The following is a 144,179-nucleotide window of genomic DNA, read 5'->3' as shown; positions in this document are numbered from 1 at the left end:
CAGTTCTGATCTTGAAGTTGAACCTACATTTTTAAATTATGGGTCCCTATTGCTTGACTTTCTTTCTGAGTTTGGTTCTTCTATCCTTCACCTAGAGTAAATGATTAAGGCCAAAACTCGAATTTTATGAGTTAAATTTCTTACTCTCCAGTATTTTAACTACAGTCTAGGCCTTTGCTTTTTAAATCATGGGGCGCAACACGTCATGGGATCCTATAACTGAATATGGGGCCTACAAAAAAATAAAAGATTTCTGAATGAATGTGAAACAGCCAAGAAAGTCTTCAAAATCATACACATAATGAATCATCCTGTGTTATTTTTCTCCAGGAAAAAAAAAAAAAGCAAGGTGCAGAAAGCATGATCTCATTCATGTAAAAAATATAGTTCAAAGCTTGAAAGAATTCTAAGAATGTGGTAAAGATAATGATCATCTCTGGGGAAAAAATTAAAAGTATGGGGAAATTAGAAGCGCTTATCTTAATTTTGTAGATATTTATATCTTAGACATTTAAATTTGATGCATTTTCTTGAGATTTGTAGCAAAAAAAATTAATTTAAAATGCAAGGAGATGAAGGAGAAAAACAAAAACTCCAATTTGTAGTCTGGGAGGAAGTGGGGATTGACTAATAAGATATGAAAATGTTTCTTGTCAGTAGTATATTCTTGAAAATTATTATCCTTGAAAATTTCTTAAGCTTTAAAATTATATAATGCTAATACATTTATATTTCTTAAATTAGAAAATAACTTTAGCCTGGAGCTATGTTATTCTACTCTAATATATATTGATTACTTATTTAAAGCCAATGATTGTGACCAAGACCTTTAAGATATATTTGTTTTAACATAACAAACCTATAGATGTGCATTGTCCTTCAACTGGTTTTATAGATGGACAAACTTAGGTTCAAATATGTGCACTATCTTTTAAAGGCCACACAGATGATAAATAGCAGACTTGAGTTAAAAAATCAGATTCTTACCTCTGAGCTGGATCACTTGCTTTAAAAAAACTAGTGAAAAGGCAAAAGAAGCATTAGCTTTTTGTTTATTATTACTTGAAAGTACAGTGCAAGCATTTGCATTATCCATGGAAACATTATTTTTATATCATTTACCCTAAGGAAGCTGCTTTTCTCACAAAGTCTTGATTTTAGGAACAGGTATCCTCTAATGCAGGACTTAATTTACCTGAGAAATGACACATCATGGAATGCTGGCACTGTCTCAAATTCAGTTGCACCCAACCAATCCTAGTAAGGATCTACTAAAATCTAGAAATCCTAGTAAGATCTCCCAATCCATCCTACTAAGGATTCAATTTCCTCCATTTTTAATATTTTTAGGTGCGATGCTATCACATTGTAGTTTTTATTTTAAATTTCCCTGATGAATAGTGACATTGAAACCTTTTTCATGTATATATTGGCAATTTGTATTTCTTCTTTAAAGTATCTATTCAAATCCTTTGTTTCTTTTAAAACATTTTTTTTTACGGAGTTGCAGAAGTTTCTTACTTTTTTTGGTTCAAGATTCAGCTCTTATCAGATATATGGCTTCCAACTATTTTCTCCCATCTTTAGTTTGCTTTTTCATTGTATCATTTCCTTTACTCGGTAGAAAATTAATCTTAGTTTGATATAGTGCCACTAATTTTTTGTTTTGCTGTCTTTTAAGTTTCATTATATGCCTCATAATGAGAAATTTGCTTAAATATTTTTAATATAAAATCAACACATACTTCTATCCTGAGTGTTACCTAAGAGTCATTATTAGTTATAAATATAATTATTAATAGTTATTATTACCTAATAGGTATTACCACTCTACTGTTCTTAAGTATAATCCATAATTAAAGATAAAAACATTCCTTTCTCCTAACTCTGCCTACTATGTCTCTAATTTGTCATCTCTTCAGACTTATAATAACCCTTATTCCTATAATCTCATCTTTTATTTAACCCTGTCAATTCATATGAAATTTTCTCCATCTACTATTTCCAATTACATTAGCATACTATTGTTTACTATTTATCTTTTACAGAAGCATATTTTGTGAAAATTAACATGCATGTCAGAAAAACTTAAGCCAAAAATATTTTTAAGTAAAGGACAATTTTATCTAACAAAGTTCCCATATCCTTGGGGTCTTAGGATGTCTTTAATGATAATAAAGTTCTGGTCCCAGTGGTGTGATATTTCTACAAAATTTACTGAATCTGGCTTAAACTTGGAGAATTTTCCTTTAAAGATCACGTCCACTACAATCACTAATGTGGAGACAGTGGTGCATCTTCTACTCTTAAGTTTCTCTTCTTCCAAAGATGCCTTGATTTGTGATAATAGGACTTAGAAGATTGTGTTGATCTGGGACTCTGAGAATATGGCGACTCCTTCCGCAGGAGGTTCTGAGAAATGAGCCTCTGATGATTCTTCCTGGAACAACCTGCAGCCATGGTGATCACCCAGGGATGGGCCAGAGCCTGTCCAGCTGACATGCGATGACTGGCCTCCAAAATCAGCAGTTTGTCTATAAAGTCCTTTGCCAAGTGAGAAATGTTTGGCCAAGGCTAAGAAAAAAAATTAATTAAATTATACACTCACATCAAAATCATATTATTCTTATATAGATCATTAGCCATCAAACCCCCATAACTTTTTTATATACATCATTAACTGTAATGAATTTAAAACTATACTTCTGCAAGAAGCAAAACAAGATAGTGAAAGAGCACGAAAGAGAGAGAACTCCTTAGCAAAAGAACAAAAACAAATTATCTTTCAAAATTTTCTGTTCAGTGATCAACATGCTGCCATGAATAATATAATTTTCTACATCATTTATACATGGACTTGACAAGAAAAAAATAACATTCATTGGGGATAGGATCTTTCCCCTGAAAAACAAAACAAACAAAAAAAAATCCTCACAATGTTACAAATTATTATTCAAAAACTAAACATGGGGCTGAAGAAATAGCATAGTGAGCAGGGAGTTTGTCTTTCATGCTGCCAACCTAGGTTTGATCCCAGCATCCCATATGGCCCTCCTGAGCCTACCAGAAGTAATTTCTGAAGGCAGATCCAGGAGTAACCCTTAAATGATATGGGGTGTGGCCAAAATAAAAAGTTAAACACTACAAACATACAACAAAAAAGATGCTTTCCTTGAAATTCCAGATGCAATATCATAAACATTTAAGGGCTATATTTAGTCTTGAAATTTTCTAAATATACAGCGTTTTGAAGAAGACTGTGATTAGTAGTGAATTTAATTACACACTTTCAAAAAACATTTTCCTTGAACTAAGAGCACTCAACATAGCACTTGGCACTTTAAAAATTCATTATTATTTAAATTACTCAGTGGTAATTTTCTAGTAATTCTCTTTTATTTTTAACTTCCCTAAAAATAAGTTATTATATTAAGACACCATGCTTTACATGATTGAGTTTTGGTGTACAATGTTCCAACAGAATATCATCACCAGTGTCAATTTCTCTCCATGTCCCAGGTTCCCTCCCACCCTCAACATATTTCCTTGATACGCATATTTTTATTGTTATAGCTTGGATCTCATACTTACAATGTTGTTGGCTCTGTAGCTTTACATATATATATATATGTATTATATATACCCTGCCAGGAGCGATTTCTGAGCATAGAGTCAGGAGTAACCCCTAAGTGCTGCCAGGTGTGATGTCCAACCCCCCCATAAAAAAAAAGAAAAGATAGGGCCATGCTGATGTTATTACAAAGATCTTTACTATATTTACATTAATTTATAATGGTATTACAAACTCACTGTTTTTGAATATTTATCATTTTAATTCTAGCCTATAATGTGGATGTATTTTAAGATAGGTTCTCAAAAGAATTAAGGTTAAATGAGATCAGAAGTTGAAGGTTGAAATCTGGTAAGATTTTTATAATATTGCAATTATATATAAACATAATGTGATCCTTCTTTTCTGTGTTCATATATGTTATTTTAAGGGACTAGAGAGATAGGATGGAGTTAAGACATTTGCTCTGCACATAGTAAACCCCAATTTGAATGCTCTGCACCATTTATGGCTCCTCTGAGCATCACCATGAGTGAAACCCTGAATTCCATGTCAGAAATAACCCTTGAGCACTGCCAGCTCGAGAATCCAAATCCAAACCTCCCACTCATTGTTATTTTAAGACACTAGATTTAAGAGCTTTTTACTATGCATCAATAAATAGCTGGAGAACTGTTTTTATAAATAAAAATAAAATCACAAAAATATTAAAGTAACACAGAAAGTCAAATATCCATATCCTTAAATCATAAGATGAATTCGTATTTCTTTCAAGTTTAATTCTGGGCAAAAATTTTCCCACATTATTCTGATTCCAATAACCAAATAATATTTCACAAATTTATGTACTTTATATATTGACACATTTCAATAATTCAATAGATTTGAATAAGTGTAACTTAAGATAAACAGCAAAGTAGTAGCAACCAAGGCAATATGAGGGGAGAACTGAACCTATACACCTGAGATGAGGAAGGGGCGCTTGAGATAGAGGGTTTTGGGGTTCTTGAGAGACAAACAAGGTGCATTAGTGATTGGTGTGCACAAGAAAGTATGGAATTATTTGTGCAAAAATTTATAAAATTGATATGTTAAAAATTCTAAGATTATATACCATATAAACTATATATTGTAAATATATTTGAAAATATAGACTTTTTATTTTTAAAATATATATAATACCAGGGGCCAGAGTGATAGCATAGAAGTAGGGCATTTGTCTTGCACATAGCAGAACCAGAACTGACCCAGGTTCAATTCCAGGCATCCCATATGGTCTGAGCTGAGCCTGCCAGGGTGATTTCTGAGCATAGAGCCAGAAGTAGCCCCTGAGAGCTGTTGGGTGTGGCCCAAAACCAAACCAAACAAAACAATATATAGATATATAGATATATATTAGCATGCATAATTTAGGGACTTTTTTGACTTTTTTGTGCCTGGATTCTTTTTTAATTAATATCTTTATTTAAACACCTTGATTACAAACATGATTGTGGTTGGGTTTCAGTCATGTAAAGAACACCCCCCTTCACTAGTGCTACATTCCCATCTCCAGTGTCCCAAATCTCCCTCCTCCCCACCCCACCCTCGCCTGTACTCTAGACAAGCTTTCTACTTCTTAGGGACTATTTTATATATGTTCCATAATTTATTCAAGTATTCTCTTGGTGTTTGATTTAATGTTATAGTTTTGTAATATAGCTCAGATTAATATCTCTATGATGAAATCTTTATTGCATTTGGGGATTATATACTTTGGTTCTTTGTAGCAAAACTGTCGTATCAGCATCTATGATTTTAAAATTCCTAAATGTATATTTGCAAACTATTTCTAGTAATTTATCCTCCACTGTGAGCTCTTAGCAGTCTTCGTGACTAAGAGTGGCATTAAATTGAGGGTTTTAAATTACATTTGTCAAGAGCTGAGAGGCCAATCATTTCACTAAGGAAAAGCACTACAGCTTAAGAAGGGCTTGGATCATGTAGATTTAAAGCAAGAAAATTTCTCACCAAATATCAAAGCATCCTGCGGAGCTGTTGAACACATATTAACCTACTGAGCTGGCTCAAAATCGCAAACACTTAGGCTACTTGGTTATCAATGTCATGTATTTACAGCCAACAACTCATTCATGGGGGTCCAAGATCAGAGCCAAAACAGACTATCTCATCAGATATTTTGAGTTTATATATCATAGCTGGGTACAGGAAGTTATGTATCTGGTATCTTCATTAAATATCAACTATTAACAGCAACCTAAGAATTAGGTTTCCAGCTTCCCAATATAATTATTGAGCCCTTATTGTCAATGGTACCTAGGTTGTGATATTCAACTGTGGAATCCATAAAACTATTGATACTGATAGCTCCTAGGCAGACTCCTCCTAGCATCCTTTTATTTCTTTTTCTTTTTTCTTTTTTCCCCAAAAGAACCACATCTTGTTTTGCCTCATAAATGGAGGGGGAAGGAAAAAAAAAGTGGATGGTACCAGGAACAAACAGTCATATGAACATTGAGTGAAAATAAAAAATGATCAGACCCGAACACCAAACCCAAAGTCATCAACAATAGAATCAAAATACCCAATCTACATCAAGATATATACAAAAGGGATCAGCTACACTAGCAATTCAGGGGAGCAAAGGGATGCATGGAATGTAAGGGATGTATAGGATGCATGCTGGGAACCGGGGTGGAGGGAGGTCAACACTGGTGGTGGGAATGGCCCTAATTCATTGTCACTTTGTACCTTAAATATAACTGTGAAGACTTGTAACTCGCATTGGTCACAATAAAACAAACAAACAAACAAACAAACAAAAACCCACTCTCTTACCTCTCGGGTATAATTCAGTTTGCCTTTCAGAATCTTCCTGTAAAGCCTCGTATGGTTCTCATCATCAAAAGGCAGAAATCCACTGAGTAAAACATATGTGATCACACCAAGGGCCCACATGTCAACAGCACTGGTATAAGGCTGCCGAAGCAATACCTCAGGGGCTATGTAATGTGGGGTGCCACAAAGCGTTCTCATGGTCCAGTCGCCACTTTTGTTCCCAGAATGTGCCAAACCAAAATCGGTGATCAAAATTTTGGACTCGGCACCTGGATGATAATACAAGAGATTTTCAGGCTTTAAGTCCCTGTGAGTTATTCGCAATCCATGCAAATATTGAACACCATCAGCCACCATCTGGAGAATTCTGACAGCATCTTGCTCTGTAAAAGATCCTTGAGTCAAAAGTCGGTCGAAGAGTTCCCCTCCAGTGGCCAACTCCATCACCATGTAAACTCGGTCCTGGGCTTCAAAGATCTCCATGAGCTGCACAATATAACGATGACAAACTCGCCTCAGGACAGTGAGCTCAGAGTCGCAGGCTTCTTTGCCTTCTCTCGCCCTGGTTTCCATCACCTTGATTGCAAAAGGTTTCTTGGTGGTCTTCTGTTCCACCCTGACGACCTTGCTGAAACTGCCTGTCCCAATAAGAGACTTGATGTTGTATCTGTTGTTAAAAATATATATAGACATATAATGAAAAACTTAGCTTTCAAAATGATTTCAAAGTGACCTAAGTGAATGCTCAAAGTTATCGAGGAAGTCTTTCGATCCTCTCATCCAATTCCCTTTCCTATTGTTGCTTAATTCTCCTTATTTTTAAAAAATATCTTAAACATTTTTTGTTTGAAATGAAGGCAAGGACTATGGAAAAAATAGTAAATTAACAATTTGTGGGGAGTGGACACACACAGAGGTGCTTAGGGCTAATGTCTGCTGCTACACTCAAGAATTACTCCTAGTATGATTACATAAAGATATTTTTAAAAGAAATGAAAAAATTAAAAAAAAAAAGTTGCACCTAGTAGAACTTGGGAGACCCTACTGGATGTCAGGGATCAAACTTAGTTCGACTGCATATAAGATAAGGCAACTACTCCAACCCCCAAGTAAGTCAACAATTTTAATATCACTAGCTATTACTAATTTTTTTTGTTTTGTTTTTGGGCCACACGCGGCAATGCTCAGGGGTTACTCCTGGCTGTCTGCTCAGAAATAGCTCCTGGCAGGCACGGGGGATTATATGGGACACCGGGATTCGAACCAACCACCTTAGGTCCTGAATCAGCTGCTTGCAAGGCAAACACCGCTGTGCTATCTCTCCAGGCCCAGCTATCACTAATTTTAAAATTATTGTGTTCCAGGATATTTTTAAATGTCAATTTTTAATTAAAAAAAATCTCTACCCAGTGGTAGAATGCCTTTTTCCTTTTAGATATGAACATTGACACTTTTTTATAAAAAAATAAAAGTAAATGTATTGTCATAATTTGTATTGCGAAAAGTATTGTTAAGATTTGGGAAAGAATTTGAGTAACTCCTGGTGCTGTTTCCTTTCCTCTCTCAGTCCTGGTTATTATCATTCTATAACAACCAACCATCACCAAACCTGGATTAAAGTATTCCTCTTCCTTCCTGTCTTCCTCCCTTTCTGTCCTCCGTCCACCTTTCCCCTTTTCCTGTGTTTTCCCAACCTGGATTCAATCCCTGGCACCCCATATGGTCCCCTAAGACCCAATATAAATGATCCCTGAACAGAGTCAGGTAAAATCCCTGAGCACAGCCAAGAATAGCCAAAAAAAGAATTTTTTAAATGAATATATGGCCAATGTACATGCAAATAATGTGTGCTGAAGGGATAACACTTAGGGTTAAAACTTTCACCTTACATGTAACCAACCCTAGTTCAATCCCCACAACTACATAAGGCTCCCTGAATACCAAGCCAGGATTAAGCACTTAGCACAGAGCTAGATACCGCCAAGAAACCAACATCTATCAGCACTTGCTAATGTAAAGCCAGTTTCCTTTTTTTTTTTTTTTTTTTTTTCGTTTTTTGGCTTTTGGGCCACACCTGCTGACGCTCAGGGGTTACTCCTGGCTATGAGCTCAGAAATCGCTCCTGGCTTGGGATATCAAATGGGACGCTGGGGGACGAACCATGGTCCATCCTAGGCTACCACGTGCAAGGCGCCTTACCACTTGCAGCACTGCTCTGGCCCCTGAAACCAGTTTTCAAGATTTAAAAGTCTGGCGAATGGGCGAGAATGATAATACTTGGGTAAACAGTTTGCACTGTTAGCAGACAACCTAGATTTAATCCCTAGCATCCATATGGACCTCCCAGCCCAAGCCCACCAAGAGTGATCCTGGAGTGCAAAGTCAGGAGTAAGACCTGTGGTGTGACCAAAAATTTTTGTTAGGATGGAGTCAGAACAATTCCACAGCAAGCAGTTTCCACAATTTACCTGAATTTGACCATGACTTTCATATACTCTCAATATCTCTGCAACAAATCAAATTTAAACATGGGATGTCTGCCAGTGATATGTAATTATCTCAAAAGGTTGGTGAGAATTTCAATTATTCATGTAAAGTTTTATCTAAATTGAAAAAAAACTATCAAGGATTCTTCTGAACAACCTCAGAGTCCACTCTTTGACATCTATCCCAATAAACAAAAACATAAGTTTAAAAAAACATATATATATGTATATATATGTATATACGCACACCTATAGTTCTTGCAACACTGTAAAAAATATGTTCTGAAAACAACTCAAGTGTCCAAAAAATAGATAAGTGGTAAAAGAAGTTGTGGTATATACACAGTAGAATATTATTCAGCATTAAAAGATGAAACCATGTTGTTGCAACTTTGATCAGAGGTTTTGAAACTCACTTGACCTACCATATTTTTATACCATAAAATGCATTTATCCCTCCCCCCAAAGATGCGTCTTATACAGCAAATACCATCTGGAGCTGAAGCCTGACTGCAGGGGAAGAGAGCATCTAAAAATCTGTGTGCATCTATGGTCAGGTGCACCTTATAGAGTGAAAAATACAATATTTTTGATTTTAGGGAAAAATATATATGAACATATATCTAAACACTCAGCACCCCTTTCTTCCTTTAACAGGGTGGAAATATACCTTTTTTAGACAAACGAAGTGCTGATTTCCAATTAACCTCGAGTTACTAGCACACACTTTGAATCGGTTCATGAGTCCCTATGGGTTGGAATCACTACTCTGAAAAACACTGACTTACATGAAAAAGAGGGTGTCATGTTAAGAAAGTGGGTTAGAAAGACGACAAATACCAGATGATCTCACTCATATGTAGAGCATAAAGCAAAAGAATATCCAGTGGGGGTGGGTGGAGAGTCTATGATGACTAAGATTAGTGGTGGCATGGATTAGAAGTGACCTAGGCAACTAGATTCTCACATTAAACAATGAAAATCAAGCACATGTTTTCCCCTCTATTTTTGGCTAGAATGCTGGAAATAAAGGTTAAGGTTTTGTTCTCAAAAAATAAAAAATAAAATAAAATATGACACTTGGATGGTAAATGTGATACAGTAACACTATGTCTAAAAGAATATTAACACAATGATGATAACTCACAGGAATACAGACAAATATTATCAAAGTTAACACTTTACATGTTTTTTCCTTTGGTTTGGGACAGAACTAAACTTAAAATAATGATTTTTCTATAGAAAAGAATATGAAAGTGATTGAGTTCAACCCCTCATTTTACAAACACAAGCATTTAAAGATCAGATTAGCCCATTTGCTACATTACAGAATGAGGATTACCATACAAGTCTTGTTTGTATTATCGTTGGATGCTCTTTTGCTTTATTAAAATTCCTCCCACAAAAAGGTGCCAGAAAATGAGACAGATTAAGAGAGTGCTGAAGGAGAAGGCAATTATGACTAACACTCAATGCCAAAGATTCAAATACATATGTTAATCTCTGCTAAAAATAGTCTTATTTACATACGGATTTACTTGTCTGGTAATTTTGCGGGGCCAGCCTATATGTTGCTTAAATTCCTGGTGCTCGCTGAATAAAAAATAGCATTTGGCTGAACTAGCTAGCAGAAAACAGCTCTGTTCTCTAGAGTGCATTGAAACTTCTGACCAATTATCTTTTCAAAATAGTAATTCGGTCACATTAAATAAATGCCACCTCTTCCTTCTCTTCCAACAGCTCCTTTAAATGCACATACACTCTGAGGAAGATTTTTGAAGACAATCACAAGCATTTCAAATTCTACTGCTTTGCAGGCTAATGAGTTTTTGCATTAATTCTAAAATGAATGAAAGCATTGTGCAAATGCCAATTTATTTCTATGCACTCGAAACTGTAAGCAAACCCATTTGCTCATCAAATTAATCAGCAGGAAAATAATCATATCTGACAAACATCACTCTTTTGCTCAGATAAAATGAATTTTTCAGTACAGAAAAAGGACCTTGTATTTGGGGAAAAGGTGCTAGTAATTTGACAATGGAGAGAAAGCAGACTCTAATCCACAATTTAGAGTAGTGGAAATAAGTAATTTCAGTTGAATTACAAAATAACTCCTAATATTCTTTTAAAAAGATATAGTGAATGATTCTTATCACTTAAGTGACTATTTCCTGTGCAGTGACTGGCATAGAGGGAACAACAATAAATATTGAATAAAAGAATCATTTATGAAGAGATTACTTCTAAATGATCACACAGACTCTGAAAACATTAAAGAGCAAAACAAGCATGGAAGAATGCATTTCAATCCATTTGCACCACTCAAAAGCAGCCTCGAAGTCAATTGTGTGGAAGAGACAATTCCATATAATGCAGAGCTTGTATACATTATAATTATTTCTTTCATTTTTTCAGCAACTACAAAGAGTAGATTTTTTAGCTTTACTTTTTAATCAAGTTATCAGTTTGCAGCACTATAGAATTTGAGAAATTTAGTTTTATTACCACTATACATATATAAGACTGCACAAAAACATTGGACAACCTAAGGTGAAAAAAATGTATGGAAACAATAATTGTACAACTCATTAGATAGAAGCAATGGTAATGAACTTCCCCAAAATAAACAGTTAAATTCTATTCTATTTATTCTACAAGAATCAAAATTAGAATTACAATGGCAGAGAGGCAGAACTAGATTCAATTCTCCAAGTATCTTTTGTGGCTTCACTCCTCATCTATTAAGAAAAAATTTTGAGATTTCTTTAAAATCCTCATAATGGGGCCTTTGCCTTGCATCCTGCTGACCTAGGAGGGATGAGATTTGATTTCAGGCATCCCATATGGTCCCCCAGCCAGTCAGGGGCGATTTGTGAGTGAAGAGCCAGGAGTAGCCCATGAGCTTTGCTGAGTGTGGCCCAGAAACCAACCAATCAATAAATAAATAAAGTTTAAAAATAAAATAAAATGAGATCCTCACAATGATCTTTCACTTCTATGGTCCTTTCACATTCTAAGAGGTGGGAATTTGGAAGTCCTCCCTTGAGGTAGAAAGTAAGAGCGTGGATAAATACGGCAGCACTGTTTCCCTTTACAACAGATGATCTGAAGTACTCTTTAGCATGTTGATGGCTCACTGTAGAATGTGATTTAATGAGCATAAATTCTGTGCCTGCATTAAGATATTAACCTATTCAGTCTTACAAAATTAATACCCATTCTGTTTCATGACCAGTTGGATCATTTTGTTCTGTTTTTCTAAGATGAGCACTTACTGGATGGATCCTTAAGTTGACCTTGTACCAGAAGTCTCTGAGAAGACCAGAAATGGCTCTGTGATGCCACGAGCATACATGGCTAAGATCAGAGGTGCTCTATGTTTGTTGCAACTGCTCACAATAGACTAAATCTAGAAACAACCAAGTGTCAAGAAGAGATGATTGGATAAAGAGGCTATGGCCTGTATACACAATAAACTACTACATAGCTATCAGCTGAGCAATACTGTAAAACTGCAAAATACTATGCAGCTATAAGCTATGCAGCAATGTGCCACTACATGGATGGAGCTGGAGTGTATCATATTGAGTGAAGTTAGTCAGAAGGCTATGGACAGATACAGAAAGCTCTTTCTTATATTTGGGATATAAAGAAGCAGAGTAAGGAAACAGAACTGAACTTAACATACTAGTCGGGAGCAATAGTTGAGAAGTGGACACTGAGACCAGGGCGGAAGGAAGCAGACATTCTGGTGGAGGGTGTGGTGTTGGAATATTGTATGCACAAAACCTTGTCATTAACAGTACTGTGAATTACAGTACTTTAAATCACAGTGACTAAACTAAAATTGTAGAAATAGCTGAAGAAGTGTCAAAGTGTTCTGGAGAAATTGGTAAGCCACCCACCCTCGTGGCCCACCAAACACTACAAAATGAAAGAGATGACGATTTTCTTCCTCAACATATTCAACATGGTGCATTCTGAGAAAACTGTCGGGTCAAACAGCCAATGACCTTCTCTGACTTCTAACACTTTGTCAACTAAGTCATACTTAGTTTATATGAGGAGGGTAATAATAAGTGCAACATGAACATGGAAGTGATATCTTGTGCCCCACAGTGCAAGCAGCATTCACATGTTTTACTTTAATGATCCGCACACTGATCTAAGATGTAGATATTATTCCCATTTTGCAGAGGAGAAAGGCCAATGAAACAAATTAAAGAGACACTATCTGATATCCGACAGCCTCCAAAGCCAATTTCTCTTTCATTGTCATCTCATTTTTTTTTTTTACAATTCAGTAGAACAAATACCAGACCTTTCTAGGAACACCAAGTATAAGTTGTCAATGTGGTCTGAACTTTTATGTTTGCAAATTAGTGCTTAGAAGAATTAGGTCTCCAACTTCCTATACAGGCTGAAAGGTAAGGACACTAAGATCCCATTTCAAGAGAAAGGTGCCCCAGACAAGGTATTTATGAGTCACAGTTGTGCATCAAAGGTCTAGAGCAAGAATGTATTGAGGTCATGGTATTTCTCTGCCTCAGGCTGACTCAAAGAGGGGACACTGAAGGACAGTTTGGTAAGGAATTTGCCCTGTTCAATCCTCTCCAGCCAGATGCTCTCCCAGCTTTACCTGGACAGTACCCGGGGATCAAACTTGGCTCTAAAGCGGGCAATCTGCATCCTCTGGGCTGCCTCAGCTGCAGTCTCTGACCCGGATCCAATGAGGTTGCCTTGGTTTTGACCGTTGCCTTTGATCCAAGCCAGCTCAGGTAGGGCTGGAACCACCTTCCTGCTGGCCCCGCAGCCCATCCCCACTAGCCTCTCAGAGGCCACAAGCTCCTGCTGCAGCCTTGGGTGTATTCAGCACAGTGGAGACAGATAGGGAGGAACAGACACTCTCCAAGGCCCACTGTGAGGTCTTTGTTAGCAAGAAGACCCCCCACTGTTATTTATTTGGACTTTGGTGTAGCATTTGAGCAAAGCAAAGTGGACAAGAGGGCAGAAGTCTGGGCTTGCTTTTCTGGGCCTCTGTTTTTCAATCTGTAAAATAAGTACATAAAGAAATAAGATTAAACTTGGGTTGTGAAAACTGTCTACTCTGTAAAGGTCTTTTTGCTTCCAAGACTGAGGTAAAATGTAGATAATATGGCATCAAACACACTCTCTATAGAAACAAACTCTAAATTCAGACAATATTTTGAGTATGAAATAGCAGTAAATTCGTTTGCATGAACCTCATACATGTAGTTACAAGAGGCCACCCTCTGGTACTCCATCTGTGACAGAAATATTCTCCACAAAATCTAACCCAATATGCTGTGCCAATGCAAGGATCAAATTCAAGATGATAAAGCTGTATATAGGAAATATGAAATATATTTCCACCTCGTTTTCTATGCTTGTGTATCCATATTTTATGTTTGATAAAACATAACAATTTGACATTTTGGATTGATTTTTGTGTACTGTAATCAAAATATTCTAATTATGTAACTAAATATGTGAAAAGTGAAATGCAACCAAAACCAATGAAATCAAGACATAGCTACCCTTAGCAAGTAATAACACCAGAACTAAGGAAGGACCAAGTCTGCCAATAGCCTCATTTACTTGTCATTTCCCTTTTTATTTTTAGTTTGCTTTAACTAAGAATGTCTGTGATGGGTCGATTAATCATGGATTTTTCCCAGAAACACTATTTTATAGAAACTTCTGAAATACAGCTTGGAACAACTGAGTGAAAACAAGTCAGCCTTATTACAAATAATGGACTTTTCTTGCGAAAACAACTCAGAATTATCTGACAACCAGGGAACAAATAAGGAATCCTAGTGCTAAGTGGATGAACAATTCATGCTGTCATGTCTCAATTTTGTTTACTTTTTGTTTTTCTTTGTGTGTTTTTTTATAATCCACAGAAAAGTCAATCCAAACCAGAGTTAGGAAAAAAAGGCGCAAGAAAAAAAAAAAAAGACTCAAATGGAGAGAAGCAGAATGCTTGGAAGTTGCTCAGAGCAGCCTGGAAGGGGGTGTTTGTGTGTGTGTGGTTGGCAAACAAGAAGCCTTCACTCTAACTCCTAAACCTAAACACCAATGAAGAGAGCAGGTAATTCTTCAAGGTTATGCCTCTGAGGGTTCTCCAAGGCAGCACTAACACAGAAATTATAAGGCAACAAAAATCTCTGATCCCCTGGTCACACTGCAGAGAGAGGTTTGTGGAGAACTTCTGCCAGAGTCTAAACCTTGTTCCTGGAAAATTGGTGCCTCTGATTACTGATTTTAAAGCCTTTAACAAATAAAAAATCACCAATTCTCTTGGAAAACACCAACTAGCATTATTGGTGATTGAGACGAACCTTTTTTCCTGAGACAAAACTTCACTTATGCATTAAGAAATGTTTACTTTTAAGACATTTTACTTGGCTGTTCCAGAATAAAATATTAAGGATATATCTTAAGCATGTCCTTTTAGCCTAACTGGTCCTTACGAAAGAATAAAACCTAACAGAGTTTCCTAATTGTACATTTTATTGTGCATAATTGCTTTGATACTCAGGACACTGGTCAGCATTGTATTACATTCAATAGTTATATGAAATATTATAGTTATTAAAATCAATGTTTTTCCACAGATAGATTAAGAAAGTTGTAAAAATGATTTTAAGAGACTTACTTTTACAACAATGTGCTCAATATCTATACTCAATTCTTGAAATATATCACTGAAATAAATGAAAACGGTGCCTGGCATTTTATTCTATAGCTCTGATTCTTTACCCCAGTGTGTTTTCTGAAAAGCAATTAAGTATATTTTATTATTTATTATTAAAGTAAAAAAACACTAAACTAAGCTCATTCTTAATTATCACTTATTGTTCAAATTAATTCATACTGCTGTACCTGTAATATATAATTACTCTATTTCATATAAAGTTCTACCCTAAACATTGTTTAAAATGTCCTAATTAGAAGGTACATCAAGTTAAATGTTAAAAATTATCTATACAACAGACATTTTGAATCTATGAGAACTTTCTACAATAAAGTTGTGACTAATAATGAAATTTAAATTACTTCATTGTGAAAGAAATAGTCCACAAATTATAGTCCATCCCAGAATGAGTATAATGCAAGGACTTAAATCCAAAAATTAATTAAAGATCTACTCTATCATTTTTATGTGACATCTGTTTCTTACATACACACTGGTGGCATAACCAAATTAAATATCATTAATTTGTGATGATTTGTCTTTAGAATCCTAAAGTAAACAAAGGAAGCAAGGAAAGAAATTAGTTATCACAAGAAATATTACCAATGAAAGGCATTTCTCTCCCTCCTTATCTTGAAAAAGGACCCAAAATACACTGAAGGAGCTAACATCAAAAATGTGCTTCATTTAGAATGAATTCCTGTTAGAATAGCTGCAATCTTGTTTTTCAAGTTTTCTTTGCTCAACAGAACCCCACTGGGATCCATTTCCTGCAAAGTGATTTCTGCCTCTAACATCAGTTTGAAGGTGTTCCTGTTATTAAGCCCCCCCCCAGCCCCAGCCCCAGCTCCCCCACTTCTGCTTTTCCCAGGTGTAGGATTTGTATTTGTAATGACAACTAGCAAGGGGCTTTTTAAGCCATTCTTATATACACACTGAAGCATGGAGCACAACAAAGCAATGTTACTTTCTGAGCTTTCTTTTCAAAACAAACAAGGTGCCTTGGTGTGACATTTCAGAGAAAGAAAAAGTTTTCTGTTACCTTCTCATATTACTTCTCACCACCCTCCAAATAAAACCCAAGCCTGTACTCAGGCAAGTTCGCAAGAGTTGTTGAACTGCTCAAAATGTTTCCATCACTGAAGCTATACATTAATCATAGTAATTTTCATATAGTTTCTTTTATCATGAAAGAAATAGTAGCTTCTGGTGGAATAACAAGTTGTATCATGTTATTACAAAAATAAGTGTATTTTATTTTAATAATATGTTAATAAGATCTATGTTACCAAGTTTTAACACTTTATAGAGTAGAGTGAATAGAAGCTGTCAACCCTCGTGTGAAGTTTCCCTTTTATTTAAGGGATGCATTAAGAAGATAAAATATCTCACTGTATTTTAGTTGATCTGACATTAATAAATCCTGCTTTTACTAGGTGATAAGATTTTTTTAAAAAAATGATAGAAATATGTTTTGTTACATGAAAGATGTTAATAACCCATTGAAAACTGTGAAGAGGAAAACCCTCCTTAATATGACTTAATTTCTGTTTGTTTTTGTGGTGCCAGAGTTCTTTTTTTGTTTTTGTTTTTGTTTTTGGGCCACACCCAGCAGTACTCAGGGGTTACTCTTGGCTCTGTGCTCAGAAAGCTCAGAAATTGCTCCTGGCAGGCTCTGAGGATCAATGGGATGCCAGGGATGAACCCAAGTCCATCCAGAATCAGCTGCATGCAAGGCAAACACCCTACCACTGTGCTATCACAAACCCTGAACCTCACACATGTAAGGCAAGAGCTCTACTGATGAGTTACATCTCTGCCCACTAAACTTAATTTTAATCTCACTAATGAAATCTATTGAAAGTTCCTGCGGCTTTGGACATGGACTTCCCATGTAATAGCTCTTAGCAGCTGGCAAACTTAGAAAAATTACTTGACCTCTTGGTGCCCTCGATTTTTATATCTAAGAAATTGAACTAATAATTCATTGAATACCATGCAAGCAATTTCTAGCACTGAACCAGCAGGTCTGCATTTTCAGATAAGGTTGCTGGGAGTGATCCCGAAACAGTTCACCCCCGTCAATGCTGGTGTAGCCCCTTCTTAAAACACACACACACACACACACACACACACACACACACACACACACACACACAAAAACATTGAGGGCCAGAGTGATAGCACAGCAGATAGGGCATTTGCCTTACCTGCCTCTGACCTGAGTATCAACCTCAGCATCCCATATGGTTGGCCCCTGAGCCAGGAGTGATTTCTGAGCACAGAACCAGGAAGACTGAGGGCTGCTGCATGTGGCTGGCCCCAAAACCAAAACCATACAAAATAAAACAAAAAGCTCAGTGATGCTGGAGCCTCTGTAGATGTGGATGTGGCACTTTCCTTGCACATGGATACCCTGATTAGATTCTTGGAATTCTTTATAGTTATCCAAGTCCTTCCAGGTGTAATGTCTGAGCACAGAATCAAAAGTAACCTTGCTGTGGCCCCCCCAAAAACCCCAACAAGTTGCGTTTTTGATTTGTCCCTTCATATTTGTGCTTTCTAAAGTGTTGAGTGTGTATATATATATATATATATATATATATATATATATATATGTGTGTGTGTGTGTGTTGTGTGTATACATATATATATATACATAAATATATTTCTGGCTCATTGCTACATATGTATATATGCTACATATATATATGCTACATATATATATACTACATATATATATGCTACATATATATATATACTACATATATATATATATATATGTAACAACGAGCCAGAAAAACAATTCTAAAGAAGTTTAAGTAAAATTAAGATGTGATTAGGGGCCGGAGAGATAGCACAGTGGTAGGGCCTTTGCCTTGCATGTGACTAACCCAGGACGGACCTAGGTTCAATTCCCAACATCCCATAATGTCCCTCAAGCCAGGAGTGATTTCTGAGCACAGAGCCAGAAGTAACCCCTGAACATCACCGGTATGGCCCAAAAACAAAAACAAAATTTTAGATGTGATTAAAGTCAAATCAGTAAAATCCAGACCACATAGCAAAACAGATCAGGTTTTTTTCCCAAGAAAATCACATTTCAGGTTATTGAAGGTTAGTTGAATAATTTTAAATATGCATAAAATTATGAAGCTTAAAAATAACTTTCAAGATGGTGGAATTGATAATAACCCTGGAATATTTTATTCCCAGTGTTAGAATTCTTGATTTGTGATGTCTGTTTTTAGAAAGATTCTTTCACTAGTTTTGTTTTTATTTGTTTGCTTCTTGGGCCATACCTGGTAGTACTCAGGGGTTACCCATGGCTCAGTCCTCAAGGATCATTCTTGGGGGGCTAAAGTGACCATATGGGACGCTGGGGATCGAAACCCGGATCTACTGTGTGCAAGGCAAGTGCTTCCTGCTGCACTATTGCTCCGATTCCTCCTTCATCATTTTTTTAAAAGAAAATTTTTAGGGTTTGAGCCCTACTCAGCAGTGCTCAGGGACTACTCAAGACTCTATCCTCATAGTACCCGTGATAGAGTTGAGGGGGTCATATAAGTGCTGGAGGATTGAACCTAGGTCAGTGATCTAAGGCAAGTGTTGTACCCACTACTATCTTATACATAACCTGCTTCATTTTTAAAGAGCTACATCCAGTAAAATACCTTATTTTCAAATTATATGAATTGCCAAATTAAAACTGGTTAGCTGGATTTTATGGAAGATTTTCTTCACTTAGAACCAGATATTTCTAATACCTGAAGATATGTGGTAATTTAATAGACAGCCTCAAAAGCTTTAAGTCCCAATTTCTGCAAATGTGGCATTATATCAAATGTACTCTGAAGCCTTCTATTGTAAGATTTGTTAGTATTAAATCATGTTTTGATGATAAATCTTTCTTCTGTGATATTTCCCCAGCTTTATAATAATGTGAAATAACCTTTAGCTTATAATTTATTTTACTTAGTCCAAATTTTCTCAGAGAAAGCATATTCTTAGCAAAATGTCACATATAATTTCTTTTGTTCAATTTTCCATCATTAGTTCACGTCTTTACTGCAAGAGCTGCTACTAGTTGAAATGCCTATCTTGGAACGCTTGCCCTTGAAAAAGAAAAACAAAATGGAGGTTATTTAGAGAGGAGAAAGAAAAAAATGGTGTTTGGAGGTGACATTATAAAATATAAATACATTTAAAATATATAGATCTATTATTTATTCAAGAGAAAAATGATTTATAATAATGAGATGTATTTTGCAAGTAATGCTATAAAAACAATTTCTTCCCAAAAGGGCAAATACAAAACAAAGAAATATCCATGGTCAAGTCATTACTTGGAAACGCTGTTTTAAAATTAGGCAGCTGTGAGAGTCAAACCAATGGCACAGAGTTGCTTGCAAAGCAACCTAGGTTTGATCCTTGGCACTCTATATAGTCTCCAGATCCCTCCAGGAATGATGCCTGAGTGCAGAGCTACAGCTGTGGCCCAAAGGGAAAGAAAAATTTAAATAGATTTAATGAAAGCATTTCTCAGATGTCCTAGACCTAGGCCCTTTGCTTAAATGTACTTGTCTATATCTCTCAGGGATCTTAAAAAAGGCGAGTTGCTTTGAATAAATAAGGAGTAAAAATCAGATGATAAAATAACAGTAAAAAAGGTCATCTCTTACACCTAAGTAACAAGGTCACTCACTCTTTAGGAGGAAGAGGAGAACTTAGATTTAAAATGAAGACCAGTAATGATTTGGTAAAGGATAATGACAGAAAGCAGCAGAACACTTACTACTTGGTGAATGTCTGAAACCTCCCCTGGAACATAAACAAGAGGGCATCACCTGTTTAAACTTTGCTGCAATCTTTAAAAATGTAAAAAGATACAGGTGGGTCACAGAAAAATGTAGAGGCTTCTGGTAAGGTAACGGAGACCTCTTGTGGTTTAAAACCAAAATCTCCCATTGAAAGTTGGCACCAGCTGACTGAGTGTGAAGAGCCTTAACAAAAACCCAAACCCCCAAAATATCTCAAGGTCAGGATAGTCCCCTGGGGTTACAGTTTAGGTCTTAGAATATAAATAGGTAGGGGGAAAAAATGAGCCCAGGAAAGAATAGAATAAAACAGTTTACCCTCTATCTATAACCTAGATATAGATAGTAACAGTCAAAAATAGAATAGAAAACTCATGAATTGAGGGAAATAAAAGTGGATGGCACCAGGGGCAAGCAGTCACACGAACATTGAGTGAAAATAAATAAAAACTGATCAGACCTAAATATCCAACCCAAAGTCAACTACAACAGAATCAAGATACCCAATCTACAACAAGCAATACACAAAGGGGACCTGTTACACTAGCAGTCCAAGGGGCAATAGGGAGGTGTGGGATGCATGCTGGGAACAAGGAGGAGGGAGGTCAACACTGGTGGTGGGAATGGCCCTAATTCACTGTCATTATGTACCTTAAATATAACTGTGAAATACTTGTAATTCACGTTGGTCACAATAAAAATGATAAAATATCAATAAATAAAAGAATAGAAAACTTTGATGACCTTACACTATACAGTAAAAGTACTGCTGATTGACTGTGTAAAATATCCCAGCCTTTGCCTTTCCTATACCTAATGAATTTTTATGTGCTTACTAATTGTTCTTAATGTCTCTGGCAATTTAAACATGATGGTTTATGTATTGGTGATGGGCTGTGATATTGTATTGAATAAATGGCCAGTCTGTGAACTCACTAAAGGCTATTCTTTCAAGCAGTGCTAAAGTTTGGACAATCCTCTTCTGTTTGCTTGTCTCCTTTTGTGTTTGTCTAGTTCTCCATCCTCATTGGTCAGCGGTCAAAGGTGTCAATCCAATTGTCTTTAGATAATTGTCACCTTTGCAACACATATTTTGGTGTATTTAATAACAATTTGAACATTGAGAGACGTTATCAATGTTCTCTGTATAAAGTATTGTTTGGAGGGATAATTATCTTCTATATTATATGTAACAAATTTATATTATGTGGTTTTGTTTGTTTTTGTTTTGTTTTGTTTTAGGGCCATACCCAGTAGTGCCCTGGGGTTACTTCTGGCTTTATCCTTAGAAATCAGTTTTGGCAGGGGACCATATGGGCTGCAGGGAATGGAACGTGAGGTGGCCACAAGCAAGGCGAAAGCCCTTCCTTCTGAACTATCACTCCGGCCCCTAATGTGTGTTTTTATAAAAAGTAAGTAAGAAAAGAATAAAGACAAAACAAAGTATAAGTGAAATTTTTATCTTTCTCAGATAAATATTTATTTCTTTGAAAGTTAAAATATAGTATTTGGGGGCCAGAGAGTTGGGGAAGCGGTAGGGCGTTTGTCAGAACAGACTGCAGTTGGATCCCTGGTGTCCCGAGCCAGGAGCGATTTCTGAGTGCATAGCCAGGAGTAACTCCTGAGTATAACTGGGTGTGGCCCCAAATGGAAGGAAGGAAGGAAGGAAGGAAGGAAGGAAGGAAGGAAGGAAGGAAGGAAGGAAGGAAGGAAGGAAGGAAGGAAGGAAGGAAGGAAGGAAGGAAGGAAGGAAGGAAGGAAGAAAGAAGGAAGGAGGAAGGAAGGAAGGAAGGAAGGAAGGAAGGAAGGAAGGAAGGAAGGAAGGAAGGAAGGAAGGAAGGAGGAAGGAAGGAAGGAAGGAAGGAAGGAAGGAAGGAAGGAAGGAAGGAAGGAAGGAAGGAAGGAAGGAAGGAAGGAAGGAAGGAAGGAAGGAAGGAAGGAAGGAAAGAAAATATATAATATTTGCTTGAAAGTACAAATTACACTCAGATATTTTTGGATTTTGTGCTTTTCACATTTGCTTTCTAGTTGTACTTAAATGAACATTTTATCTAAACATTTGTGAGTGATGAGTGATTTTTGAGCTATTCTCATCAGATTTGAAATTTTACCCATAGTACATTATAGATGACTAACAGACATATTTCAGACTGCTAACCTAAAATACTTTGCCTTTCATTAGGGAAACGAAAGCATTAAAATAAAACATCTTTAATACTAAGTCATCATGGAGCTGGATCCATAAAACAGAGGGTAGGAGCTTGCTTTACATGTAACTGACTGGGTTTGATCCCTGGCATCCCATATGGTCCTCAGAGCCCTCTAGACACAGCAGGATGTGTCCCCAAAACGAACAAAAAAGTATTACAACACTTTAAAATTAAGTTATCTGGACTGGAGCAATATAGTACAGCAGACATGGAGCTTGCCTTGGAGTTGCCTAGATTCAACCTTGACATCCCATATGGTCTCTGAGCTCACCAGGAGTAATCCCTGAGCACAGAACCAGGAATTAGTGCTAAGCACTGTTGGGTGTGGCCCCAAAACAAAAACAACCAAAAATGAACCTAAGTTATCACAACCAACACTCCTTACCTGCAATCTAAAGGATTCTTTTGAATGAAATAATCTAGAAAGCCAATGATTCCTATGATAGCTCAGAGATTCCCTTTGTTTATAAGAACCTAAATGAGAAATATATCCCCGATAAGTAAAATAATCACTGTCCCATGAATCAATGTCATGGGAAATATCTTGATTTTCCATCAGCACTACAGTGCTCAATTCACCTGCATACTTTCTGGGGGTTCAAACTGTAATTTGCTTTAAGCAAGTTCAAATTCTTGAAGAACAGGTGCAGAGGTGAATTCATGTGACCTTAGACTCAGGTTTTGTTTTGTATTTTTTCACTCTGATGCTTTTCTGATACAAAAGACTTGCTTATTTGGACAAATTTTAATCGAGAAAAAATAACTTCAGTACTAGAGGGTAAAGGTAAATGCAAACTTACCTACAAGAGACAATCTCTGCTGAATACATTCACCTTCAAAATTGTCACCTGTCTGTACTTCGTTTTCTTGAGTAGAAATCTCAGTCACTTGTATTGGCCTTTTCATATCAGAGATTTGATCTTTTCCCTGAAGAAACATTCATAATTGAAATGTGAAGTCAAAGCTCTTTGAGAAATGCCTGGTTCCAGATCTAAGCAAAAATCATATATAATAATCATAAAATGTGAAACAAATCACTGAAGCAAATCAGCTGTCACTTTATCAGGGTGATAGAAAAAGAAGATCCTGTACTTAAAACCGTAAATGAGTGTTTTTAGTTAAAAAAAAAAAAAAACTTTTTGGTCTTAAACACTTATAGGTCTTGTTTTAGAGGATTTTAGGAACCAAATATTTTTTGAAACTTGAAACTTGCTGAATAAATAAAACAAATTAATTATGGCCCTTTATATGAACTATAAACACAGGCAACCATAAACACAAGTCAGCAATAATTGAAGATAAAATATTCTATCTTTCCTCCCATTTCTTTTCCACTAAAGTTGTTACTTTGAGCAGGCTTCATAGAAACAACTGTGGCACTCACACACTTTTTTGTGATCTGATGAGGGTCAGACATCTGATTATGGTGTTGGTTCAGGCAGTAGCAATGCTGCTCGCAGTAAATCTCACGTTTGCATCACACACTTGAGGTACTTGAGTACAATCTGATCGTAGCCTTACAAGGCTTGGTTCTTCCATACAATTTTCTCATGATTTATGGTCTTTTTTTTTTTCCAATTACTTGCCCCGGGTTTTATTCTTTCACAGCAATGCTTGCACATACTGTGTGGAGAGGCTGGAAATTGCTTTACTGTCAGGGGACACATGCAGCAATTAACAGGTAGGAATAGAGTTGCCAGAATTACATCCAGTTTGTGCAGATTTCACAAGGGAGCAGCACTTTCATGTCTACAAGGCAGGTGCTTAAGTCACTGAACGAACTTCCAGACCCAAAAATCTTTATCTTTTTGGTGGTATAAAGATCAAACCCAGCACCTCATACATATGAAGTATAGAGACTATATTTGAGATATCTTCCTGGCCCTGAAAGGTCTCTTTTAATTACACTAAGCTAGCTAATAAATGAATACTAAGTGCAAAATTATTTTGTTATTAAAAGGAAATAGTGAGTCTATTTCTAACATTATTATAAAAATAAAACAACAAACAACTAGGGATCTGGAGAAATATTACTGTGGTTAAGGTGCTGGTTTTGCATACAGCTGATCTTGGATTCATTTCTGGTACTACAAATGGTCCTTCGATATCATGTGTGTTCCCTGAATACTGACCCTTTAGCCCTGAGCCAGGACTAAGCCCTTACTTAGCACAGCTGAGTGTGGCTCAAAAGACAAATAGAAAAACACAGCAGTTACATTCTGTCTGTTAGAAGTATACATTCAATTCTGCTGTGAAGAGTTCTTGCACAAGCAAACAAACAAAGACTAACATAAAAGTGATGTGGCTGCTAGATATAACTGCCAATTTTCTAGAAATACAGAAGATAAAACAAGTTTGATAATACCCCAGGAAATAATAAGCAAGTATTAAATTAGAAAATTCTATCAGGACCCGGAGAGATAGCACAGCGGCGTTTGCCTTGCAAGCAGCCGATCCAGGACCTAAGGTGGTTGGTTCGAATCCCGGTGTCCCATATGGTCCCCCGTGCCTGCCAGGAGCTATTTCTGAGCAGACAGCCAGGAGTAACCCGTGAGCACCGCCGGGTGTGGCCCAAAAACAAAAACAAAATTCTATCAAAAATTTTACTCAGTTATTTGGAAAAGAAGGTCCAGTAAATGAAATTTGAAACATACTATATAAACCAAGTATAATGTGTCTTCATTGAATTCTACCAAGGAAAGAGCTGTGACTGTGTGGGAAAAATGTGAATAGTGACCTGAGACTTAACACTAAGGAATAACTAAATATAATAGATTTATGGCTTTCCATCGCCATCCATTCCATTTTTGGGTGAAGTCAGAATCAAATTGTTTGCTTCATAATTTTGGTTCTGGAGCCACAACCAGCATGCTCAGGGCTTACTCCTGGTTCTGCACTTAGGAATTACTCTTGATGGACTTCACAGGATCATATGTGATGCTGGGTAGAGTGCATGCAATGCATGTACCTTACCTGCTGTTCTGTTTTTCTGGCCTCAAATACTTGTAGAATTTATTTGCTCAAAACTTGGATCATATCAGGGTTGTTTGATACTGATTTATTTCTTATGTAAATTAGTTATTTTGTGTGGACTTTTTTTCATTGATTTGAATCTCACATATGTTATATCTTTTATTCTGTCCTTGTACTTTATTTTATTTCTCTAAAAAATGTTACTTTATTTGAAAAAAAAATGTGGCTTTTTTTTTGTTGGTTTTTGGGTCACACCCGGCAGCACTCAGGGGTTACTCCTGGCTCTATTTTCAGAAATTGCTCCTGGAAAGCTCGGGGGACCATATGGGATGCCGGAATTTAAACCACCATCCTTCTGCGTGCAAGGCAAACACTCTACCTCCATGCTATCTTTTGGCCCCTTTATTTGAATATTTTAACTTAGACTCATAGTCTGTCTCAAGTAGCAACTGAAATTTTTGCTCAGTTCTTTGTTCATTGGGATAATTATATTCTAAATTGTACATTTAAATGTTATTTAGGCATTGTTCATATACACAATTTGTTATACTTTTCCACTATTTCAACTTTCTAACTATCTTAAATTTTCAGTTTCTCTTATTAACTTCAACTGTGATATTCTCAAGGACAAAAACATATCAAATTTTTTATTATCTTTCAGACACTCTGTGTGCCAATTTATGTGCTTGATATGTCCTACCCTCAGGCTAAAAACTATAAAATGAATTACAGAAATATTAGTTTTTATGTAGTCATTAATATCTCAAGCAAGCACCCATAACTTACATAAGCCAACACTTATATCAAAGATCTAATTCTTTATTTTTATGGTTTTTGATAAGCTTTAGTGAGGCATAATTTACATGTAATAAAATTCATTTATTTTAAGCAGCTAATTCAGTCATTTATAAAATTGTTTGTAGACATGTAACATATTATAGTCAGGATATCAAGACAATTACATTTCTTCCAAAGTTCCCATGTACATTAATCATTGGCCATGGCAATGACTAATCTACTTTCTATCACCATAGCTTTGAATTTTAGAAAATTTCATTAAAGTGATTATTTTTATCTGTTGTTTTCAGTCTTTAACTCACTAGTTCATATTTTATTATTTTTAATAATAGTTTTTAATTTTTATTTGTTATTGTTGAATTACAATAGTGTTCAAGATTGTGCTGTTAATAAACAAAGGGACTGCACATTATCAACACTGAAGTGGCCATGATCCTCTACTCATACTGTATGTCACTTTCCACCCTACCTTCTTTTCCTCTTATACCTAGCCCACAGACTCTGTTGATTGAGTTATGGTTTCTGTGTGAAAAGTCCCTTAGCCAATACCCATGTGCCCAAGACTCTCCCTCTATGTTTCCATAGAACTTCCAGCCATTCTCTTTGATATCTCCCTTTCTCCCCAGACCTGACACTCTGAGATATGTAATCCAGTGTCTGAGATTATTATTAATTAATTATTATTCATACTCAATTAATTTCTATTTCTATCACATATATAAGATTATCCCATATATGTCTTTCTGTGTCTGACATATTTCACTCAGCATGATACACCCAATCCATCCAAGTTGCTGTTAATTAGTAAGTTTATTATTATAGTTTCTTTTCTTCATTGTTATCTAGGAAAGCTTTCTTCAATCTGGCAGTGTTTAGGAGTTACTCCTGGCTCTGCTTTCAGAAATCCTTCATGGCAGGGTCAGGGGGCCATATGGGATGCTGGGGATTGAATCAGTTCCAGGTAGTCCGTGTGCTATCTATGGCCCCTTATTCAAACTTTTAGTGCCCAAGAACTGGCACCAGTCTGCATATTAGTCCATGGACCAAAAATTATAAACACTATGGTAGACCATTGATTTTTAACTTTTCTCCACTCGTGGACCTGAGTTTTGAAGACAACTGATCAAGGACTATGTTTCTCCGAATTGGTTGCACCTTGGAATCACCATGAGCTACGAAAGCCTGGGCACAATCCTTAGAAGACTCTGATTTGATGATTTTGGCTGTGGTATGTCACTGGAAATATTAAAAAGGCATCAGAAATTTTTAAGTTTTCTGGGTGATTCAAGTTAGGTAAGTTTGGATGCTGTGGTCATGTGTGCTGCCAGTTTTAGTTTTTACTTTTCATAACTTGATTACTCAGGCCCTTTAGATTTTTAGTTTGTCCTTGTCTCTTGTGAACTGTCTCTTTTGAAGTCATTCTCCTCTTACAGACTGTTTAGTTTTATTTCTTTGATGCTGACTGTAGGGATCTGTCCCAGGCACCAGGGGTCGTGATGTGGCTAGACCAAAGCAGCAAGAAGCTGCGGTATGCCTGACATGCTTTATTCTGGCTTCCACTGCTATTAAGAATTTAGGTCAGGCTGACATTATAAAATTAGCACTGGGCAAGGGTACCCACATACTCCTAGTCTCCTGTAAATGGTGTGTGCTTACCTGTGGTTACAGAAATATTAGCTTTGCTGAGTCATGCCTAGCTAGGAAGCTAGGTTGGAGGCTGAGCAGTATAATTTGGCCTATATACATTTTAATGGTACTGGTAGCTTTCTTATTAAGCTTTAAGTTTTGATATTATATGGGTGTAGGCTAATGGCATATTGTGATTGTTGTGTAAAAAGTTTTCAACAGCCTTACTCTTGTTCCTAGAACTTTTTTTTTTAATATGGACTCAGATGAATTTTTGTTTTGATGTGTTTTGTTTATTTTTGATTTGGGACTACCCCCGGTAGTGCTCAGGGCTTAATTTCTGACTCTGCCAGGATCTCACTTGGCAGGTCTGGAGACCATGTGCTTTTTGTTGTTGTTGTTGTTATTGTTTGTTTGTTTGTCTTTGGCTCACACCCGGCAGTGCTCAGAAGTTACTTCCTAGCTCTGCGCTCAGAAGTTGTTCCTGCCAGGCTCAGGGGACCAAATAGGATGCCGGAATTCGAACCAGGGTCCATCCTGTGTTGGCAGCATGCAAGGCAAATGCCTGACTGCTGTACTATAGCTCCATCCCCAGGAGACCATGTGCTTTTGGGTAATTGAACCTAGTTTGGACATGTGAAATCAAGTGTCCTCTTACCTGTAGTACTACCACTCCAGCCCCTGTTTCTTTCTTTGTTTTGTTTTTAGATGATTCACTGTTTTTTAGGAAGGTGTTTCCATTTACCCTGCTTCTACCCATATGTATACTCTCAACCATTACAAACTTCAGTCTCAAGGTGTAGTGGGCTTCTGCATTGTTCTCCCATTTGTTTTCACAAAGTTTTCCCATTTTCCCTTCATAGTACAGTGTTGATTTTTATGTGTTGTGGTGGACTTAATTGGCGACTGAAATGTGCATCCATGAAGCAAAGTGGAGCAGTCTTGTTCTTCGATGGGCTCACACACCTCAGTTCAATTCAAAATGGCTCTTTTCAGCCAAAACTCCACCCACAGCCTAAAGCTGCTCCCATCACTATTGGTCAATGGTCCAGTTTTTCCCCCAGCTCCACTCTTGACCTCCCTCAGTTCAGTTCAAAATGATGCATTTTATTTAGTCCAAACACCACTCACAGTCCACAACCACGCCTACAGCAATTGATCAACAGTCATTTTCATTTCCTCCTGGCTATACTTTTGGCTCACTTACCTCAGTTCAATTCAAAATTAATCTTTGACAATGACAATATCACTAAGCTTTGATTTTCTGATCAACTGTTACTGAATTGGCTTCTCTGAGTCTTCATATTGCTGGCACCATTTAATCTTATTTATACAAGTTAAAATTTTTCAACCTAGTCCCTATTTTTCTTATTTTCTTTTTTTTTTTTCCTATGACTAGTCCTCTAGAAATTAGGAGAAATCTAACTTTTAGTTAACATCTTGAAAACTCACAGGGAAGAGGAATATTTCCTTAACATCCAGGTGTCTCATTCCTTCCAAAAGCCAAAGTAAGGAAGAAAAGTTGTCTAATGAGGAAGATTTGGGACCTTTCTAGCTGCTCTTACCTCCCTGCTATGTTTTGTTTCCTGAATTTCCTTGACCTAACTGGTTGATTCATATTTACTGTAAAACCAGGGCTGATCTGGCAGGTTGTGTTGAAAGTCACAATAACTGGGAGAAACTGGTCATGAAAGCCTGACTATCAGCTGATGTTTCCTGATAAACTTTTTGCTCACAACATTTTTTTAAGCATTTTAAGTCTGCAAAGGCTGACCAGGATACAGAGCTCTTTCAACCATGCTGGAGGGTGCTGAGCTATATTTTAATGTAGATCATGGGTACCTGGAAGGCCTGGTACGAGGGTGCAAAAGTAACCTCCTGACCCAACAAGATTATATCAATCTGGTCCAGTGTGAGACTCTGGAAGGTAAGTGCAGTCTCTTCACTGTTTTGTGTATGCTTTTGTTTCTTAAAGTAGTAGGTCTTCGGAAGAATGGAGAAAGGACAAGCTGTGTTGTGGGCAGAAAGTCCAGAGCAGGCTCTGATTCCTGAGGTTGCAAGGAACTTGGAGAAGGCAAAAAAAAAAAAAAGTGCATCTTTATTTCTATAAGTAAAACAGTATTTTTCCATTCTGAATGTAGGCAAAAATTATATTGGTTAATACTTTGTCACCTACAGAGATGTTTATAATCCTTACAGAGAAATAGAATTGCTATTTGTGTTTTTATTATTTCAGAATTATATTAGCATTTATTTATCATTTAATCTGGGTGTTAATGTTTTAATAAATTATAATATTATACATTTATGAAATAACTTACTATTTTAATGTATTCTGTTTCCTTTGTAATTCTATATATTTTAATTCAACTAATAAGTATAATAAATAAAAGACTTCACCAGATTATTTAGAGTTCTTAATTTCTCTCTGACTAAAAGTAGGCAAAAAAGGGGGAGTCCTAATTCTAACTTTCTTAATATCTACTGATTAGAATGTTTGAGATTTATCTTTGATTGAAATTTAAGAAAATAAATGAATTTGTTCTCCTTGATCCTAAATTTGGAAATTCTGACTTTGACCTCTGAGGCTCAAGGTAGGTGACCTGGTGGTCTGAGTTTCTGATTCCTCACTTAAAAACCATGATATTAATGTGTATTGGCTGAGTTGTTGGCTGGAGTATTAGAGTATTGACTGGAGAGAAATGAGATAATGAATGGATGTGTTAATAACTTGGATTATGGCCTGGGTGAATTAATCTCATTGCCTTGCATGTCTGAGGTCCCGGGTTTTATATCAAAACCAAGAGAAAAAAACACCACAGAGCACTAAGCAAATAGAAATTACTTTTTAGAAGCTGAAATATGATTACTATACAGAAATTGCACATATATAGCAAATATAATTTTATTATTTCAGCAATAATATGTATCCAAAAGCAATTATTGTATTTATACCATAAACCAATCAGCTCTGAAAATATTCTCTTCCTCTTTTATATATACTGTGTATGAGAGAGAAAGAGAACAATAAGGATACTTATAAGAATTGTCCTCAGATTTTAGCCACAGATCATAACGTTATTATCTATATGCTCAATGCTATACAGTAAATCTCTGACATAGTGTATTATGCATTATTCTGTATGATTTGTCCAATACCTCCCTATTTATCCTTCCTCTCTAGAAATGATCTTTCAGTCACATTATTTCCAGAGCCCTACCATAGATTATACATTTATAATATTTTATTATAAAAAATTTAGATCTGTCCATTTTGAAATAGACTTATAAAATCAATCATGTCAAATAAAGCTTGAAAGCTTTCACATTCTGGAAAGTGCTAGAAAGCAACAGCAATCAAGATGGCAACAAGGACTCTGGAAAGCAATAACAAAACAAAACTTTTTGAAGGTGACTTTGCAATCTTCTCTCTAGAGCTGAAAGAACCTGCACTTACTGTTTATAGTTCTGACCTGTTCAAGCCAGAGGCAAGGCAGAACTGAGTTGACAGAAGACTGTCTTTTGTTAGAAATGGAAACAGCTAAAAAAAATCTTTCAGAAAATAATAATTCTGGTACTACAACATAACCCCATATCCAATTTTTTTCAATAAATTAAATTAAGCATTTGTTAACTGAAGAATGTTAATTCTGCACAGAAGATCTGGGAAATTTTGAGGTAGGAAAAAACAAAGAACATAGAAAAGTAAAAAGAACATAGAAAAGTAAAATCCTTTAGATGAATTCTATTTCATTCATAGTCAATCTTTCAAATTAGCTAGAGAATGCAAAGCAAAACACAAATAATACATAAAACATGCACAGCAATGTTTAGTCAAATTTAAGTAATAATTCAGAGATAAACCAAGGTCAAATATTCTAAAATCAAATAAACAATCCTAGAAAATAAAAGGGTAAAAAGGAGAAAAATCAGAAATTTAGAAGTTGCTCCCAAGTATTTTCTGCCAAAAGCCTTTTTTATCCTAGTTATTTGGTTGAGCAAGGGAAAGAAAGAATAGAAGAAAGAAAAGAAGTGAATAAATCTATCATCAAAATAGCACTTAACTGAATTTAGGACATTCAGGTGTAAATATGGGAGAGAATAAAATGTTTCAGACCCTTTTTATGACCTGAAGAATAAAATTAATTTTTGCATAAATATACCCATAGATGCATACTGCAACATCTAGGATTTACCCCCAAAATAATCCTCAAGTCCTGACTCAATACAACTTACAATCAGCAACATTTTTATTGTATCTTGTGGTTTCTATATTTTTCCCTCTCAATAATATATAAATTCAACATCCATTTATTTCAAAACTTCTGTTTAAAGCTGCATGCCAGTTAGCTCTTTGGATCCTCCCAGGAATATCAAATATGAATCATTAAACTAGGTTATAAAGGATACTGAGAAAATCTATATAAATAAGGATTTCATGTTCTCAGTTAACAGTTGAGAACACTGGGGCTGAGGAAGACTGTGACCAATGTAACAATGAAGAACAGAGGCATGTGATCCTATTTCTATTAAAATAGATCTTCTACCTTACTCTGCAGCTAGTTGTTATATTAATATCAGCCCCATTTTCTATAGCTTAGGATGATATAGACTATTTAAAGGAATAAATGACTTGTGAAAGAAATTGTGGGATCTGTAAAACACAGCTTCTTTCTGGTTTGAACTGTGAGGTTTAAAACATTTTTTAATTTAGTCAGCATAAAAGTATAAAGTGATTAATGATTGGGTTTTAGGCATGCAATGTTTCAACACCAATCACTTCACCAATACTACTCCACTTCCCAACCTCATTAACTTCCCACCCATTAGCCTGCTTCTACTTGGTGCTTTAAAAAAATAAGAAGATTCTTAAATTTAAATTCATAGCTTCTACACAGGGCTCATCCCTAGTCCCCCCGCCCCAACAGAACCATAGAACATGAATCAGCTTGTTCTGCCTCGTAATTTGAGAGAAAAAATAAAAGTGGACGTGATTAAGGGCAAGCAGTCTCATGAACATTGAATGGAAATAAAAAATGATCAGCCCTAAATATCCAAACCAAAGTCAAAGACAATAGAATCAAGAGACCCAAATCACAACAAGCTATACACAAAAAGGATCTGTTACTAGCAGTTCAGGGGCTAAGGGTGGACATATGGGATGCATGCTGGGAAGAGTGGCGGAATCATGCTGGGAACAAGGGCAGAGTGAGGTCAACACTGGTGGTGGGAATTGCCCTAATTCACTATCGCTATATACTTTAAATATTACTGTGAAAGACTTGTAAATTATATATATATATATATATATATATATATATATATATATATATATAAAGCTAAACCTTCAAAAAAAGATTCTGCTTTGTGGTTTACAGTTCTGTTTGTTAGAAGTTAGAAGGAAATGTAAGTGTGGAACTAACTGCTGTTTTGCTTCTGTAAACTCTGACTTTGCTTTAGTCATAAAGACTGCCATGAAAAGCCCTCGGGTAAGTGGCAGAAAAGACTAAACTCAGAAGAACAACCAGTCTCTAGAACCTGACCTTGCATGTACCAGGTTCAGATGGCCAACTACAAAGTACAAAATGGCCCCAGATAGATATAAGAAGAGCTTCAGGTTTGTAAAGATAAGATTTCCTTTTACTAAATATATAGTCAAACCTATGTTTTTCTTTGATGCAGTCTATTAAAAACCAATAGTTTTTTTTCCTTTTTATTATTATTTTATAATTTTTATTTTGACCACAGTGGATTACAAATCTTTCACAGTAATATTTTAGGTACATATTGAATCAGTGGCATTCCCACTACCGATGTTGTCCACCCCCTCCCCCGTTCCCAGCATGCATCCCATATCCCATATCGCCCCTCCTTTGCCCCCTGGGTTGCTAGTATAAGTGGTCCCTTCTGTGTCTAGCTTATAGATTGGGTATCAATTCTGTTGTCATTAGCTTTGAATTTGGTGTTAAAGTCTGATCATTTTTTTATTTTTACTCAATGTTCAGATGCTTGCTTGGTCTTGGTACCCTCCATTTGTGAGGCAGAACAAGATGGTTCAAGTTTTTAAAGGTCAGTTCTGACTATGTGGAAAGTCCCTAGACTCCCTTTAAAAATCACTTGCAAGCTATTGTCCGGGTCATTGCCTGACAAGGGGCAAATCCAGTGCTGGTAATAAACTGCTCCTTTATGCATTTGCAAATTATTTGTCTCCTCTGTTCTCTGTGGGGCAGATCTCAAATCTGGACCTTACATTATTATTAATAAGGTTTTGACCATGACATTTTACCAGCTTCCAGCACCACCTCCTCCTTGCATTAAATATTTTATTCACCACAGTCCTTGCCCCTGCCTGTTTCATCCCTCAACCCTTGTGTCTTAAGTAGCATGTTTCCTACTGACATCCTGTTCTTTGTTTCCCTTGTGTTTAGACATTCCCCCATTATGTTTCTTCATATCCCGAATATGAAAAAAATCATTTTGTCTTGGTCTCTTTCTCTTTGACTAATTTCATTTTGCATAATACTCTCCAGATCCATCCACGTATCAGAAAATTTCTTGGTTTTATCTTTTTTATGACCAACTGATATTCCATTCTGTAAATGTACCATAGTTTCTTTTTCTAGTCATCTATTTCTTTGATACTTAGGGTGTTTCTATATTTTGGCTTTTTGTCTAGAGTGCTCCAAGGAGCTGAGAAAATGTCTTTTTTCCAATTTGTGCTGTTGACGAAAAATAAAATAAAGGACAATTATTAGATAGAAGTTAGAAACCTTAAAAATTTTGTTTACATTTGCACAAAATCTTCATTATACAAGTTACGGGTAGAGAAAAATTGGTAAAAACAAACAAACAAACAAACAAAAAACAGTGCTACTATATTCTACGTTTTGAAGTAGGCACTTTGTCATAGAAAACTTAACTTCATTTTATTGTATTTTACTGTTTTGAGGGGTCATATCTGATACTGCTCAGGGCATATTCCTAGTACGTAACAGATAATTCCTGACTCTGTGAAACCAGATGAGGTAGGAAGAATTGAACACACTGTCCCTGTCTTTTATTTTAAAAACAACCATGTTACCACACCCCCATTCCTCCTGCTTAATCTTACCTGCTAATAGACCCTCCCATTTCTGGGAGGGGTATTGAGGAGGTTTCTAAAGGTTTGGCCTTAAAGTCAAGAGGAGATTTACCTGAATGGAGAAGGAGCAGGAGGAGAGATGGCTGAAAGAAGCTAGACGCAGGGCAAGCTGACAAGACCATGCTTACATAGGTTTAAGATTATAGGCCACACATGTTGGCCAGGGCAAATAAAGCTGATATTTCTTGAAGCCTGTCCGTGGATGAGTTTTATACCCGCTGCTCTCCTGAACCCAGATACCCGCCAGCTGGAGGGGTTTGAAGCCATGTGGCCTGGGACAGCAGAGAAAGGTCCCTCCATTCATCCCATCACCATTCAAGTCCATCCAAAGGGCTCTGATGCAACACAACCACAAATGGTGGAGAGGGGGGATTTATTTTTTGAAAAAATAAATAAATAAATAAATAAAAGGTCCAGAACAATAGCACAGCAGGTAAAATCTTTGCCTTGCATGTAGCTGACTCAGGTTTGATCCCTGGCATCCCTCATGGTCCCCAGAGCCCACCAGGAATGATACCTAAGCACAGAACCAGGAGTAACCTTGAGCACCTCCAAGTGTGGCCCAAAAGAAAAACAAAAACAAACAACCAAAAAGCTTTCTGGAGGAGCTGTAAATCAGGATATTAGGAGTTAATGCCAGATTTTATATATTAATCTGGTTTCATCCCTGGCATTACATACCAACCTCCCACCACGCACTGTAGTGCAGTTTGGGGGCCAATGAGCTCCATCATAGTATCCCTGGAGATTGCAATACCATTGACCCCTCCCCACAGGCTCTTGAGTATCTCCTGGAAGTACTCTCCTGTCTCAGCAAACAAAACAAAATTTTCTGTGGCAAGTACTAGGCTGAGATTTAAACCCCAGTACTGTCTTCAGACACTGAGGCAGGGACAGAAGGAGTGATCCTCTCTGACCTCTGGGTCTGGAATCCAGGACAGGACAAAATCAAAATGAAATGTTTTAGTAGTATTTATTTATAAGGAAAATAAAAAATTTCAGGTCAATGTGGAAGGGATTTTATAAAAAAAAGATTATCCAGAAAAGCATTGGAAAGTCCCCATACTCACAATTGTGCTTTAAAGTGTTCAGACGTGTGTATGTCTCTGGAGGATTCATCTTTTCCAAGGTCTGCCCATGATGGATCCATTAGTAGGAGTTGAGTCAATTCCTGGGACTCTGGGACTCAGTCCTTCCCAGGGACCAATTTGGGAAGTAAGTTCTTATGGTTTCTGCTAGTGGTAAGCTGTGGAAGGCTTTATGTAATCCATGTAGAAACTTAGAACACTTTTCACGTTAAAGGGACAGAAAATATTCTTTTAAAGAATTAACAATATTGTTTTTCAAATTTATTTTTAAATTTTATTATTCTTCAGAAAACAGAAACATGATTTTGGAGTTCTTTGAAAGAATTAAAAAAGGTATTATAGTGTATAATATATTTATATTACATAAATATATGTTATATATAAATGTATATTATATAGTACATATATTTATATTTATGATATAAATATATTATATATAAGCTTGGAATTTATGCATTGCATGGCCACATACATGGCTGCATAGCAACTCCAATCTTTTTCATTTTTTTTAAATAATTACTTTATTTAAGGACAGTGGCTACAAAATTGTTCATGATTGAGTTTTCTCTCTCTCTTTCTCTCTCTCTCTCTTTCTCTCTCCCCCTCTCTCCCTCTCTCTCTCTCTCTCTCCCCTCTCCTCTCTCTCTCTCTCTCCTCTTCCCTCTTTTGACATTGTGGTTTGCACTGTTGTTAATGAAAGAGCACCATGCATATCATTTTCACTTTATTTCAGCATTTTCAGTTCTTGCCCAGTGTGACCATTCCAACTATTGTCATAGTGGACCCTTCTCTACCCTAACTGCCTCACCACTCTTTGTAACTCCACATTTTTCAATACTGTCTTCCCAGTAGGAATACACCAATTTAGACATCAACATGGAGTCAAAGTCACCTAATTTTCAGAAACAAAATAAGTAAGAGAATAACAAGCAACAAATGGCTTAGTAAACCTGACAATGTCTTAATGACATCATTGCAAAATATCATAAATTTTTGGCCACATCCAGCAGCACTCAGGATTTACTCCTGACTCTGAGCTCAAGAATTACTACTGGCAGATTCTGGGGACTATATAGGATACCTAGGATTGAAACTGGGTTGATCATATGCAAGGAAATGCCCTACTCCATGTGCACTAAAACACAATAATTTTTACAAATTTTCTTTTTCAAGAAAATTCAAATGTTTTAATTAAAATTTAAAAAATGTCATCACTTACCTATTAAACAAGCAATCTAAAATATATTATTTCATGCCTGCCAAAAGGCAGGGTTGGGAATGGGTGGGGATTTGGGGCACTGACTGGGAATTTCATATTAGTGGTGGTGGGGTGTGGGATTGCCGGATTTGTCTGTTTCTACATCAATCAACATCCACATTGTTTCTCATTGGATGTAATTCTTTGAATGTAGCCCCTCTGATTGGTAGTGAAACCGAATGGTCCCACCTGGAAGCACATGTAGGCGACATTTTTGCCTCACACTACCATGCTGTTTGATGGCTTGTAATTAGAAACATGTACACAATGCTGTCATTTCCCCCATTTCAAATATGTTAATGCATTTCCTTAGGCACATTTCACTCTTCACATAAGAGTCTAGGGCAAGTCATTTCATCCTTACTTCGAGAATATTTCCTTGGGAATTTGCTAATGTTGGAGTTTCTTACAATAGGTGCTAAGGGGATAATTCCCAGTAGTACTAGAGTAACATGAGGTGTTAAAGATGGTACCCGGGGCTCGAACTTACAAAACATGCATTCTAACTAACTCTATTGCCTAGTCCTCTCCATTTTGCTTAAAAAGAGCACCCATTATTCTTTTGGTTTTTGTTTTTGGGTCACAATCACTGGAGCTCACGGTCACTCCTGGCTCTTCTGGCAGGCACAGGGGACCATATGAGATGCCGGGATTCAAACCACCATCCATTTTGGATCAGCTGCTTGCAAGGCAAAAGCCCCAACTGTTGTGCTATCTCTTCGGTCCCACCCATTATTCTTTAAAGTCTTCTTTCCATAGTCTTGTAGAACTACCCTTATAACCCTTTCCAATTGTATTCATTATAGAGTAGATTTGACCAGCCTCAACCCCTGTGTCATATAGAGAACTAAATCCTGAATAGTATAGAACTAAATAGGATCAGTGGCATTTTTATATTTTATGCCCATGTGCAAGCTATCTATCTGTCTCACTTTTCTGACCTGAGTAATAATAGTGAGGTGCTTAACTCTTAACTCACTCATTGAGTAACTCTCCTATACTATACTATACTATACTATACTATGCTATGCTATGCTATGCTATGCTATGCTATGCTATGCTATGCTATGCTATGCTATGCTATGCTATGCTATGCTATGCTATGCCATGCCATGCCATGCCATGCCATGCCATGCCATGCCATACCATACCATACCATACTATACTTATGTTACTTAAGGGCAGGTTCCTAAATATATGTGGCCTTGGGTTGTTACTAAAGTAGGTAGAGTCAATCCTTTCTTAATATATACATGAATCATATCTCCATCATGCACATACCTTAAATATTTTATATTTGTCTATTTATCTCAATAAGCCTGATTTTAATTTTATTCTTTGTGATTTTACTTAATTATTTTGGTTTGAGGCCACATTTATCTGTACTTGGGATTTACTCCTAGTTCTGTGCTCAATGATCATCTCTGGCTGTGTTTTGGGAATTATATGTTGAGGCAAGATCCCTGGGTCAGATGTATTCAAGGCAAACACCCTGTCCACTGTGCCCTATCTTTTATTTGAAAAAGAATGATAGTGTTTTAAAGAAATGTAGCTAAAACTTTTTTTTCTCATTCTTGCTTCCCTAAACCAAGGTTGTGCTTGTATCTAGTTCAAGTATGACAACACAAATTAGAATTGTCTGCCTATATGGGTTCCAATCTGGTTCAAATTTGACTCTGAGATGTATAACCAACTACTTTAATCAAAATGTTTTCATATGTAATATGTAGCTCCTATCTGCCTGGCTTAACTTTCAGTTTCTAGGAAGGACAGAATAGATTGAAAATGCTTTGTCAACTCTAAACCATATAAATTCTTGAGAAATCTTGAATGCATCCCCCTGAACGAGCTGCAATTCATATGCAATAAGAATTCATGGGGACAGAGCTGTGGCACAGGGAATAAGGTGTCTGCCTTGCACACGCTAGCCTAGGATGGACTGCAGTTTGATTCCCCAGCATCCCAAATGGTACCCCACGTCAGGGGGGCTAGGGACGATTTCTGAGCGTATAGACAGGAGTAACTCCTGAGCATCACCAGGTGTGGCCCAAAAATAAAAAAAAAAAAAAAAAGAAGGATCAATTCCCCCCCAATATTCAATAGACCTTTAAATCATGAATTTTTGGTTATGTTTAAGGATATTTGAATATGGGTCTGTATATTTGCCTTCCTTAAAGAACACCACTTCCTTTTATAAATGTCTATTTTGATGAATAAGAATCAAAATGAGTTTTTTTTTTTTTTTTGGTTTTTGGGTCACACCTGGCAGTGCTCAGGGGTTATTCCTGGCTCCAGGCTCAGAAATTGCTCCTGGCAGGCACAGGGGACCATATGGGGCCCCGGGATTCGAACCGATGACCTCCTGCATGAAAGGCAAACGCCTTACCTCCATGCTATCTCTCTGGCCCCTCAAAATGAGTTTTAACCTGGAACCAGGCACTGATTTATATAAAGTTCCATGTGGCCTCTAGTCCTTGGTTTTCAGGTCTTAATCATAAATTAAATCTACTCATATTAAGGTTCATCTGTGTAATAAAAAACGCATTAGGAGAATGTGAAGAATACAATAAAAACCAAAATATGATTCATGCTCTGAACAACTATCTAGTTAAAATAAGTAAACCTAATTAAATGTAAAAGGCCAGTTTAAACCTTTAGAGAGCAGCTATATTAAAAAGTAGATCAAAACTCAAAGGATAATTGTTTTGGTAAAATGCCAATATGGTGAGAGCTGAAGAAAGTTGGGATGCTAGACATTTTAGATTTGCAGGGGAAACTAATTAATCATAGATAGAAAAAAAAAAAAACCATAAACCTGGCCAGAGTGTAAATTATCTGGCTTCAACACTAGAATGCCTGGAGAATTTAGATTAGGAGATTTTTTTTGAAATATATTTTGGTTTTATTATGGAGCTTCAAGAGGTCAAGAAACATAGTTGATCAAATACCTGGAAACCTAGGAAACAAGCTATTTTAAAGCCTCAGTGTCTTCATTTAGGAATAAGGAATCTTGTTAAATTTGAAAGTTTATGTGCATTGGTATACTATGTGAGTACAGAGCCAAGAAGAGTGAAGGCACCAGCAGAGTCCTCAGTAAGAGCTGTCCCATCAGCAAAGGGACACCCCACAAATCCAAGGAGAGATGACAGCAGCCTCAGTGAGACCAGTCACAGCAACAATGGTACTTGAGACAAATAAAAATCCCAGAGGAGCTTGGGCAATGGCTTCAGGGAACACCCACAAGAGAGACCCCAACAACAAAGAGACCTGAAGCCTACTCACCCATACAGGTTCAAGACTATGCCCAGGAACATGGCCTTCTAAGCAGTCCAAAGCTAACACAACCACAAGATAGTCTCTCACCCATATACATTTAGGAGACCTCCTTGGCAGTGAGGAAGTGATGTAGGAAAGAAGCACTTTGAGACTACAAAAGGAACCATGGCAAAGCAGCACAAAAAGACACCTTGCCTTGTGGGTGAAGACTGCTATCTTGTATACCCAGTTAGTACTAATCCCCATTTAACTTCTCTGAAAATAAAATTCAGAATGGAAGTGCTTAGGATAGTCAACAAACTCAAAGAAACAGTGAAGTAGAATGCCAATAAAATACATGAGAACAAAAGAGCAGAAATGAGAAAAATCTGGGGTGGGAGCTATAGCACAGTGGTAAGGCATTTGCCTTGCACGAGGCCAACACAGGACAGACCACGGTTTGAATCCTGGCATCACATATGGTCCCTCGAGCCTTCCAGGAGTGACTTCTGAGTGCAGAGCCAGGAGTAACTCCTGAGTGCAGCCAGGTGTGACCCCAAAAGAAAACAAATAAACAAACAAACAAACAGAAAGAAATGAGAAAAATGTTAGAGCTGAAAGACTTGGTGAGAAAAATGAAAATTTTGTGATAAGGCCTTACCAAAAGAGTTACTGATGTTAAGGACAGAATAAGTGAGTTAGAAGATGAAGTGCAGAAAATCTCCAGAAAACAACAAAAAGTGGAAAAACTATCTCAAAATAAATAATTAAAAGTTTTTTTAAAAATATCATTATAAATGTAGAGACAATAAAACTTTGTGTTAAATTAAACAGAAAAAAATAATTTGAGGCCCAGAGAGCCAGAAAGAAAACCCCTATGAAGAAGCAACAGTCAAAGGCATCGTTGCTAAGAAGTTCCTGAGCTGAAGACTGCATGTACCTACATCCTCAACAAAGTACTAGCATACAGAATGAAAAGATTTGTCAAGAATATCTTATACGGGGGACTTGAGCGATAGCACGGTTGTCTTGCCTATGCCCAGCTTCAATCACTGGCATCTTTTATGGACCCCTGAGCCTGCCAGGGGTAACATCTGAGCAAAGAGCCAAGAATAATCCTGAGAGCTTCCCGGTGTGGCCCCAAAACAAACAAAAAAATGTAGTCTTACACCAGGACCAAGTAGAATGTATCTTAGGAATGTATATATGGTTTAACATATGGAATCAAGAGATTGTACAAGGCCTAAGTGTCTTGGGTCTTGCATGCAGCAGACCCCAGTTCCATGGTCCTGTAAGCAAGCAATAATTAGAAAGAACAGTTTCAAATTTACTTTTTAGGCAATGAAATGGTTTGGCAAAGTATTGAGAAAGGAGAAAGAAGCTGGAGGATAAACCTTTCCCAAACCACTGTGATGCTTTCTTAACTCAAACTGGAGTGGAGAAAAGTCTAGACTTTTATAGAGAGCTCCTAATAAGAAAGTTCCCAGAGGGCCCGGAGAGATAGCACAGCGGTGTTTGCCTTGCAAGCAGCCGATCCAGGACCTAAGGTGGTTGGTTCGAATCCCGGTGTCCCATATGGTCCCCCGTGCCTGCCAGGAGCTATTTCTGAGCAGACAGCCAGGAATAACCCCTGAGCACTGCCAGGTGTGACCCCCCAAAAAAAAAAAAAAAAACCAAAAAAAAAAAAAAAGAAAGTTCCCAGAAAAGAAGATAAGGAAAAAAAATTCCTCATTTTCTAAAATTGATCCATCAATACAAGAATAGATAAAACAGCAATGGTGTCCCAGATCATTGTCCTATCTCATGAATTAAAAGAGATCGATCGCCTGAAATCAGTGACTGCAGTTCCAGAAGGAACATTTTTATATTATGATCCTGACACTCACACGCAGGCACATGTATGCATCTGCTTCTCTGTAGCATATTTAATGATATTTTTGTTATTATATTTATTATATTATTATTATATTATATATTATTATATAATATATTATTATATTATATTTACAGATATATATAATAATATATATTATATATATTATTATATAATATATTATTATATTATATTTACAGATATTTGTTCTTCTAAGCCCAATTGATGCTTTTATTCTATTGCTCACTGGGGCCTATAAACTTGATTTAGTTGGCAATAATCTCACCATTTAGAAAACATTGCATTTTCCTCAAGTGAAATAAAAAGGGGGTTATTGCTGCTTGCCATGATATTTCCCTAGATTAAAAAAAAAAGTTTGCACAAGAGACATAGTACAGTGGGTAAGGTACTTGCCCAGAACATGGCTGACCTATGTATATTCCACTTACTACATATGATTCCCCCAGTCCTACTGGAAGTGATTTCTGAGCACAGACATTTATGGACCCCAAAATAAAATAAACAAGCCCCCCCCCAAAGCAATGTTATTTTCCAAAATGTGCTCTGTGGGAGGCTCTGTTGTTTTCCAGTGACTCAGAGGGAGTTGTACCATACTATTTTCAAAGAAATCACTCAGATAAATGCAACAAAGATGCTTAATTGCCACAGTTAATAAGCTTGTTTATTCCACTTATTTGACCATGAAGATCTTATTATGTACCTATTTTGACAGACATTTAGGAATTGCAGTGAAAAGTTATGTGATGACATTTGAAAAGTAGAAAACTCTAAGCATTGTTGCTTTTATTATCAGTTTAGCTTCTCAGAACAAACACTTCAAATACTAATATATTCTTGGACATTTGCAAAGAAAGAATCCCTTTGATTGTTCTGGGAAAGAAACAAAGATTTCATTTGTTCCAATTGTCTCAGCACCCGCTACAGTATTTCAGGATCCCCCAAGGGTCTGAAACACTTGACACAATTCATTTTAGAATCTCACTATTAACAGCAAGGTTCAGAAATTGTTTTGTTGAAAAGGAGCATATGCCACATGAACAAAATATCTTTGTTTTGAAAGAAATATCATTAGTATCACTCCTGTTGGCAAATATTCCTCAGTGCTGAGAATGCAAACTGTCAAACTGTGTAAAAATCTGAACTGTCAAAATAAAATTCAGATAAGATAATGAAAATTTTATTTTTAAAATGAACATGAATTTAAAATGAAATATAAAGAAACATGAAAACTTTAAAAAGTTGGATCCATCTGATGGAGATACAACTCCTACATTCAAAGAGCAAAGAAATTAGTACAGGGGCTGGCGAGGTGGCGCTAGAGGTAAGATGTCTGCCTTGCAAGTGATAGCCAAGGAAGATCACGGTTCGATCCCCTGGCGTCCCATATGGTCCCCCCAAGCCAGGGCAATTTCTGAGCGCTTAGCCAGGAGTAACCCCTGTTTTTTGGGTGTGGCCCAAAAAACCAAAAAAAGAAATTAGTACACTACAATGAGAAAAAATTAACCTAGCAAGTAATTGAGCAAATAGCTTTTATGGTCAGACAAAGATAATTTTTAAAATATTATATACTACAGATTCTGAGAAAGAATGCCTACTCACAGAATCTTAACTACTTATAGTATCTTAACCACTCACAGCCATCTGTGACTAATTCGAAATATGGTTACCAGAGATATTCTGAACTATTTTGAGCTTTTGTACATGTCATATGTGTACTGCTACACAGAATTAATTTCTCCCACATACAACTGAAATCTTTCCTCTATTCAACCTTCTTCAGGAAAATTTCCCAGGTTGTTTTATTACAGTATGAATCTGTTCCATTCCAATGGATCTTGCCTTTATTTTCTGTTCCTATAAATTAAGTTACTTATCTCTATCACTGAACTTAGCACAGCATGGATCTTGTCTTGGTGGTACCTATTCCACCAAATTTATGAGTTTCCCTGAGAACAAGGAGTTTGTTTGGTCCACCTTTAGTCTTCTGTGGTTAGTAGCATAGGAGATGCTCAGTAAATGTTTGAAGAAAGCTCCAGGATGCTATGTTGGCTTTGGTTAAGAGGTAAAGGGTGCCAAACACATTTCTGATAACTCAATAACACTTAAATGTTGGATGTCACACACACACACACACACACACACACACACACACACACAAACAACCCACAGATAAAAGAGCATAACAGTTGTCTGGTGTTAACGTTCTGAAAACTATGTAATTCCCTGTAATGAGTGTGTAATGGAATGATTGTTGACATATTTTGAAATAATATGAGTGCGATTAGCTAATTTCAACTGATACAATTACAAAATAATTGATAATCTACCTCAGTTGGCAGGCAATAAAATATGATTAGAAGTGGTTTTTGGATCTGAGTAACTTGAGAATGGGTCTCAATCTGTTTCCTACTAGCTTTCCCCACCCCCACTTTTATTGTATTTTCTTTTTCTTTTCTTTTTATTGTATTTCTTTTTATTTTTTTTATTTTCGGTACCATAATTTACACTATTGCTAAGGTTTTATGCATAAGACATTTTAAGACAATACCCTCAACAAGAGTGTCGGCTTTCCTCCATCATCATTTGAGTGCCTCTTCCATTTTTTCCCCTAACCCCTTTCCAGTGATAGACACTTCCTACTAAAATCAGTTCTCTGTTTCTGTTGCCTTTTAGTATTTGCTAATTTATACTGTTTCTTGATATACTACATATGAAGTGTATCATTCTGTATCTGTCCTTCTTCTAACTTTACTCAGCATACTCTCCCAAACCATCCACATAGCAACACATTATATTATTTGATATTTTCCTAGAGTGAGTAGTATTTCATTGTGTACCAGTGCTTCTTTAGCCAGTCATCTTCTCTTGGATACCTGGATTGATTCCAGATTTGGGCTATTACAATCCGTAGTGTACTTAACATAGGGGTGCAAGCACTGTTTTTTTTTTTTAATATTGTGGAGAGTAAATGCCAAGAAATAGGATTGCTGGAATATATGAGATGCTTTATTTGAGAAATTGATCAAACTTTTGGAGAAAAATTCAAAATCCAAGACATATTGTAATCAAAATGGCAAAATCCACCCTGATCTTCCTGCCACGCCACCACTGCAGGTGAGGTTTCTTCCTTCTTGCTGACATCACTGGGCCTGATCTTCTACTTACCTCCAAGCAGACGCCTGACCTGCACTATATAAATACCACCATACCATAGCTCCAAAGTGCAGATCTACTCAATAAATTATTTTCTCCTCATGTTTATTCTTCCTGTCATTCTGTGAGGATGGACAGAGAAGACAGAAACATAAGTTCAATCTCTCAGTAATTTTCAGAAGGTATAACTACAAAGATTCATCCTCAGCACAGCAAGAACACTAGAAAACCAATGGAGAAAACATGTAGAAACCCCAAAGCTCAATGATGAAAAATCCTCAATGTCTTTAGTAACACTATGTTGAGGATGTTCAAACAGGTTCAAAGAAATGATAGCACAGGTAACTGCAAAGCACAAGAAAATATGAGAGTTGGAATGAAAAAATACTACAGTCATAAATGATAAAAATAAATAACATGGTAGATGATATAATAAAAAGTCAATAGAAGCTCTGAATAGCAGTCTAACAGTCTAACAAAAGATAAAAAATCTTTAGGAGGAGGAGGAGGAAACCACTAGAAAAGAGCAGAAAGTAGAGAATAGTCTGCAAAGAAATGAGCATTGTACCAGGAAATTATGAGATAAAAGTTAAATAGGAACAATATAAAAATCATTAGAGTCTTGCTGCAGAAGAGCAAGACAAATGTGATCATTCAGTTTGCCATTCTTGAAAGTTTTGTTTGAGCAAATAATGGGAAATAAGTTTGTTAAATGCTGCCAAAGGGGAGTTTGTGAGTGGGAGGAATCCTAGACATTGATGGGAAGAGATGTAGTGGTGGAATAGATGTTGGGCTATTGTATGCCTGAAACAACTCTAATATGAACACCTTATAATCACAGTGTTTTAATACAAATTAAAAGAAAAAAATGTCAAAGCCCAGGGGCCTGAACAATAATACAGTGTGTAGTTACTTGCCTTGCACACAAATGACCAGAGTTTGATTTTCAACACTTTATATGTTTCGCTGACACCCACCAGGAGTGATCCCTGAACACAGAGCCAGCAGTGAGCCCTGAGCACAATCTAGTGTGACCATAAAACAAAAACAAAACAAAATCCAAAGACAGAGATAAAAGATTGTAAGCAGCAAAATCACAGAAGGAACTCACAAACAAACAAACAAAAAACTTTTTTTTTACATTTTTTTTATTTTATTTTAATTATGACAACATAGATGCAAAGAAAGAGGACAGGGTAAAGTTACAGTGGAAGCCCAATCACCCATAAACAGAATCCTCGGTAGTCCCATCGATGATATCCCAGCCTTGAACTTTCAGCCAAAGAACATTAAGAAAAACAAAACTGAACCCATGTACAATACAATTACTTTGTCCCTCAAATCCCCAATTGTAGTACATACTAATTCTTAGCAGCACACAATATAATCTAAAGACATTAGACTTATGTAACTCCTTAAACATTGAGGGCAAAGTACATTTCTCTAGTTCCATGCACATGCTTACTAGTTTAAGTTAACCTCAAAAGTTTTAGTGGGTTGTTTTTCTTAAGGATTGGAGTCAAGGGAACATAGTAAAAAACGGTATTAAAGTGGCATTTGTTTGCATAGGCCCACCAAAACATAAGAGACATGGAAAGACAAATTATGGTCTAAATACAAGGAGACCCTACCCCTGAAGTTTCCTGGCACAGGACTGACTCTAGGCTCCAGGCAAACTAGTTTGTCCAATTCAAGTCATCGTCTGTAGTGGCAATACACCTCCATTCTTCACATAGTCTCTGTTGCTGGTATCATGCTTCTGTATTAAAGATCCTGGAGTCTGCATATCCCATATTGCAGTCAGGATGGTGCAGAGCATCCTCTTGTTTCCCCTCACACTTAAGGGGCACTACAGAGAACCATGTCCTGTAGAGCAGGTCATTGTTGTTGTCAAGTCTTCTCAGTGTAAACGGAAGTCTCTTTTTAGGAGGTCGATCTCAGACCCTTGGTAGTGTCTTTCCTGGTAGAGGACTGCTTCCAGCTGTTGCTATATAAGACCTTGGATGTTTCGTAGATAGCTTGCCTGGTTCTGGCGTGAATGGAGGATGCCCATTCTTCTGAGGCCTGTGCCAGGTCATTATATCAATGTTCAGGGTGTAAGGTACATTGTACTGAGATTTATTAGATAAGAACTTATCTGTATGTATGGTGTTTTCCCATTTTAATGTGTCTATGCGAACAAGGATCAATGCCATGAAGCATTATTGGTGCATCTGGAAGCAATAGGAACAAGACCAGCAATTTCCATGACATAGTTCAATCATAGGCATCAAACTGAGGGACAGTTCCAACAACAATCCTTACTGAACAGCTTACAAATAAAAGACAAGATGAAAAGTGGATAGAAACATCATGGTAGAAGAATATATAGAGAGTTATATCAGTTAAAGAAAATACCCATAAAATATACAAAAGATATATGAGTTCAATATGTGTTCAATTTGTGTCCTTCTAAATAGTTCTAGGATTTGTTAGATCTACTGTATGTCTTGGGTCAGAGATTAGAACTGTGTGTTACTGAAGTTAAGAAGGGTAAATCTGGGGTACTGATGGTTGGGAGGAGCATATGTTGCTAGCCCCCGCGCGGTTTGCAAAATGTAGACTGGTATGAAATTGCCAGTGACAGCCTGAGTATAGCTGAGCTATCTGCCACCCACCAGATCAAACTCCACCCCCTCAGCCCCACCCTAGGCCAGTCTCCGGACAGACCCGGCCTGGGAGTGGGGAAAACCCAGGGTGCCCCGTCAACTCCTTCCAGGAACCCACCTGGAGATCCTGAGGAATGGGGGAGTGGGGGGTCGGGTGACCCAGGTCCGGGCCCCCCTACCCTGGGCCGGGCCAACAGGCCGCTGGCACATGTGGAGGCCTGCCAGCTGCCCACCTGTGCCGGCTAAAAATCCTGCCCCAGGAAGGGCACAAAAAACTTCTTATGATTTTTAGCAGAATTAATAAATGAGGCTCCATGGCATTAAACAAAAGGTAAATATAGAGAGAGAAAGAAAGGAAGGAAGGAAGGAAGGAAGGAAGGAAGGAAGGAAGGAAGGAAGGAAGGAAGGAAGGAAGGAAGGAAGGAAGGAAGGAAGGGAGGGAGGGAGGGAGGGAGGGAGGGAGGGAGGGAGGGAGGGAGGGAGGGAGGGAGGGAGGGAGGGAGGGAGGGAGGGAGGGAGGGAGAGAGAGAGAGAGAGAGAGAGAAAGGAAAGAAAGAAAGAAAGAAGGAAAGAAGGAAGGAAGGAAGGAAGGAAGGAAGGAAGGAAGGAAGGAAGGAAGGAAGGAAGGAAGGAAGGAAGGAAGGAAGGAAGGAAGGAAGGAAGGAAGGAAGGAAGGAAGGAAGAAAGAAAGAAAGAAAGAAAGAAAGAAAGAAAGAAAGAAAGAAAGAAAGAAAGAAAGAAAGAAAGAAAGAAAGAAAGAAAGAAAGAAAGAAAGAAAGAAAGAAAGAAAGAAAGAAAGATGGATGAAATGAAATGGAGAGCTAGAATGGTAAGTAAATGCTTGCTTTGCACTTACTACAGACCAAGAAACTAAGTTCAATTCCTGCAACCAACATATCCCAGAGATGCACATAACAAAACATAACAAAAGCAAAAACAGAAACAAAAACAAACAACAACAAAAGTAGGTGAAACAAACATCTCACCAAAAAAGAATACTTTATTCAGCTAGATTAGCATTTTATTTTAAAGGAATGAACAAAATCTCACAGAGAAGCAACAGATTGAGAAGTTTGCAGCCTTGATACTTCGTGTTGTGACCTGAAGAAGGGAGTATAAATTACTCTGGCCTAGGGCTGCCATGAGTGTTTAATAAGATAATAAATAATCAATAATAATTAAATAAGATAAGACAGGCTTAGTATGATGCCTGGCATAGAATCAACACTCTGGGGGTAGAGTTCAGGGATAGAGCATTTGTATAGCAAACACTCCTTTTCTACTGTTATTTTTACTGTTAAAACCATTTCATTGAAAGAAAAATTATAATGAACAAATCTGGAAAAGGATGTGGGCACAGGGAAATCTAGAGAATAGGGTGAGGTCAGCCTTAATAAAGTACAGATGCTAGAAAAATCTTGGATTTTTCAGTAAAATGTTGTGACAAATGAAGATAGAATTTAATGAATTCTGGGGAATAACAATTTGTTTTTAAAGGATCTCTGGCAAAAGAATGATACATTATTTTTTTTAAATAATTAGTTTATCAACTTATCACTGATTTATAATTTGATGGATTTTCAGGGCTAGATTTTTTTCATCTATATGTGTATAGGTGTCACTAAATTGACCCCCAAAAAAACTCTCCCAAATTTTGAAATTAAAAGGAAATATCATAAGGGAGAAACAAATGGTCAGTCATTGGAACTGAAGATTTTGCTTATAGAAATGAGCTTACACAGGGGGAAAGTGATGGGAGGGGTTCTTGGGACACTGATGATGGTGTAGTATGGTATGATGGTATGATGTATGAATGAAAATCATCATTAACAGAATTGCATATTTCAGTATCTCAAGAAAAATTACTTTAAAATAAAGGACCAACAGTGTAAATTATGTTAGATTTTGAAGAGTTAGAAAACCATCACTTGGGATGCAAAAACTTTTTATTTTTTTATTTTTTATTTTTATTTTTTATTTTTATTATTTTCACACCTGGTGACGCTCAGGAGTTACTCCTGGATATGTGCTCAGAAATGGCTCCTGACTTGGGAGACCATATGGGACACTGGGTGATTGAACCAAGGTCTTGACCTACTGCTTGCACCACTGCTCTGGCCCTGCAGATACTCTTTGAAATAAAAACTATTTTCTAAAAGTAAATAGTTTAACTCAACTGAAGACTTAATTTCTTCATCTGAAATAGTGTGATTGATGCTACCTTTCCACTACCAACACATATGGTTGGGATTGCTGGTAAAATCCTCTTTTTTTCATCAAGCTGAAACTGAGATTTATGACCCTAATTAACAGCTTTCCAAGAAGTTTATTTTCCAACTGATTGAATTATATTAAACTTGACTGCCATTTCTGGACTAGGTGATCGTTATTATCCTCTTCAGTTGTATAAAAAATTCCAAATGAATAAATCTAAAAATCCTTAGATAATAAAATGTTTATGTTTGACTGAACTACTTACATTAAATGAGTTTCTTAATACTTTAGAGATCAAAAATCAGGTCTAAGTCATATATAGACTGATGTCGCCTGAGTTCTAGTAAGAGCACTAATTAAAATTCAATTTATCTTAAACTTACTCTGAATCAAATTTATGTTGCAAAGGATATTCATATATATTCAAATATTAACCTGATTGGCATTCATTTCATTTCAGATCTGAAAGTTCATCTCCAAACCACTGATTATGGCAACTTCTTGGCTAATCAAATGAACCCTCTTACTGTTTCCAAGATCGATACTGAAATGAGGAAAAAGCTTTGCATGGAATTTGAGTATTTCCGGAATCATTCTCTTGAGCCCCTGAGCACGTTTTTCAACTACATGACGTAAGTGATATCAAGAAGTCCCCAAAGTAAACCGTTAAAGTGGAGCATTTGGACTTTCCCTATTGTTTGTACCTTTGAGGACATTCAAATCTTGGCAGCTGTTAAACTTAGCATTATATTTTTACTTTTAGAAAGTAATTTTTATTTATAAGATATTTATTTTATAAATAAGACGTTTATTTCATAAATAAGATATTTATTTCATCAATAAGATAATTATATTTATAAATATATCTATGAGACATTTTATTTATAATATATAAGATGTATTCTTATAATTTATAATGTATTTATAGATAAGATATTTATTCTAGAAATAAGATATTGATTTATAATATATTTTGATAACCTCTGTATAAAGCAAAACTTTCCATTTTCATTCTAAAAGAGGGTAAGTGGTGCTCAGACTGAAATAATTCTAACTGTTATAGTGAAGGCATATGTGAAAATTTTGGTCACCTGTCAGAATGAGGTTAAAATATGACAAATAGTTCTGAAGTCTATATCTACTCTTTTGTAATTCATCTTGTAATAAACTATATGGTCCTTTTAATAATGTGCTTAGCACTTTCTCTTTTTTTGGGTGTTTATTTTGTTTGTTTTGGTTGGGGTATTTTTGGGTTTTTTTGTTTTTTGTTTTTTTGGTTTTTGGTTTTTGGGTCACACCCGGCAATGCTCAGGGGTTACTCCTGGCTCTATGCTCAGAAGTCACTCTTGGCAGGCTCGGGAGACCATATGGGGTGCCGGGATTCGAACCACTGTCCATCTGCATGCAAGGCAAACGCCCTACCTCCATGCTAATCTCCGGCCCCCATTTTCTATGTATATTGACACTCACTCAACCCATTCTAACCCATATATTTGATGCATACAAATGAAATCATGCATATATATTTTTTCTTATTACAAAAATGCAATTAGCTTATTGCTATATAAGTCACATTATTTTCCAACTAAATTTGAATCAAAGAAATGTCCTTTAGAATTTTGGAACATTTTTTCCAAATTAAAAATTATAAAACTTAGGGCCCGGAGAGATAGCACAGCGGCGTTTGCCTTGCAAGCAGCCGATACAGGACCAAAGGTGGTTGGTTCGAATCCCGGTGTCCCATATGTTCCCCCGTGCCTGCCAGGAGCTATTTCTGAGCAGACAGCCAGGAGTAACCCCTGAGCACCGCCGAGTGTGATAAAAAAAAAAGAAAATTATAAAACTTAAAATTATGAAAATTAATGTTAACTTTACAATTACAATTAACAATTTACAATTCAATTTACAATTTACAATTCAAATTAGGAAAATTTAATTCAAAAACAATAAAAGTAGCATCATCCTTGGATATTTTCTTTTATTTTTGCCAATTCAAAAGGCTAAAAGTTACATATTTACTTCAATTTATCTTCATTTGCAATAACTGAGTCATTTAACATTTGTCATATATATTTTCTATCTGACCAAATACTTTGATTTATTTTTTACTCAACATTTTTGGTTGATATGAAGACTTGGTAAGTTAAGAAACATACAGCCAAGGAAACAAGGCTCTGCACATGGTAGAACCTATTCCACTACTATTATGATGGGGTTATAGCCCAAGAACAAAAACAAAAACCAAAAAAAGAAAGAAAATTATAGGGCTGGGAGATTGATTTAGGGTTGAAATAGCTTTTGTGCACACATGCCCCAGTTTCTGTCCCAGATTCCAACATGGTCCTCAGAGCATTGCCAGGAGTCAACCCAAGCACTTCACTGAAGCATCATCATGTTTGGACCTCAACCCAAAACTAAAGAAACAATCAAAGTAATATTTCCTGTTAGAGTGATAGTGGGTAAGTCACATGCCTTTGATGCACCAGACCAGGCCCAATCTCTGACACCTTAGATGATCTCCTGAGCACTGTTAGCAGTGATCCCTGAGCCCAGGCTCAGCTTTTACCATCACTGGATATAGCCCAAAAACAGACAAAAGAAAAAAATAATGAATAATTCAAAGTTACAGCATTATGAAAGAATTTGATGTTTAGTCCATGTCTAAAAACCTAATGATCTTGCACTGTCTCACTGGTTTATAAAAAGATAAAATTAGGCACGGGAAAATATTATTGCTGTATGTCAGGATGTATGCCTGACACAGACTGAACTCAGGTTCAATCCCCATCACCTTATGGTCCCTTTTTGTGTGCAATTCTGAATGCCCCCAAGTATTGTCAAGTGTGTCCCCGGAGGTCCCCCAAATTGAAGAATGTCCTCGATAATCTACATCTCAGTCCATAAGCAGCATCTGATCTTACTGCTCTTTCCCTGAACTGGTAAGTTTGGCTGAGAATTAATTTCCAGCATGAGAAGTATCTAGGTGCCTTTTGGAAAATAAGCCTATTTTTTATTTCTGCCCAAGAAAGTCTGATATAGTTGACTTTGGGGGGACCTGTCTGTGTCTGGGAGGAAGTCAACTTTCCTGACAGATATTCCTGATTTGAAGTATCTCATCATGGTGTCCACAACTTTTTCACTTAGAAGTCAGCCTTCATCATCATTCTCATGAGTTTCTCGTCACAGCTATCTAGACAAGTTATACTTCCCAGTCAGAGATTAGAAAGTTCAACTGATCCAATTCTAGGTTTACTGAGCCAGTCCATTGCTTATCTCATTTGTGTTGGCTTGCTAGCATCTAGCTAGCAACTGCAGAGTGTCAAGAAGCCTCAATATAACAAAAGCACATATGTGGGGGCAGATGTTTCTCCCATCTAAATTACTATACTTGTCGCTCTTCCAAAAGTATTTTTCATTTTGGTAACCAATTTCAGCGGGATGAATTTACCTCAGAATTACTTCTGGTCCTATTAGTAAGTGCCCTGGTAACGTAATAGAAATGAGTGAGTCAACCCGAATGTAGTAAGACTCCCTTATAAAAATAGTCTAAATTTAAGTTCCTAAAATAAATAAAATCTAGTCATTGTACATTTTGGTGACATAATTACTGTATATGCAAAACTTGTTTTGAAAAATCTAGGATAGATATTTTTAAAGGCTTACTAGCAGGAAGATGTGAGGTTTTGTATACTATAATTATACAGAATTGTGTGAAACAAAAGAATGAATTTAATAGCAATTTAATGAAGACACCATTTAATATAGCCTGGTGGTTTTTTCTCTTGTCTCCTATTGAACATTTTCCAACTTCATTTCAAAATCTTGCTTTTGAGGCTAGCCAAATGTAAAAATAATTTTTCAGTGGTCAAAATATACTACGTGGGGAACTTTAAATTTCCTTAATGTGGGGTAATCAAAGAAATATAATCTTCAATATTTACATAGCAAGAATCATAAGCTTAAGGGACACACTGTAGAAATCATTAAAGAATTTTTTATAAAGGCTAAGCAAAGTCTTTGACTATCTCAGTCACACGTAATAAACTTTCTCTACACAGTAATGCAGTGTAGTCTTATTGTGCTTCACTGTATTGTACACTATGGGACTGAACATGTTGATTTGCAGAAGAATTTTTCAATACTAAAGGTAGGAAAGACTTGAGTGAATCAAATTGTTGGCCACACCATCACCTGCTAATTTAAAACAAATAGCTGGGGCTGGAGATATAGTACAGTGGGTAAGGTGCTATTCTTGTATGCACCCAACCCAGATTTGATCCTCAGCACTGTTTGGCACCCCCGAATTCTTCCAGGAGTGATCTGTGAACTCAGATATAGGATTAAGCCATGATCAAAATAGGTATGGCCTCCAGACAAAAACTAACAAAAACAAAACAGCATAATTCTGAGAATTAAGAACTGATGGAACAAAAACAGATTTAAGCACAAGGCCAAGAAAAAAATAAGACAGTATTAAACTAAAGTCAGAACAAAACTTGAACATTTATTGGATGAGGTGAAAGGTGGAACAACAAATTCTAATTTTGAAATATTTAGCAGATAAAATAGAATTTGAAGTAACATTTAAATTGGTCATTATATTGGAGTATTAGGTTGATGTTAGTAAGACACAAAGATATTTTGTATTTGGAAATGCCAACAAAATAATTCAGAAAGGGTGTTAGCGTTTGCATGCATCAATGTGCTACAGACTATACTTCTCATTTCATGAGTAACACCCTGTAAGGGGAAACATATTCTTTTACAAGAAGTCAGATGGTAGAATGGTCGAATACCTCCAGGATTTGTGACCTAAGGAAGATCTGACATCACAATGGTAGAGAACCTCTTCTCAGGATTATCATACACAAGTCTATGCTAAGTAACTGTTATTAGCCTATGCTTATGAATAGAATGTTGGAATCCTTTTCTACCTAATATGTAGAGAAAAGGCACTATCTGATGACATTTGAGTGCATAAAGAATATCAGATAATTTTATTTTTGTTTTTACTGCATTGAAAAGTGAGGGAGTGAGGGTATTGGTCTGAAGGAATGAGTATGACTTAATTGTTTTTGCAAAAAATATATTGAGGGAATGAACCTTGAAGTAGAGAAAATAGAAAAATTTAAAGTTTACCTGAAATATGAAATTTAGATAAGAGCATGAAGACAGCAATACATTTGGACTTAACAGAATTTAGTATCTTTTTGTTTTAAAGTCTTGCTTTTATTCTGTTTTTGAATCACACCCCTTTGTGTTTTTGGCTTACACTTGACTCTGTGCTCAAGGGTTATTCCTTGTGATGTGTGGGGATTATATGGAGTGTCAGGGATCTAACCTAGGTGGGCTGAGAATCTAGTATCTTTATAATGAGAAAGAAAGCAATCATTATTTCTTTAAGATTTACTTTACTCAAGAGCATGTATCACATAGTTGACATAATTGATTGTAATAAATTTGTTTTCAGATAAGTGAAAGCAAAATTAAAAAATAGTCGAAAGAAAAAATAAGAAAGAAGATAAGAGAAAAAGGGGAGGAGGTCCAGAGACAAGCAAGTGTGTGAAAATTATAGTTTCTGTCCTGAGGTCATTGAGTTGTTGTCAGACGTAAGCTCTTGTTAACCATTCTGTTAGCTGACCATTCTGGCATTTTATTTGTTTTTAAACATTAAAGAACTTAAGTTACACATTTGCTTCTAAATTGGTATGTTCCAATGAAGAGGACAATATTAAACAAGAATGAAGTTGCTGTGCAACTGCAATTGAGCCACACGGTCCACATATTCAAAGCATTATTACTGATACTGAGACTTTTGTGGAGCCTATTTTTGGCTACCAGGTCTTCCCAAAGTACAAGAAGTTCTGGTAATATCAGCCCATATACTGGTATACGTGGAGTTTGGTCCGATTGGTGTCTCTGCAAAGTTGCTGAGGAGTGGTGAAGCAGGACCATAGGCAAAGAGGAGATTATGGGTAATGGGAGTAGCAGGAAGCTCCAGCAAGGTGGGAGCTTGACTCACCTCCTCCTCCCGAGATTGCTAGTTTCTATCTGTGTGGCCAGTGTACCCATGATTTCTCACAGCTTGGTTTATATGTCTTTCGAAAATTGAATGAGCCTATGGAGCTTACATGGCAATGCAAACGATTATTCTTGATTCCTAGTACTTCTGAGCTAAGGAAAGAGAAAATTTGCAATATTAAAAATTTGGGGTTGGGGGCCAGAGATAATGGAGAACAGGAATTAAGAAATTAAGGTGCTTGCATTCTTTTGACCCTTGCTTAGTCCCCAGCATGTGCTGATGGCTTCCTGATCACTTCCAGGAGTGATCCATGATGGCATCTTGTATTACCCAGACTCGCCCCCAACAAGTGATTACAAGTTTGGGTTTTTTCCCTGATAAAAAGAATTAAATAAATTGTAAAATACAAAAGTAATCTATAAAACATCCTTAATCTCATTATCATTTAATATTTTCTGTACTTTTTCTGTAATTTTTAAATAATAATAAAAAACATCCTTTATATAATTTTGAATTTTAATTTCTTTTTTGTTTGTTTGTTTGTTTGTTTTTGTTTTGGGGTCACACCCGGTGGTGCTCAGGGATTACTCCTGGCTGTCTGCTCAGAAATAGCTCCTGGCAGGCATGGAGGACCATATGGGACACCGGGATTCGAACCAACCACCTTTGGTCCTGGATCGGCTGCTTGCAAGGCAAATGCTGCTGTGCTATCTCTCTGGGCCCTTGAATTTTAATTTCTTAGATTTGCCTCTTCCCATGTGAAAAAAATAACAATTAATATAAAAATATCACTATTTATGGATCAGATAGATAGCTCACCAGAGTGAGCTACCACTTTGCACTCACGAGGTCCAGGTTCAGTCCACTGCACTCCAGGGTCTGACAGAGCTCTGAGAAAAGCAACCCCTAAACATAGAGCCAGGAGTAACCTCTGAACACCTCGGGGTATGGTCCAAAATCTTAAGTTAAATTTAAACCATAAAAATTAACTTGGCTTTTGTGTAGGCATAAGCTTTTAAATGAGTTGAGTTTTTTGTCCTCTGTGTCTTCAAGTTTGCAGAGCATTTGTTGAACTTTTCATTTTAGTAATTTATTTTTTTAGTAACATGACATGGGCTACACACTACTAAGCATTAATGCTTTTGAGCCTCTGGACAGATAAGTTCTCCTGAAATCTTTTTTTTTTTTTTTTTTAGAGATGGAAGAGACAGGTAGAGAGAGTTCTTCTGAAATCTAAAAAAAATTCTGAAATATAAAACTAAGAAATAGAAAAAGTGTGAGAAAGAGTGAGAGATGGGGCCTGAGCAGTGGCGCAGCAGTAGGGCATTTGTCTTGAATGTATCTGACCTAGGACAGACCACAATTCGATTCCCTGGCATCCCATTTGGAACACCCCCCAAGCCAGGAGCGATTTCTGAGCGCATAGGCTGGAGTAATCCTGAGAATCACCAGGTGTGGCTCCCAAAACCAAAAAAAAAAAAAAATACAAAAAACAAAGAATGAAAGAGTGTGAGAGAGAGAGAGACAGAGAGAGAGAGACAGAGAGAGAGACAGAGAGAGAGACAGAGAGAGAGACTGACCCATATTTGATTCCTGGCACCCCTGAGCTAGGTGTGGCCCAAAGACAAGAACAGAAAACAGAAAACCACCATTGCAATTCTGCAAAAACAATACTTATTGACCTAAACAGAGTTATATTTATGTTGGTTTTATCCATAAACTATTAACTACTCTGGGTGGAGACTTTAAGTTTAGGGAAAAACTGAATATAGACTTTGTTCTTATACATAATATACCAGTTTGGGGACCTTAATAAAAGTTCCTTATTCACTTAAAAAGTTGGTTTCCGCATCTGTAATAATAATAACAATAATAATATAAAATATAAAATTATTAGTTTAGTTTAATCATGAAAATAAGACTATTGACTTTTTTCAAGACCCTGTGCAAAATGAAAAACGTTTAGAGCAACAACAGAGAATTAGAAAAGTATGGAGTTTTTGAGTGTAGGCTCTGTGTATATGGTTGAATAACCATGCAACTGGCTTATTAAAAAATCACTTCTATAAGGTCCAGATAGATTGGTCCATGGCAGGAAGCTCATCACAAAGAGTGAGGGAATGCAGGTAGGTCAGAGAAGAAACCACTGTGACCATGATAGTTGGAAATACTCTCTCTGTACAAGAACTAGATATTGAAAGGAGGTTAAGTAGTATACATGGTACTTCTTTAGTAACACTATTGGAGAGAGAGATTGAGAAAGAGATAAAGGCATGGAAGCAGACAAAGGGGAGGGCAAGAGGGAGGCTGGGAGAAAAATTGGTAACATTGGTGGTAGAAAAGGTACACTGGTGAAGGGATGGGATTTGGACATTGTATGACAAACTCAATCACGAATAAATTTGTGTTAGCTCCAGACTCGAGGTCCATCTCACAAAGACCAGAGGGGACTGTAGTAATGCAATAAGCAAGGGAGTTTATTACCAGCGTGCTAGGGGCTGCGCATCTAAGTGAGTTTGCAGCTCATTTTAATAAAGCTACTGGAGTTTCAAGCTAGGGGTGAAACTATAGGTTCTTGGTATGCATAGCAGCAGCTAGGTTTAAACTGTTTGGTTGAAATAATAGAGGAGGGGCTTGGGCTCTCACTAGATGCCTGCAACCTTAGCATACAATTACATAACATTTACAGTCTACAGGCCCCCAGGTGTTGCTAGTTTATCTAACTATCCTGATACATGCTCTTGAAGTTTTTGGAACTGTCCATCTCTCTGGGCCTAGTCCCTGTCTTCTGCAATTTCAGCCTGTCATGGTTCCTATGTCTGAAGCAAAACAAATTTACAGAAGCAAAATAGCAGCAGTTAATTCTAAACTTACATTTCCTTCTAACATTTGTTACTGTATCTCATGGTGAGTTGATTTTGAAAAATTATTAAAAAATGTTCTGGGGAATATTTATTCATGTGCAATACATGTTTATTACATATTAATAATATATTACATGTTGATATATTAAATATAATGTGTTATATATTACTAAATTTATATCCATACACTTTACATCACTCAAAAAATATAGTTATAGCTGGATCAGTGGCACAAGTGGTAGGGCATTTGCCTTGCACACTCTAACCTAGGACGGGACCGCGGTTTGATTCCTCAGCATTCTGAATAGTCTCCCAAGCCAGGAGCAATTTCTGAGCACATAGCCAGGAGTAACCCCTGAGCATCACTGAGTGTGACCCCAAAACAAACAAACAACAACTACATAGTTGTTTGTTTGTTTGTTTGTTTTTGTTTATATATATATAGTTGACTTTGTGTGTGTTTCAGAGTACACTAATCACTTGTGAAAGTGAGAAAAGGAGAGAATGCCCAAAGTGAAGCTTAAAGAATGGGAAGAATTTGAACACAAAAACCAGCAGAGGAGGGGCTAGAAAGATAGCACAAGAGATAGGGGCTTTGCCTTGATCGTGACTGACCTCAATTTGATCCTTGACATCCCATATGGTCCCCCAATACTCTAGGAGGGATTTCTGTGCACAAATACTAAAGTAACCCCTGAGCACCACCAGGTGTGGCCCAAAAACAACAGAAAAAATAAACAAAAAAACAACCAGCACAGAGGACAAATGGTAGCATAGGCTGCTGGGAAACTGATATCACACATTATCAGCAAACTTAATTCTTAAATAATGAATTATAGAGAGATTAGGGTGCCTTCACTACTATAGATCTCAATTGAGTAGAATCAAAATAAGGATCATGTTTAGGGATACTGGTAGGGAGTTTGAGGCAATTTGGTCAGTAACTGTGTATATCAAAACCATAAATGTTAAAAGGTCATAACTATTGTAATTGTGTGGCTTAAACTATAATAATTAAAATTTAAAAATTTTGTGATCAAGACCATGATGGTTGGACATATTCTCTGCTGTGAACCTTCCAATTAAGCATCATTCAACCACCAGAGGGCATGATTGAGCCCTTTCGCCAGTTCTCCTGAATCTTGATTAATGGCTCCTTTGGCATAATTGCTCAGTTACAGAGAGTTGAATATGTTTCATAATCTGTACAGACTGAAATCTTCCCTGGACCTAATCCAAATAGCCACTATTTCCATTTTATTTAATTGTTTCTTATTTGGGTTAAAAAGCATCTTATGTTTATTTTGATTGCAATTTCTTTAGTGCTCCTCAGATGCCAGCATTTTTATAGTCACTTTATATGTATTAATTTTATTTTATAATAACTCAATGAGGGTGTACTTATATTGTTTATTGCCTTTTCCATTTATTTTAAGAAATAAGTGGAGATTAAGTAAAGACAACACTTGTGTATAAATTTCTTAAAGCCCAGAGGTAGTCACTCATAAATTTGATGTATAGTTTCCAACATTTTACACAAAAATGCTATCTTTACTTAAATCAATATAAATATGCATATAGCTACACATGCATAGTTTATTTTAGAGCAGTAACTCATATATACATAAAAGAGTAGTTTGTTGTTATGTAATCTTGTAAAAGTTTTCTACCTAAGTGTATACAGTTCCGGTTTATTTCAAGCAGATATAATGCTGTGAGCCAAATTTTGTTTGCAGTCTTCAGCACCTGCAAACAAATTCTTCGTGGAGTTCGGGAAAAATTCCACGGGGGAAAAGGTGGGCACGCGGAATGGCGAATGACGGAAATATATTGTAGAAATGAATGAAACCACGCAGATTGCATGGGGACTCACGTTTTAAGAACGGAGACAAATTTATTTTTTAAGCTGGCAGCTTTTAAAAGGTAGAGGCAGGGAAAAGCGGGTGCAAATTCTAGACATCAAAGAGGCTGGGAGAAGAATGAAGGACTTTGGCTTAAATTAGCATTTTAAAGAGCTGATACTGAAGGTGAAAAGGCAGCTTGTTTTGGGGTTCACTTTGTTTTGGGTAAAACAGAAGGAAAAGATAATTATCAGGGAAGTTGGAATGTGAGGAATGTTTCAGAGTTTCGGGGGGGGGGGGACTGAAAATTACTTTGTTTTGAGCTAAGTTATGGAAAAACCTGATTTAGGCGCCAAGGTAGCAAAAATTACAGGGAGCTGTTAAATGGGAGACTTTTGGCTGGATTGATTGCTGTCCTTTGTTGTAGGAAGAAATTACTAAGGCCTGATTTCTAATATTGGTTTAAAATAAAGAGAGAGATAGTTACAGCCACATATTAGAATTATTGCCAAACTATCCACGCAAAGGGTCAAGTGATTTTGACTGCTCTAAGTGGGCCTTTTTGACAAATAATTCCTTTTCAGGAGAACACTACACTTATTGGTGTGTGTCCTTCCTGAGTGAGATGTGGCAATATAATATATAATTGTAAAGTGAATAATTGAATGGAATTTAATTAATTATTCTTCTAACGTTCAAATAAGTTATTTCTTTGCTATTTAAAGTAATATTATGGGGCTAGGAAGACAGCTCAATGGATAGAGTGCAGTTTCTTCATTTTGAAACTTCACCTCTGCATGGAGCCTAGAGTAGCCCATCACCAGTGCCTGACCGGATGTAATACAAATCATATTCAATCATGTGATACCGCAACAGACATCATAGTATATCTGTCTTTGCTTTCTTAGTGTATCCTTAGTATGAACTTCCGGATGTGAAATTGTTTTTGTCCACAATTGTGCAGGTCTTAGGTTCTGACAGATTTTGGCAGACTGCTCTCTCTACTCCAATAATGTGGGAAGTGTTGGTTTTCTTTTATTCTCTTGGCTGTGTATGCTTTTTCAAGAAATAAGATTCCTTAAAACCTGTAGTTACTAGAGTTTTCACATGCACAGATGAGATCTGTTAATCTGTGTTCTTGACTGGCTAGTGAACAGGTTAAGAGAGACCTTCAGCATTTGTTCCCCATTTAATTGGAAAGAAGTTTCACTTTATAGGTGTTTCAGGGTATCACAAATTGGTATTCAATCCTCACGGCTTGACTAGAGTTTGAGTGTCATTGGAGCAATCTCGAATATTCTAATTCTCCTCGGCGGGGAAAGCAAAAAATAGGCAGCTTCTATGCAAGGTGCTTGAAGGTGAAGTAAGCAGCCAGTATTTTCTTTTCACTTTTATTACCTAGTTTGGGGTCACAATTGTACTTGTATGAACATAGAGAACAATGGGTTCCACTCAATAAGAAAATTATTATTTTGCCCCTATTGGGAAAGAATGACCAGGCCTTCTGGAATGATCTGAGGATATATGACTTACTGAACAAAATCCCTATATCTAAGTTTTTTTATAATGATGTAGGTGGGTAAAAATTATCTGCAAATAAGAATTCTTAAAATAAATATGTAAAGTGACTAACCCAAGAGTTTCACGTTGAATAGAGGCAAAAATCAGTAATAGAATCCAGGTTTTACTGATCACATATGTGATTAATATTTGAATGAATAAGCCATCTGTTTCTCCTGTCAACTAGTGTTGCTACCATTATATATTAAACATTATTTATACCACAAGACAAACATAAATGTACAAATTTAAGAGAGAAAAATTACTTGTAACTAGTAACATTTTTAAAAACTAACAAAAAAAATTGAATTAGCCCTATGAAAAAGAAACCAGCTCAATTTTTGAAAATGGGAAGGGAAAGCAAGTCTTTTATATCTAGAGAAAAAGTATAAACAAAGATTACTGTGGAAAGGAAGGAAAGAAGTTTAAGAACTTTTCAATCTAAACCTATGAGTTAGAATTGTTAAGACATTTTAATTATTATCCCATTTTTCTAAAGTTTTCAGAATTATTAAGTGTTTGGGAAATGCATAGTGCTAAGCAATCATGTTCCAGAAAGTGCTATTATTACCCATGCTGATTTCTGAGAACTGCTTAGTATTTTAGTTTGCTAGAAGGGAAAAAACAAGTGTGATAGCAAAAATTAATTGCCTTTTTTACTTGTTTCTAATTTTCAGTTCCTCTATTTCGGAGGGGGTGATTTCAGGGAAGTGAGGAAACTTACCCAAGATGTCAGACTTCAGAACAAATGCTGTTGATAGGGATTTCTAATTATTTAACAAATTCAAGTAAACGACATGGTTGCCCCATGTGAGCAGATGGGGTAAGTCCTAAATTAAACAAATCTGGAATAGAACAGAAATGTTCACCAGTGTAATCAAGGGCAACTCTTACTTGAAAAGTGTCACTTTAGGAAACAGTTCCAATATGTTCATGTTATAATTAGTAACTGTGGGGATTGCTATGGGTAGATTAGCACGTTTGTTGAGAAATCTCACTCACACATGAAAAGACTTAGGAAAGTGTGTCAAATAAGGGCCAGAGATGTGTTTCAAATATGAGAGCTCCTGCGTTTCTGTGTTAGACTCTAGATTTGGTTTCCAGAACTACCACATGATTCCCCCAAATTCTAATAGGAATAGCGCTGGTGTCAACCCAAAAGACTGCCAACAATGATCTTTAAAATTAAGGGACCAGAGAGATGGCATAGCAGTAAGATGTTTGCCTCACATGTGGGTGACCCAGGAGGGACCCGGTTCAATTCCCAGCATCCCATAAGGTCCCTCAGCCATCTAGGTGTGATTTCTGAATGCAGAGTCAGGAGCAACCCCTGAGTGCTGCTGTGTATGGCCCAGAAATTAATCAATTAATCAAGTTAAAAAATTAAATTAAATTTGGGCCAGAGAGATAGCACAGTGGTAGGGCATTTACCTTGCACACAGCCAACTCAGGATGGTCAGTGGTTCAAATCCTGGCATTTCCTATGGTCCCTTTGAACCTGCCAGGAGCGATTTCTGAGCACAGAGCCAGGAGTAACCCCTGAGTGCCACTGGGTTTGACCCCCCCCCAAAAAAAATTAAATTAAATTAAAACAATGCTCTAAATACATTTCACATACCCTCAATTCTTTACATAAATAATTATTTCTAATTAACATTTTATTTCTTTCCTCTGTATTTTCCAATTGTAAAAGTGTAATCTAACAAACATGTTACTTGGTACTATTTGCCGAGAAACAACTGTGGTTACATGGACAGGATGTGTTGTGGATGAAAAGATGCTGTTCAGGTCACCATTTTGTTTGTTTTTATCTTGGGGCCATACTTGGCAGTGCTTAATTTCTTTTAGCTCTGTGTTCCAGATTACATATATGGTTCTGGGATTCAAACCAGGTACACAGGACGTAGTCAAGTGCAAGGCAAGTGTGCTATGTTTGGTACTGACCATCCAACTGCAGACCATGTATGTTAGGTAGAAAGAAACCTTTCTGTCAAAGTCCTGATATCAGGAAATGGTTCTAGTGACAATGTAGATAATGAGCTGTTAAAACCACCAGGAGTTTTGGGGGGTGTGTGCGTGTGTGTGTGTGTGTGTGTGTGTGTGTGTGTGTATGTGTGTGTGTGTGTGTGTGTGTGTGTGTAAAAAGGAAAAATTTGAGATTTTGTTTGTTTATGAAAATGAATCTAGGGGCCAGAGTGGTGGTGCAAGCTGTAGGACATTTGCCTTGCACACCTAGAATGGACCACAGTTCGATACCCCAGCATTCCATATGGTCCCCCAAGCCAGGAGCGATTTCTGAACGCATAGCCAGGAGTGACCCCTGAGCATCACCGGGTGTGGTCCAAAAAATCAAAATTAAAAAAATGAAAAGAAAATAAATCTATAAGCAAATTTCACTTAAGCAATTAATGTCATTGTTTCAAGATTATAGGTTACAGTCCTAAGGAGAGAGAGAGCATTAACCTCTTTGAAGTTTGACAACCTCAAAGGAGACATCAGATGAAATAATCACCACACGAGGATAATTCTAAGTTTAGAAGATGCAAAACAGGATTGCGACAGCCTTTACCTCCCAAATAATGACCACTTGTCTTCCATAGCATTAGCGAAAGGTCAATTTAGAGCAGATTCTTTTGGCTGGAACTCAATGTACAACTACAGAAGTATCAAGATTTCAGATTTAATATGAGTGTCTAAACATTGTAAAATTTTTTACATTGGAGCCAGAGATATAACTCTGATGAGAAGAGTTTTGCTTGACGAGTGGCCAACCTGGGTTCTATTCCAGCATCCCATATGACCTGAGTCTACCAGGGGTAACTTCTGAGCACAGAAGGAGTAACCCCAAACTTCATTAGGTGTAACCCAACCCCCCCCCAAAAAAGTCTCTTTTTTACATCGACACTTTTGCCATCTATAGTTTTTATTTCCCTTTCTGCACAATTTGATTCATAGAAATAATCTTATAGTTGATGGCTTTCCATAAATAAAGACACTCTTTGAGTGATCTCGTCTGTATAACTAAGCCCCATGAGAGCCATAAATGTTCGGTAAAATTCCATTATAAGTATATACAAATAGATCTAATGTTAACAGAGTTGGGCCTAGAATTAAGCTGATCTGTCTCAATGTCAGGACTCCTTCCACTAGGACATTTTAGCATTTGCAAACTCTTATTTGTATTTTATAATTTAGTTAGCAGAGTCCTGATAATTCTTTCTCACATCCCCACCCCTTGAGGTCAAGCTTCGTAGAATTGATCACCAGAGGCTCAGTCCCTGACATTTTACATAGGTACCTGAAAACTTCCATAAATCTTCTATATGTCCCTAAGTATAGAACCAGAAATTGGCCTTGAAAATTGCCAGTTATGGTCCCAAAACAAAGCAAAATGAAACAATAACACAGAGAATTATCGAAGGGATAAAGCTCAATTGTCAACCTTGCCTCGCATAAAGGATCTGACTTTGATTCTTGCCACTAGGTTGGGATAAGGGTGGAGAATTGATCTATACTCTACTATTTTCATGTTTATATTTTTCAAACCACTTCATTTTTGTTGCATCCTTTGTCATTTCATTAAAACCATTGGTTTTTTTTTTAAAATAATGTCTTTATTTAAGCACCATGATTACAAACATGATGGTAGTTGGGTTTCAGTCATAAAAAGAAATCCCCCCCCCTTTACCAGTGCAACCTTCCCACCACAATGTCCCCGATCTCCCTCCTTCCCCACCCCCTACCTATGTTCAAGACAGGCATTCTATTTCTCTCACTCATTAATATTGTCATCTCTAACTGCCTTCAACACTCTTTGTGGTGAGCGTCATATCATGAGACAGTTGCTACATTCAATGGGTAGTCTTTTCAGGCCTTTACAAACTCACCCTAATGTTCTAGATTCCTAAGATACTTGCCTTAGAACATCTGTGAGAATACTTTGTGTACCTTTGCCATTCTGGCCCTTCTTCAGTATTACTTACAGGCTTCTTTCTGTTCCTTAAGAGTTTTTAAACAGGGCAAGAGTGACAAGAGTAGGTAAGAAGTATGTCTTGCATGTTACCCAACTGAGTTTAATCCCCAGCATCCCACATGATCCCTCAAGCACCTCAAGGTGTGATCTTGGAGTTCAAACCCATGGCTAAGCCTTGGATATAGTTTACTGACAATTTGGACATAATGCAAAAATAAATAAATATTTTTTAAAAGAGTTTTGAAGCAAATTTGTACCCACAGAACTGGCAAACATGTGCCAAACCAGCCTTGGTATGCCTTTATCCTTCTAACCCATCTTGCATGATTTTATGCCCTACAGGGAAGATGGAGTCCTATTATGTTCCAATCTGGAGGCCCAGTATTTTATTTTGTCTATATAAATAGAAATGACAGAAACATTTGGAACAGAAATAGTATTTGGAAATGAGCTTGCCAATAAAGCTATAGTTTTCTACTCACTATTATCAAAGTAGGTTGCATCCTCTGAGGCCCAAGGGTACAATTTAAAATTTTTTAGTTTGAAAATTATTTCTTATCATTTCTTAGTGATAAAATAATCAGAGAGACATTTATTAGGAAATAAATTTTATGATATAAAGATGAACATGTCATGTTATGAACCATCTTATTCTTTCCTGAAGGTACAACATGAGAAACTTTCCTCAAAGGTACTTTGAGAAAGTTTTAACACAGTTAAAGAAATCAAGATCTTCCAAAAATTTTTATTTTTACGAGAAGGGCACACCAGGTGGTACTCAGGACAGAGACCATAGTTGGCTGGTTCTGGAGACTATATGTAGTGCTGGGGATTGAACCCTGGTCCTCCTTTATGCAATGCAAGCACCTTCTCCTATATCATCACTCTGACCCATCCCCAACTTCAGTCCTTTACTGCTTTATTCTTTTTTTTGTTTTTGTTTTTGTTTTTGGGCCACACCCGGCAGTGCTCATGGTTTACTCCTGGCTGGCTGCTCAGAAATAGCTCCTGGCAGGCACGGGGGACCATATGGGACACCGGGATTCCAACCAACCACCTTTGGTCCTGGATCGGCTGCTTGCAAGGCAAACACCGCTGTGCTATCTCTCGGGGCCCTACTGTTTTATTCTGAGTCCTTGTGAGACTGAAACCCTCTGCTCCCCAACCTCTCTTCAAGTACTTGACCAGTCCTCTGTGGGGGTCCCCCTGGGGTTGGGCGAGCCTGCTGAGAAAGCTCTATCTAGAACATTGCCTGGTTAGCTAAATCCATAATGAAAGGCGTTATCCAGAATGAAGCCTTGTTAGCTAAATCCATAAATTATCACACAAGGACACTAGAAATAAAGAGACTCCTTCATTAAGATAAACACAGGCCACTTCAGAGCCGCTCTTGTGAATACCATTTGCTTAGGAGATAATAATCTCTATCTCCTACTGGAGTGGTATCTAAGCACCTGGAGAGAAATGCTTTGTCAGCAGCAATCAGGTTTTTAATGTCTCTGTGTATCAGCTTATAAGCTTCTTGCAAATGCTCTCAGTTTAAAAAGCCATAGCATATGTAAAGTAAAACATCAGAGGAAGGATGAAAGGAAGAATGAAAGGAAGTAAAAACGGAAGGAAGTAAAAAACGGAAGGAAGGAAGGGAGGAAGGGAGGGAGGAAGGAAGGAAGGAAGGAAGGAAGGAAGGAAGGAAGGAAGGAAGGAAGGAAGGAAGGAAGGAAGGAAGGAAGGAAGGAAGGAAGGAAGGAAGGAAGGAAGGAAGAAGGGAGTGAGGGGAGGAAGGAGGGAAGAAGGGAGTGAGGGGAGGAGGGGAGGAGGAAAGAGGGAAAGAAGGGAGTGAGGGGAGGAGGGAAGGAGGGGAGGAGGAAAGAGGGAAAGAAGGGAGTGAGGGGAGGAGGAAAGGAGGGGAGGAGGAAAGAGGGAAAGAAGGGAGTGAGGGGAGGAGGGAAGGAGGGAAGGAGGAAAGAGGGAAAGAAGGGAGTGAGGGGAGGAGGGAAGGAGGGGAGGGATATTTGGTGGTGGTATTTCTCAAATACACTAAATATAATATAAATTTTTATAATGTTTTTTTCATATCCTCTGTGTTATTTTATTATTTAATGTAATTATTAAATTATTTTCATTTACCTCGACTATCAATCTAGTTTGGAGAAGGTTAAATGGTGAGTGTCTGAGATCTAATGACAGAGTCTGAAAAAATTTGTGGAAAACCATATTGGTGTCCTTCATTTTGGTAGCTTATCCTTGAAAAGAACCTAACACCTTTCTTCTAAACTTGTTTCAGCTTCTCTGTGTTTTCAGAGAAAGCCTTTCTTTTTTAGTTTCTGAGTGCTTAGTGAATATGAATGACAGTAGTTTCTCAACCGCTGAAGATTACATTATTTAAATATTTTTAACCATAAAAGAGTTCCTTTAACTTGTCAGTTATGGATCTACATTATGTAAGCATTCAACAATGAATCTATCAGCCCAGAATTTGATATTCATATAGGACATTTTAATTTTATTTATTTTTAGGAGTCTTAAGTATGTTTTATGAGGGAAAAAAGTGTGTCTAAGACCAAGAGGAAGTTTAAAATTTTTTCAGCTTGATGGCACAGAATGAAAGTACAGTAGATAAAATGCTTGCCTTGCATATGGTCAACCCTTCTTCCAGTCTGGCACCACATATGGTCCATGAGCACCATTTGAGTGAAACCACAGAGTGAAAAAGCTCAAAAAGGGGTGGCATTTTTGAGACTACTTTTACAACATAACATGTTTGAAGCGGAAGGAATAATTTGCCCCACAGTTTGAAGGAACTTCCTGAATTTTACAGGTTTTCCTCTCAAAGTTATAGAAACAAGTATTTAGAAAATGCTAAACATGGGAATGTGCAGGGGCAAGGAGATGGAAATTCTGACTGTAAATGTGAACTCCTCCTAGCTCTATGACTAGATAGGAGTTCAAGTGCCTTAAGCATAAGGGTTTGGACCAGATTAATAACCAAGTATCTTTAAATTCAAAAGTAATTTGAAGCCCGAGAGATAGCATGCAGGTAAAGCATTTGCCTTGAATGCAGAAGGTCAATGGATCGAATCCTGGCAGGCTCAGGGGACCATATGGGATGCCGGGATTCTGAACGTATTTCTGAGTGTTGAGCCAGGACTAACTCCTGAGCGCTGCCGGGTACCCCAACCCCCCAAAAAAAAAGTAATTTATATGACTTTAGCAGCAATTCTATTTCTGGTCAATGTATGCATATCTCTAGACAAATAAAGTCGAGGAAAAATAACTTCCTCTCCCCTGCAGTCAAATATGAATCTTTACTCAATAGATTTTTTGGCCTGGTGGAGCACCATTAGGATTATCATTCTATCACTGTGGGGTTCCCACCTTCCATTCTGAGAAACACTGAGAAGTAGTGTTATTGACCCTGTAAAAAATGGGAATAAAAAATCTTGAGATAAAAATCTTGCTAACCCTTGCTCTCTGTAATATATCCCCTACCATTCTGTTGTAAGATACTCAATACACGTATGCACTCGTATCCAGATGTACACAGCCACATGACCAAACTCTACAGGACCTTAAATATTTTGGTTTGGATTTCCTGGATTTTTTGGTGGGTGTTGCTATTATTGTTGTTTGCTTGGTTTTGTTTTTGTTTGCTTTTGGCAGGTAGGGCTTACTTCTGGTTCTGCACTCAGGGATCACTCCTAGCAGTGATCAAAGAATCTCATGAGTGATTCTCAGGATAGAACCCAGGTCCAGAGCAAGGCAAGCATCCTCTACTATCTCTTAGGCTGAGCTTGGGCATGACACGTGAGCTTCCTTTTTACCTGTAGCATTGGCATCGGTTGCCTAATAGTCCCCTGCTAAATTGAGAATATTGGCAGCTCTTCTGCTTTTATATTATGGGGCTACTCTGAAGAACAATGAAATGGCAGGAACCTCTAGGATTATTAAGTGTTAGTAATTCCCCCTCAGGTAACAGCTTTTGAGCCATAAAGGGGCAGTTAAATAAGCACTTTCCTTCGAATATCATTTTCAAGAGATAAAAAGGATTGTAAAATTCCATTATGTCTAAATTTAGTCCTGCTATTTGGGAGGTGAAACATTTGATCATCAAGTGCTTTATATAAAGGAATAATTGCCTGATTCCAAACTTCTGTGATAGAATTTTGGTCAGGAACCGTTGTAGAATTTTGGTAAGAAAGGGGACTCTTTTTTTATATATATATAATTTTTATTGTGATCAAAGTTAATTAAAAATCTTTCACAGTAATATTTAAGGTTCATAGTGACAATGAATGAGGGACATTCCCACCATCAGTATTGTCCTTCCTCCACTCCTGTTCCCAGTATGTGTCCCATATCTCCCTCCTTTGCCCCCGGACTGCTAGTAACAAGTAGAAAGAGGACTCTTTTCTACCTGGAAGTTCATCATTGCCTAGGATATTAATGATCCATGCAAACAGACTCACTTCACAGTGCATCCAAATATTTTGGTTAAATTTTAACCAGAAAAAGGTATATTTTTCTCAAGTCTGAAGTTTGGCACTAATTATGTCCCATCATTGGTTAGCCTTGAAAATTTCAGTTTATTTCTTTTTTGTTTGTTTGTTTTGTTTTGGTTTGGGTTTTTGGTTTTTGGGCCACACCCAGCGATGCTCAGGGGTGACTACTGGCTGTCTGCTCAGAAATAGCTCCTGGCAGGTACGGGGGACCCTATGGGACACCGGGATTCGAACCAACCACCGTTGGTCCTGGATCGGCTGCTTGCAAGGAAAACGCCACTGTGCTATCTCTCCGGGCCCTTCAGTTTATTTCTTTTTTTTTTTAGTATATTTTTTATTTATTTAAACATCTTGATTACAAATATGATTGTGATTAGGTTTCAGTCATGTAAAGAACACCCCCTTCACCAGTGCAACATTCCCATATATGCGATGCCGGGATTCAAACCACTGTCCTTCTGCATGCAAGGCAAACACCTTACCTCCATGCTATATTCTTATTTCTAAACATATTTTCTTTTCTCTTATTTGGCTATCCAGTTATTTATTACAGTTTACAGGTTTCTGCTTTCCTCTGTTTTCCCTTCTACAACTCCACAGAAGTGTTTGCAACATTTTCTCAAATGAACTCTTAGTTGCAAAATAAAGTCTAACTTAAGTTCTGGTCTAGAAGCTATGATCATCTGTCTGATCACTTCTTCCTATATTTTCCAGAACTTTTTACTATGTTTGCTTAACGCTGATCATACTTTCTCATGTTCCAAGCGGTCTATAAACATTTTCAGAAAGGGCTCTACATATGTTGAGAGCATGATTCTAATTATTCCCAAGACTTCTTATCCCACCTTTACACCACAGTCTCCTAATTAGTTATGAATATGGTCCGTGATGTGTTCAGGACTTCCAGAATTGAAGCTTACTGGGCAAGTTCTTATAGATAACTCCCAGACATCTTCCATTCTTTTTTTTTTTTTTTTTTTTTTTTGGTTTTTGGGCCACACCCGGCGGTGCTCAGGGGTTACTCTTGGCTATCTGCTCAGAAATAGCTCCTGGCAGGCACGGGGGACAATATGGGACACCGGGATTCGAACCAACCACCTTTGGTCCTGGATCGGCTGCTTGCAAGGCAAACGCCGCTGTGCTATCTCTCCGGGCCCACATCTTCCATTCTTTCTGTCACAAACATCTCCCACTATAGCCTATTCTTAAATATTCTCATCTCAAAGGCTCCAAAGAATTAGCTGTCATCCCTTGAAATAGCTATCCTTGACAATGAAACAGGGCATGATATGGGGGATAAGAAAAAGATTTCATCACTGCACCTCAATAAAAAAAATAAGGGGAAAAAAAGAAAAAGTTAAATACAGCATGATCTATTTAATTTTTCTGTTATATCACTTGTTAGTCATGTCACCTTGAGAGGGATTTTTTTTCACTTCTCTGATTTCTCCTCTGTAAGATAAAAAAAATACTGATTAGTATTCTGGTACTACCCAAATTAATCATGAATAAATAAAACAACTTTGGGAAGTAGCTCACTATAATAATATTGGTTTGTCTCTTCTATCTCAATCTATATTCTACCTAGTACATAATATCACTTTTTGTTTAAATACATTCTGTCTCTTCTAAATTACATTCAGTATCTTAAATGTCCAAATTCTCTCCTGTCAGAAAATCCCATAAATTCAAACTACTCCAACTTTAGTGCTCTGGTCCAGGAAGAATATTTTGCTGCCCTGTGTTCTGTCTGCCTTGAAACATTCTCCCCAATTTTCTATTGCTTTTGCCTGAATCATTTATTTTGCAGGTTTCAGCCTGAATATGACTCTAGGGTTAGTCTGATCCCAGACTGAGCAAGTGTTTTGCTCTGACTCGCCCTCCAATCCTATAATTTTCTGCGGGGAACACCTACACTTCCTTGTAATTTATCCCAATACATTCTTTGTTCCTATTCCTTGAACCATTTTCACTATGAAGGAATGAATTGTCTCTTTTGCTTCTTAACTTTGAAGGACTTGTGGTTCAGAGTATATGAGCCAAGAAATACTTGCACTCAGTGATCTGGGTAACAACTATATTGAGGGGGGAAAAGTTTGAATTCATGAGGCTGAGAATGGACAATCCAGAAAGTTTGCTGTCTTCTCTATAGAAGAATAGAATATCAAACATTTTAATTTTAATAGATATCTTATGTTTTATATTAAAATTAAGTGTTTTCATTTTATTTTAAAATGTTGACTTCCCGATGATGCATTTTTATCATAGATTTGGTAAGTTTCAATATAATGAGATTAAATAATAAAATCTAGATCTATGTTTCTTTATCTTTCAAACTCTGAGACCATTCAGAGAAGCCAATTTTTTTTTGTTCAGTTTGTGGGCCACACTTGGTGGCAATCAGGGTTACTCCTGGCTCTGCACTCAGAAATCACTCCTGGCAGGCTTGGGGGACCATAAGGGATGCTGGGAATAGAACCCAGGTCTGTCCTGTGTAGGTTACGTGCAAGGCAAATGCACTACTGTTGGGCTATCTCTCTGGCCCCCAAGAAGTGAATTTTATGTGCTCACAGACCACATCACATTTGAAAAGGTTTTGCATATAATCAAAAAATTTGTTGATTTTCAATCAATAATTATAACAGTAGAATGCCTTTGCAATCTATGATGTCCTTATAAAGCCAGATATTTATACATTTCTTAAACTCCAGTTTACAAAGGTATGTGTGTGTGAGAGAGAGAGAGAGAGAGAGAGAGAGAGATGTGAATATTTCTCCACCATAAAAGCATGTTGCCCCCCTCCTTATATTTTGTATTTTGTCTTCTGAAATGCTACTTTCTCTCATTAAGTTGTTTTCTAAGTGACTCAATTTTCTTTTACGCAGGTGCAGTTACATGATAGACAACGTGATTCTACTGATGAATGGTGCATTGCAGAAAAAATCCGTGAAAGAGATCTTGACCAAATGTCACCCACTTGGCCGCTTTGTAGAAATGGAGGCAGTGAACATTGCAGAGACACCATCTGACCTCTTTCAGGCTGTTCTAGTTGAGACACCACTGGGTATGATGAATGCATGTGCACACAGATTCCTGTGTCCATTATCATTTGTATATAGCATCATTCTACACAGACTACTAGAATTGAACCACACCTTAAGAGGCCATCTAGTTCAATCCTTCTTTTCTGCAATTAAAGCAAATAAATAACCTGTCCAGTGTCCCATGGAAAGCCTAGAAGACTCCCAAACTTTAAATCACTGTAGTTTCTACTAGAACATAATCACTAGGAGGATGTAATCATTTTTAAATGGATGTAATAATTTTTAAATTGTATAGTGGAACCTTATCATGATTAATTTTTTTACCTCCTAGTTTAGATTTCTGAGTAAATATAGTTATATTTGGGAAATATTTAGTATTGGAAACTTTAGGCATGCCATTTTTATGTGATGTTTAGGAAAGCCTATCAAAGTATCTGTAGCAATGATGAAGTGGAATTTTTTGGTTGGTTGGATAGTTGGTTTTGGATTGGAGGTCACACCTGGTGGAACTCAGGGGTTACTCCTGGCTCTGCACTCAGAAATTATGCTTGATAGTCTCAGGGGATAATATGGGATACTGAGGACCCATCCCAGGTTGGCTCTCTGCAAGGCAAATGCCCTATCCTGTTGTGCTATCACTCTGGCCCCAAAATGAATGTTTTTAATTATAATTTAGCACTAACATAGTTGAAGTATTCAAAATGTTAAAGTACTAACTTTTCACACATGGTTGCAAGAAGAACTGGATAACAGCAGTTCTATGTTAATCATTTGTCAAAAGAGATGTCACTTTGGGTCTGGAGAGAGTACAGCAGGTAGGGCGCTTGCCTCAAACATGGCAGTTTGGATTCCAGCACCCCAACTCCTCATCAGGAGTAATTCCTGAGCACAGAGCCAGGAGTAAATAATGAGCATGCTAGGTGTGGCTCCCCTAAAGAATACAACTTCAAAAATAGTTATGATTTTAAACATTTCAGAAGGAAAAACATTTTTTCTTTAAGTACTCAATGTGAAGGGAGCATTAATTTACAGAAATGGTGAGATTCTGGAACTAGATATTTGGAGCAGAAAGCCAGGCTCAGCCTAGTCCCAATAAGATGACAGAGAGTTTCAGTTAAACTATTGACTCATTGTAAGTGATAGTAACTGCCTATAACAGACTTCTGTCAATTAAGTACAGTTTTTAGTGCTACTCAAAGCTTGGCACATGGTAAGATCATAAATAGTAAATAAGTATGTTATGACTGAAACCCAACTACAATCATGTTTGTAAACATGGTACTTAAATAAATATATTATTTAAAAAAATTAAAACCAATAAAATATGTCTAGACAACAAATGCAAAGTTTTAGACCATTTAGCAAAAAAATTGACGTAAAGAATTGCTTTAGCCAGGGGCCAGAGTGGTGGCACAGCAGTAGGGTGTTGGCCTTGCATGTGACTGATCCAGGATGGACCTGGGTTCAATCCCCGGTGTCTCATATGGTCCTCCAAGCCAGGAGCAATTTCTGAGTGCATAGTCAGAAGTAACTCCTGAGCGTCACTGGGTGTGGCCCAAAAAGCAAAAAAAAATTGTTTTATCCATAATTAAGCCAGAGACATACATTTATGATACAAAAAGCAATCTAAAATGTGTGAAACAAATTCTATTCAAAATACTGAATGAATTATATTTTCTTCTGAATAATTTTAAGCAAAGAAATAATTTTAACAATAAACTATTTTAATCATGTATTTAAAAAAAAACCAAATAGTAAGTATTATCAGCCCATGATGTGAAGCTTACTACAAAGCTGTGATAAGGGAAGTTAGAGAAATAATTGCACCGAAAACTACTGTGACAATGATAGTAAGAGAGAAAAGTAAAATGCATGTCCTGAGGCATGCAGAGGGTGGGGGAGGAGGAAAATGGAAAACTCTGGTGGCAGGAAAATTACACTGGTGAAGGATGTTGTACATTCAATGATAGAAACTCAACTACAAACATTTTTGTAACCATGGTGCTAAATAAATAAATCATTATTAATTTTAGAAAAAAGGAAAAAATAACACACAAAACAAAACAAATAGTAAAGCATGAGACAATGGCCAGGAAGTTACAGGAGAACTTCAGTCAGCATTAAGGTGAATATTTTACAGATTTGTGAAGATTCAATAAATTAAAGCATATCCAGTAATAAGTCATTAGTAACTAATTAGTAACTAGTTCCCCTTAATGTCATTCTTTTGTTTTGTTTTGTTTTGTTTTGTTTTGTTTTTGAGCCACACCCAGTGACACTCAGGGGTTATTCCTGACTATGCCAGAAAATCACTCCTGACTTGGGACGCCTAGGCTAGCACAGGCAAGGCAGATGCCTTACCACTTGCGCCACTGCTCCAGCCCCTTCTAATGTCATTCTTACTGTGAGTAGTTATGGCAGCTGTAGATTGTCACTGCAGAGGCACCCTGTGAGGGGTGAGGACCATGATGGTACCTTCAAGATATCTTTTATAATCATGTTTAATTGATTTATATGACACTTTCTGTTTTCAGCTCCATTCTTTCAAGACTGTATGTCTGAAAATACTCTAGATGAACTGAATATTGAATTACTGCGCAACAAATTGTACAAGGTAACTTTCCCCAAATGCTGTGTTTCTTTATTACCCAAGGGGATTCTAATCAAAATTTACTTTTAAAAGTTACTTTGTCTATTAGCCAAATGCTGCAATTATGGAGTTATGCTTACGTAGAATGTAGCTCTTATTTGCCCTGTCTGTCTTCTAGTTAAGAACATATTCTCCACTTTCCCAAAAGCAGCCAATTCTGAAGAGGAAATTACACCCCTTTCTTGGTAACCTGTATATCCATGGTACCAAGAGCATTAAATGTTTTTTTTAAAAAAAAAAAAAGATAAGACCTCCCAATTTTACCACAGGCTGTGTTCTTTACACTGACTGTATAGAAAGAGGAGGTGCAGTAAATGCTCCCCAGGCCCTTTGCCTGGTCTGTATTGTGAAAGGGAGACAAAAACAAAAAATAAATTCTCTTTACATAGTTCTTAAATTTCATAATGGAGCCATCAGTGCCATGAAGAGATGGACACTACTCTGTATTGTTTTGCAAAGAAGGTTCCTTTTAAGAGGTAGACTTAATAAAACTAGAGAAAGAATCATTGAGATGTACCTAAGAGAAGGAAATGTTCTCTAAAAATTTGATTCAACCAAGCATTTTATTCTCAGCTTTCAGTCAAGAAAACTGAAGCAAGGAGAGGTAAGACTTCCTTGGCAGAGTCAGTTAGCTAGAACTTGACAGAACTGAGTTCAAAGAGGTTTTACTACAGCCTATACTCTGCCTTTAATAATACCGCCTCCTTGGAAGACTCAAAGTTTTCCAAGTAGGTATCCTGAGCACTAAGAGAGATTAAATATCAGTTTAGAACAAAACCTAGACTTATTGGTTGATCTTATAAGAGATTTTGGCATTTGATATTTAAAAATATAAAGAATCAGGGGCCAGAGAGATAGCACAGCTGTAGGGAGTTTACCTTGCAAGCAGCCGACCAAGAACGGACCAGTGGTTCAATTCCTGACATCCCATATGGTCCCTCGAGTCTGCCAGGAGCAAATTCTGAGATCAAAGCCAGGAGGAACCCCTGAGCTCCTTTGAGTGTGACCCCCTAAATAAATAAATAAATAAATAAATAAATAAATAAATAAATAAATAAATAAATAAATAAATAAATAAATAAATAAATAAAATAGTCAACCATGTAAAATGCTTAAAACCTTGCAAAAAAAAGTGCCTGCTAAGCAATTATAACATTAAGTGCAATTTAATTTTTCTGTGGAGCTCTTTCTCAAGGTCTATAAAAACTTTAATATAGAGGTTATTACCACATATATTATAAAATATGTGTAAATAAATATTTCAATTTTGATTAAACTGTTTAATATATCACGAAAAATTTATCTAGACTCTCCAAAAGGAAAATACATTCACTTTATTATTTATGATCTTCTTTTGAAGTCTTACCTTGAGGCATTCTATAAATTCTGCAAGAATCATGGTGATGTTACAGCAGAAGTTATGTGTCCCATTCTTGAGGTAAGAGTCCTTGAAATTTTTTGCACCAAGTGCTTATGCAATTGTTTGTATATTTATTTGTTTGTTTGGGTCACACCCAATGGTTCTCTGGACTTCTGGCTCTGTGCTGAAGTACTTACACAATTTTATTTACATAATCCTATTTATGTTTCTACCTTAGATTATTTAATTAAACAACAAAATAATGTACACACAAAATTTGATGTTTGTAAAATTAAGAAATACTATTTTTGCAAGTTTCCAACACAGGATTATTTTGAAATTAGAAAATAATATAAATATTTAGTCCTGTTTCCTCCTGATGTAGTTTGAAGAAACCAAATTTAAGCTAGTTAAAACTGAATTATATTACAAGAAAGATAGTGGATTTGGGTGCTAAATTATGGGGGCTCACAATCATTTGATACCATCTCCTTATTTGTTTAAATAAGAGTTAGGGTTAATTCACTATAGTTCCTGCATTAGGAATGTTGTGTGTATATTTAAATAAATTCTAAAGTAGGAGTAAGCCCTGAGCTCTGTGGGTGTGGCCCAAAGAAAATAAAGTAAATCCTGTAAAATAAAGATCACCCCAAATAACTTTTGAGCATTAAGGCTGTGGATCAGAAGACTGTAAAGTTACATACTTGACAGACTCACTTATTATGTCAAACATTACCATTGATTTTCGTTCTTCTAAATTTGTTTCTTCCTTCACTGTGTGTTTTTTTTATTATTTCATGGTTTTATTTGTCCTCCATCAATCATGATCAGAAAATAATATGATAGAGTAAGATATTTTCAAAAATTAGTGCTAGCAGGAATGTGGGGAGAAAGGAACTCTAAGTCACTGCTGGTGGGAATGCTGTCTAGTTCAGCCTTTATGGAAAACAATATGGAAATCCCTCAAAAAACTGGAATTGAGCTTCCATACGATCCAGTTATACCACTCCTAGGGACACAAAAGCACAATATAAAAATTCCTTCCTCCCCTCTATATTCATTGCAGTGCTATTTACAATAGCCAGACTCTGGAAACAACCAAGATGTCCTTCAACAGATGAATGGCTAAAGAAACTGTGGTACATATACGCAATGGAATATTATGCAGCTGTTAGGAGAGATGAAGTCATGAAATTTTCCTATACATGGATGTACACGGTATCTATTATGCTGAGTGAAATAAGTCAGAGGGAGAGAGATAGACACTGTATAGTCTCCCTCATCTATGGGTTTTAAGAAAAATAAAAGACATTATTGTAATAACGCCCAGAGACAATAGAGATGAGGGCTGGAAGTTCCAGCTCATGATATGAAGCTCACCACAAAGACTGGTGAGTGCATTTAGAGAAATAGCTACACGAACAACGATTATAACAATGGTAATGAGTGAGAGAAGTAGAATTCCTGTCTCAATAACAGGCAGGGAATGAGGGAAGAAGGAGTGGGGGGCATTGGTAGTGGAAATCTTGCACTGGTACAGGGGGAGAGTGTTCTTTACATGACTGAAAACCAACTACAATCATGTTTGTAATCATGGTGCTTAAATAAAGATCATTTTAAAAATGATATTTTATTTTTAAAATTAATATCTTTATTTAAACACCTTGCTTAAAAGCCCCCCTTCACCAGTGCGACATTCCCATCACCAATGTTCCAAATCTCCCTCCTCCCCTCCTGACCCCTGCCTGTACTCTAGACAGGCTTCCTACTTCCCTTATTCATTCACATTGTTATGATAGTTCTCAATGTAGTTATTTCTCTAACTGCACTCATCACTCTTTGTGGTGAGCATCATGTAGTGAGCTGGAACTTCCAGCCTTTCTCTCTTTTGTCTCTGAAAATTATTGCAGGAATGTTTTTTATTTTTCTTAAAACCCATAGATGAGGGAGCCTATTCTGCATCTGTCTCTCTTCCTCTGATTTATTTCACTCAGCATAATAGATTCCATGTACATCCATGTATAGGAAATTTTCATGACTTCATCTCTCCTGACGGCTGCATAATATTCCATTGTGTATATGTACCACAGTTTCTTTAGCCATTTGTCTGTTGAAGGGCATCTTGGTTGTTTCCAGAATCTAGCTATTGTAAATAGTGCTGCAATGAATATAGGTGCGAGGAAGGGATTTTTGTATTGTATTTTTGTGTTCCTAGGGTATATCCCTAGGAGTGGTATAGCTGGATCGTATGGGGGCTCAATTTCCAGTTTTTGGAGGAATCTCTATATCACTTTTCTTAAAGGTTGGACTAGACGGCATTCCCACCAGCAGTGAGTAAGAGTTCCGTTCATCCCCACCAGCACTGCTTGTTCTCATTCTTTGTGATGTGCGCCAATCCCTGTGGTGTGAGATGGTACCTCATAGTAATGTTCCCCAGACATACAATCACCTAATTTTTGATAAAGGAGCAAGAAATCCTAAATGGAGCAGGGGAAGCCTCTTTAACAATTGGTGTTGGCACAACTGGTTAGCCACTTGCAAAAAATTGAACTTAGACCCCCAGCTAACATCATGTACGAAGGTAAAATCCCAATGGATTAAAGACCTTGATATCACACTTGATACCATAAGGTATATAGAACAACACATAGGTAAAACACTCCATGACAGTGAGACTACAGGCATCTTCAAGGAGGAAACTGCACTCTCCAAACAAGTGGAAACAGAGATAAACAGATGGAACTATATTAAGCTGAGTAGCTTCTGCACCTCAAAGGAAATAGTGCCCAGTATACAAGAGCCACCCACTGAGTGGGAGAAACTATTCACCCAATACCCATCAGATAAGGGGCTAATCTCCAAAATATACAAGGCACTGACAGAACTTTACAAGAAAAAAAAATCTAATCCCATCAAAAAATGGGAGAAGAAATGGACAGACACTTTGACAAAAAAGAAATACTAATGGCCAAAAAAGCACATGAAAAAATGATATTTTAAAAACAGCGAGACAGATAACATTCACATACCTTTTATTACAGTATGTTACTATACTTGTTTCATTTTTATCATTATTACTATTAATATAATACTGTGTATAGTTTAGAATCTAAACATTATTGCAAGTTTCTATATAGGAAACTGTGATATATATTTACATATATAAATAAATATATATGATTGGTACTTTACCATTTTTTCTATTTCTGGAAAATATTCTATATGGATAAAGAGGAAATACTGTACTCTTTAATCCTTAGTATCACACATTTAATATAGCTTTAAGACATCCTTCCTAGCCAATATTTATCTGCAAACAAATGAGAAATTCAGTTCAGATATTAGATTCTCCTATGAATATCCTGGGCAGAATTTGTGATGGTCAATATAGATCTCATTTTGCTAGTTTTCTTATTCACTTACTTTTTGAAACTACCACGTTAACCATTTCTAAATCCTTACTTCACCATTTGGCTCTTCCTTTTGTTTTAATGTTTGATCAGTAGACTTTCTATTGTGATAACTTCATTGATAGGAGGACTCAGTGACTTCTGATTTTGGATAGCTCAATAACATGATTCCAAGAAATTTCCAATAAGAAATACCTTTTAATCAGAAAATAAAAAAGTAAATAACTTCACATGTGTATACATATATATATATATATGAGCCAAACTTTTCGAAATGGTATGTAAAATTAGTTCTCCCAGAAAATATAATTGTTACAATTTTGCAATTAAAAATACTTTGACTACTTCCTGTTAAAACTCTTTTAGAACTAAGAAGTTCTTGGAGGAAAAAATTCAGCCTAAAGAACTCTAAAAATTTTTTTATCCTTATCTATGTAATACAAAAGTGGTTATCAATAAATATTTCTATGGCACACTCAATGTTGAAAAGTGACTGACTCTCTTTCAGACATGTTGGCCACTCAAATTTGTGGTCCATGAGGCCCTTCCCATTCTTTTCAGAATGTAGCAGCTAGACACACTATAAAAACATTATCTAGGTTATAAAATTACAAGTTCTACATGGCGTAGTTCTTGGAGGTTATAAATGGTGTGTGTACTTTTAACCTCAAAATATGTTATGTGAGGGGCCGAAGAGATAGCACAGAGGTAGGGTGTTTGCCTTGCACATAACTGATCCAGGACAGATGGTGATTTGAATCCTGGCATCCCATATGGTTCCCGGTGCCTGCCAGGAGCGATTTCTGAATGCAGAGCCAGGAGTAACCCCTGAGAACCGCCGGGTGTGACCCAAAACCAAAATCAAAACGAAACAAAATGTTATGTGAGTCAAGGGGTATAGCTCAAAGAGCTAGGGTAGCTTTGCATGTAGGAATCCTGGTTTCAAACCCCAGCATTTCCCACCTTGGTCTCCTGTGTACTGCTGAGCCAAGGACCAGGAGTAGCTTCTTGCACACTCCAGGATGTGACTTAAAAAGAAATAAAGTAATATTACAAAAGGTATAAAATTACTTTCTTAATAGATAAAATATTTTATGTGCTGGACTTCAAAATAGCACAGGACAATGGGCAGTTTAGTACCTCTTTTCAGAAAGGGGAAACTGAGGCACAGAAAGGTGATATTAAGTACCTAGGAAGTGGTAATATCAGGACTTCAACTATAGCAAGCTGATTTCCATTCCTTCCTATACATACATTATCTTAGATATGTCTGTATCAAATTTACCATTCAAATTATATTGTATAGAAAGTGTTCATTAAAAAGCAATATTATGGGGGCGGGAAAAAAGCAATATTATGTTTATACTATAAAAATAAAAATAGATTAAGATCTCTTTATAATTTGCGATCTGAAAAAAATGATAGCTGAGTAATATTGTATTGCTCATCTCTTGGAGGGTTAGATCAAGCCATTATACGCCTAATTTTCTTCTTGGCTCTTTATTATATCCATAATATTATCATTTCAGATATTTTTCAAATGGTGTTTAAAATTATTACTTATCCTTACAAGTTAAAATATAGAAATATTAGGGCCAAGGAATATTAAGGCTCAGTTATAGAGTAACTTCCCTTGCATTGGTGATGTGCTAGGTTCAATACCTGATTACTGGCACTGCAAAAATTTTAAAATAAGAAGTTATAAATATAGTCATATTAGTTAGATGTTTAACCATGTGGCAGTTATTGCCTTTCTTTTTTATTATTTCTTTTCTAAAGGTTCTTTTTTTAAATATTTTTTACTTAAACACCTTGGTTACAAACATGATTGTGGTTGGGTTTCAGTCATATCAGATGACACCCCCTCATCACCAGTGCAACATTCCCATCACCAATGACCCAAATATCCTTCCTCCCCTCCCCGCCCCTACCTGTACTCTAGACAGGCTTCCACTTCCCTCGTATGTTCTCATTGTTAGGATAGTTCGCAATGTGGTTATTTCTCTAACTAAACTCATCACTCTTTGTGGTGAGATTCATGAGGTCGGCTGTAATGTCCAGCCCTCCTCTTTAATGTCTCTGAAAATTGTTGAGAAATGTCTTTCATTTTTCATTAAACCCATAGATGAGTGAGACCATTCTCCATGACATGAGCAAAGGACATTCATCAGTTTTACCTAATTATATAGATCATATAATTGCATCTCACTTTGTCTAACTGTGGCGTACATTTAATTAATAAAGTTTTTGTTTAAATTTTTAGTATATAATATCATTTTATCCCATTTGATAAGAGACTTTAAATGTCTCAATATGGAAGAAAAGAGATTATGATGGGACCAAGATTTTTGCAAGAGAATTGGGTCAATTAGAAGTTTGAACCATCCTATAAAAAAAGGAATAGACTTATATTCAATGCACATACATCACCCTGTACTGTTTTCCTTTATTACTTGTTCCTCCGTGTTCTTCTGAAACCCCGTGTAACTAAACAGACAAGGAAAACAAGCAGGGAATATTGGTTTTTCATCTTCCATGGTCAGTAACCACATGAACAAAACTGGACTTGATTCCAGTTCATGTCACTCCTTTCTATATCATCCACTCCTCCACCCACTGTTCTTACAAGGTATTTCTTTCCTTCTATTTATAAGAATTGGCCAAAGTATTTGACCAGATCATTCCTACAAAATGTTATGCTTTTAAAGTTATGAGTGTTTGTAGGAGTGTGTGAAAGAAATACACAGAACCTAGGATAAACATAGTGTATCCATCATACATTTTGTTTACAGGATGCCACCCCTGTGTAAGCTTTATAAGACTTGAGTAAATTTAAAATCACTCTATTTACTCTCCTGCATAATCAGATATCCTGTCAAACTCGTAGCAATGGGCTTGCCAAAGACAGTAAGCACCTTTTATAACTTCACAAATCATAGTTCCCTTCCCTAAGAGCTTTCAAACACTAAGAGTCTATAGATTAGATGATGACAGTAAGGTACATTTACTGACACCTATAATAAAAAAGCAAAATTAAAGTTACAAGGGAATCTACATGAAATAATATTCAATTGAAAAGGAAATCAAAGAATTTCCTATGCAAAAGATAGGACTAGATGCCACTGGACCTGCTAATGCAAGAAGAACTTCACCATGGCTACCTATGGGAATGGGTATGTATATTGTATGTAAAAGAAATATGTATTTACAAGAAGTGGAAAGTGTAGGGACATTATAAACAACACTGTGATTGCCCTAGCTTTAAGCTGTGACCATTCCTATAAAATGCCATCTTTTACTTTATGTAGCTTTCTTCCAGAATATAAGATATTGCATGCCTTACTGCCCATCCTGCTGTTTCTCTCTTTAAAATTCTAGCATTGTGGGTTTGGCGAAATAATGCTGGGATAGAGTACTTATCTTAAACACCAGTGATCTTGGTTTGGTTCCTGAGCACCACCACTGAGGATCTGTAGAAATGATCATTGAGAGAATGGCACGGATTTAAGCCATGAGTACCACCAGGTGTGGCCCAAGTAATAATAATAATAAATAAATAGATAGATAGATAGATAGATAGATAGATAGATAGATAGATAGATAGATAGATAGATAGATAGATAGATAGATAGATAGATAGATAACATCTTAACACCTAGGACTAGAAAGATGCTTTAGAGTCTGGAGTTCAAGATTTGTATGTATGATAGCCTATATGTAGTCTACTTGGTAGCCTATTTCACTTCTAGAAGTGATTCAAAGTTCAAAAACAGAAAAAAAAAAAATCCCAACATTTTAGGGCTAGAAAGCAAGGTAAGAACATCTGAGGCAATTAACTATTCTACCTCCTCCTATTTTCTATTCTTCTTTTCTATTACTAGTTTCCTATCTCCAAAATTTCTAACTAATATTGTCTTGCCCTTTTCATTTCATTTCAATAGTAATATTTCCTATTCTTATTTCCTATTTCTTATCTCCTATTTCCCTATCTCCAAAGTTTCTAGCTGATATTCTCTTGCCTTTTTCATTTCTTGTCTAGTCTCTGGAAGGTATAAAATTACTGATGAGGCTGACTTTATTCAGCAGCTGAAGGTGGCATTCTTTGTTTCGAAATAAGGCCACTCCTGCTTTTATCTTACCCATAATTTCCATGACAGTAATAAAAATGAAGAGAAATAACTAGGTTTCTTGCTCCTGAGAGGAATTTTAGCACCACCCCTCAGAACTGCCAAGCGTGATCATTGAGCTAAGAGCCAGGAACTAAGCTAGGAGCACTGCTACAAGTGGCTCAACATCATCTTCATTCATTATCATCATCAATAAAATCCTAACATGTTCTAGTATGAGTTCTGGTAAAATTTGTTGCAAGTCTGGATTTTCTATTAGTTCTTTAGTCAGAATAAGTTGATCAAAGAATATAAAACAATTCATTTCTTCATCCATATGCATTATTAATAACTTTGGAACTATGTTAAAATGCAAACTTATATCTATAGAGGTCTGGGATTTGACCTGTGATTCTGCATTTCTGGGAAATGCCAAAAGTAATGACTGCTGATCCATGAAACATGCAGTATAAGTAGCAAGATGAGAAAATATACTGGAGAATCTTTAAAGTTGTGAAGCCATTTCTGTTAGGTTCAGTAGACAATTAAAATCTTCCTATATGTCAGACCCTGTATAGTAAAGCTGAATAGTTAATGGGAAAACATGGAATTTCAAAAATTTAAGTATAGCAGGGCAGAGAGATACATTCAGATTTTAAAATATCATATGGGGCTAGAGAACTAAGGAAGGGCTAAGGTGTTTGCGTTGCATATAGCTGACCCTAATTGCATCTTTGGTGCCACATATGGTCCCCTATTACCACCAGAAGCTGACCAAGAGCTCAGAACTATGAGTAAACCCTGCACAATACCAGCTGTGTCCCACTCCTCCCCAAATAAAATAAAATAAAATAAAATAAAAATTCTGTATAAGTGCAAGCACTTCAATGAAGAGTTTCTTAGTCTTTAGTAGTCATAGAAATACCCATGATAAGAAAAGAAAATATGATAAAGACAGGTTGAGATGGATTACCAGGCAGGAAGAGAACCAAGAGACAGAAGAAAAATGGAGATCACAATGTCTCACTCATTAGAGAGAAGTAGAATGCCTGTCTCGAATACAGGCAGGGGTTTGGGTGGAGGGAGATCGGGTGCATTGGTGGTGGGAATGTTGCACTGGTGAAGGAGGATTGTTCTTTTTGTAACTTAACCCAACTACAGTCATGTTTAATAAAAATAAAAAAACAATGTCACTCTCATTAGAGGCGAATGATGTACTACTGAGGAGCTGAAAGGAGCAAATCTTAACCTCAGCCACATAAGTCTTAGCTATGGAGTTAGACTTAATGACATCTAATCTAGGACCTTAAAAAGATAAGGAAATATTGGATGAGGGGTATGACTCAGTGGTAGATAATTTGCCTCACCCATGTGAGACCCTGTATTGTAACTGTCTATCTCATGTCTTCCTTCTCTCTCCAAACCACAATTCCCCCATACCTACAAAGAAAACAAAGCTAACAGTACAAATGCTATCAAGTTTCATTGTATAAAGATTCTACTGACGTCAATAGTTGGAACGTAATATAAATATATGACAAGCACTTTTTATTCCACATTGTAATGGTGATTCCACGTACATTTTAAAATTTTATACCTTAATTGACCCCAGCAAGTCATCCTTATTCCAATTTTTATGGAAGAGCCACTTGAAAGTCTAGTGGTCAAGGACTCCAGAAAAAGAGACATGCTTGAGTAATTTCAGGGTTCCTGGGAACTAGGTTTTACTGAGAGTTTTCAGAGTCATAGGCCATTAATGCTGCTGAGATGCTTTTCTGTCCAGCAAAGTTACTCCATTATAAAAAAAATTAAAAAAATATAAAAAACCTCAGGGGACATAAACAACACATGTCTGTATTGTAATTAGGGATCCAGAAAGACAAATTCCCTTAGAAATGAATGTCTACTCATGACCCTTTTTCCAGTATTGAGATGGTGGGATTTTACTGATTTCCTGTCTTGAAAATTTAGTTTGAGGCTGACAGACGGGCTTTTATCATCACTCTGAACTCCTTTGGCACAGAATTGAGCAAAGATGACCGAGAGACCCTCTACCCAACCTGTGGCAAACTCTATCCAGAGGGGCTCCACCTACTGGCCCAAGCAGAAGACTTTGAACAGATGAAGAGAGTGGCAGATCATTATGGGGTATGTGATTCTATTGAGTCCCCTAAAAGTGTTGAATTATTTCATCTAGTTTAACGCACATCAAATTAACCCTTCTTCTCTTAAGCAGTTCATTATAATGTTTGTCAAGGGAAAAAAACAGAATATCTTGCTGTAACTACCTCTCTCAAAAAAAATACTTTAAAATTCTAACCAGTTCTGGCACTCTTTAAGGCTCCTGCCAAACAAGTGCTTGAATAAATTTCATTGAAGTGGTCATTTGAGTCCTTTTTTTTTTTTTGAAGTGCTTGATAAAGCAAGCTCCCCAAGAGACTGGTTCAGTGTTCTAGAAATGTGATCTCATGTCAAAGTTATGTAAAATGGCCTGATCCAACAGTCCTTTCAAGTGCCCGGTGTGTAAACAAGGTTAGGTACAGCCTGTCTATTTGAAATTTAGAGGAGAATATGGATATATTGGTTTATATGACTGCCTTTGTTCAATGGCCAGAAATAGGGAATAAAAGGAGAGCTGCTTATATTTCTCATCTTATTCCAGCATCCAAATGCTGTTGGAGAAGCTGAAGCACCTCAGTTAAAGTTCTAAAGCCTATTTCAATTCGTTCTAACAAATAATAACATGCAAATATCCCAGGTAACTATTACAGAACTAAATAGCAAATCCCTTACCTTTTCTATTGATTTCTGATGCCCTACAGGAAAAAAAGTAGTTGACCAACATATCATATATCTTTGCAACACCTCCTATGTCCTATGTAAAGGGCTCTTTTGCATAGTATTATCATTTAAGTATTCCCTCCATATTTTAATCCTTCCACACTTGAAGTTTTATTTGTATCTTATCAATTCTCATCTCAAAAATATCTTGAACTGAGCAGATCACATTTATTCATGATGAGCTTCTCTATAATGTGTTGAGTAGGTCCTAAGAAGCACATGTAAAAAATGGCTCCAAATTGTTCTGCATGAGAGTAAAGTTATTTGCCTCTTATATAGTAAGCCTAATAAGTCATTTGGCTGTAATTTGATTTATCTTCTCTTCACTTTGTTTTTAAGGTTTATAAGCCTTTGTTTGAGGCTGTGGGTGATGGAAGTGGGGGAAAGACACTGGAGGATGTGTTCTATGAACATGAGGTATGCTATAAATAAAGACATGGTTATCTTGTATGATTCTCTGCTTTATGATAGCCCTTAAATACTTTATTGTGGTTTTCTTTGTACAACTGATCAAGCCTCTGGTTTGGCATATTCATAATTTGAGAGCCAATGGATATTGCATGTGAATATATCTGTCCTATGGTTTACATATGATGACTTCTCATCGAGAATTGAGAATTGCTCAATCCAGACAGATATATGCAAAGTGAAATTTTGATTCTGGATGGAATAAAGACTGAAACCATTCCAGGAGCTGGAGATATAGTACAGTTGGTAAGGTTACTGCCTTGCACACAGCCAACTTGGTTTTGATCCCCAGAGTCTAAAATAGTCCCTGAGCCTGGCAAATATTTACTGGCAAAAAATATTTAGGAGTAACCCTTAAGCACTATAAGATATGGCCTCAAAACAAGCAAAGAATGCAACTTTTCCATAATTAGCAAGAGAAAAATTTAGGATATTTTAATGATTATACACATTTCCACACAAACTCATACACACATAGTCAAACAGACCCACAAAATTACCTCATGATACATGCTTTGTTAGGGATATATCACTAGATGGCCCTTTCTTCTTAACAAGTATTGAGCTAATTGTTACAGTAAGACCCCCCTGACACTATTATAACAAGAAATATTTGTAGGAAAATTCATCTAAATAATCTAGATTATTCTCTTTTTTTTTTTTTTTTTTTTTTTGGTTTTTGGGCCACACCTGGCGGTGCTCAGGGGTTACTCTTGGCTATCTGCTCAGAAATAGCTCCTGGCAGGCACGGGGGACCATATGGGACACCGGGATTCGAACCAACCACCTTTGGTCCTGGATCGGCAGCTTGCAAGGCAAACGCCGCTGTGCTATCTCTCCGGGCCCGCAATGACATTCTTAATTCATTTATAGTCAACGTATAGCCTACTGAACTATTCGCACAAAGAATCTTACATTTTTTCTAGTCTACTCATTTTCCTAAATGACTTCCTCTCCCATGTTAATCTCATTAGAATAGACAGAGAATCCCAAAATTCGATCAAATTTAGGTTAAACTGCTAAATGTATAACTATGAAAAGCATGAAGGATGTTTTCCCATAAGGTTTATTCTTTTTGTAGGGGAATGGACTACCTCCAGAACCAATGATTGAACCCAGGATTATTGCATGTGCTCCAGCTCTTTGAGCCATCTCCCTGGCTTCAGTTTGACTCTTGACATATTTTAAATAAGTCAAAAGAATATAAAATAAGAAATAAGTGAAGAAATAGAACTGATTTTATAGATTAGGGATGTTTTAAAATTTTACATTTCTGTATGACACTTTTGACTGAGATTGAGAAAGAAGCTGCCCTAAGCAGGAAAATTGAATGTCCATTCCTGATGGGCTGGACCTCCTGAATACTGTGTTTGAGGTTTACAGAACTCCATAAAGGAGCCAGGGCCTCTTCTCCTTTTCCTTGAAAATGGAAAAGAATAAATGAATCTGTCCATTTTAGACTTCACCCCAGTTTTGAAATAATTTTGACATTTTTCTCTAACAGATTTTCCTTCTGAATAAGAAACTCAACTGCTTTCTCACTGCCCCAGAAGGAAATTTGAGATTAAATCTCTTTTTAAAATCTTCAGACTTGTGTCCAAGAAAAAAAAATATCTTAGCTAAATAAACAAATCTAGCTAGAAAATAAATAAATATTATTACAAATTCACACACATACTAAAAATCTTTGTGCTGGCAGTTCTGTTAAAATTTAGAGCCTCTCTTGTAAGTATAAGAAATTTTTTGTGGTGGGGGGCACACCTGGCAGCATTCAGGGATTATTCCTGGCTATGCTCTCAGAAATTGCTCCTGTCTTTTGGGAATCATATGGGATGCCTGGGATGGAACCCGTGTCCATCCTGGGTCAGCCTAGTACAAAGTAAACTCCCTACCACTGTACGGTATACCATTCTGGCCCTAAAATTTTTTCTTACTAATTACAGTTTTCTACCTTGACTTGTAGATTGACCATAACATTTTAAACTTCCTGAAGTACTACGATTTTCCCCTATTTGACCTAATTTGTCTACTCAACTGCAAACCCAAGTCTAAAAACCTTAATAGCACTTTTATTTTACTTTCTAAATATATACTCCAGATAAACTGATAGTCCATCTTTTATTTTCTTTCCTCAGGTACAGATGAATGTACTGGCCTTCAACAGGCAATTCCACTATGGTGTGTTTTATGCCTATACCAAGCTGAAGGAACAAGAGATGAGAAATATTGTGTGGATAGCAGAATGTATTTCCCAAAGACATCGAACTAAAATTAATAGTTACATTCCAATTATATAGTCTAGTGTTAAGGGAACCTCAAACGCAGAAAATCATAAATGTTAAGAGGAACTTATTTAGGAAAATAAAAGGAGTTGTGTTATTTTACTTAAGTTTTTGTTTTGCTTTTTGGGCCATACCCGGTGATGCTCAGGGATTACTACTGGCTATGCACTCAGAAATTGCTCCTGGCTTAGGGAACCATATAGGATGCTGGGGATCAAACCACAGTCCATCCTAGGTTAGTGCATGCAAAGTGGTTAGGCAAATGTCCTACCACTTGTGCCACCGCTCCAGCCCCTTTACTTAAGTTTTAAAAAAGTAAATTGCATGCATTCCAAAATCACAGACCTGCTAGAATGACAGTAAACCAATCTTGAAACAAGACATTTATTTTTTTTTCCTTTTTTTCTTTCTCCCTCCTGCCACTCTCTTCCTTCTATCCTTTCTCCCACTTTCCCTCCTTCCTTCCATCTATCTTTCCTTTTCTTCAGCATTCCCAAACTTTATTTCCACATTAATGTTGTAATCTTCACTGAGCCTTAGAAATCATTAATTATCCCTACAATGTTTTTCCCATTTTTTTTGCTAAAAAACACATCAATTAATTATATCTACAAATTACTTTTATTGTTTATTTTACTTTAGTTTTACTTTTCAACTTTGTGTTAAAGTTTAGAACTACTAAAAACTCTCTGTTTTTATGCCTCCTCGCATTCTCTCATACTTTATATTTCACTTTTTTACTCTTCATCCTAAATAAAGCTCAGGAATATCTAGATAGAAGGAGAAGTTTTAGGGCCTAACATGGTAACACAGCAGGTAAAATACCTGCTTTGTATGCTAAAAACTGCACTTAATCCAAACCATCCCTATGGTCCTCATAACCCCACCAGAAGTGATTCCTGAGCTAGGAGTAATCCGTGAGCACTGCTCAGTGTGTCCCACCTCCTAAAACAATTTTATTGGTAAAGATACAACTCAAGTTGGTATGTTTTCCCACATGAACTCGTGAACAGCTTCAAAAGAAGTAATTGGGGGTAGATGGTCTATGCCATGCAGAGATGCTATTTCTTATACATATTCCAGACATTTTTAAGGAAATCTCTGAGCACAATTATGAAAAAGAATATATAGTGATGAACATATAATGAACTTACATCAATTACATGCTCACAGAATGGTAAAGAAATATCATTGAGGCTATCCTCTTTGGTATGATGATGAAAAGCAAGGGAAACTTTGAGCAACTGTATTGTTTTCATAAAAATCCAGTGTGTGCATGGAGTCCTTATCTGTGCAAAAGTTTTTTTTTACTTTATTTATTTATTTATTTATTTATTTAATTATTGGTTTTTGGGCCTCACCCAGCAGTGCTCAGTGATAACTTCTGGCTCTGCACTCAGAAATCTCCCCTGGCAGATTGGGGGTCCATATGAGATGCTAAGAATTGAACCGGGACCCTTTTGGGTTGGCCGAATGCAAGGCACATGTCCTACTGCTGTGCTATCTCTCCAGCCCCTTAAAATATTCTTAAGGTTCCACATGGATCTAATCAGAGCTAATAGAATATAATGGGCATTTTTCCCTCAGAGACAGATTGCCACACCTTCCAAACTAAAAGTCTCAAACCAGTCTTTAAGCTTTTCCAAATCCCAAAGAGCTCTTCTAATTTGTGTTGGGGAAGTGAAAGAGGAAATTTGCAAAAAGCTTGGACACCAGCCTAGTTTCAAATGAATCTGTTACTGTATATATCCAACATGGACCGGATTGATTTGAAATTTTATTTTCATCCTAAGTCTCTTAACTTGTAAAACTTAGAAAAATCAGAGAATTCCCAATTATGGTCTCTTGGTGCAAGTAGTGTTCATTTTATTTAGACTGTGGAAAAAAATTGGTCACAGAGGAGGTGAATTTGAAGAATTTTTTTTTTTCAAATCACTCATAAAAAGAAGTGTCTCTTGGGTTCTTCAAAACACTGCGGTTGCAATGATCTACTCTCCTCCCCTTTACTGGGATTGCTTGAAGAGTCCAGACTGACCATGGTAACTGTGGCTGTATAATAAATATCTTAGGATGAATAGTTAACACTTTGCTTGCATTTCCGACACTGCAAATTGTCACTACCTGAAAGAGAACTATAATGAGTTAAGAGTATTAGATTTGTGGGGGGCTGGAACGGTGGTGCAAGTGGTGGGCATTTGCCTTGCATGCAGCTGACTAGGGCGTAACATGGTTCGATCCCCTGGCGTCCCATATGGTCCCCCAAGCCAGGAGTGATTTCTGAGTGCATAGCCAGGAGTACCCCTGAGTGTCACCGGTGTGGCCCAAAAATAAAAACAACAACAAAACAAAAACAACAACAAAAGTATCAGATTCTTGTTCAGCCATGATAAAGAATAGTCCTGGGTTCATTTTAGGCAAAAAGGAGCCAAACATTTTAGTCCTGTTGAGATGGGAAGAGCGTGGGGGGTGCTACATTGAGGAGCATAGTGAATAATTGCTTTAATGTAAGTATTTTCTCCACTGAGAAAGTTTAGAAAAAAGTTTTTTGGCCCTGGGATCTACTGTTTTTCCTTATGTTTACAAATCCCTACCATAACATATACACAATGGAATATTATGCAGCTGTCAGGAGAGATGAAGTCATGAAATTTTCCTATACATGGATGTACATGGAATCTATTATGCTGAGTGAAATAAGTGAGAGAGAGAAAAATGCAGAATGGTCTCACTCATCTATGGGTTTTAAGAAAAATGAAAGACATTCTTGCAATAATAATTTTCAGACACAAAAGAGAAAAGAGCTGAAGTTACAGCTCACCTCAGGAAGCTCACACAAACAGAGATGAGTTTAGTTAGAGAAATAACTACATTTTGAACTGTCTTAATAATGAGAATGTGAGGGAAATGGAAAGCCTGTTTAGAGTACAGGTGGGGGTCGGGTGGGGAGGAGGGAGATTTGGGACACTGGTGATGGGAATGTTGCACTGGTGATGGGTGGTGCTCTTTACATGACTGAAACCCAAACACAATCGTGTATGTAATCAAGGTATTTAAATAAAATATATATAAAAATTTTTAAAAAAAGAAAAAAAACAAATCCCTACCATAATAATATTCAGATACAGAGAGACAAGGGCTAGGAGGGCCAGTCCATAGTAAAAGCTTGCCACAAATAATGGAGGAGTGCAGTTAAGGTAAAGAAGAGCCGCCTATGAGAGAGAAAGAGAAAGAGAGAGAGGAGAGAGAGAGTGAGAGAGAGAAAGGGAAAGAGGAGGAGATAGAGAATGAGAGATAGAGGAAAGAGAGAGAGATGCTCACACTGCTACAATGTGAAGTTACTTCTCCCTTTTCCTAGATAATAACAGCCCAGACTCCACTCCCTCAGCCACATTAACTGTTATATGAACACAGAAGAGAGACATTGTCCTGCAACCCCAGGGCACTAATAGATTGTGTCCTTGTTAGACATGAGAATACTCACAGGGTCATTTCAAAAAGTCTTGATCTTTCATCACTTTTCAGGGACTGAGTAGAATTTTATTTCTCATTCGCAGGAAGTTGGTCTGCTGTTGAGATCATGATCCTGTGTTTTATGCTTCCTGTCGAGTTACCCCCTGAGCTCTGCTGAGTGTAGCTCTTAATTAAAAATTATGCAAGTGGGCCAGAGAGAGAGCACAGCAGTAGGGCATTTGCCTTGCACACGGCCAACCAGGGACAGACCCAGGTTTGATCCCCAGCATCCCGTATGGTCTACTGAGACTGCTAGGGGCGATTTCTGAGCACAGAGCCAGGAGTAACCCCTGAGTACTGCCAGGTGTGGCTAAAAAAGAAAAAAAAAAACAAATAAAGATATATATGCAAGATGATATCACTCATCTTTGGTATATAAAGAGACTGTGTACGTGAAAAATAATATAAACAAACGTTTGGCCCTGGATTATAAATTCAGATTACTAAACCATAGGGGCATCGAGATGGACTGAAGGTGACATAGGAACAGTGGCAGTAGCAGAGGGTCTCGGGCACTTTGTTGGTGTTGGAATATATTAACTTTGTCCATCAATACATAAACATTATTGCTACTGTACCCAATATAAAAGTCACTATATATATATATATATATATATATATATATATATATCCAACATCATATATCCCTAGTGAAATGTCAATAAAAACAACAAAGAGATGCTGTTACACATCTATTTGATTTCCAAAATCCAGTACACTCACACTACCAAATTCTGGTGAGGGTGTGGAACAAAAAAGAATTCTTTCTTATTTGTTGTCAGAAATGCAAAATTATGTGGCCACTTGGAAAGCAGGCAGTTTCTTTCAGCCAGGAAAGGAAGTGGGGTTGAGCCACACCCTATGATGCTCGATATTAATTCCTGGCTCTGTGTTCTGGAATTACAAATACTTTAGGCCCTGTACTATCTCTCTGACCCCAGTTTTTTTGTTTAAAGCTAAACAATCTTACCATACAGTCTAGCAATTACATTCTTTGGTATTTCCAATTAAGCATTTCGGTATTTTCCTAAAGGATCTGAAAACTGTGTTTACACAAAATACTAATGTTTATAGAAGCTTTATTCAAAATTATCAAAATGTATTAAGCAACCAAGATGTCTTTTTAATCATTGAGTGCATAAACTCTGATACATCCAAACAGTGAAGTATCAGTCAATGCTGATGTGAAATGAGCTACAAGGTGTTAAAAAGACTAGGAGGAGCCAGAGAGATAGCATGGAGGTAGGGCATTTGCCTTGCATGCTTTGAATCCTTGCATGGTTTGAATCCCAGCCTCCCTTATGGTCCCCTGAGCCTGCAAGGAGCGATTTCTGAACATAGAGCCAGGAATAATTTCTGAGAGCTTCCGTATGTGACCCCCCCCAAAAAAAAAAAAGACAAGGAGAACTTTAAATGTGTATTACAATACATATATATAAACATACATACATACATATAATTAATTGGCCCAATATTAACTGATTTTGACCATAGAAAATTCTTACAAAGGGCTAAAATATGTAAAAAGATTAGTGGTTGCCAGTGAAGGAGATAAACAGAACATAAAGTAATTAGATGTCAGTAAAAATTTGATAGGTGATATAACACTAGAGATATGTTAATAAATGTTTGTCCCAAACTATATAATGTACGATACCAATGTGATGTTAATAGAGCTGGAGTTTATAATAAATGAAAATTTCATCCCCTTCTCTCAATTCTGTTCTAAGCCTAAAACTACTTTGAAAAAAATTAATTCTCAAAAATATAAATTGAGGACAGCTAATATTTTCTGATATTAACTTTCAGGATGGAGTGATCAAATAAAAACATTTATTTTTATAGCTTTATTTTTGGGGGGAAATGGAGGGAAAAATGTGCCCTCACATTTCCCTCCTGGAATGAATCATTTCTATCTTCTTATTCATCTCTTATACCTCAAGGCCAGAAAAATCAGGTTGAGTGGAATTGAATGGGCTGGATTGATGCATAACCACCTTAGTAAGTATTACAAAATTGGAATTTGAATCAGTTTATTTCCTAGAAGGAAACATAGCTTTATGTTCAGAGAGTAGCCTGTGCTATTTAGCATTAATGAGGCCATTTGAGACAGGACTGCAAAGAGAAAGTGCTTATGGATGAATCAGAACAGCTGGAATGTGAAATTAGCCTCTCCTGAGCCACATGGAAATCATAACTTGTCTGAAGATAGGAACAATTTTAAAATATAGGAAGGGAGTTGTAAGAGGGAAAAGGATATTTCTGTAAAAATAAAGAAGCAATCAGTAGTCAATTGAGAGGAAGTGAGATTTGTTTTGGGTTGGGTTTTTTCCCCCTTTTCAAAATTAACTCTGGATTGAAGCCATAAGAATAGCCTAATTTGAGATGAAATTTATCCAAGGGAAAATAGCAAAAGCAATCATCCTGTGAAAATTAAGTAAGAAGAACTCTAACATCCGAGGATTTTTTTTTTTTTTTGTGATTTGGGGAGTGTTGGGTTTAAAAAAAAAAAGGCAAAACAACAACAAAATAAAACACCAGAATTTCATCTATGTAAGGCAGTTGCTCTACCATTAAACTTTATCTCTAATTCCAGAACTCTTTATATCTGCTTATAATGTTTTGTGTCTGATTATAATCTTTTCCCCACTAAGTTTTTGTACCTTTTCTCTCTAGATTTTCCCAGAGACTGTGACTATTACATGTACTCAGTTCAATTTAGAAATACAAGGCACTTAAAAAAAAAATACAAGGCACTGAAGACAGTATGATCATGTTTGTTAAACATTCAGAAAATCCCCACAATGGTTATTCAAGTGTTCTAAAGATACCATGACTAAATAAATTTTAAAATTATTTTAAAAAATGATCCACCTCTGACTTCTATGTAAGTGACTTCAAGCGCAAAGTGAAAACTTTGTAAAAGGATTTGTTAATTGAATAAAACTGTAAATTGAGTCTTTCTTTATAAATTTGTGAAAGTGTCAGTATTTCTCTCAAACTAAGTTTAGGGGCAAATTATATTATCAAGTTATGTGTCAAAGCACCTAACTTTGCCTCGCTTAACTAGGGTATAGAATTGTAAATTCTTTCCTTGCTTACACAAAGTTAAATTCTATGTGTATACAATGATGTGGAAAGCTACTAAAGCAATGATTTGAGCAAGTAAGATAACAGACAAACCAGCTATTGTTTCTCCAAGGGGTATGAAGAAAATAGCAAGCATATTTTTATATTTTATACCTTTTTATATTTTATGATACCTTTCATGGGCCAATGGGGCAGCACAAATTGGTCTGTATGTTTTCAAAAAAAGAATAGTATACTCCACATTCTCTTCACTAGAACTTCTTTGCCTTATAGTACAGATTTCAGTACAAAATTATCCTAACTAAATTGATATGTGTGGTCCGTTGATTTTCTATAGGGAATCAATATTTAATGGTTATGTCTTTATCTGACAAATTTAGCTCATATTTATTAGTTTCCTTTTTCAACATTGCTATCTAAGTAATGTGTCTTGACCACTGTTGTAACTGTTAAAAATAAAGGTCAAGAAACAAGATATATGATTTAATTCAGATATTGAAATATAAATATAAAATAAATATAAATAGGGGCTGGAGAGATAGTATGGAGGTAAGGCATTTGCCCTTCATGCAGGAGGTCATCGGTTTGAATCCCGGCACCCCATATGGTCCCCCGTGCCTGCCAGGAGCAATTTCTGAGCCTGGAGCCAGGAATAACCCCTGAGCACTGCCGGGTGTGACCCAAAAACCACAAAATAAATAAATAAATAAATAAATATAAATATAAATATAAAATGGATAACAGGTATGCCCATGAACAGAGTGTGGACACATCAGAAATTATAGGACAAGTCAAAACTGTCTTAAGGGGAAGATACCATACAAGATTTGATGACTGCAGCAGCTATGACCCAGGTTCAAATTCTCAGCAACTTTTATGGTCCACCAACCACCATTAGTGGTCACTCCTGAGCAAAGTTTCCATGTATGACCAACACTCTGAGCACCACCACAAGTGATTCCTGAGTAAGAGTCAGGAAAAATAAACCCTGAGCACCTTTGAAAGCAAGTATTTCTCTAACCCCCCCCCCCAAAATGTAATACAATAAATCCTCCAAATTTGGGTCATTCAGACATGTTCTACTGTCTTCATAGAATCTCTTTTCTCTGGATTTTTACCTATTTATCTTTTTTCTTTAAGTTTTGGTGTCCTCATAATGCTATGTTGTCAAACTATACTGGAGATTTTGTAGATCACCCATATATAACCATATTGTAGGCCACTTTCTCAAAGAAATTCACATCTTAAAGAGATGCCTACTAATGTCTCAGCATTCCTTTTTTGGTATTATTTGCATAATTTATAACCATGAATATGATCATTATAAATATTAAGAAAATTTACAAATATTGAAACTATGGAAACAGAAAATGCATTGGGGGGCAATTTGGGGACACACCCGACCGAGCTCAGGGGTTACTCCTAGCTCTGCACTCAGAAATCGCTCCTGGTAGGCTCAGGGGACCATATGGGATGCTGGGATTCGAACTGGAGTCCATTCTGTGTTGACCGTTTGCAAGGCAAACTCCTTACTGCTGTGCTATTAATCTGGCCTTCAGGAAATGCATATTTTTTTTATCAGTGCTGTATATTCAGTATTTGGCCCAGAACCTAAAATACAGTATCATTTGACATATATTTCATTAATAGGTTATCAAAATTTTCTTTCGGGGGAGGTGTGGTTTGGGTCACACCCAGCAGTGCTTAGGCATTTCGCCCAGCTCTGTGTTCAGTGGCCAGAGATAGCTGTGAGTGATAGCAGGTATACTGGAATACTTTGACCATGAGGCATGAAAGATCAAACCCAGGCATCCTGCATGGAAAGCACAAGCTCAGTCAGTTCAGTTGTTTCTTTGGCCCCAAAAGAAGATTTTTCTATCTGTAAAATTCTGTTTTAAAACAGAAGGAAATGCCTATTCATAAGGAAGCTGAGGGATCTATAAATTTTCAGGTGAGTGGGGGAGGAAAGTTAGAATCATTGATGTTTTCAGGAAGGAAAAGGAAACAACAATTAAGTGAGAAACTGTCCCACCATCTCACTCAGGCTACATACAGAAACAAACTTAAGGATCCTGCTGGCAACTCTACTGCTGAGCCTAATATTTATTATTATTATTATTATTATTATTATTATTATTATTATTACTTTATTATTATTATTATTTTGGTTTTGGGGCCACACCCAGTGATGCTCAGGGGTTACTCCTGGCTATGCATTCAGAAATCGCTCCTGGCTTGGGGGACCATATGGGACGCAGGGGAATCGAACCACAGTCTTTCCTAGATTAGCATATGCAAGGCAAACGCCCTACCATCTGTGCCACTGCTCTGACCCCAGCTGCTGAATCTTTTGAGATCATTGTTAAAGGCAATGCACAGGAAGCATTCATTGAGAAACTAGGAGCGACCAAGCCAGTCTAATAACAGAAATATTCTTCAGGCCAGAATTACTTACTAAGCTACTCTATATTCAATGGTCTCCACTCAAGACTACAAAAGGCAAACTTGAAAGAAAAATTCACCAAAATTGTTCTATGGCTACCCCTAATAAATCTGAGCTATAAGTAGATAAGTAAATAGATAATATAAATAAATGATATTTATATATGAATATATATTATTTATTTTAATTATATAATTATTACATAATAAAATATAATATATAATAATATAAATATATATATTATTTATATAGCATTTATATATAAATACATATTATTTATTTGTAGTTATATAATAACATATAAACATGTATTATTTATATATAAATAAATAATAGATAATATAAATAGATCTCCATTCTATTTGCCTATTTTCACTTCATCTCAACCTTTATTTCATCAGTCTAGAATAGCTTAAAAAACTGTGATATTCACTTATATAAAATACATTAAATAAAAAATAAAACTTCAATTAAAATTTAAAATTAAATTTACTTGAATTAATAGTGTTTGCTCAATTTACTATGTTTTTGTTTCTCCAACAAAATGCTAGCGTGATATAAATAAAAACAGAATCATAGATTGTTTTAGTGATTAAAATTAATAGTTATTTTAAAAGATAAAAGGGTATGTGATACTTGGGAAAATAAGAGGGCTATAAATAATTTTGAATAACTTCAATAACATTTCAAATAAATCAGAAAGTTTCAACATCACTGAAATCAATGTCTGTACATAAGACCTGAAGTCACATTCCATTCATTTCTGAAGAACAAAAAATACAGAGAGGCATCTACTAATAAGCTAGATTAGCAAAAGGGTTCTTTGAAAGTAGGTGAATCTTTTCTACTAAATATGTTTAGTGTTATCACTTATAATGAGGTAATATTTGGAAATTTTTCAAAACAAATTTTGCCTTATTAAATGTGAATCTTTGAGAGAAAGGGAAGAATGGATCTTTCAGGCTTTGGTTAAAATTTGAAGAAGCAGAGATGTTACATATCTATACACCTAAATGGCATAACCAGCAATATTGAAATCATAAGACCCAAATTCTAACAACAACAACAAAAAAGTTTAAATGTGCCTTTTAAGGAGGTAGGTGGGGCTGTGAGGAAATCTGGGAACATAGGTGGAGGAAAGTTGACATCAATGGTGATATCAGTGTTAGAACATTGTAAACCTGAAATTCAACTATAAATAACTGTAAATCACAGTGCTTTTTGTGGGGTGTGTGTGTGTGTGTGTGTGTGTGTGTGTGTGTGTGTGTGTGTGTGTGTGTGTGTGTGTGTGTGTGTGTGTTTGGGTCACACCCGGCAGAGCTCAGGGATCACTCCTAGCAGGCTCGGGGGACCATGTGGGATGCCGGGATTCAAACCACCGACCTTCTGCATGAAAGGTAAACGCCTTACCTCCATGCTATCTCTCCAGCCCCCAAATCACAGTATCTTAATTTTTTTTTAAATGTCTCCGAAAACTATGCCCAAACACATGAATGCATGATGCATGGACTCTTAAAAAAATTCTGTGGTTATGCAATTGTTTTCCAAAGTGAAAAATGCTGGAAGCATTCTTACTGTGGAATAATACTATGTTTCCTCAGTCACACCCACTCCTTCCAGGCACTTGAACAATAAATCTGTTCGACCAAATGTGTTTCAACTCATCTCTATGAATTTAGAGAAGTTCAAAGACATTCCCAAATTTAATAAAGCCAAGAGTTCTAACACATATGTTTGTGTGTAAGCACATTACACATGTATACACAAACATATTTGTTTCTATAAATAAACATTTGAACTCACATTTATACACATAAACTTAGAAAGACAGGCAAATAGGTAAAAGAAAATTAGCAAAGATAAAGGTATTTTGAACTTAGTTGTTCTTTTGAAAATGGCTTTTCTGTCGATTTTCTCAATCCTTTCTTCTAAACCTACTTATAGTCACTAGAATGTATCTTGAGACAATGCTACCTTCAAGGTTATTACTGCAGTATTATATCCCATTCATAGTTTGGCCTTGGACATTTTAACTTATCTGAGTCACTTTCAATTCCAAAAGATTTCAATGAGAATTTTTGAGAGTAAATAATTTATCTTTAAGTTGTGCCCTGAAATCTCATGAGTCATATTTAATTCAGCAAAATCTACAAGTTGTCCCCTACTCTCCTCTAAGTGTCAAAGAAGCCTTCTCAGTCATCAGGTTTGCTACAGAACGGCTGGAATATGTGCAAACTCTTATTTATTAATGAGCTACAAATGCAAGACTACAGTAATTATAAACTAGGTCATAGTAGCTAAGACATTCACTTCACTTCTCATCACATAGGCACTGCTTTCCTTTAATACCGTCCCAAAAAAAGATGGTCTACAGTACAATTGAGAGACAAAATATCACAATATTACAACTTTCTATTCTTAATCACTGGTTTTTGTTAGTTTTGTTTTGTTTTCTTCATATGTATATATATATATAAATATTTAAGCACCATGATTACAAGCATGATTGTAGGTTTCAGTCATAGACAGAACACCCCCCTTCACCAGTGCAACATTCCCATCACCAATGCCCCCCCTCTCTTCTTCCCAATTCCTGCCTGTATTTGAGGCAGACATTCTACTTCTCTCACTCATCTAGATTGTCATGATAGTTGTTAATTTAGTTATTTCCCTTACTGTACCACTACTCTTTGTGGTGAGCTTTATATTGTGAGCCAGTCTTTCCTGCCCTCATCTCTATTATCTCTGGGCATTATTACAATAATGTCCTTAATTTTTATTAAAACCCATAGATGAATGAGATTATTGTGTGTCTATCTCTCTTCCTCTGACTTATTTCACTCAGCATAATAGATTGTTTTCATGTCACACCTGGCAGTGCTTAGGAGTTACTCCTGACTCTGTGCTCAGAAATTCCTCTTGGCAGGTTCAGAGGACCAGATGGAAAGCCAGGGATTGAACCTGAGTCAGCTGCATACAAGGCAAATGCCCTACCCTCTGTGCTTTGACCCACTTTGGCCACTTAATCTCAGTTTTTAATTTGAGAAGGTGAGTGTAGACCTTCCTAGTTGTGCTCAGGCCTTACTCCTGGTGATAAAACTGGAGTTGGCTTCAAGAAGATGAGAACTTTAACGTCCCCATTTTTGTTAGTTTTTGCTGTGCTAATTAATGATGTAAATTTTATCACATGTGTATAAATAAAAAAATTAAAAATCTATTAGAAACAGCTTAGTACTATCCACAATTTTTGCCATGCATCAGGGTTCTTGGAACATATGCCCTATAGAAAATGGTCAGTACTACATTTGCTTCTATGGTTCTAAAAGGGTTCAAAAATTCAAAATGTTATTCCAGGACTCTATGGATTGCTGAACCTGGCAAGAGTGATCACTGATAATAGAGCTGGAAATAAACCCTGAATATATCTGGGTGTGGCCCCAAACCAAAAAGTAAATAAAAATTTAAAATGTGAGAGAAACATGCCTTGCTGTAGTTAGTCTATCATGCTCCAAATCAAGTTCATGTTTATAATTTTATGTTTCTTTATTGTTTCTTTGACTCTCTTTTCTTTATTTTGGGGAGCCACACCCAGTGACACTCAGGGGTTACTCCTGGCTATGCAGTCAGAAATCGCTCCTGGCTGGGGGACCAAACGGGAAGACAGGTGATCAAACCACGGTCAGTCCTTGGTCAGCCGCGTGCAAGGCAGACACCCTACAGCTGAGCCATCGCTCTGGCCCCTGTTTCTTTGACTCTTTCTAGCTCTGTGCTCAGTAACAGCTCATTGTGGTACTTGGGAAGCCATATAGGCCCATCATTTGATGTCTCGTTTTCAGTAGACAAACCCTGCACTCCAACTTTTTGAGTTATTTCTCTAGTTCTCTGTTAGTTGTGTGTGGGGGGACAGGGGGTGGTTGTTGCTTATTTTGTGTGTGTGTGTGTGTGTGTGTGTTTAATATTTGCTTACCTCCACTCACTGTCATTGTAATTGAGGTTATTTTTATAGTACTTTCCTTTGACTTCCTTCTATTGAATTAGGTTTTCTACTAACCTCTCGGAAGCAATAAAACTCAACTTTCATACTGTTTAGAATTAGGTCTGAAAGAAGGTAAATAGATTCAAAGTAAGCAGGGTGGTGCACCTTTGAATTCTTGCCAAGTCCTTTGGTGTGATAGATTATTTTTTCTTTCCTCAGATATGAGATTCTTTTGTTAAATAACCACTGGCTATGTGAAGAGTTTGTACAATATTAGCATTTTATTGACAGGAAGTGGTGGAGCTGAATCAGCAGGCTGGTGTGTCCTCTAACTCAGCATTGAATAATTCCTGTGATGACACTTGAAAAGACCTTGGGTACTAGAAATGCTAACTGACAAACTGCATTATAAAACCAAACCATTAATTCTTTCTGATTTTTTTTTTTACTGAATACGTGTTTGATAACAAAACTGTAGAGGATATTTTCTTTCCAGCATTCTCCCAAGTCTCAGCTTGAATTTAACTCTAGCTGAACCTATTTCCCCCTTTTTTTTTTTCAACTCGATAAATTTTGCTTATTTAGTATTTTTTCTTATAAGGTTATATTTACCGAAAGGCTGCATCTTCTAGCCACTCAACTTTGAGTAGAAGGGATTTTTAATATGCTATTGCCAAGCTAATTAGTAAGTAAAACTGGTTTGTGAAAGCTACTATGGAAACGTCAGATACTATTTTATGTAGCTTGGTCACTTTAATTAGCATGGAAAGAAAGTGAACCTAATTTCTAGGAACAATTTACCCCAACTTGTTTATTAGATTGGCACAACATCTTAAATTTAAAATGAGAAATCAGTTTCTTGATGGGAAAGTTTATATACTTCCAACACCAAAAGAATACCATTCCTGGGGGAAATATTTAAACCGAGTTATTTTGCTTGTGAAAAATAACTTTATATCTTTGCCTGTGTTTGTTTCTACTAATCTAATTCTTGGAGAGCTATAAAGGTTCTGTGCTCAAAAACTTTATCATGTGGGGTTCTGGGAGTCTATTTATCAACCCTCCCAATGAAGAATTTGCCAACATTATCCTGATGCAGTGCTTTTATAATTGGTGCTTTGGTTAAAAATTCTTTTATTTGCAAGCAAAAAATAAATGTTTTCAGCTGACCCATATGAAAAGGGAGAGTGATTAAAATAAAATCAAAGGAATAGGAGATACATAGATATAAAAGAGAATAGAAATTAAAAAAGAAATCCAAGGAAATATAGAATGGGTTGCTCATGAAATTCTCTCTAAGATATTTAAAATAGATGACACAGCTCCCAGAACTTTCCCTTTCTGCATATTTCAATTTATTTTCAAATGTCTGGAGATGGAATAGCTCCTTGACCCTCCTGGATTTAGCTTCTGACCTTGGATGGATGAATTATCAATGCCAGGGATATGGTGGTAGAGAGTGAAAGGGAAGCCAAAAACTGCCAGGGACTCTTGCAGCATTGTTGTGCACAGAACAGCAACCCCATATTGCATCTAGTATAATTGGTAAGATCAGAATCCAGCTCTATATCCATGTGGCTAAACGTCTCAAATGTCTTTCTATACTCCTCATTTTTTCAATTATTTTATTTAAACACCATGGATACAGGTTGTTCATGATACAGTTGATGGTTATTTTTGTCACAGATACCAAGTTACTTATGATTCAGTTTCAGTCATGTAATGTACAACCACCTATGTGCCCAGATTCTCTACTGCTGTCTCCTCCCTTTAAGACAGTCCCTCTCTCTCCCTCCCTCTCTCTCTCTCTCTCTCTCCTCTCTCTCCCTCTCTCTCCTCTCTCTCCTCCTCTCCTCTCCTCTCTCTCTCTCTCTCTCTCTCTCTCTCTCTCTCTCTCTCTCTCTCTCTCCCTCTCTCTCTCTCCCTCTCTTCCCTCTCTCCCTCTCTCTCTCTCCCCTCTCTCTCCCCTCTCTCCCCTCTCTGTCCTCTCTCTCCTCTCTCCCCTCTCTCCCCTCTCTCCCCTCTCTCCCCTCTCTCCCCTCTCTGTCCTCTCTCTCCTCTCTCCCTCTCTCTCTCTCTCTCTCTCCCCTCTCTCCTCCCTCTCTCCTCTCCTCTCCCTCTCTCTCTCCTCTTTCTCTCTCCTCTCTCTCCTGTCTCTCTCCTCTCCCCCCCCCATTCTATCTTACTCTGTGACTCTGTGCGTGTGTTTCTTTCTCTACTCCCTGTAGGCACTGTGGCTTGCATTATTGATACTGAGGGGTACAACGCCTATCACCTTATCTCCTCTCAGCACCAATACTTGTTCAGAATGACCAGTTCCAACTATTGTTGTAATAGTGGTCCCTTCTCTGCCCTAGCAATACTTGCCTGCTACTTGTGGGAAACTTCTTGTCATGGACTGGTCCTCCAGGCCCTTATCTCTATTTTTTATATTTTTACCATATTATCTATTTTCTTATATCATATAAATGAGTGAGATCATTTTATGTCTATTCTTTTCTCTCTAACTTATTTTACTCAACATAATACTCTCCATATTCATCCAGGTATAAGCAAATTACATGATTCATTTTTTTCTAATAGCTGTATGATATTTCATTTTGTAGATGTACCATAGTTTTTATTCATCCTCTCATTTGTTCTCTGTCACTTGGCTTGCATCCAGATTCTGGTTATTGTGAATAGTACTGCAATAAACAAAGGGATGAAGAGGGCTTTTCTACATTGTGTTTTTTTTGGGGGGGGGGCAGGGGTCCTATGATAGATTTCTTGGGGTAGAATTGCTGAGAAATATGGAAGCTCAACTTCTTTTTTTTGGGGGGGGGGGGAGTGTCACACCCAGCAGCGCTCAGGGGTTACTCCTGGCTCTATGCTCAGAAATGGCCTCTGGCAGGCACAAGGGACCATATGGGATGCCGGGATTCGAACTACGGTCATTCTTCAGAAAGGCAAATGCCTTACCTCAATGCTATTTCTCTGTTTTCGTTTTTGTTTTTGGATCACACCCTGCGGCGCTCAGGGGTTACTCCTGGCTTTGCACTCAGAGTCGCTCCTGGTAGGCTCGGGGACCATATGGAATGTAGGGATTGGAACTACGGTCTGTTCGAATTAGATACGTGCAAGGCAAACGCCTTACTGCTGTGCTATCTCTCCGGCCCCTGAAGCTCAATTTCTAGGTTTTTGAGGAATATCCATATTGTTTTCCAAAAAGGCTGGACCAATTAGCATTTCCACCAGAGAATGAGGGTCCCTTCTCCTGTATTCTGTGCCAGCACTGGTTGTACTGTGTTGTGTGCCACTCTGTGATATGAGGTGATAGCTCATTGTTTTGATTTGCATCTTCCTAATGATTAATGAAGCGGAGTATTTTTTATGTAACTTTTGGCCATCTGTAGTCTTCTTTGAGAAACTGTTCTTTTCTTTTCCCCATTTTTTGGTGGAGGTTAGATTGTTTTTTCTCGGTAAGGTTGACCAATGCCTTGTATATTTTATATATTTGTCATATGTAGGGAATGAATAGTTTCGCAGATTTTGAAGTTATTCTTTGTATCCTAATCACTATATATTTTAAGGTGCAGAAGCTTCTTAGTTTAATGAATTCCCGTTTGTTTATATTTTTTTACTTGCTTGGCCAATGGTATGTCACCCTTGAAGATGCCTTTAGCGTCAATATCATGAAGTGTTTTGCCTAAATATTCTTTTATGCATTTTTATGCTTTCAGGTTTAATATCAACATCTTTAAGCCACTTTGATTTTACTTTTACACATGGCATTAAAGAGACATCTCTTCACTATTTTGCATGTAGTTGACCACTTTTCCCAAAACCACTTGTTGAAGAGGCTTTCCTTGCTCCACTTTGAATTTTTTGCCCCTTTATCAAAGATTAATTGGTCTATTATATACCTGAGGGTCAGTTCAGAATGTTCAAGTCTATTCTCTGAACCTGATAGTTCTCTTTATTCCAATATTTTATCCCAATATTATAATGAATACTACTTTATAGTACAACTTAAAGTTGGTGAAAGGTGATGCCCCCATTTTCTTTTTCCAATGGATAAAGTTTTAGCTATTCATAGAAGCTATTTCTTATAAATTTCAGGAGTATTTGATCTATTTCTTTGAAAAATATCATGGGTAAACTTATAGGGGTTTCACTGAAACTGTACAGTACTTTGAGAAGTATTGCCATTTTAATGTTAATAATCAAATCCATGAACAGGGTATATGTATCCATTTTCTTGTGTCCACTTTTATTTCTTGAAGGAGTATATTTTATAACTTTCTTTGTATATGTCTTTCATCTCTTTAGTTATGTTGACTCCAAGGTACTTGATTTTTCTGAAACATAACTTTGAATGGGATTGTATTTTTACTATTTCTTTCTTTCCTTTCATTTTTGTATATAGAAAAGCCATGGATTTTTGCATATTAATTTGTAGCCTTTTACTTTACTATATAAAACTATTGTTTCTAGTATCTTTTCTGTAGTTTTGAGGATTTTCTAAATAGAATATCTTTTATATTGTCTGAAAACAGTGAGAGCTTGACATCTTTCTTTTTTTTCTAGGATGCTCTTTTTTGTAACAAATTGCTATGACAAATACTTCCAATGCTTATTGAATAGCAGTGGTGGGAGGGTTCAATGTTGTCTTGTGACAAATCTTAGGTGAAAAACTGTTAGTTCCCCATTGAGTATCATGCTTGTTATGTGCTTGGGGTAAATGATTTTCACTAAATTGAGAAAGCTCCCCTTCAATTCCCATCTTATTGAGAAATTTTATCATGAATGGGTCTGGATGTTGTCAAATGCTTTCTCTGCATCTATTGATATATTATATAATTTTTATATTCTTTTGTTGATACGCTGTATTATCTTGAATGACTTACTATGTTAAACCATCTTGCATCTATGGGATGAATTCAATACCATCATGTTGTATGACTTTATTGATGAGATGTTGGATTCTATTTTCTAATATTTTGTTGAGAAGATTTGCATCTATGTTTGTCAAGGATATTGGCCTGTAATTTTCTTTTTTCATGGTACCTGTCTACTTTTGGTATCATGGTGATGATTCATAAAAATTGTTTGGGAGTGTTTCTGTTTCTTTTATTTCCTGAAAGTGACTGAAAACAGGGGCCGGGCGGTGGCGCTGGAGGTAAGGTGCCTGCCTTACCTGCGCTAGCCTTGGAAGGACCGCAGTTCGATCCCCCAGCATCCCATATGGTCCCCCAAGCCAGGAGCGACTTCTGAGCGCATAGCCAGGAGTAACCCCTGAGCGTCACCGGGTGTGGCCCAAAAACCAAAAAAAGAAAAAAAAAAGAAAAAAAAAAAGAAAGTGGCTGAAAACAATAGACACTAATTCATTTTTAAAGGTTTGAAATAACTCACCAGTGAAACCATCTGGTCCTGAGCTTTTGTTTTTATGAAGCCTTTTGATTGCCATTTTAATTTCCTTGGTAGTAATAGGTCTATTTTGGTATTCCATATTATCGTGGTTCAACATTGGGAGGTTATTGTCCAAGAATTTATCCATTTCTTCCAGGTTATCTTGTTTTGTGGAATAAATATTCTCAAATTAATCTCTGATTACTTTTTAAATTTCTGTTGTATCTCTTGTGATGTCTCCCATTTCTAGTCTCATTTGAATCTTATGAATCTTGCTTATGGTTTATATATCTTGTTCATTTTTTCAAAGAACTAACTTTTGCATTTGTTGATCTTTGGATTTACTATTTGCGTGTACAGCTCATTAATTTATCCTCTAAGTTTTATTATTTCTTTCTTCCTCTGAGTTTTGGTTTCTTTTATTGTTCATTATTCATTTTCTTAAATTATGCCATTAAAGTATCTTTGTAGGCCTTTTATTCTTTATAAATGCTAATAAAACTATGAATTTTCTCTTAGTAACACTTTTGCTGTATCCCATGTATTTCAATTATTTGTATTTTCATTCTCATTTATTTCTAGGAATATTTTTATTTCCTCTCTAACCATTTATTGTTTGCTAGTGATATGTTTGATTTCTGGGCTTTAAAATCATTTTTATGTTTCTCTTTGTAATTCACTTCTATTTTAAGTGTGTCATGGTCTGAGAAGATAGATAATATAACTTCTATTCTCTTGATATCATGGAGGTATATTTTATGGCTCAGCATATCTAGTTTGGAGAGTATCTTGTGTGCATTGGAGAAGTATGTGTATTCAGCTTTATGGGGATAAAAAGACACACATACATAGGGCTTAGAATATATATATATATATATATATATATATATATATATATATATATTACTACCATTGTGTCACAATTGATGACTTTCTTCAAGTCTATCAGTAATTATCTCTAAGTATTTTGCTGTGCACCCATTGGATGCATATATATTTAGGAATGCGATTTCTTCCTGATATACATATCCCACAATTATTAGAAATGACCCTATTTTTCTCTTATAACTTTTTAAATCCCAAAGTCTATATTGTCTGATATTATTATGGCCACTCCAGCCTGTTTAAGGGAGTTGTTTTTATGAAGAATTGTCTTTTAATCTTTGACTTTAAGTTTATGTTTGCTTTAACTATTCAAATAAGTTCTTACAGGCAGAAAATGTTAGATTCAATTTTCTAATCCATTTTGACTCGGTCTCTTAACTGGTATATTTAGACCATTGATGTTGAGATAGATGAATGTCATGAAAAATTTTCCCATAATTTTGTAGAAGTTTGGTTTGTTTGTGGAGTCTGTCTTGCCTTAAAGTAGATCCTTCAGTTCTTCTTTAAATTTTGCTTTGACTATCTAAAGTTCCTGAGCTGTTGTTTATCCATGAACTGTCTATACTTCCTTGAGACCAAAGTAAAAGTCTGGCTGGGTAAAGTATTCTTGGTGAGGCATTAATTTCATTGAGTTTATTGACTCCATTTCACAACTACCTTTGGGCCTAGACTAGAGGATTGCTTGTGATAAATCTTCTGTAACTATTAGGTTAATTATTTTGCATTTAATTTCCCTTTATGACCATTGTGCTTTCAGTATTATGTCTCTATCTATCATTTGTGTTGCATTGACTAAGATGTGCCTTTGAGTACTTTTGCTTGGATCTCTTTTAACTGGTTCTCTTCAAGCATCCAAAATGTGAATGCAAGCATTCTTCAGCTCTAGGACTTCTCAATGATAATGTATTTGACTGTTGATTCTTCACAGGGGTTTCTTCCTGGGTCCCTGGGACCACAATGATTCTTATGTTGTTCCTATGAATTTATCCAAAAAGTCCATTTTTCTGTTCACTTATTTTGAGGATTTTCCCTCTTTTGATTATTTATTTACTTATTGGATTTTTTTAAATTTAAACCACTGTGATTTACAAAGTAATTTATAGTTGGATTTCAGACATAAAATATTCAGGACAAATTCCATCATCAGTGTTAACCTTCCTTCACCAATATTCCCAGAGTGCATCTCAAGTCACTACTCCCCTGCTCCCCAGACTATCCAGTATTTGGGGGGATTGATAAAGTGTAAGGCTATGATTTCACTGTTTTTGACTCTGGGTTGGATATTTAATTCTGTCTTTCTTAACACTACCAATACACCTGAGACCCCTTTGTTCCTCTTCTGCAGCCTTTAATAATTGTGTTTCTCTCATGCAGGAGGTCATCGGATCGAATCCCGGCATCCCATATGGTCCCCCGTGCCTGCCAGGAGCAATTTCTGATCCTGGAGCCAGAAATAACCCCTGAGCACTGCCGGGTGTGACCCAAAAACCAAAAACCAAAAATAATAATAATAATAATTGTGTTTTTCCTCCTCTACTCAATTTCTTTCCTTCTTTTCACTATACTCTGGTATCTAGAGTGTCCTCGACAAACCCATTTCAAACATTGCATTTCTTCGTGTATTTCTTGTAAGTGCCACTTATAAGTGATGTCATTCTGTATTTATCCTTCTTCTGGCTTATTTTATTTAACATATCTTCCATATCCATCCATGTTGCAGCAAATTGCATTATTGCATTATTTCTTACAGCTATGTAGTATTTCACTGTATAAATGTAACACATCTTCAAGATTCACTCATCTGTTGTTGGACATCAAGGATGATTCCAACTCTTAGCTATTGTACTGAGTGCTGTGATAAATAGTGATGTGAATACATCTTTTTGAATCAGTGTTTTTCTGTCTTGAGTATAGATCCTCAAAGCAGTATTTCTGGGTCATATGACAATTAGACTTAATTTACTGAGAACCCTTCAGACTGTTTCAATAGGGTTGGACCATGTAGCATTTCCACTAGCAGTGGAAGGAAGTTGCCTTTCACCACATCCTTGTCAATACAAAAGTTTTCAAATATTTTCTATATGTGCATGCTCACTGGTGTAAGATGATATCACATTGTTGTCTTGATTTTTATTTAATCTAACAATAAGTGCTGATGAGAATATTTTCATGTGCCTGTTGACTATTTGTGGATCTTCCTCAGAACTGTCTTTTCATTTCCTCTCTCCATTTTTGATGGGTTTTTAGGTTTTGTGGGTTTAATCAATGTATATCCTAGATATCAACCCTTCATCTCATGTATTATTTATTTTAAGGCTCTTTACCAACTGGTGTTGAATGGAGCTGTAATGAAGCTCATCTTCCAGTTCACTGATTCTGTCTTCAGCAGCTCTTTCTCTATTGGTGAGGCTTTCCAGTTAGATTTTCATTTCACCCTTTTGTTTAAAGTTTTCTCATATCCTTTTGAATCTTGTTGGCTGATTGTTCCATGACGTTTTTGAATTTTTTGAACATTCTTAACGTTTCCTCTCTGATGATAAATGCTATATAGTGGCAAATGTTAGTTAGATTTTCAGAACTACTATTTTATTCAATGTGTGGGGTCTGGTTATGCATTACTTACTTATTATGACCTTTATGGTGATGCTTTTATGTATTGTAGTAGGGCTCCTTGAATAAAATAAATGTACAGTCACGGAGCAAAGTAGAGTAGCTGTGCTCTTGCCTGGACTCACTCAACTCACCTTAATTCAAATGGTGTTCTTTGGTCCAGATGCTGCATATGGCCTACAACTGCTCCTATAGCTGCAGCTAAAATCCCTTTTTCTCACAGCCATGATCCTGTCTGGGCACACTCCCCTCAGTCTAATTCAATATTCCTCCTTTAATTAATAAATCATTCAATAGTTTAGAAAGTATTAACAATGTGTCCAAAATAAGATAAAAATCCAGATATAAAATAATTAGCTCTTGTTCAAACAAGAGATAAAGATGTATAAGCATGAAATTAGCATTCTTAAATATAATTCTGTGTAAACTTGTGCAAACTTAGGAGGTTATTAGAAACTTTGAAGAAAGGTCAATCTACATGGAAAATATCAGGGAAATCTTTTCAGAGGAAATAACATTTTTCCCATAATCATGGATTTTTTTAATTGATTCTGGAAGGACACATGTCAATACTATAATTTTAATATGCACATATATATTTATTGTGTCAGTACAACAAATAATCAGGATATAGAAAGAACATATTTGTTCAATGACAGATAAATGGACAAAGTCTGTGTGATATAAAAATATAACAAATTTCAATGCAGCTGAAAAAAAATGAAATCTTATAGTTTGTTGTAACAGATGTAATGGAAGAGTATCATGTTAAGCAAATTAAGTTAAATGGAAAAGGGCAAATTCTGGGTGATCTCATTCAGCTTTTATCTATAGAAAAACAAAACAAGGAAATAAAAAATAATGAACAGTGATATATCCTTGGCCTTAGATGGTAACTCTCAGACTTCCAAGCAGTAAGGGAGGAATAGAAAGGATAAATAGGTACTAGAAGTAACATAAGGACGTTGATGGAGGGTCTTGGATACTTTGGTGGTGGTAGGATACAGTTACTATGTACATCAATATTATAAATATTAACACCAGGTAACCATGTAATCTCAACTATATAGTTTTTTTAATTTTACTTTATTTGAATTACTCAAATTTATAATACTTTATACTTTTCATACATACATCATTCCTTCACCACATCTATCAATAGTGTGCTCACTTCCTTCCACCAGTGGCCAAGTTCCTACACACACACCCATGTAAGCCCATTTCTATAAACAAAATTTCCTATTCTGATGGCTTTAGTCATTTGAGCTCTGCTGAAAACAGAATTGTGTTTTACTTAAAAAGGAGAAAAAAATTCCCAAAGCAATTACAAGTCTTCACTACACAGATATTGGTGAATGACAACAAACCAAATAGTTTTTGTAAGATAATAACTGAATTTCTCATTTATTTTTCAAAGAGAACCTTGGAAAACATTTAAGGTTGGTTCATGGAAAGAACAATAAAAGGTAAAAAAAGTATTTGTATAGCACTTTTATATCACTGGAGCTCATTGAGATTCAGAAATTTTATTGGCTATGTGCAAACCAATATTGAGGAAACCAGTCATCAGAAATATAACAATAGAAGAACTTCCTTCCTTTAGAAACTGCTTTCTGTTTCCAACTTTTACAAAAATCATTTTTAATAGGATTTTGTTGTTATTTTTTAAAGGTTTCTTATTTTTTGTTATCTATTTCCTAATTCAGAAAAATTAATAGAGAATAAATTTAATTCACATTGGTATCCAAATCCTACAATCTTAACCTCTTATATGAATAAGTAGACAATTTACTCAAGATTTCTCCATGAGATATGTAAAGTTTTTAGAATTGTAAAATACTGAGTCAATTTTATTGCAGTGATTTTAAACTATAAGCTGTAAAATTTCAACACATATTGATTATTGTGTGCTGAAAGCAACCTACATGGTTAACAATAATAAGCATGGCTAAAAATATTGAAAACAGATGAAATTTCTAGCAGCATTTCTTAATCCTAGCAATATCTTAGCTTCTAATGGGCATCACCCACACAAACCTGAACAATGGATACCATCTATGGAAACAACCACGATTGTCTATAACATTACCAGGATCCAAGCCTCAACCAGAGAAGATCTACCACTGCTTTGGCATTGACTTACTTCAAACAGTGCTCCCAACACCCAGGTGACTCAGCAACAGTCTGCATGTAGGGCAGATCGCTCCACATTTAATGGTATGCTGAAACTAGAGGATGCTCCACATCAGCCTGACAACGATGAAAGAAATGCACAGAATCCAGAGCCTTTAAATATAAGAATCTGATACCAACAATAGCTAAAGTGTGAAAAAGTTTCACCGGGACCACGGAGAATGACTCGGGTTGGACGGACTGGTATGCCTGGAACCCAGAGTCAGTCTTACGCCAATAAACTTCTGGTGTGAGGCCTTTTTGTAATCAGGTCAAGGATTTTGTTTCCATGTTCCCCATTTTTCTGGCCCTATGCAAACAACAGCAATTGCCACTATCACACCTTTACTATATTTTTTTACTCTTATCTTTTAAGGAAAAAAATACAACTTACTGAACTTAAAAACAAATAACTGTAGTAAAATGCCTGTCTCGAATACAGGCAAGGGATGGAAAGGGGGGAGGGGGTAATGTTACACTGGTGAAGGGGGTATTCTGGTTATGACTGTAACCCAACTATGATCATGTTACTTAAATAAAAATTATATTTAAAAAATTTTTTAAAAAAGAAATCTTATCTTCTTCAGGTTATTCCTGTTATCCATTGACTTCCTCTTCCTGAAGTATTATTTGAGCTGATCAAGAGCCTTATAATGAAAGCCACCTTTCTATTTATGTAACTTCTGGCTAGATTTCGACTACTAGCATCAGAAGTGTTCTATTAATATTGAATGGAATATGCTTTTCTGGAAAGAGCCTGGAGAAAAGACAAAGATTTATATACTGATAATTGATTATTATCTCAACTCAGATATAAATTGTTTCAGCTTGCCCAGGACTTTCACCCTAAAGGAATAGTCATTCTTAAATTCCTTTCTTTTCTTGTGATCTCAGTTCCTGGTCCCAGCAATCTTACTCATGAGTGGCCACATAACTTTCTTCTGTATCCTAGATGAACTGGTTTGATTAGATTTTTTGTAGTATTAGGAAGTGATTTGAGAAGAGACTAAGCACATGAAGAGGCAGGGCTGAGATAAAGAGGAGCCAGGTGCAAGATGAGGTTGCGGAAGTCAGTCAATATAAAAGGAATATATCAGAGAGTAACTATGGATCCCTGAAAGAATGCAATGAGGGCAGTTTTTATCTTGGTTCTTGTGAAACTTTATATTATTCAAGATTATGAACTTCAAAACTGGTTGAACCTTAGTTGTTCCCTTGCTTTCTATCAATGAGTTTACCTTGCACAAATTCTTTAACCTCTAATATTTTATTCCTTCTTCTAAAAGGTAGCTAGTAGTAGCACATTCATACAGTGATTGATAGAATTTAAAAAAGGTAAGATGTGAGCTAATACGCCTGGACAGGGGGAAGCCGCTGAACTCTGCTGGAACTCAGATGCCAGCACCTATCTCTGACTGTCTCCTGTGCTGTGCTGCATTCTTGGCCTGATTTCATCCTATGTGTGGCTTCATCTATGCATGGCTAGCCCTCCATAGAGCCTGATTTCATCCAGTGTGTGGCTTCATCTGCACACGGCTAGCCTTCACTGGAGCCTTCCCTGGAGGTGAGTTGTTATGCCCGGAAAGGGGGAAGCCGCAGAACTCTGCTGGAACTCAGATGCCAGCACCTATCTCTGACTGTCTCCTGTGCTGTGCGACATTCTTGGCCTGATTTCATCCTGTGTGTGGTTTCATCTGCGCATGGCTAGCCTTTCCTAGAGCCTGATTTCATCCAGTGTGTGGCTTCATCTGCACACAGCTAGCCTTCCCTGGAGGTGAGTTGATATGCCCAGAGAGAAAGGAGCCAGAGGTAGGCGGCTATGCACCTCATTTAGCCAATGAATACAACACTAACACGTAGAAAAACCCACAATAAAAGTGTGACAATGGGGAAACAACACAGGCCAGTGCCAGACATAGAGAATGAAGGCGGCAACTCAGATGACCAGAACATGGCCAACCATCTAGTCAGTCTCTCAGATAAGGAATTTAGAGTCGAAATATGGAAGATGTTCAAAGAACTCAAAGAAAGTATAGAAGAGAACACTAATAAGAATTAAGAGAATATGAAGATAGAAATGAGAAAAGTCCAAACTGAAATTTCAGGTCAAATAACAGGTCTGAAAAACTCAGTAGATGAATTGAAGAAAATCATGAATGAGCTTTCCCACGGGTTAACAGCAGCTGAGGATAGAATTGGTACACTGGAAGATGAGATGAATAACAACTCCATACAGTAGAAGAGATTGGAAAAAAGCCTTAAAGCAAATGATCAAACAATGGAAAAATTACTCAAAGAATGGGAACAGATAAAAATAGAAGTCTATGATAAGCTCAACAGAAACAACTTAAGAATCATTGGAGTCCCAGAGACCCAGGAAGAAAATCTCCAGGAAGAATCAACGGTCAAGAACATCATTAAAGAGAAACTACCAGAACTAAAGAATACATGCGATCAAATCCTGCATACCCGAAGAGTACCAACTAAAAAAGACCCCAGAAAAAACACCCCAAGACACATCCTAGTTACAATGACGAATCCCACAGATAGAGACAGAATTCTGAAAGCAGCAAGATTTTTGATAAAGGAGCAAGAAATCCTAAATGGAGCAAAGAAAGCCTCTTCAACAAGTGGTGTTGGCACAACTGGATAGCCACTTGCAAAAAATTGAACTTAGACCCCCAGCTAACATCATGTACGAAGGTAAAATCCACATGGATTGAAGACCTCGATATAAGCCCCAAAACCATAAGGTATATAGAACAGCACATAGGCAAAACACTCCAGGACATTACAGGCATCTATCTTCAAGGAGGAAACTGCACTCTCCAAGCAAGTGAAAGCAAAGATTAACAGATGGGAATATATTAAGCTGAGAAGCTTCTGCACCTCAAAAGAAATAGCGCCCAGGATACAAGAGCACCCCACTGAGTGGGAGAAACTATTCACCCAATAACCATCAGATAAGGGGCTAATCTCCAAAATATACAAGGCACTGACAGAACTTTACAAGAAAAAAACATCTAATCCCATCAAAAAATGAGAAGAAATGGACAGACACTTTGACAAAAAAGAAATACAAATGGCCAAAATGCTCCATATGAAAAAATGCTCCAGATCACTAATCATCAGAGAGATGCAAATCAAAACAACTATGAGGTACCACCTCACACCCAAGATATTGGCACACATCACAAAGAATGAGAACAAATAGTGTTGACGGGGATGTGAAGTGAAAGGTACTGCTGGTGGGAATGCCATCTAGTTCAATCTTTATGGAAAGCAATATGGAGATTCCTCCAAAAACTGGAAATCGAACTCCCATACGACCCAGCTATACCACTCCTAGGAATATACCCTAGGAACACAAAAATACAATACAAAAATCCCTTCCTTACACCTATATTCATTGCAGCACTATTTACCATAGCAAGACTCTGGAAACAGCCAAGATACCCTTCAACAGATGAATGGCTAAAGAAACTGTGGAACATATACACAATGGAATATTATGCAGGTGTCAGGAGAGATGAAGTCATGAAATTTTCCTATACATGGATGTACATGGAATCTATTATGCTGAGTGAAATAAGTCAGAGAGAGAGAGAGAGAGAGAGAGAGAGAGAGAGAGAGAGATAGAAAGATGCAGAATGGTCTCACTCATTTATGGGTTTTAAGAAAAATGAAAGACATTCTTGCAATAATTTTCAGACACAAAAGAGAGGAGGTCTGGAAGTTACAGCTCACCTCATGAAGCTCACCACAAACAGGGATGAGTTTAGTTAGAGAAATAACTACATTGTGAACTATCCTACCAATGAGAATGTATGAGGGAAATAGAAAGCCTGTCTAGAGTACAGGTGGGGGTAGGGTGGGAAGAAGGAAGATTTGGGACATTGGAGATGGGAATGTTGCACTGGTGATGGGTGGTGTTCCTTACATTGCTGAAACCTAAACACAATCATGTATGTAATCAAGTTGTTTAAATAAAATATATATTAAAAAAAAAAAAAGAAGTTCCAGAAGCCCTGGCAGCAACAGTGAGCTCACCATAGTTCCTCCGACACAGCTCTAACTTTTCCAAGCTCTGTCTGCCTGGTTTCTCCAGTTCCTTGTTCACCATGGCAGAACCTCATGGGCAGGAGCAGAAGTGCCTAATAGTGGTCTGGGCCTTGCTGAAACCCACCTCGGGGCACAGCTGGCTGTACTGGGGTCTGATACTCTGAGTCTTCATCCAGAAGTACTCAGTCACGGTTGAGTGGAGGATATCTGGGAGATGCCAGGTGCCCCGGGAGAAAACCTTCCACACCTGAAAATTCTAGCACCTTCTCCCTCCCAAATCTTTTGTGCTGTATGGGAGGTACTGCGCCCCCATAATCCATGTTGAATAGATCTTCTGCACCTCTGCACCAGACAGAATTGATCAATGGGACCACATTAGGACTTAAAGAGAATCAATTCTGAGGACAAGTGGGCATATTCCCTTTGATCTAAAATGCTCATTTGTTTACTTTATTAAGTAACTTCAATTAAAAACAAATGAAAACTTTACCCTGGGCCCCTTGGAGCAGTGTGAGGGGCCATTGTGCACCCCCCACTCTTGTATAGGTCTCATAGGCAGGACCAATTTGCTGGAGTTCATTTTCCATGATCCTATTCGAGGTTCATCTGCCAGGTGCCAAACCTTTCAATGAATGCTGGTTACTCCTTCAGCAAACTCTCGACTCTCCCCATGTTAATGATTCCAGGCACTTACAGACTGTTCACTGTTCAGAAAATTGAGAAGTGTGGACAGTTGGGGCCCTGAAGTCCTGTTCCTTCTTTAATGGGAACCCCTCCCCTCTCCCATTCTCTGAAAGCCCTTGTTTTTGTTTGTTTGTTTGTTTGGGGGGTTGTTTTATTTGTTTTTAAGTTTTTTCTTTTATTTTTTTTCTACATCTGATTTTCTTGAGGTGCCACAGTTGGCATTAGCTGTGGTATGATTGGTGTACAGTTGTAGAGGACAGTTCTACAATGTCCCAATAGGGTCAACATCCTGACCCCTTGGTCCCAGGAGTCTCCTCCTCAGACACCCCAAGTCTGCTCAGTTCTCAATGCTACTTATCATGTCCAAGGATTTGATTCCACAGAGTGTCAAATGCCTTTCTTCATTTCTTTGCATCTGATTGAAGAATCTAACATTTGTCCTTTGCTCTCTGCTTCAGTTCACTTAGCAAGACAGCTTCCCATTCAATCTAAGATGCAGTCAACTGCATGATCTCGTCTGTTCTCCAGGATGAGTAGAATTCCATTGTGTTCAAAGTCCTTCTAAAGTGGATCAAAATGACTCCAGACTCAGTACTGGAGGGTCAACCTATAATATTCTGGAGTGTCACCAGGATTCTACTCCAGGTCTCCTGCATGCAAAAATGTGCACCAGCCCATTAAGCTATCTTTTTGCCCCCCAAGAAATGCTCAGTGGATATATACAAATATATACCTATATTTTATCAATATATTATGTATTAATATTATTTAAAATATATCAAATATATAAAAAGTAAAAATAAAAAAAATTTTAAAAAGGTAAAATGTAAAATACTGAATACTGTTCAGCCCATAGTAAATTTATGGTAACTTTAACATCAGTATAATTACAGAATGCATTATGATGGTAATTATAATAAAATATAAAGAACAAAAATAAATTAGGGTCTTTTTAGTTTCATTTCCCAACAATCTTGTCTTTATTTCTCTTTGAAGTATTTTTATCCTTATAATATTATTTTATGTTTGATCAAATTAAATGGGAATTTTTTCCTACTAAAAATAGGAAGATTATATTTAATGCTCAGCAGCCAAGGTAAATTTGAAGAATTGCCATAACTTGTCACCCAAAAATATTGCCCCTTGCATCCAATATGAATGAACTATACTCTCTGGATTTCTTTGCTTCTACATGCTTGTCTTTCCTTCTGCTCTTTTGTCTGAGCATCAAATGATGCCACGATTCAAATGATGGCCATTAAATGTAAATCTTTCTCACTTTCTCTCTTCAGAAATAGAATAAGCATGTATTGTAATTACTGTCTACTCATCCGCATGAATCCCCAAAGTGTTGCTCAGCCCATTCCTGATTTTAAGTTTACTCTTCACTCAACATTTGACTTAGGTATCTCAAGTAAATCAAAATCAAATAATCGAACCCTGATTTCCTGATTCCCTAACTCCATAATCTGATTTCTCCACCTAATGAGTTGACATGTTAAAAACTTGTGTATTATCTTGAAATCATCTTCTTTCCATAACCCAGTGTATCACTAAATCCTGTTTATCATTAGCATTAAGATTTTAATTATCTTTATTTAAACACCGTGATTACAAATATGATTGTAGTTGTATGATTTCAGTCATATAAAGAACACCACCAGTGCAACATTCCCACCACCAATGTCCCAAATCTCTCTCAACCCTACCCCATCCACACCTGTACTCGAGACAGGCTTTCTCATTCATTCATTCCTCATTCATTCACATTGTTAGAATAGTTTTCACTGTAGTTATTTGAGTTTTTAAAAGTTGGTTATTTCATTAGATCCTCTATGCCACATTCATTCCATTTAGTCACAGAAATTATCTTATTAGTTATATCATATTTCCATCTATATTTTATCATACTAGAGTCAGAGTTTGTGTTTTTTGTGTTGCATAACTATCACTGCTTGGGGCTTATATCTGGTGTTCCTGGTGTGACCATATGCAGTTCCAGAGATAGAACTGGGATTGGCTGCATGTAAATTAAGCACCTTAATCCTATCCACCTATCCACCTTAACATCTATCCACTCTACAGTTTCTCTGGCCCACTAGAGTTATTTAAAAAAATATTTCCATGACTTTCTATTATTTATTAAGATAATAAAGTTATAGTGAATTACAGGCTTGAATCACTGGCACAAGCAAGAGAAAGGGTCAGATGATCTGGTCCCAGCATATAATGATCAATTTAATAGGATATTCCAAACTCACTTTTGACAAATTGGCAGTTTAAACATGGTAGTTTAAACATTGGCAGTTCGTAGGCAGAACTCTCCAAACAACAGACTGTTGTTTATCCACAGGTAGAAGCCATACCCAGAGGTATAAACATGCAGATTAGTGCAGAATGGGCAGCCAATTATGAGGCTGCAAGGTAATCTCTCATCCACATAAGTTTCCTTGATATCACCCTGGAAGTAGTGAAGACTGACAGTGACATAGGTTAAAAGCACCATGAGACTACAAAAGGAATATTGCAAAAACTCACCATGCTGTGTGGGTAAAGATTGCAATACTGCAGACTCAATTGTAGTAATCCCCCATAAAACCTCTCTGAAATAGAGTTAGAGTAGAAATGCTTAGGATGTTCAATGAGCTCAAAGAAATGGCAAAACTTACTTATAATAAAACACAAGAGGATATGAAAGCAAAAATGAGAAATTTACAAACAGAAATGACAAACTGAAAAACTTGATAGGCAAAATAAAAAAAGTTCTTGAAAGGCCTCATCAGCAGAGTAACAGCTGTTCAGGACAGCATCGGTGAACTTGAACGTGAATACAGAAAACCTTGATAAAATAAAAGAAAATGAAACAATAGTTTAAAAATAAATGGACAGATGACAAGAAAGCTTTGGGATCAAGTCAACAGAAACACTGCATCACTGGTGTCCCAGAAAGCCAGAAAGAAAACTCCTATGAAAAAGCAACAGTCAAGATATCATTGCTAAGAAGTTCCTAAAACTGGACAACACATGCACCCACATTCTGGATACCTGAAGAATACCAGCTAAAGAGACCCAAAATAAAACACTCTGTGGTATATTCTAATTACATTAATGAGAATCATAGATAGAGATAGAATACTGAAAGCAGAAAGATCAAAAAAAGAAATTACATACAAAAGAGCATCCTTAAGATTTACCGTAGATAGATAGCAGACTATCCACACTCAAACACAATGGTGGGGTATGTTAAAAAGAAAAACAGAACAAAAAAATCCCAGGCCCAGATGTATTCACTAGTGAATGTTCTAAAGCCTTCAAAGAGGGGGCCGGAGAGATAGCACAGCAGTAAGGTGTTTGCTTTGCATGAGGAAGGACGGTGGTTCAAATCCCGGCATCCCATATAGTCCCCCATGCCTGTCAGGGGCTGTTTCTGAGCACAGAGCCAGGAGTAACCCCTGAGTGCTGCCAGGTGTAACCCAAAAAACAAAAAACAACAACAACAACAAAACAAAACAAAAAACCCTTCAAAGAGGATCTACAACAATTCTTTTCAGGTTCCTCTATGAAACTGAAAAAAAAACAGAAACATGGGGCTGGCGAGGTGGCGCTAGAGGTAAGATGTCTGCCTTGCAAGAGCTAGTCAAGGAAGGACCATGGTTCGATCTCCCAGCGTCCCACATGGTCCCCCCAAGCCAGGGGTGATTTCTGAGCACTTAGCCAGGAGTAACCCCTGAGCATCAAACGTGTGTGGCCCATAAAACCAAAAAACAAAAACACTTTCAAAAAGTTTGCATGAAGCAAACATCTTCTGATACCAAAATCAGAGAGACATCACAAAAAAGATAATAATCAGCCAATATCCTCTATTAAAACTGATGCAAAGGTCTTCAATAGGAAAATAATCTATAGAATCCAGCAATGCAACAAAAATATCATACACCATGAAGTAAGATTCATTGCAGAGATCCAATGATGATTTAACATACACAAGTCAATCAATATAATACACCATATCAAAGAAAGAAAAAATTATATGATCATTTCAATTGATGCAGAGAAAGTATTTAATTAAAGATCCAGCACCCATTCATGATAAATATTCACAACAAGATGGCAATCAAAGGAACTTTCCTCAATATAGTCAAAGCCACTTACCACAGCTAATATCAAACATTAAACTAAATGAGAAAAACTTTCCTTACCCACTCTCATCACATATATACAAAATAGTACTGGAAGTACTTGCAATAGCAACTAGACAAGAAAAAGGTATCAAGGGCATCAAGAAAAGAAAAGAAAAAAGTCATGCCCACAGTATTTGTATATGATATAATACTATATTCATAATATAGACAAATGTATAAATAGGTATGAAGGTAGACAGCTAGATAGAAAGATAGATAATAGATAAATAGATTTAGAGGTCTGAAAGCCTTACAAAAAGCTTCTAGAAATAATATCTTTACTGTAAAGCAGAAGGCTACAAAATTAGCATGCAAAAAACTATGGCTTTCCTATATAAAACTAATGAAAGAAGAGACATTAAAAAAACAACCTTATATTCATTTATGACTCAGAAAATCAAGTGCCTCTGAATCAACTTAACTAATAAGATAAAAAAAACTGTACAAACTAAAAAAAAAATACTAAGTTAAGAACTAAAAGAGGACACAAGAAAATAGAATATATCCCCTGTTCATGGATTAGGAGAATTAACATCATTAAATGGCAGTACTCACCAAAGTATTGCACAGATTCAATGCAGTTCTTATAGTGATATCTATGACATATTTTAAAATAAATGTGGAACAAATTCTCTTGAAATTCATATGGAAAAATAAACCATAATGAGTAGTTAAAGCAATTCTTGGGGAAAGAGAAGTGGGAAACATCACCTTTCCCCAACTTCAAAATATACTATAAAGCACTAGTCATTAAAATAGTATGGTATTGGAATAAAGACAAATCCTCAGATCAATGGTATATATTTGAATATTATGAGAGTGACCTTCAGGTATATAATCAATTGGTCTTTGATAAAGAGACAAGAAATATGAAGTTGGTTAAAGAAAGCCCTTCAACAGTATTGATTAGAAAATTAGCCATCTGCATGCAGGAAAATGAAGTCAGATTTCTTTCTAACACTATATACAAAGACCAATAAAAGTTGTGTATCCAAAAACAGCAGTAGGTCCATGCACTTTTGAAATGTGAAAATGACAGTTTTACACACCTCGAAGTAGCTTTTCTGTAGAGTGAAACTAATGATGTTGAATTGCTCTTGGTAGGAATGAATTAATATCTTAAATGATAATAATGTCAGATTTTGAAACAGTAGTAGGGTGTATTACCTGGTTATAAACTGGTAGGCATTATCATGAAGGTATTGACATCCTTTGCGAAACCACTCAGCAACCTAAGTTTGAAAGATGAAAAACTCCTTCACTTTAATGAAAACATTCTAAAAAGACACACACACACACACACACACACACACACACAAAATAAACACTCAAATACACAAAACTCAAAATACCAAGTACTAATTCTGATGTATAATAGAATATTAATATATGTTAAGAATATTTAATAATCCTTATTTTTTACAATTAAAGAGCTACTTCCTTTCATCTATGAAAATAAATAGGATAATAATTTACTAAAAAATATTTACTTGCAACTTTTTCTGTGCCTCCTACATGACTTTTGGCATGATCTGATAGTTCATTACTTTGTGAGATATATGTGGAATTAAAGTCTCCCTTATTTATAATTTCCAGAGTATCAAGTAGCACATAGTAATATTTAACAAATATATCTGTTGGATTAATTAATTAAAAGTGAATACACAAATGAATGTACCTTCAAAGTTACTATGCAAAACTTAAATGGAAAAATAAGAGGTAACCATAAAAAATAAAGCCTTCTCTTTTAGTCCTTTACATTACCTGATAGAATCTCAGACCTTTTGTCAAGATGCTGTGAAGAAAAGTGGCTGGCAATTTTGGAATGGGGTTACATGAAAGCCCCCAGAAAACACAGCAGCCTCAACCCACATCCACCACCAGCAAAATGGCACTGTTCCTCTACCACGCTCCAAAAGAAAATAAAGGCCATTGATACTTCCCCAAGTATTCAGGTCTGCGGAGAAAACTTCTGTAAATTCTCAGAATGGGTGGGGTACAGATTTCCCATTCTACATGAATCACAGCAGCTCAGTTCCACACCCTACACCCTCAAACACAAAGGCTCTTATCAAACTGCCAGACTACCAAATTTATTTCATATCAATAAATCCTGGACACCTCAACATTTTATAGCAATATTAGCCTAATAGTATCAGTGGAAAATTGCACAGTAATCCACAAGTTCAATAAGCCTAAATAGTAACACAAAAGGCTCAAGTAGCACCAACTATGGCCCAGTAAATCCTAAGACACTGACTTTAGTAACACCAGAGAGAAATACAATTATCTCAAACTAACCCTTGTTCATCTAAACTTTGGTCATTTCATTTGCCTTTGTGTTGTAACTAACAATATGAAGTTAATGTGTTTGTGCTACAAAGAAATTGGCTATGGTAGTGGTAAGGAAACTGGTGAAGGAAAGGTTATACTGGTAATGGAATTAGTGTCCGAACATTTAATGCCTTAAATTACAACTATATTATGAATAACAAAGAAGGAAAAACATTATTTGTTTCATTTGCAGATTGTCAAATACTGATGTTGTTATGAGTAATATAATTTATAATATAATTGGAGTCCATTATTAGAATTAATATACAGCTTTGGGAGGTGGGACGTGTGTATGTGCCTGAATATTTTTAATTTTCCTCCCTACACAATTGCAGGAAGAACTGCCATTCCCTGAACTTACCATGTTCTCCGACTGATTTGTCCTGGAAGACTCATGCCTGCCCCAACTATTGCCAAGTTATGTAGGGAGTGTCAGCACAATCCATTACCTCTCATGTCACCCCCTACAAATGTTACTGTGAATTTAAGAACTCATACTTGAAAGCATGTCAGCTCTGGAAAAGAGAAATGGGCTGTGAGAGAAAGTCAACCTCTGTAATTAAGAGGCATAATTCCCAAAAAGGAGAACAGAGATTTTTGGAACAAAAGGCAAAATAATGAAGCAAAGGATAGAATGAGTTAAATTAGAATGGAGTTCCTAAACAGCCATCTACTATGACATGCATTTATTTAACATGGATATACGTATTTACTTCCATTTCTATTCTTTCCTGTGCCATTGTTGCTGAGATTTTCAAAGATAACACACTTCACTATGGTGTGCAGACATTGGACCATATCCATGAGCCTACACACACTCATGTAAATTCTTCACAAAATTTATGACATTTTCCTAAGGTTTGATTTTTCCCAGAAACACTGGATAGAGGAAAATTTTCATATTCAATGGTTCATAAATTGTAACTTCTACTTTTCAAATGTGCTTCCATGTCTACCCTTAGAGCACATTTCAGGTTCTAACAAGATTTATTTAAAATTTTTTTATTATTTTGTTAAGATTTCCAAATCTTGGAGAACTGAGCCACACAATTGAATTGGAGGTGGGTGTTGAGAAGGATAGGATCTTTGGGAGAAAGAGGGTTGTATATTGGTAATTGGTGTGGTGTTGGAATTATGTGCACAATAAACTATTACTAATAATATTGTAAAAAGAAATCTCAACATGTGCCATTTATTTATTTGGGGATTATACCTGTCACTTCTCAGGGCTCATTGCTTGTTGTAGTCAGAGATTATTCCACATAATTGTGTGATGACTATTCAGTACAAGCCATTCCCTCTCATTAGAAGAAAAAAGATAAAGCATTTCAATGATCAAATATTTTTGAAAAGCTTTGAAGGAAGACAAACTTAGAACTCGGTTTTTGCATGTACTAATTAATTCTCTCTCTCTTTCTCTCTCTCCTTTCCTTTATAGTTTCTCCCCTTTCAGTGGTAAGTTCTTGTTCAGAGTCATTAGTTCCATCTATCATTTTCCTGGTAGACCCTTCTTTACTGTAGCTACACTCATCATTCTTTGTGATAAGCTTTCTACCCTCGGCTAGACCTCCTGACTTTTGGCTCTAATGTTTCTGGATATTATTACCATAGTATCTTTTGTTTATCTTATATCCCACAAATGAGTGAAACTATTCTATGTCTATTCCTCTCCCTCTGACTCATTTCACTCGGCATGCTAGTCTCCATGTCCATCCATGTATAGGTAAATTTCATGACTTCATTTTTCATAAAGGCTCCATTGTGCAGATGTACAACACATTTTTTAGCCACTTATCTGTTGTCGGACAACTGGGTTCTTTTCAGATTCTGGCTATTATAAATAGTGCTGTGCTGAATAAAGAGAGCAGAAAGCATTTTTGTTTGCATTTTTGTGTTTCTGGGAATATTCCTAGGAGTGGTATTGCTAGTTCATATAGAAGCTCAATTTCTTGTTTTTCTGAGAAATGCCTATATATATAGTTTTCCAAAAAGGCTGGACCAGCCTACATTCCCACTGTGGCATGAAATTGAGTCCACTGCTGATATATCCAGGGGCCCCAAATATCTCCCAAATTGAGAGACCAACTCCCATTCTCGGGGAGACCTTGGCAATAATCGTCCACAATAAATGATACAAAGAGGTTTGGGGGGGGGGGCAAAAGGTTTGGCCAAAAGAATCTAATCGTCCCTGGTTCGATCTCTCTCCTCTCCTCTCTCTACCTATCTCTCTATGTCTCTCTCCTCTCTTTCTCTCTGTCTCTCTCTGTGTGTCTCTCTGTGCTGTTTCTTCTTCTTTCTCTCTCCTCCCTCTCTCTGTATGTCTTCTCTTCTGTCTTTCTCCTCAATCTCTATCCCTTTGTCTTTCTCTCTCTGCTCCTCCGTGTGTCTCTCTTCTTCTTCTGTGTGTCTTCTCCCTTTTCTGTTAGTCTCTCCTCCCCCTGTGTGTCCGTGTCTTTCTCTCTGTCTCTCTTCTTCTTCTTCCCTCCTCTTCTCTCTCCTTTCTCTTTGTCCCTGTGTCTCTCTTCTCCTCTCTGTCTCTCTCTTCTCCTTCACTTCCTCTTCCTTTGTGTCTCTCTCTCTCTGCTTCCTCCGTGTGTCTCTTTTTCTGTGTGTCTCCCTTTCTCTTCTGTTTCTGTGTCTCTCCCCTTCTTCCGTTTTTCTCTTTCTTTCACTATGTCTCTGTCTCTTTCTCTGTCTTTCTCTTCTCTCTCTGTTCCTTTGTTTCTGTGTGTCCCGTGTCCCCTCTTCTGTATGTCTCTCCTCTATTTCTCTCTTCTCCCCCTTTTATCATCTCTGTCCAACAGCCTCTCTCCAACTGTCTCCTTTGGCCTCCCCTTCAATTTCCTTTATTTCTAAATACAAAATAAATACAATACATAAAATAAATATAAAATACTCTACACCCACCAGTAGTGAATGTGAGTGAATCCATTTCTCTTTGCACCCATGCCAGCATTATTTGTTCTTTTTTTTATTTTTTTAGTGTGTGCTAGTCTTTTCTGTGTCATATGATACCTTATTGTTGTTTTGATTTGCATCTCCCTGATGATTAGTGATGTGGAGCACTTCTTTAAGGAAATGTCTATTTCTTCTCATTTTTGGATGGGGTTAGATGTTTTGTTTTGTTTTCTGTTAAAGTTCAATCAGAGCCTTGTTAATCCCTTATCTGATGGGTATTGGGTGAATAATTTCTCCCATTCCGTGGGTAGACTTTGTATCCTATTCACTTTTTCCTTTGAGGTACAGAAGCTTCTGAGTTTGACGTAATTCTATTTGTTTATATTGTCTTTCACTTGCTTGTCCAGTGGTGTTCCATCTTTGAAGATGGAACTTTGATGTCCTGGAATGTTCCATCTACATTTTCCTCTATGTACCTTATGATTTTAGGTCTAATATCAAGGTCTTCACTCCATTTTTATTTAACCTTTATGCATTGTGCTAAAGTGAGGTGTGAGGTCACTTTTTTGCATGTAGGTTTTGAGTTTTCCCAACATTGTTGAAGAGGCTTTTCTTGTCCCATTTTGTATTTGTTGCACCTTTATCAAAAATTCATTGGTTTTATACCTGGAGGTCAGTCACAGAATACTCAAGTCTATTCTATTAATCTGGGGATCTATTTTTTTTAAATACATTGCTGCTTTAATGACGATTGATTTTTAGCACAGTTTAAAATTGAAGAAAGTGATTTCTACATTTTTTTCCCAAGGATTTCTTTAGCTATACCTGGACTTTTTTTTTTCCATGTGAATTTCAGGAGCATATTATTCATTTCTTTGAAAAATGCCATTGGACAGTGAGTGAGTGAGAAATGGCTGCAGGTGGGGGTTTCCAGGCAGAGTGCTGACTGCTCTACCTGCAGAATCTCCACCGGGCTGTGCTTCTTCTGAGGAACTGAGCACCGGAAGGGAGCCCTGTCCTACCCTTCTCTGTCTTTCCTGAACTCTGGAAGCTCTCCTCAGAGCCCTGGGAAGCTAACTCCAAAGAAACTACATTCGGGAAGAGATAACAATGCTATCTGGGCAAAAGCCAGCTCCCTGTGTGTGATACCAGACGGGGAAAATCCGCGAAAGTACACCGGCCCAGTGGGGCTCAACTGTGAAAGACTGTGAGTGTGACCTGTCTATGTCTGTCTACTGTCCTCTTGCGTGAAACTCTTGCGAGTGGGGCAAAAAGAGGCTCAGAGGAGCACGGCCGCTCCGCTTCGCTACGCGGCCGTGCACTCTTTCTAAGGAAAGAACTCCATTGCAACAAGAAGGAAAAATCACACTAAGAACGGCGCTATATCACAGAAGCAAACATTTCTCTCTGGACTGTCTTCTCTGTTGCATGCTCGGGCCTAAGATTTGACCCAGTGTGAGGCTTCATCCACGGAGGACTCCCCTCCCTTAGAGGCAAGTCAGCCCATCCAGAAAGGGAGGAGCCAGAGGAGTGTGCTGCCTACATCATATAGACAATGAATACCACCACAACACGTAGAAAAACCCACAATACAAGTGTGACAATGGGGAAACAACGCAGGCCAGCATCAGACATAGAGAATGAAGATGACAATTCTGAGGACCAGATAATGACTGAACAACTAATCAACCTCTCAGATAAGGACTTTAGACTAGCAATATGGAAGGTGCTCAACAGACTCCAAGAAACCATGGATCGAGTTGAACAGAACACTAATAAGAACCAAGAAAATATGAAGGCAGAAATGACAAAACTCCAAACTGAAATAACATGTCAACTAACAGGACTGAAAAAGTCAGTAAACGAAGTGAATGACAAAATGGATAAGCTCTGGGACAGGGTATCAGAAGCTGAGAATAGACTTGGTGCTGTGGAAGATGAGATACATAACAATTCCATACAGCAGGAGAGATTGGACAAAAAACTTAAAGCAAATGAGCAGACAATGGAAAAATTAGTCAAAGAATGGGAACAGACGAAAATAGAAGTCTATGATAAGATCAACAGAAACAACTTAAGAATCATTGGAGTCCCAGAGACCCAGGAAGAAAATTTCCAGGAAGAATCAATGGTCAAGAACATCATTAAAGAGAAACTTCCAGAGCTAAAGAATATATGTGATCAAATCCTGCATGCCCGAAGAGTACCAACCAAAAGAGACCCCAGAAAAACCACCCCAAGACACATCCTAGTCACAATGACAAATCCCACAGATAGAGACAGAATTCTGAAAACAGCAAGATCAAAAGGGGAAATCATGTTCAAGCAAGCTTCCCTGAGATTTACAGCAGACCTGTCACCAGAAACACTCAATGCCAGAAAGCAGTGGTGGGATATTGTGACAAGACTGAATGAAATGAATGCTTCACCCAGAATACTATACCCAGCAAAACTCACTTTCCGGTTTGATGGAAGAATACATGATTTCACAGACAAAAAACAGCTCAGAAACTTCACAGACACAAAACCAGTCTTAAGAGAAAAACTGAAAGACCTAATCTAAGACAAGACTACCCAAAAGACACACCAAATTTTGAAATAAAGATGGCGTTAAATCCCAGGACAATTCTTTCTCTCAACGTCAATGGACTAAATGCACCAGTTAAGAGACACAGAGTGGCTAAATGGATCAAAAAACTCAATCCAACCTTCTGCTGCCTACAAGAAACGCACCTGAATAGTCAGAACAAACATAGACTCAAAATAAAAGGCTGGAGAAAAAATTATCCAAGCAAACAACACCCATAAAAAAGCTGGAGTGGCCATACTAATATCAGATAATGCAAACTTTATACTCAGGAAGGTTGTAAGGAACAAAGATGGACATTTTATATTAATCAAGGGGTACGTAGAGCAGGAAGAATTCACTCTCCTAAACATATATGCACCGAATGAGGGGCCAGCAAAATATTTAATACAACTGTTGACAAATCTGAAAAATAATATCAACAACAACACAATAATTGTGGGGGACCTTAACACGGCTTTGTCAACACTGGACAGGTCAACCAGACTGAAACCCAACAAGAATATACTAGACCTGAGGAGAGAAATGGAAGAAAGAGGCCTAGTGGATATATATAGGACACTCCATCCCCAGAAACCTGGATACACATTCTTCTCCAATGTACATGGGACATTCTCCAGGATAGACTACATGCTGGCACATAAAACATACCTCTATAAGATCAAGAGGATAGAAATTTTGCAGACTACCTTCGCTGACCACAAGGCTCTGAAATTATTTGTGAATTCCAAAGGGACTCAGAAGAAACACTTTAACACCTGGAAGTTAAACAGCCTCATGCTCAATAACCAGTGGGTCCGAGATGAAATCAAGGAGGAAATAAAAAGGTTCCTGGAAACAAATGACAATAAAGACACAAACTCTCAGAACTTATGGGACACAGCAAAAGCAGTACTGAGAGGAAAATTTATAGCTTTGCAAGCACACATCAGGAAGGAAGAAGGAGCTTACCTGAGTAGCTTAATGACACAGCTAATAGAACTAGAAAATGCTCAACAAAAGGACCCAAGAATAGGAAGACAGAAGGAAATAACAAAGCTGAGAGCAGAAATCAACGAAGTGGAAACTCAAAAAACAATCCGAAAGATCAACGAAAGCAAAAGTTGGTTCTTTGAAAAAATAAACAAGATTGATAGACCACTGGCAAACCTAACAAAGAACGAGAGAGAGAGAAACTTGATAACTCGTATCAGGAATGAAAAAGGAGAGATCACTACTGATATGACAGAGATTCAAAGGGTAATCAGAAACTACTTTGAAAAACTCTACGCCACTAAAAATGAGAACCTGGAAGAAATGGATAAATTCTTGGACTCTTATAATCTTCCACGGTTGAAGGAAGAGGATGTAGCATATCTAAACACCCCCATCACCATTGATGAAATTAAAACAGTAATCAAATGTCTGCCAAAAAACAAAAGCCCAGGTCCAGATGGATTCACTAATGAATTCTATCAAACTTTCCAAGAGGAACAACTGCCAATCTTGGCAAGACTCTTTCATGAAATTGAACAAACAGAAACACTTCCAAATAGCTTTTATGAAGCCAACATCACCTTGATACCTAAACCAGACAGAGACACTACCAAAAAAGAAAATTACAGACCAATATCACTGATGAATGCAGATGCAAAGATCCTCAACAAAATCCTGGCAAGTAGGATTCAATGCCTCGTTAAAAAGATCATCCACTACGATCAAGTAGGTTTCATCCCAGGAATGCAAGGCTGGTTTAACATCCATAAATCAATCAACATCATACACAACATCAATAACAAGAAAAATAAAAATCACATGATCATATCAATAGATGCAGAGAAAGCATTTGATAAGGTCCAACACCCATTCTTGATCAAAACTCTCAGCAAGATGGGAATGGAGGGAACCTTTCTCAATATAGTGAAGGCCATCTACCACAAGCCAGTGGCAAATATTATCCTCAATGGAGAAAAACTGAAAGCCTTCCCTCTAAATTCTGGCACAAGACAAGGCTGTCCTCTCTCACCACTCCTATTCAACATAGCACTGGAAGTACTTGCTATAGCGATTAGGCAAGAAAAGGATATCAAGGGAATCCAGATAGGAAAGGAAGAAGTCAAGCTCTCACTGTTTGCAGATGACATGATACTCTACTTAGAAAACCCTAAATACTCTATCAAAAAGCTTCTAGAAACAATAGACTCATATAGCAAGGTGGCAGGCTACAAAATTAACACACAAAAATCAATGGCCTTTCTATATACCAATAGTAATAAGGATGAAATGGACATTAAGAAAACAACCCCATTCACAATAGTGCCACACAAACTCAAATATCTTGGAATCAACTTGACTAAATATGTGAAGGACCTATACAAAGAAAACTATAAAACTCTGCTCCAAGAAATAAGAGAGGACACACGGAAATGGAAACGCATACCCTGCTCATGGATTGGCAGGATTAACATCATCAAAATGTCAATACTCCCCAAGGCATTATACAGATTTAATGCCATCCCTCTAAAGATACCCATGACATTCTTCAAAGAAGTGGATCAGACACTTTTGAAATTCATTTGGAACAATAAACACCCTCGAATAGCTAAAGCAATCATTGGGAAAAAGAATATGGGAGGAATTACTTTCCCCAACTTTAAACTGTACTACAAAGCAACAGTTATCAAAACAGCATGGTATTGGAATAAGGATAGGTCCTCAGATCAGTGGAATAGGCTTGAATACTCAGAAAATGTTCCCCAGAGATACAACCATCTAATTTTTGATAAAGGAGCAGGAAATCCTAAATGGAGCAGGGAAAGCCTCTTCAACAAGTGGTGTTGGCACATTGGATAGCCACTTGCAAAAAATTAAACTTAGACCCCCAGCTAACATCATGTACAAAGGTAAAATCCAAATGGATTAAAGACCTCGATATCAGCCCCAAAACCATAAGATATATAGAACAGCACATAGGCAAAACACTACAGGACATTACAGGCATCTTCAAGGAGGAAACTGCACTCTCCAAGCAAGTGAAAGCAGAGATTAACAGATGGGAATATATTAAGCTGAGAAGCTTCTGCACCTCAAAGGAAATAGTGCCCAGGATACAAGAGCCACCCACTGAATGGGAGAAACTATTCACCCAATACCCATCAGATAAGGGGCTAATCTCCAAAATATACAAGGCACTGACAGAACTCTACAAGAAAAAAACATCTAACCCCATCAAAAAATGGGGAGAAGAAATGAACAGACACTTTGACAAAGAAGAAATACACATGGCCAAAAGACACATGAAAAAATGTTCCACATCACTAATCATCAGGGAGATGCAAATCAAAACAATGATGAGATACCACCTCACACCCCAGAGAATGGCACACATCACAAAGAATGAGAATAAACAGTGTTGGCGGGGATGTGGAGAGAAAGGAACTCTTATCCACTGCTGGTGGGAATGCTGTCTAGTTCAACCTTTATGGAAAGCGATATGGAGATTCCTCCAAAAACTGGAAATCGAGCTCCCAAACGATCCAGCTATACCACTCCTAGGAATATACCCTAGGAACACAAAAATACAATACAAAAACCCCTTCCTTACACCTATATTCATTGCAGCTCTATTTACCATAGCAAGACTCTGGAAACAACCAAGATGCCCTTCAACAGACGAATGGCTAAAGAAACTGTGGTACATATACACAATGGAATATTATGCAGCTGTCAGGAGAGATGAAGTCATGAAATTTTCCTATACATGGATGTACATGGAATCTATTATGCTGAGTGAAATAAGTCAGAGAGAGAGAGAAAAACGCAGAATGGTCTCACTCATCTATGGGTTTTAAGAAAAATGAAAGACACCCTTGTAATAATAATTTTCAGACACAAAAGAGAAAAGAGCTGGAAGTTCCAGCTCACCTCAGGAAGCTCACCACAAAGAGTGATGAGTTTAGTTAGAGAAATAACTACATTTTGAACTGTCCTAATATTGAGAATGTACGAGGGAAATGTAGAGCCTGTTTAGGGTACAGGCAGGGGTTGGGTGGGGAGGAGGGAGATTTGGGACTTGGGTGATGGGAATGTTGCACTGGTGATGGGTGGTGTTCCTTTTATGACTGAAACCCAAACACAATCATGTATGTAATCAAGGTGTTTAAATAAAAAAAATATATGCAAAAAAAAAAGAAAAAGAAAAATGCCATTGGAATTTTTATCGAGATTGCATTAAATCTGTACAATGCTTTAGGAAGTATTGACATTTTTATGACAATACTCCCAATCCATGAGCAGGCTATCTGTCTCCATTTCTTCATGTCCTTTTTTATTTCTTGAAGCAGTGTTTTGTAGTTTTCTTTATATAGCTCTTTTACCTCTTTTGTTAAGTTGACACCACGGCAACTGATTTTCTGAGGCGCAATGGTGAATGGGATTGTTTCTTTTAATAGCCTTTTCTTATCTTTCATTATTTATGCAAAGGACAGCCATGAATATTTGAGTATTAACTTTGTAACCTGCCACTTAATTATACAAGTCTATTATTTCTAGAAGCTATTTTTTTTTGTGGAGTCTTTAGAATATCCTATATACAGAATCATGTCATCTGAAAACGGTGAGAGCTTCACTTCTTTTCCTATCTGAATGCCTTTGATGTCTTTTTCTTGCCTAATTTCAATGGCAAGTACTTACAATACTATATTGGTAATTGTCACGGGATTAGGTGTCATCTTTCTGTAAGAGTTTGATGTGTTTATCGGGTCTGCTTCGCCTTAACGTAGACCCTTCAGTTCTTTTAAGGTTGTTTTTGAGTCTAAAGTTCTGGGCTGTTGTTTATTTGTGAAGCTGTGTATTTTTCTTTCAAACTTGAAATTAAGTCCGGTTGGATGAAGTACGCTTGGCAAAGCATTCATTTTGTTGAGTATAAAGATAGTTCCTCTGATTACCTGAAATATACCAACCACCTAGTTAGCCTCTCAGATAAGGACTTTTGAGAATAAATGTGGAGGATACTCAAAAAACTTAATGAAAGCATGAAACAAACTGAATGAACCACAAACAAGACTGAAAAAGATATGAAAGCAGAAATTAGAAATTTTCAAATTGAACTAACAGGGCTAAAAAACATGGGTAAATGAAATGAAAAACTCCTTAGAAGGCCTCGCTAGTAGCTGCTGAGGATAGGATCAATTGAGACAAAAATGAGAAGGTCGAACTGAGGGTAGAAAGCTCTCCACAGAGTGATGAGTGTAGCTAGAGTAGAGAGGGGTCTACTAGAACAATGATAGATGGAACTGATCGCTCTGAACAAGAACTTAGCACTGAAAGGAGAGAAACTAACAGGGAAAGAGAGAGAGAAGTAGAATTTATTAGTACATCCAAAAACCTAGTTCTAATTTAGTCTTCCTTCAAAGCTTTTCAAAAATAGTTGAACGTTACTGGAGAGTCATCATGTAATTATGTAGAATAATCTCTGACTACAACAAGTAATTAGCCCTGAGAAGTGCCAGGTATAATCCCTAAATAAATAAATGGCACATGTTGGGATTTTGGTTTACAATATTATTAATAGCAGTCTATTATGCACATAATTTCAGTATCACTCCAAAGATGAAAAGATCAGTATCATAAAGCTGTTCGCCAATTCAGAAACCAACAATATATCCCAAAACTTGTACTTGTGATCAATTAGTTGGATATCAACAGCCCTTTTCTCATGGTTTATATTTTTCAAGAATGTCTCCTAGAACCTGGGAACATGCTTAACTTATTTCACCTGGAAGTTAAAGATATCAGGGGCCAGAGCAATTGTACAGTTGGTAGGGTCTTTTTATTGATAGTGACTGATCAGGGTTCAATTACCACACACCAAATGGTCCCTTGAGCCTACCAGAAGTTATCTCTGAGTGAAAAACCAAGAGTGACCCCTGAGCATCAAATGGTGTGGCCAAAAATCAAACCTAAAAGATATAGATAAATATCAATATAAGATGATGTATAAGACAATATGCAGAAATTTTAAAGCATAAAAGCTTTGAACTGTACTATGTCACTTAGAAGCTCCAATATGGAATTTCTCCAACACTCATCTTTGGAACTTTTAAAAAACATCTTATTATCTATATAGGATTGATTCAATTATTGGCCATTAGTAATTAATTTACATATCTCGAGGTTGGGAGGATAAGGTTAAATGTCCTACATTTTTTAATGAAGACTTGGTTTTTCAGGTGATTAGTTTCCATCCTAATATTAAGGAGGGGCCCCAAGAGTCTCTTCATTTGAACAAAGCTCTATTCATTCTTATCACTTCAGGAAAAATCAAAGGAATAGGATACCAAAAAACAAATATCTTTCCATAAGACCACAGTAAAATATTTTAGCAACTGTTAGACAAGGAAATTGATTGGTGGAGTTACAGACAACTTGTCCAAAGTTAAAAACTTTTTTAAGGGCCTGTAACTATGGAAAGAATAGGAGCAATGTGAAAACCTGTGTTTCAGAGTAGAATTAATAAAATTTTAATACTTAGTTATAAATGAGATGTGAAGAGAGAGAAAACTCAAATACAGCTCTTGAAGTTATTGATGGCACTGATGAATAAAAATCAAAGCAGATTTCATAGGAAAGTAGTAGACTTAGTACATGTTGAATTTGAAATTCCCGTAAATGTTTCAAGTGCAACAGATCCAGTAAAAAGAGCAAAATACAAGGGAAGAGTTAGCCAAAAATTTTGTACTGTATTAAAAGAATTGTTTTTTGCTTTTGAGTTTGGATCAAGCCACATAAATCTTTGGAACATGCTGGTATTTTTTTCCTCTTCATTAGATGAATAACTCTTTAACATAAGAAAAGCCATTTGAAAATTATTTTCTCCACTAAGAAATCAAGAAAATATGTTTTGTAATATATAAGAATATATAAATCAAGAAAATATGTTTGTAATATATAAGAATATATAAACTTTGGGGGCAAGAGCAATGGCACAGCGGTAGAGCGTTTGCCTTGTACACAACTGACATGCGAAAGACTCCAGTTCAATCCCCAGCATCCCATATGATCCCCGAGGCTGCCAGGAATAACTTCTGAGCTCAGAATAGGAGTAACCCCTGAGCACCTCTGAATGTGCCCCCCCAAATAATACATAAACTAAATAAATCTCTATAAATCACCTATAAGTACTTTACAGAAAACAACTATAACACTTGTTTTGCCTTTATTGTAATTTAATTACGTTTTCATCTCCGAAGATGCCTTCATACCCTTTATTGGTTCTTCTATATACTTTATGAAAGGCATCTTTTAGTTGTATATGTTTCTATTCTGAAATGTAGCCTTTCAAAACTTGAAAAACTGCAGCTTATCAGTTTACTTATATTCTTTAATGTACTCAACATTTTTCAATGAACCAGCTATATCTAACCCTTGTTGAAAATATTAAAAAGAATGCAAAAGATGATGGCAAGATGGAATAGGGAGGGAAGAGACTGAGGCTTACTAATTTTTATATAGTACCTTTTAAACCATCTGAGATATCCTATTTGACAATGGGATCTCATTTTAGTAATCAGCATTATTGTTTTCATGCCATGACACTTATGGGTTGAAAAATAATTCTCTAAAAATTGGCACAAACTTTTAATCCATCCTCTCTTGTTATAAAAATAACAATATAGCGTGTATGTCTGAAAGTCAGTGACTGATTTGCTCGTTTTATTATCGATCCTAGAGTTAATCTAAATAATCATCTATTTAGATAAGCTATTTTGGATTGCACATAAGTAATGATATTTGTGGTTGCAAAGTACTTATTATAGACTCGGCAATTTATATCATAGTTTTACTTAAACCTGACAAGAATCCCAGAAGAATGCGATATTATCACAAATGCCTCCATTATCAATGTGAAGCTGCAAACAAACTGTTCACCTCCAATCTGGAGAGCAATCATTGTTATTCTCAAACTCTTTTCATATCTTCCAATTTAAATGGTTTGGAGGAAGAGGTTGAGAGTGAGTCAGTGACTAAAGCACCTGATTTACCAGTTAGAGGGTATGAGTTTGGTTTTTGTTTGTTTGTTCTGGGGCCACACCCGACAGTGCTCAGGGGTTACTCCTGGCTCTGTGCTCAGAAATTGCTCCTGGCAGGCTTGAGAGATGATATGGGATGCTGGGGATCGAAGCCAGGTCTGTCTCAGATCGGCTGCATGCAAGGAAAATGCCCTACTGCTGTGCTATCACTCTGGCCCCTGAGGTTATGATTTTAATCTTTAGTAAAGGAGTTTTCTGCCAACTATATTCCTAGCATCTCTGCTCTCAATGTCTGACAGAATAGTGTTGTTTGTGATCATTTAGATTATAATTAATTTCTAGCCAGGCGTGTATGAGCACTGTCACTAATGGGTGACATTTCCTTATTATAAGCACTGCAATTCAAAAGATGAGGGAGAAAAAAACTTGCCGCATCTGATCCCCCATTTATTTTCTTTCTTTTTCTTTTTATTCTTCTTTTAATTTATATTTATAGATTCTAGACAGGGGCTCCTCCCATTTTTAATACAGAACCATAGAACATGAATCATCTTGTTCTGCCTCGTATTTCTATGTCTTTCTTCAAATTGAGAAAAAAAAATAAGAGTTAATGGGACTCAGAGTCCAAATGGTCTCAGGAGCATTGAGTAGAAATAAAACAATGATCAAACCTAATTACCCAAACCGAAGCCAATGGAAATAGAATCGAGAAACCCAAACCACAACAAGCTAGACACAAAAGGGACGTGTTACACAAGCAGACCAGGGAGCTAAGGGTGGAAGTCTGGGATGCATGCTGAGAACTATGGCAGAGGGAGATCAACCATGGTAGTGGGAATTGCCTTAATTCACTGTCACTATGTATCTTAAATACAACTGTTAAAGAGTTGTAGTTCACATTGGTCTCAATAAAAATTATATACAAAATGATGAGGGAGGAGCCAGCAGGATAGTACAATAATGAGTAGGTGCTTGCCTTGGCAGGCAGCTGTGACCAAGGTTCAATCCCCAACATCCCAATATGCTCAGCAGAGCCTGCCAAAAATGATCCTTGAGCACAGAACCAGGCAGGAGTGAACTGTGAATATTGCAGATTGTGAATCAACCACTAACCCAAAATGAAGATACCCAAAATGAAGATGAGTGATTCTGACAACCAAGAGTGCAAGCTTTAGTGAGCATATACAACAACATCACAACCAAAGAGAAGGCCCCCAACAAGCATGTGTAGAAGCAGTCTAATGAAGTTTCACCATCCCAGGAAGCTCCAAAGCAGTGTGTGAGCACCATAGCCTGATGCAGGACTCCTGGTCCAAACACAGCATCATCACCATTAGAGAGAATCGAAGAGAAGTGGGAGAATTGTTTCAATTAAATTTAGAACTCTTGGCTCCATGTTCTTTCTTTGGAGTTTGAGCCCTTATCTTACTAGTTCTATTTACCACAGTGGAAAATTTGTATCCGTGCTATAAGTCTACCTAAGCTACACCTTCTATCATTATTAATTTATACTGTAAATCAGCATTTATCCTCAGCAGACCACAAGATAAGCTTTCCACTGCAAGTGGAGGTCCATGATCAGTTCATAAATAGAGTGAGGAAAGCATATAGTTTTTGCCCCATTGTTGCTTCTCTCTCCAAACACAGAATGAGCCCATGATATGTATTGATTTCCAGAAAAGAACAAAAGAGACTATAATATTATTCTTTCTTGACTTTGGCTATTCGAAGGAATTTATTTTAGATTTACAAAATATTCATATATATCTTTATATATGAATATATATAAACAACAAAGGTTTTTATACAAATTTAATCATTTGTTTAAGCTATTTCCTTTATACTATCCTAAGGTAACTGGGATTCTGTTGAGATAGCTCCAAAAACATCACAAAATTTTGAGCTTTTACTTTTAAAAATCATGATTTCTATAGACCTTGCAGGCAGGCTTTTTAAAATTTCCAAAACAAGAATGGATTTTGAGTTCAGCTGTGACATCAAGCGTTAATGTGAGCCAGAATTATTTAGTAAAAACACAATGCAAGTTTCCTGTGAGCAAAACAAAGTCACATTATCTTTCAATGTTATGTATTTCTTTTTTAAAATAAAAAACTGTTGTGATAAGATTAGAACCAAGAGATGATGATGAAACTCGAATTGGAACTCTTCTCAGTGCCCAGAATGAGACCATCAGTTCATAAGGGGAAAAGAAATAGAGAGGCCACAAGCTTTTAAGAGGAACACCTTGTTCTATAGAAAGCTCTCTTGTGCATTTCATTTGTTTTAATGAGCTCTGTTTATGGCAAAGTGCTAAATGTGTTTTATATAAATTGAAATTCAATGCTGCATAGGTCTGTAAGATGATCAGATAAAATCTGAAACAGAATGAGAGTCAAGGCCTGTCCTCAACACAATCCAAAGAGATGTCCTATTTCCAATTTCCCTGCTCCAGGAAATTAGTCTACAATGCAATGAACTACTCTGTAAGCAATAACACTGGCATAAGGTCAGTGACACTGCAGACTAATCTATGGAGGGTTCATATTTGACTTATTGTCATTCTGCCTTCACTTCTTTTCTGCCTTAAATTTTTCAGAGAAACTATTTCTATTCCATTTTGCAGAGTTTGTTACATACCAACTGTTTCTTCAAACACTAGAAACTATTGAACACTCCTTAGTTTACATGAAACCATATTATCAAAGGACTATCTGATAGAGCTATAGAAGGAGAAGGTAACCAGAAATTGATAAATTAGGTTAAATAGAAAATAGTTACTCTCCAGCACTCTTTAAGAATTCTACTGTAGAGTTAGTAAATATGTAAAATTGAAATTTTCAAAGAACAGCAATCAGAAATCCAGATATACTTTCTAGTCAGCCTTGCCTTTTGCCACCAGGGTAACAACAGAGCCTATGATCTGTTGTAAGGAAAAACTACAGAGAAAACACAATCTCCCAGAAAAACAGATCACCTGACCACCTCATGGTTCCATTTATCTGCACATATATCTTCTAGTTTTTGAGAATTGACAATTAGATCTGAGTCTGCTCCTGATTTCATACCACTGCAATAAAAAGCTTTTCCTTTCTTACAAATACCAGTGTGTTAGTGAGTACTTTTTTATTCAGGAAGCAGCAGGCCAACAACCCACTTATATATAAATGTATTTATTTAATTAGTAAAAAATATTGCAGCCTCCTATAATCACTTGTTTTACTATTGTTATTGACTGCCACATGCTAAGATAATAAAAAAAAAAAGTAGGAAGTAAGGGGCCCGAGAGATAGCATGGCCTTGCATACAGAAGGTCATTGGTTCGAATCCCGGCGTCCTATCTGGTCCCCTGAGGCTGCCAGGAGCAATTTATGAGTGTGGAGCCAGGAGTAACCCCTGAGTGCTGCCGGGTGTGACCCAAAAAACAAAAGAAAAAAAAGTAGGAAGTAATATTTTCCTTAGAGACAGTTTGTCGAATGGTGAACTTAGAATACACTGTAATTTCTTCAGTAGGCCCCCACATCCTAGACTTATGGTGAGCTATACAAAGTCTATGTTGTTATATTCACGATGACTCTATAATGATATTCTTTAATGGGCCTATGATGATAAGATTACATTTTTAGACACTATCTTCATCATTAAGTGACATGTGATTATATAAAAGACCTACTGCTACTTGCAGGTAGGATCAAATAATGAATATTATTAAAACAATTATTTAAGTATAATAAAG

The 144,179-nt window shown here is 36.7% G+C and overlaps 2 protein-coding genes and 1 pseudogene across 2 annotated transcripts; 2 read left to right on the top strand and 1 right to left on the bottom strand.

Moving 5' to 3' along the window:
• Positions 1–2,274: 2,274 nt before the first annotated feature.
• Positions 2,275–13,716, bottom strand: PSKH2 (protein serine kinase H2). The gene is made up of 3 exons (XM_049782421.1): positions 13,538–13,716; positions 6,410–7,076; positions 2,275–2,574 (listed from the first exon to the last, which is right to left on the bottom strand). Exons 1-3 carry the CDS (start codon positions 13,714–13,716, stop codon positions 2,275–2,277), a joined length of 1,146 nt encoding a protein of 381 aa, XP_049638378.1.
• Positions 13,717–29,840: 16,124 nt separating this feature from the next.
• Positions 29,841–91,629, top strand: ATP6V0D2 (ATPase H+ transporting V0 subunit d2). The gene is made up of 8 exons (XM_049782147.1): positions 29,841–29,970; positions 51,155–51,326; positions 74,339–74,517; positions 77,032–77,111; positions 78,508–78,585; positions 87,995–88,171; positions 89,204–89,281; positions 91,468–91,629. Exons 1-8 carry the CDS (start codon positions 29,841–29,843, stop codon positions 91,627–91,629), a joined length of 1,056 nt encoding a protein of 351 aa, XP_049638104.1.
• Positions 77,396–77,510, top strand: LOC126021230 (uncharacterized; annotated as a pseudogene).
• Positions 91,630–144,179: the final 52,550 nt, after the last annotated feature.

This window comes from Suncus etruscus, chromosome 10 (assembly GCF_024139225.1).
Source record: "Suncus etruscus isolate mSunEtr1 chromosome 10, mSunEtr1.pri.cur, whole genome shotgun sequence".
Lineage (NCBI taxonomy): Eukaryota > Metazoa > Chordata > Mammalia > Eulipotyphla > Soricidae > Suncus > Suncus etruscus.
Note: the sequence above shows the minus strand (reverse complement) of the source record. Positions and strands in the feature narration are given on the sequence as shown.

Bases quoted from the DNA above. Each gene is read 5' to 3' on its own strand.
- PSKH2 (XM_049782421.1), bottom strand. From the start codon at position 13,716: ATGGGCTGCGGGGCCAGCAGGAAGGTGGTTCCAGCCCTACCTGAGCTG. The intron at 7,077-13,537 runs GTAAAGCTGGGA...TTTTAACAACAG, and splicing joins GATCCCCGGGTACTGTCCAG to ATACAACATCAAGTCTCTTA. The intron at 2,575-6,409 runs GTAAGAGAGTGG...TTTTTTTCTTAG, and splicing joins AACTGAATTATACCCGAGAG to CCTTGGCCAAACATTTCTCA.
- ATP6V0D2 (XM_049782147.1), top strand. From the start codon at position 29,841: ATGCTGGAGGGTGCTGAGCTATATTTTAATGTAGATCATGGGTACCTG. The intron at 78,586-87,994 runs GTAAGAGTCCTT...TTGAAAATTTAG, and splicing joins TTATGTGTCCCATTCTTGAG to TTTGAGGCTGACAGACGGGC. The intron at 88,172-89,203 runs GTATGTGATTCT...TTTGTTTTTAAG, and splicing joins GAGTGGCAGATCATTATGGG to GTTTATAAGCCTTTGTTTGA.